General features: G+C 40.5%; 8 protein-coding genes across 14 annotated transcripts in view; 1 reads left to right on the top strand and 7 right to left on the bottom strand.

Moving 5' to 3' along the window:
* Positions 1-205: 205 nt before the first annotated feature.
* Positions 206-6,002, bottom strand: LOC139329277 (CCN family member 5-like). Its single transcript, XM_070959481.1, has 5 exons — positions 5,943-6,002; positions 3,988-4,204; positions 2,155-2,403; positions 1,197-1,429; positions 206-493 (listed from the first exon to the last, which is right to left on the bottom strand). The coding sequence occupies exons 1-5, from the start codon at positions 6,000-6,002 to the stop codon at positions 206-208; spliced, it is 1,047 nt and encodes a 348-aa protein (XP_070815582.1).
* An 8,116-nt stretch (positions 6,003-14,118) lies between these two features.
* LOC139329346 (serine/threonine-protein kinase 35-like) lies at positions 14,119-25,108 on the bottom strand. Its single transcript, XM_070959624.1, has 3 exons — positions 24,443-25,108; positions 22,367-23,096; positions 14,119-17,678 (listed from the first exon to the last, which is right to left on the bottom strand). The coding sequence occupies exons 1-2, from the start codon at positions 24,933-24,935 to the stop codon at positions 22,378-22,380; spliced, it is 1,212 nt and encodes a 403-aa protein (XP_070815725.1). The 5' UTR covers positions 24,936-25,108; the 3' UTR covers positions 14,119-17,678; positions 22,367-22,377.
* Positions 25,109-29,004: 3,896 nt separating this feature from the next.
* Positions 29,005-31,101, bottom strand: LOC139329401 (uncharacterized). Of its 2 annotated transcripts, none has more exons than XR_011602064.1 (4): positions 30,939-31,101; positions 30,379-30,695; positions 29,658-30,216; positions 29,005-29,440 (listed from the first exon to the last, which is right to left on the bottom strand). XR_011602064.1 is itself a non-coding variant. In XM_070959707.1 (4 exons), the coding sequence occupies exons 1-3, from the start codon at positions 31,034-31,036 to the stop codon at positions 29,950-29,952; spliced, it is 702 nt and encodes a 233-aa protein (XP_070815808.1). In that variant the 5' UTR covers positions 31,037-31,101; the 3' UTR covers positions 29,005-29,440; positions 29,658-29,949. The 2 variants fall into 2 exon arrangements, 1 of the variants encoding a protein (XP_070815808.1); XM_070959707.1 differs by having other exon boundaries at positions 29,658-30,236.
* A 4,427-nt stretch (positions 31,102-35,528) lies between these two features.
* On the top strand, positions 35,529-37,035 carry LOC139329509 (uncharacterized). Of its 2 annotated transcripts, none has more exons than XR_011602076.1 (3): positions 35,529-35,766; positions 36,010-36,326; positions 36,489-37,035. XR_011602076.1 is itself a non-coding variant. In XM_070959872.1 (3 exons), the coding sequence occupies exons 1-3, from the start codon at positions 35,669-35,671 to the stop codon at positions 36,753-36,755; spliced, it is 702 nt and encodes a 233-aa protein (XP_070815973.1). In that variant the 5' UTR covers positions 35,529-35,668; the 3' UTR covers positions 36,756-37,035. The 2 variants fall into 2 exon arrangements, 1 of the variants encoding a protein (XP_070815973.1); XM_070959872.1 differs by having other exon boundaries at positions 36,469-37,035.
* Positions 37,036-37,736: 701 nt separating this feature from the next.
* Positions 37,737-62,980, bottom strand: LOC139328802 (3'-5' exoribonuclease HELZ2-like). 2 transcript variants are annotated; one of them, XM_070958826.1, is made up of 20 exons: positions 62,881-62,980; positions 58,232-59,836; positions 56,568-56,751; positions 55,740-55,847; positions 54,120-54,643; positions 53,385-54,023; positions 52,428-53,226; positions 52,200-52,275; positions 48,615-52,032; positions 48,408-48,493; positions 48,105-48,227; positions 46,106-46,261; positions 45,866-46,010; positions 45,339-45,779; positions 43,675-43,867; positions 42,748-42,894; positions 42,367-42,576; positions 42,069-42,225; positions 39,531-39,698; positions 37,737-39,440 (listed from the first exon to the last, which is right to left on the bottom strand). In XM_070958826.1, exons 2-20 carry the CDS (start codon positions 59,581-59,583, stop codon positions 39,328-39,330), a joined length of 9,039 nt encoding a protein of 3,012 aa, XP_070814927.1. In that variant the 5' UTR covers positions 59,584-59,836; positions 62,881-62,980; the 3' UTR covers positions 37,737-39,327. The 2 variants fall into 2 exon arrangements, with proteins under 2 accessions (XP_070814927.1, XP_070814926.1); XM_070958825.1 differs by having other exon boundaries at positions 62,760-62,946.
* A 1,447-nt stretch (positions 62,981-64,427) lies between these two features.
* On the bottom strand, positions 64,428-82,247 carry LOC139328656 (stathmin-3-like). Of its 3 annotated transcripts, XR_011602041.1 has the most exons (6): positions 81,978-82,117; positions 71,076-71,171; positions 69,593-69,771; positions 67,078-67,269; positions 65,669-65,780; positions 64,428-64,740 (listed from the first exon to the last, which is right to left on the bottom strand). XR_011602041.1 is itself a non-coding variant. In XM_070958548.1 (5 exons), exons 1-5 carry the CDS (start codon positions 81,994-81,996, stop codon positions 64,681-64,683), a joined length of 546 nt encoding a protein of 181 aa, XP_070814649.1. In that variant the 5' UTR covers positions 81,997-82,247; the 3' UTR covers positions 64,428-64,680. The 3 variants fall into 3 exon arrangements, 2 of the variants coding, with proteins under 2 accessions (XP_070814649.1, XP_070814647.1); XM_070958548.1 differs by lacking the exon at positions 65,669-65,780 and having other exon boundaries at positions 81,978-82,247; XM_070958546.1 differs by lacking the exon at positions 65,669-65,780 and having other exon boundaries at positions 64,546-64,736; positions 67,074-67,269.
* Positions 82,248-83,891: 1,644 nt separating this feature from the next.
* Positions 83,892-101,686, bottom strand: arfrp1 (ADP-ribosylation factor related protein 1). Of its 2 annotated transcripts, XM_070958550.1 has the most exons (7): positions 101,301-101,686; positions 97,307-97,394; positions 96,961-97,043; positions 92,166-92,247; positions 87,826-87,896; positions 87,132-87,232; positions 83,892-86,115 (listed from the first exon to the last, which is right to left on the bottom strand). In XM_070958550.1, the coding sequence occupies exons 1-7, from the start codon at positions 101,391-101,393 to the stop codon at positions 86,028-86,030; spliced, it is 606 nt and encodes a 201-aa protein (XP_070814651.1). In that variant the 5' UTR covers positions 101,394-101,686; the 3' UTR covers positions 83,892-86,027. The 2 variants fall into 2 exon arrangements, with proteins under 2 accessions (XP_070814651.1, XP_070814650.1); XM_070958549.1 differs by lacking the exons at positions 83,892-86,115; positions 87,132-87,232; positions 87,826-87,896; positions 92,166-92,247 and adding an exon at positions 92,819-93,600 and having other exon boundaries at positions 93,895-97,043.
* A 39,901-nt stretch (positions 101,687-141,587) lies between these two features.
* elf3 (E74-like factor 3 (ets domain transcription factor, epithelial-specific)) overlaps positions 141,588-144,179 on the bottom strand; it is a 4,546-nt gene continuing 1,954 nt past the window's right edge. Inside the window, exons 4-9 of the mRNA XM_070959217.1 lie at positions 144,096-144,179; positions 143,864-144,010; positions 143,670-143,756; positions 143,443-143,562; positions 143,037-143,232; positions 141,588-142,366 (exon numbers count right to left, since the gene is read on the bottom strand). The exon at positions 144,096-144,179 is cut by the window's right edge and continues 24 nt beyond it. Coding sequence (XP_070815318.1) covers positions 142,261-142,366; positions 143,037-143,232; positions 143,443-143,562; positions 143,670-143,756; positions 143,864-144,010; positions 144,096-144,179 — 740 coding nt within the window. The 3' untranslated portion in view covers positions 141,588-142,260. The remainder of the gene's footprint in view (positions 142,367-143,036; positions 143,233-143,442; positions 143,563-143,669; positions 143,757-143,863; positions 144,011-144,095) is intronic.

Genomic DNA, 144,179 nt, shown 5'->3' on the forward strand with positions numbered 1-144,179 from the left:
GGCACATCTGGATACACCGTTCTCAACAGCTATTGTCAAATGTCAAGTTTCACATCCTGATTGTAATATTTCCATAATTCTGACACACTGGCTCAACTTCCTGCACTTCCACATTTTCGTGTGTGTATGTTTAATAATTTTTATTCTGAAATTTTCTCACAGACAGGACCTGCCCATCTTTCTTGCAGCTGGACGCACACGCTCCTCACATCCAGGACAGGACACTCCGTACAGCTGTGGCTGGGGATTGGTGGCAGGTGGAGGTGCTGCAGGAGCAGGACTCGACCATCATCACCTGCTGCTGGATGAGCCTGCCTTGGGGGCAGCGGAAAACCATCTGTACTGTCCTGGTGTGAGAGGGGTTACAGCAGCGTCCCTCCGAACAGGTCGAGGCACAGAACCTGGGACGGTAGGCTCTGGTGCTCCAGCAGCCCTGGTGCTCAAGCTGAATGGACAGAGGTGAAACATAGCTGCTCTCACACACCCCCGAACCCTGAAAAACAGAAAGTTTTGTTTGACAGGAAAAACTATAATAATTATGCAGTTACTCTTATTGCATGTCCAGTGATGTATATATAGTCATTTGTATGTTGGTACATGTTTAACATCTAAATTGAGCCCATCCTTATCTAGGATTATGGCATAAAAAATTCAGCATCAAATATAACATATTGGTAAGGGTGCAGTGGCTGTAGCTCAGAAGCGGTTGTCTACCGATAAGTCCTGAATAGAAAAGTTGTTTTCAAATCTGGCAAAATGAAGTTCTTATGAAAAGAAAAAGTCTGCTAAGAGAAGTGAGTGTGCACTTCATTCCTGGGGACCTGAGGCTACTCTCTTCCCAGGGGATGCAGACTTGGGGTCCCTATGAGGTCTGCAATTGGACCTGTCACCATGCTGGCTTTTGAGTTCAGCTATTTCATGGTGTAGAGCTAGCAGTAAACTAGCTCCCTGTTGTGATGCCAGTTAGCTGGCTAAGCTAGCTGGTAAATTCATGACTGTGAATTGACTTGAATTCAGTGACATTAATGATTGCTGCATTCCAGTGAAGTGTCCCAATAAGCCATGCCAATGAGCCAGCACAGTGGCAGCTCAGACATGTGTTCTTGGGTGGAACTTGACTTTGAAATGTAGTGACAAGTGTTTAATCAATGGAATTATGACTTGAACTGATTAATGTGTGTTGATTGTGCAGTGACTACCTGCAGCCTTTGTAGTCCCTGAAGCAGAGTCTGGCATGGCCTGATCTGACACAGTCTGGTCTCAGTCTGCAGGCGACAAGCCCAGTTCCTGTTTATAGTACGGGTGGAGACACCTGGGCCACAGCTGTGGGAACAGGGGCTCCAGTCTGAGGTCCACTCAATACAGTTGGAAATTGAGCCAAATGATGGCCTGGACAGCCCTCCACCGTAGTTCTGACTCGCTTGCTCTGCTGGAAAGACACACAGAAGAGGAAAATATTGGCTGTGTGCATCAAGCTGGAACTTGTTTGAAGTGGCAGGCTTTGATGCAAACTCATGAGTGAGAAGATTCAGCCCATATTCAGTCTCAAATGTTGTAAATTGCTGCTTGGGTGAGGTCAGTTTGCTAAGAATAGTGCTCACAGATGTTTTATGCATGTGTTTGACCTTCTGGCACTTCTTTGGTATTGAAATCTGTTTATTTCGTCACAACCCAGAAGCGACCTGAACTATTCTGGTAGCCAACTGTGGGTTCATGTGTCCAGACACCTGCTGGCCTGAATTGAACAGCAGCTTTTAATGCCTGGCAGGAAATAGGGACGGCTGTAGCTCAGGAGGTGGAGCAGTCCATAAGGATACTTCGGCAGTCCACATGCCAAAGTATCATTATCTAAGATACTGAACCCCAGTGTGTGAATTCATATGTACGTTGCTTTGGATAAAGGTGTCTGCCAAATGGCTTATTGTAATTGTAAATAGATGAAAATCTCAATGCTGAAGTATTGAATTCAAATCACTGAGATGAGATGAAATGCCTCTGCAGTGTTCAAAATACAGTAGCTATAACTAATGCTTTTACTCTTTCATATCAGTCTTAACAACCTAACTTGTTGCATTTAGTATTCTGATAAACCAGCATAGACTAATGTGTTTCCAGCCGTCTTTGTTTGGTCTTTGTGACGATCCACCACATTACCTGCTGATGGATTTGAGGAAATGGTGTTGTCCGAGCCATCACACACCCACTCTTTGCAGCAGCGCCCTGGTAGTCTCACCAGCTGAGGGTTGGGGCACTTATCAGTGGACTTCTGCAGATCATCGCTGCACAGTGGCACGCAGGTTACCCCTCCCCCCAGGCACCGGCAGAGATGGGCACAGGAAGGCTGAAATACCTGTCCCTCCTGCAGCCTTCTACCATTCATCTCACAGCCCAGCTCGTTCTGACCTTATCACAACAAAGGCAGGAAGAGGAGGACAGGATGGAATGTTATGGAAATGAAAGTGATAAGCTATATTACTTCTGTGCAAAGCATGAGGTGAGTTATGTGAAACATGCTCTGACAAATAACCTGCAGGAAAGAGCATATGCTGATATCCAGTCATTACTGGAAGAGCATTAGTAAGAGATTCTTTGGTAAGTAATGCAGCACAATTGTCAGGAATTGAGTCACTCGTCTGTCTTTTTATGGAAAAACAGGCATCTGCTCAGTAATGCTGTCTGAAATGGATGCAGTGGGAACAATTGTGTGTGTGTGTGTGTGTGTGTGTGTGTGTGTGTGCGCGCGCAAATTGCGTGAAAAGACTAGAAAGGATATTGTCCTTTTCTTATCACAATTAGTATCACAACAGTGATACTAATCACGACAGTGTCATGATTAGTAACAGTGGTAGTGGCAGCAGTGGCAGTAAAATAGTGACAGCAGTGGTAGTTGCAGTAGGTGCCTAGTAGTATAGGCAACCTCAGTGCTATTAGTAGAGTAGTGGTAGTTGTAGCAGCAGTAGAAGTATTGGTAGCATAGTAAGGTACAGTAGTTGTCATTGCAGTTGTGGTACTACTACTGACAACTAGCCTCAGGTTGTGCCACCCATGTATTATTATGATATTCAAGTCATGAAGCTAAGTATTAGCTTTGCTGAAGGATAATTAACTGGAAATTGTTCATACACTACAGAGCATTGTGCTGAAGTCATTTCTGAAGGAATACATAGCACTGAGTTTTTCATTTGCATCTGAATAGAGTCTGCTCAGTTGTCATAGAGTTTAGCTTTTCACAATGTGACAAATATACATATGATAAAATATGCAATAACTAAGCTGACCAAACTGAGCAAATACATATATTTATTTTTGTCAAACTATTGTTTCTACGGTCAAGAATTAAAGGTGCCCTGTGATTTTTCAGATGGATGTAAGAGTGTCTTAGTCCAAAGTCTGTTCATCTGGACATCTGATCAAAACATATTCTGATATGGATCAATATATATCTGATAGTTTCAAAAGAGCAGTTTGTGTGTAAAATGGCCTCTGTGAATGAAAGGATTTATGTCAGAAAAATTAATCCTTGGCTGTGACTGTAATGATAATACATGAGAAGTACAACCCTGATCCAAAAAAGTTAGGACGCTGTGTAGAACATAAATAAAAACAGAATGTAATCATGTGCAAGTGAATTGTGTTCACAGACAACAGATTTACAAAGTGCTGCTGTCTGAACTTGTTTGAAATGTGTTGTGCATCAAATTCAGAGTAAGCATATATTTACAAAAATCAACGAGGGTGATGATGTCAAGCATATATAAAAAAAAACAAAATTATATATATATATATATATATATATATATATATATATATAATTTTGTTTTTTTTTGGAAGTTTTATGGAATCAAGTGATATGCTACTGATTAGCTTAGTATTGACATAGATTGACATAGCAGCACAACATTTTGTGTTGTGGTATTAAAAGTAGAGGTATTTGCAGTTCTCTAATCCAAAGACATCAGTTTCATCTTGAGTGTATTCTATTCGCACCAACACACTGTCCCGGCCCTCCAGGGAAGCTGGCGCTGTAGTCACACTGCAGCCCTCGGTGGGTGTCACAGGGCAGTCGGTCAGTGCAGGCTTCACCCTCCTGCCTCGCACACACCTGGCAGCACCCACAGCTGTCTAACATCAGAGGAATGGCAACAGGGCAGCGTGGCGCCGTGGGCGGGCACTGACATGGCCCAGTACACAGCTGGCACCACACCTAAAGTGAAAGGAGCAACATAGAAGCTGCTGTTTATAATGTCACTGAATAACTTGTTTTGCTCTCTGTTTATGTAGCCAATAGCTGGTTCCTCTGGTATTGAAACATGGTTTAGTGCTGCAGTGGATTTGACACTAAGACATGTTATGTAAAGGTAACCCTTGAACATCACTGTGAGCAGTTTTCACAGGCACTGCTGTCTGTTGAAGAAATATTTCCAATGCAAACGGTTCACAGCAAGGTATGTAGATCATCCAGAGTAACTAGGGCATTGTGTCTGATGTCACTGCTCAATTTCACAAGTCTGTATCTTTAAACCTCAGCATGTAACACTGAAACTATCTGCTGGGACCAGTTGTTTGGGATTTGGGTGTTCACTGAAATCCCCCCAAACAACCCTTTAATTGCTGCAAAAGCAGAACATATCTTAAGTATTAAAAATCTCTAATCATTTGCATGATGCAGGGCTTCTCTTTATGCTGGATGGGGTCAGCATTTCTAGTGTATGCTGAAATTAGATTTCAGTAAAAGTACCTTTATCTGTACTTCAGGTATTTCAGCAAGGTGTTTTAGTATTGTTGACGCTCCTGTCCCTGGCTGACCATTGTTTGTATAACTTTAGCCTTTGATTTCATCCGGCTCATCTCTCATGGGATAACAAGACACTGCTATATATCCAGCATCAAGAATGTAACAAAACATCTGTTGGTCACTCATACACAAAACTAAAAGCAGAGAATATACTTCTACATGCTCTCATAATAACATATGTTTATGTGCAAAGTTTCAAATAAATTGGACACCAAATAGCAGAAAAAAGTAAAGCCTTCCTGATAAATACATGTTTTCCTCATCTCTACAGCTTTCTACCAACTGGCTAACTTAAATGTTTTGTATTTCAGCAGGCAGTTCACTCTTTGTGCATCAACCATGCTGAAAAAAATCAGTTTTTGTTTTTCCTTAGTGAACAACATATTGTTGGTTCCCAGTAAAATAATAATAATAAAAAAAACAAATAGAAAACAAAATGAAACTAATTTTCTGTATCATTGAGAGACATTGAACAAATCTACTTTCGTTTTCCAGACTAATGTAAGGTTCAGTTTTCACACTGAGATCTCAGCTATTAAGATGTAGCTTCTTGGATGAATTCTGTACCATATTCATCTGAGATCATTCTAAATGTACGCAGTTTTAGTTTGGTGCATGATATCGGCCCACTGGCCTTTACTGTCAGCTAACATACAAATATTGATGGTTTTATTATTGACCAACATCTAGCACACACTTCTATTGACCACAAGCCCTTGATTTGTTTATCCCAAATAATATCCTTCTACTCAGCTTGTTTTCTTCCATGTAGCAATTCCATAACTGACCTAAACATACTTTCCAGCAAACCTCAAATGGTTCCCATCCCATACTCTCCACTTTGGTGCATATTTGTGCACATCCAAAAGATATATAACAGCTCTGTTTTGCACTGACAGACATTGAAAGCTTAATCCCGGTCCTCTGCTTTGTATTGCTGCCTCCAATAATGATAATCTGTGTTAACATGAAAAACAACAGGAATATTCCCAATGCAACCACCTTCATGATCATTATGCACACCACAGGCCATCGTGTCACTACAGAGAACTGTAGAGATGAGTGGAAGGACTGCTTTCGTAGCTAAAAGTATGACCGGTCATTTTACACACATTTTACACATGTATAGAATATTGGCAGGTCTCACCTGAGTGGTGATACACAACAGCAAAGAAACCAGCTGGGTGTCTCTTCTGTCCATCTTCATCACCTCTGTCCTCTTTGCGCCTTTTTTTCCTCCAATCTCCCCCTTCTTCTCCTCCTCTGGAGAAGGGTGTAGTTGTATTTCTTAAAACTGCCTACCTCCATTCAGTTATATAGTCTAGGTTCGGGTGTCATGTGCAGTGGCCTGCAAAGTAAATAGTGTAGAAGAATGAAAACTTTCAGGCCTATCTCAGCATTCCTGCAGCAAACCTTCTCCACTGCCACCTTCTGCCCTGGATGGTCTTTACCTGCAATATGTTGCTGAAAGGTGCTTAGTTATCCTGGCTGATAAAATAGAGCTAAGTTTAGGGCTAAAGCTGTAGGCTGCAAACCTTTGTTATCTCCCTTCTGTTGATCCACAGTGTCAGGAAAGATATTTAATTTAAGGCTTCCTATCTTTTTGTTGAGTACTACATTTCCTTGTCTGACTTTAACATCTTCCCTTTCTGTCAAAATTTCCATGAAGACAATTGTCTTGACCTAATACTTATATTAAAGCTGCAGTAAATGATTTCTGAATACAAGGGGTCAGAGAAAAGTCAGAGGAAGATGACAAATGCTCAGCAACCACATGATACTGGCTTATAAAGTTGGCTAACATAGCAAACACCTGCCCATTTACGTACCCAGCAGATAAGGAGCAGCAGCAGTATGTATTTGGAGCAGTATTTATAGCCAGCTTGTCTAAGCCAAGCATTAACTCCCCCTTTTTATGATTTGGTCTAATTGTGAGAATATTATGTGGCCCTTTACTGCTAAATGCTCCACTCTCTTGACCATCTAGTGGCTAAATTTGCCTGTTGTTTGGATGTTATGTGTAATATGCAAGTTGCTCATAATGTGCCTAAACCATTTGTAATGGTCCTCTGCTCACTACTCCAAGTTTTAGTTTTGTGGCTCACAGCTCAACAGCTCTCAAAGCTCTGATAAGCCCTTAGTATTCTATCCTCCCAGTACCCAGTCTCTCTTAGTTTTTATTCTCATCCTAATTCTTCTTATTGCATGTATTTTATGTTTATGTGTATGTTTAAGCTGCTGCTACAATGAAAGAATTTCCCAAATTGGGATCAGTAAAGTAAAAGTCTAACTCTATGATTGAATGCTGGTATTATCTCCTGCTAGGTCAACAGGAAGCAGTTTGCCAACATGCTAGCCATAATGTGTCAATGGCTCTGTCTGAAGTCACATTTCATAGATGTGGAAATCAGTGTTGTGCAACTCCCCTGTCAATCTTAGTTTAATGTTCACTATGGCTTGCATGTTCAATGGGAAAAATTAGTGAGTGAACAAGGGAGTGGTTTTGGACCAAAGACCACTGATAGCAACAAAGTTTATTGCAGAGTTAATTCAGGTCCATTAAAGTGGCTGCTGGGGTGGTTGTTCACAGATTTTTGTGTGTAGGCCAGATATGTGACCTGTTTGCAGCTATGAAGATGCCTACAATGAGACTGGCAGAACAATGATGGGTATTTGTCTCCACCTAATGGTTGAATTTGATCAATAAATACACTGGTGAACAGCTTCCTGGATTTCACTGTATTTACAGGCACTCTTTCCCTAACTGTGTAAAACGATACCCTACATTTTTAAAGTCTATTCTAATATTCTACAACTCTGACCATAAAACACAACAGAAGAACACATGAAATCCAACAGTTAATTCAAACACTTTTACTTAAGTACTCTTAAACAATCACGTGGATCTGTGTTCACGTCAGATGTCTTAATGCTTCTGCATGCTTTGGAATATAACAGGGCTGAGATTACCTGGGACTCAAAATAATGCAAATGTAGTATTAGTCTGTGTATTATTAGTCTGTCATACCTATCGATGACTCTATATTTCAGCACATTGAATTCAAAATGAAACAGTCATGACATGGTTAAAATCCAGATGCTCACGTTTCATTTGTAGAAGTTTACATGCACATCAGATGAACTGTGTGGTAATTGATGTCCAGTGCTTAAAGACTCTTAAGTATAATTTTGTGGTACTTAAGAGTACATACGCAAGTACTTTACTTTTCTGTTTTGTCCAACATTTGACTTCCTGCCCACGACATTTAAATGAGAAATACTGTACTTTCTACTCCACTATTTACCAGACAACATACTGTATATTGCTAAAATCAGCTCCACATCAGTCAGCTTCAACATTAAAATGTTAATACAACAGTAATGATTGTCCAGTGGTATAACATATAACAATATATCTCTGACAGAGGCCATTCTATTGCACAATGACTACATACTCATTGTACTCATTATACAACATTATATTCACTTATACTTACACAATATATGAAGCTTGGCTGATAATACTGTACAAAAAGTGGTATTGCTACTTTAACTTACATAAAAGTTTGGAATACTTCTTCCACTGCTGCTGATGTCCTCCAATAAAGGGACAAAATGTAATTGTATGATTGACTTGACTGCTCAGATGTTTCTTGGACACATGTTTGCTTATTTCATTTCATTCTTTCAGGTGCATCAGAGCTTCCTTTCCTTGCACACTAACACAGTTGTTTCACTTCTACTGCCTGATTAGATCTCTTGTGTGGGCGTGTACTGGCTGAGCTTGATTGACATCTCTCTGAGTCTCCCTTAGTTTGGCTGCACCTGAGCATAGCTCTACTTGATTAGATCTTTGCATAATCAGAGAAAACACCTGTGTGGGTGTGTAGAGCCTGAGAAAAAGCTGATTCTGGATGTGACTTTTGCATGGGAAGTGTGGTGTTAGCTGTTCATTTACATTCTCTGTAAACGTATCTCCCTGGATAAATATGTAACTTCTTTGTGATTTGAAGTTTAGTTTAAATGCTTCTGTATAAAAAACATTAAATCTGAGAATATTCAGTATATACGTAATTATAAAATACAAATTCCTCATGTTATTAAACCCCACAACTCCCCCTGAAGCAATAGCAAATGCAATTGCTTCAGACTGATTTACTTGGAAATGTCTTTCTCATATTTTCTTGCTTAAACCCTCGACCAGGAATGCTCAATTTTTTTTTCTTTGGAGGGCCAAAACTAAAACTTAATGGTGGGCCATGGGCCCAAAGCAAACACTCATTGTATTGTATTGTGTTGTTAAGATGCAAAAGGGAACCAGGATTCAATTCAATTCAATTCAATTTTATCTGTATAGCGCCAAATCACAACAGAAGTTGTCTCAGGACACTTTCCATATAGAGCTGGTACAGACCAAGCTCTTTTATCTACAAAGAAACCAACAATTCCCCCATGAGCAAGCACTTGGCGACAGTGGCGAGGAAAAACTTCCTTTTAACAGGCAGAAACCTCGAGCAGAACCAGACTCTGGGTGGGCGGCCATCTGCCTCGACCGGTTGGGTGAGAGAGGAAGAGCAAGAGAGGGAGAGTGAGACAGACAGACAGACAGAAAGAAAAGCAGTCAGAGAGAGAGAGAGAGAGAGAGAGAGAGAGAGAGAGACAGAGACAGAGAGACAGACATGCAGTCACAGTAACAGTGACAGTGGATGTAATAACAGCAGTAGCAGTTGCAGTGGATGTCAGGCAGGGCCAAGGCAGGAGACGCAGCTGAAATCCACAATCCAGATTCAGCCACTGTCCATGGGAACCTGCAAGACGACAAAGCACAGAGACTCCGGGGAAGGAGCTAAGTTAGTAACACGCCGTGGTAGGACATGAGAGCGTGCGGATGGAGAGGGACAGAAGGACAGAGGAGCTCGGTGTATCTTTGGAGGTCCCCCGACAGTCTAATCCTATAGCAGCATAGCTAGGGGCTGGTCCAGGACAAGCCTGAGCCAGCCCTAACTATAAGCTTTATCAAAAAGGAAAGTTTTAAGCCTACTCTTAAATGTAGAGACAGTGTCTGCCTCCCGGACAAAGACTGGAAGATGGTTCCAGAGGAGAGGAGCTTGATAGCTAAATGCTCTGACTCCTGTTCTGCTTTTTGAGACTTTAGGAACCATAAGTAGACCTGCATTCTGGGAACGCAGTGTTCGAGTAGGGCAATAAGGTACTATGAGCTCTTTAAGATAAGAAGGTGCCTGGCCATTTATGGCTTTGTAAGTAAGGAGGAGAATTTTAAACTCTATTCTAAACTTTACAGGGAGCCAGTGCAAAGTGGCGAGTATTGGAGAAATATGATCTCTCTTCCTGGTTTTTGTCAGAACACGTGCTGCAGCGTTCTGGAGCAACTGGAGAATATTCAGCAACGAATTTGGGCAGCCTGATAGTAAGGAATTGCAATAATCCAGCCTGGAAGTTACGAATGCATGGACTAGTTTTTCTGCATCATTTTGAGACAAAATATGCCTGATTTTTGCGATATTACGTAGGTGAAAAAAGGCTGTCCTTGAAATTTGTTTTACATGGGAGTGAAAGGACATGTCTTGGTCAAAGATAACTCCCAGATTCTTTACAGTGGTGCTGGAGGCCAGATTCTAAGTTCCCTTAATGGACCGACGTCCTGTGCAAAGTGTCACTCTGCCTGCTGTGCTTAGATTATGAAAAATAGTTAATAATTAAGGATCGCACATATTTAAAGAGCATTTTGCCTCACAAAATAAAAACAGCATCAAAAGTGATTTATATTATATATTTTTTAAATTAATTAATTGTTTGTCAGTTGAAACATCTGGGGGGACAAATCAAACCCCTTGGCCCCTGTTTAAGCAGCCCTAGCCTGAACTGTAGTAAAAAAAAATATGTGTAGTACAGACATCCCATCACTTGGGGGCACTGTTGAATATGTTTTGGCCTCAGATGACATGAACAGTTTCCTAAGCTTTCAGTTGTCAGCACCAACAGCAGCGCAAGTGGTGACTATTGAGGTTGTGTTTCTTTTATTGTTACAAACCCACTGCGCAGACCCAAACCAACAATGAATGTATCCACAACATATATGTGTGTGTGTGTGTGTGTGTGTGTGTGTGTGTGTGTGTGCGCCCAAAGTCTGATACATCTTAGAGCTCCATTGTTGTCCAAAAACTAATAAAAAACACTAATGAGCCACACTGTTGTACTGGGTGACATGTTCCTTCATTACCATGAACACACACATTGTAGTATGTTGAAGATTTTCCTCTTCAGTAGGAACCAATGGGCTCAGGACTGAGAGCCACAGGCAGGCTGGGGAAGTGAGAAAGAATTGAGAGATGGACTCACACTCTCTTGTCTTTGGTCTTTTCAATGGGATTTGATGAGAGTAAGAAAAGTGCAGAATGTTACCAGACTCACCCTTAAAGGATGTTATATGATATGATCAGAAATGCAATAAATATTCAGGAATGTGATCAGTACTCACTATTTTTATGCAATGTATTGTCCTCTCTATCTTTATTATAATGTTTTTGTGGTTGTAACTGTATGGAATACACATGCTAACACCTCTACAGTTACATTCACACAGTGAGACAATGACACAGCTGTTCTTATCTGGGCTGATTGATTGGCTACTTTGGCATCAGTGACTGATCAATCACTTATAAGCTCTTCAGCTGTGTTCAGTGTGATCTTAGTTGAATAGTATTTGGGGAAATGAAGATAACCCACTCAAGCTCAAACTAATGCTACACTCCTTAGTGATTAACTCAAATTTTGAAGGATGAGATGGAAGATTTTGGCAACTTAGTTACACTACACAGTGGAAACAGCAGCGTCCGGTGCAGGTATAGTAGAATGAATAGACTACCAATTGTTATGTGCTTTGCTGTGTTGTATGTACATCTGTGAATTCACATATATTAAAATGGCCACTGCATTTTGTTTTTTCACATTGCCAGAGAAAATGATCCTTATCTCATTCACATCAATACGTCTTCTGCTCAGTGGTTAAACGGGTCAGTGACATACATTTGGGCTGACCTGCTTTGTGTGGCTGCAGTGAACCTCCGTCTCACCGAGGTAGTGAGGGACTTTTCCAGTGCAACTGGAAGGGAAGTGAATATAGTTGTTGTTTCCTACTGTTACGGCTCCAGGAGACATACATAGAGAAACACATAAATAATACAACATCTGCACTGCAGATTCACAAATAGAGGGATCCTGCGTTTGCTGACTGACTGACAATGTTTGACATTCCAACAGGGCGTCCTTTCAGGGCTGGGAAAGTCTGAGGGGGGATGAGTGTGCTCGTTGGTGGTTAATTACACAGGTCACAGCTTGTCAACTCCAGATTGTTTTCAGCTCCAAAACAGAGACTGGTCACAGGTAAATAGATGGAGGGTGGCATGGTGGCGCAGCAGGTAGTGTGTGTGCCTCACAGCAATAAGGTTGCCGGTTCAATCCCCGGGTCGGCCAGGGCCTTTCTGTGTGAAGCTTGCATGTTCTTCCTGTGCATGCGTGGGTTCTCTCCGGGCACTCCGGCTTCCTCCCACAGACCAAAAACATGCTCATTAGGTTGATTGGTGACTCTAAATTGTCCGTAGGTGGGAGTGTGAGCGTGAATGGTTGTTTGTTTGTATATGTTGCCCTGCGATCAGCTGGCGACCGGTTCAGGGTGTACCCCACCTCTCGCCCGTCGACAGCTGGGATAGGCTCCGGCCCCCCCACAACCCTGAAAAGGGATGGATGGAACAAATAGATGGTATCTCCTTTATTGGTAAGCATGGAAAGGAGACATGAGTGCAGAAGTTTCCAACAGTGACAATATTATCTTAATTCTTATCTTAAAAACTAGCAACATTTAAACAGTCAGTCATTCAGTGCAGTCATTCTGGAATAAAGAACAATAAAAACATCATTCCACACCAAAATAACCAAAGAAGCCAAAGTGTGTTTTCCCTCACAGGGTAGGTCTTCCATCAATTTGACCTGTGAGACAGCGACAACATCTGCAAACACACCATATCGTTGATCCATATAAGAATGCACCGACCTCAATAAAAAACATTCAACCTCATACATTTGTGTAATTATTTCCTTTGCCAGGTTGTAATGGTAAAAGGACCATAGCCTTTCCATGACCACATGAAACTATGGAAATACTACGTGGACAATGTTTTACTGATTTTTAATGAAATTAAAAAAATAAATAAATAATGAATCGAAATGTTTTATTGCAGCTTTATGAATACCTCAATTGCTGCCATGAACATTTGAAGGTCTCCGTTCACTATGACCACATGAGTTTTGTTGAGGACAGAGCACTAGTAGCTGACCAGTACAGGAAACAAACCGATAAAGGCTCTCTCCCACACGGAGAATCGGTTCACTTGCTCCACTTGAAAAAAAAGGCCTTCCTGTTAAGAAATTCAGTCGTATTCAACAAATAGCATCCATGTGGCATGTGGGAAACACACAAGAGCACCCAGGAGTAAAGTAGTCCAGTGGCAATGCATTCCAGGGCCACACTGTTGCACCTTCATTACCATCAACACACATACTGTGGTTTCCTTTGACTCAGTTCCACATAAACCATCCTGCTGGCCCAAAAACTCACTTGGGCAACAAATGTGGATTCATTTCACCTCTGAAAACAGTCCCCAACAAATGCACTACATCCTTCAGTTTGAGTAATGTCTGCTAAAACTACAGTGGCCAAACAGTTTAAGAAACTATAAACCTTTTTTGAAGATGAAACTATGTATTTGTGGCCTGTTGCAGATTATTAGTAGCAGGTTTGTGTCTTCAGGTGGAAGCAGTGGACTTGAGGCTGATTCACTGAGGATGAGGAAAGTTTCCCAGTTTTATGCAAGCATTCATAATTAGAGTTTGATGCATGAAGACTAAAATGCTGTCCTCTGACAAGGTAACACCATATCCATTCAATTCTGGATTCAACTGGGTGATGTTCTTTGGTTGATGTGAGTAAATTCATAGTTTTTTGGTTGTTGGCATGAATGCCTTTTACATGTTGGAATTTTATCATTCTAATAACTCAGATATGACATGAATGCAGCACGAGTGCCACACAGAGGAGGGAAATCAGGAAGTATTGAGCTGGACTAACACATGGCTGGTTTTGTTCTTTTCATGAGATTTGTTGACAATTTGAAAAATATAAAATAATGAGGATATAATAATCTTATTCTTGGTTTGTAGATGTATTTTAAGACACACCCAGCTAAGTGTCATGGAAACAAATACTTCAGTCATTGTCACACAAATGTAAAATATTCACAGAGATTAGAAGTATTACCAACCTTTATTGAAACAGAGCCCTGATATGTACAAATTCAACAATAAAAAAACAAAAACCATGTTTTCATTTAAGCAAATGGCTTTAGTAACATGTACAACCAAGGACTGTAGAGTCTGTTGAAATAAAGGGTCAAGTCATCTGAACACAACAGGGTCCAGTTCTATAGGACAGTTCATGTCAGGGCGAGAAGCAGAGGACTCAAAGAAAACCAGCCACGCCTGAATTGTTCCACAGTCTATCCAGGGAGGCAGAGTTGCATAGAAGAGTGTTGCATGTAAAACAAGTGACCTATTAATCATTAGTCGAGCACGGTTTCCCCGCACACATTTACAGGTACAACTCCAACTCCAAAGGAAACCATCCAGAGGCAGCTGCATGGACAGGGAGAATATTTTGAGGGTTTGCTTGGATATCTTGATATTTTAAATACATTCATCTAAATTAAAGTAAAAGAAAAGCTATTCCTCAGAAATCAGAATAAATCTTAAGAATAAAATAGTGTGTAAGCTGATCATCTCAAGCTTGGCTCTACCATTAGCTTATTTCCGGTTCAGGATTATCATTTCAACTCCACACAATCAAATATTCATACATTAGTGAAACAAAGGTGAGGAACTGAGGTACATTTTTCAATGAAGCTCAAAACATCAAGCAAAGTACACCGTGGTCTATGTTGAGCTAAAGGTGTGTAAACATCTGGATCAATGTAAACCCATTTCCCACTGACATCGAGTGTCAAGCAACCAATGGAAGTCACAAGCTGTGTCACTTATTCCAAAGTGTCATGATGCATTTACAATCCAAGGAAAACTGCACACACCCAACACACACTCTGATGACATGAAACACAAAGCTGCTGCTTTGGCATGTGTCTGGGTCTGTCTCTAACTGAGGAATGTCTTTGTTGGAAAAATGAAACAATGGCTCAATGAAGAAAAGGTGAAAATGTGCAGAAATGTGAGGTAGCACAATTAAATAGAAACAGGATTCTCTTAAATCATTCAGGGTCCCAGTTAAGTTCAACAAATGACAGACTTCAGGAAACTTTCCGCTTCCATATTAGGACCTTTGGTTTTAAAGGCAAATACACCAACAGAGTTACAATATTGAGCTGTGGTTCACTGTACACGTTTCAAAATGTCTTGACACTCAATATTTTTCACATTCCACTTTTGATTACAGGCAGTTATGTGTCACAAAGGTCTGTGACTGATTTTTACATTAAGAGCGATCATTTCTCAACAAGCAACAAATCTGATCTGTCACAGTTTAGACCCTGTAATGGTGTCAGACGGTGCAAAATAACCGCTGTGCTGCTTTAACATGGATGGCACCTGTTCACGTCAAGTCTTCGGTTCCCTTCAAAAACATGATTTTAATCAACAAGCAAATGGTCCACAGTAAAAACAATGATTCACGTCTTATTCCTAATGATCACCTGGACATTTCTGAAAACCATATTTTTCTTGGGGCGCAAATTACATTTATCACTCCTCATCCATAATTACACTCATCCAGACCACATACCCTGACCATGTATTTGGAGTGCCAAATCAAAGGAAAATATAGTAGCTGATCTTGAGCCAAATTTTTACCTGACTAGCAATTCCAAGGCACCATAGGTATAAAGAATTAGATTAGACTGGAAATCAAAGTGTCCATGACGTTTGTCCACAGTGGGTTTCTAGACAAAGGCAAAGAGTGTGGTAAAATAACATGGGCGCGTGAAAAGCTGGCATGTGACCTGATATACTCCCTATTAAAATAACATTCACTCTATCCCATGTGTCGAGTTTGGGGCATGTTTATGCTTTTCTTGTCAACACAGTTTAGCACAATAATGTATTGATAAGAGATGTTTTCACATTTCTGTTTGTAAAGAGTAAATAAAATGCCAACTTTTACGACCAAAAAGTGATAGAATACAAATATTAACAACACAAAAATCAGGTCCCAAAATTTAATTCTGCTTAAATTTGACCTGCGCTTTACTTTCCACTTTACAGTGAAACGTAGTCTGCTGACTACATTCATTGAAGATTTGTAAATGGAGGGACTGTCTGCAACACCAGTGTGTGCTTTAGAAAGGTGACAGAGTGAAGAAGTTTAAGTGTGTTAATGATGCCAAAAAGCATCTGAAAAATGGCTGTGGAAGTAAAGGGTGACAGTGTGGAAAGGGCAGGTTTTGATCAATGTTTTCAGTGTGGCTGAGGTTCCATAAAAACCCTAAAATTCCAGTAGGACAGTAAAATAAAGGACAGTAAGGAAAACAAAACCCAAGCTGAAAATGTCTAGAACTATCCGGTGGCTAATTGGGTTGTTACTGTGAGATTCTTAAAGTTTGACAACCATTTCAAATTCTGCTCTACTGTTTATACCAGGAAGCAATCACTTCAGAAGCTTTGGATGCATCAGAACATTGCAGGCAGTGCTGTGAATCTATGTATGACTACTTCATGACAGTAAAGGACTTAAACGATTTCTGGAAGTACTTCATTCACTGGATTGCCAGAAAATTGACTATCATGGTATATATTGATACCGCAATATAAAATGACATATACCACCACAATGAACTTTACACATATAACCCTATAACTCCTATGTAGCAGACCTGAATGGAAAACAACAGATGTCTGGAGAAATTCAAAGCCAACAACGGGAAGAAGGGTGGTGACGCTGTTTTCTGTCACATGAAGCCATCAAATGTCACTGGGGCAACAGATGCCAATGATGTTTACTAGATCACTGCTGCAACGACAGGAAATAGACACACATAAACACAGGTAAGCATGTGGAGGCAATCTTAACTGCCAGTGAAGTAAAATATCTTACGCAAGACCAGACTCGACTGCCGTTTGCAACAAAATAATATAAAGTGAACAACATGAAGAGAGAGGTTTCCAGCAGCAGTGTGATCTGATGTCACAGTGTTTTGTTTTCATCAAATGTTATCAAAGTGTCAGACCACTGGAGACAATCACCCCTGTGAAAACACACACACACACAGACAGACAGACAGACAGACAGACAGACAGACAGACAGACAGACAGACAGACAGACAGACAGACAGACAGACAGACAGACAGACAGACACACACACACACACACACACACACACACACACACACACACACACACACATTTCTACTGTAAACAAATGCATTACCTTAACTTAAATTCAAACACTGCTATGTGCTCTGTGTCCTTGGCACAGAGTCACTATTTCATGTTTCCTGATAGGAAGTTCTCCAGACGTCTATTTGATGGAGGCACAGCTACGTCTGTTTAATCAAGCTTCCCACTAAGCAGCAGACATAATGTTGCTTGCTTTATTGTAATATTCAGGGCAAGACAGACATTCTCTATCAGAACTGACAGATGACTTCACTGTAAACAAATTCAAAGAAAGTAAAAATTCAATTTCAGCACTGAAACTGAACTGCATTCGACGGCTTTCCTTTGCTTGACCCATATCTTCACAGTCTTCAGATTAAAACAGGGAGACCCTCGCTGATGTAGCAGCTCCAGATAGAAACAAGAGTCTACAGAGAAACACAAGAAAAATAACATTTAGTGTTTAAGAAAACAAGTCGATTAAAAGCAACAGGCACAAAACTGAGATTTTCCATTTTGTCTACACATGAAGGACACAGCAGCCAGAGAAACTGTATGATCACCTGTGTGACCTAGTTTCTCTGAGCAACCTGTTTTTGGGCATTTGTAAACATCGCGTGTTGTTGCCTGTAAATAAGAAACAAGCTGGACATGCTGGGCAGCATGTGGTCCTCAGTGACACATTACGACAGTGTTTCTCAACTCTGGTCCTCGGGCCCCCCTGCCCTGCACGTTTTAGATGATTGCTGCTCCAACACACCTGATTCAAATGAGTGGCTCGTTATCAGGCCACTGCAGAGCTTGATGTCGAGCTGATCATTTGAATCAGGTGTGTTGGAGCAGGAAACATCTAAAACATGCAGGGCAGGGGGGCCCGAGGACCAGAGTTGAGAAACACTGTATTAAGACATCTACCAGTCAGATGAACATTAATGGCATCAAGGTTAATATTTCTTATGACCCGTGACCTTTCCTCGAGCACCAACATCATGCCAAATTTGGATCCATCCATCCATCCATTTTCTATACCGCATATCCCTTTCGGGGTTGCGGGGGGGGCTGGAGCCTATCCCAGCCGTCAGCGGGCGAGAGGCGGGGTACACCCTGGACCGGTCGCCAGTCGATCGCAGGGCACAAACAAACAACCATTCACACTCACTCACACCTAGGGGCGCCAATTTGGATAATCCATTAATTATTTACATCATTTTTGCTGCTTTTGTCTTAAATGACTTTAAACTGAATTGTTTGGTTTTAGTCTCACTTGGACAAAACACAGGATTTGATAGCATCACTTTGGGAAATTTGAAGCACATTTTGCGTATTTTCTGACATTTTTAGACCAAACAAATAACTGACAAATCTAGAATATCAATGCCAAGTTTAGCAATACTAAAAGCAAACCTTAGCTGCAGCCCTAAAACACACCCAAGCTCTTTAGAAGAGGATTTATATCCTCATTTTGGACACTAGGGTTAGACTTCCAATAAGTTCTCAAAAGATATCACCCAGACTGTTCATTATTTGCACATTTCTTTATTCTGCTGCTGTACACTTCAGACAGTATCCTTGATAAGATGCTTTCTCAGGAACATGTGGCCTGTAGTTACATTATGGACAGAACTAGGAAGGTCTGTTCAGCCACTTTGATTTTGTATTCATGTGTTATTGTTTACAATGTTTATTTAAAGACCACAAAGGACAGAAGTTTTAAATTGTGATAGCACTATCTTATTTCAATCACCAAGTGAATAGATCATTTCCCACACCATTACTTGCAATTTTGCACACAAGATCTTCATTAATCCAGTGGACAAACTGCTTTGAAATGTGCACATTCTTGCTGCACAGAGAATAAAATCTTTTGAGTTTAGTGGACATGTGTCCTTTTCCTGTGACAACATCCTCTGACATTTTTAGCCTCACTACTGGTCACGGTGTAAAAAACGAGCAGCAGTCGACAACAACGCTTGCATTAGCTGTAAGTGATGCTTTCCATGTTTGTCTTTGTCACTCATTGATATTGTAAGCTCAAATACTTTAGTACAGCTCCCCTGACAGATCTTTATTTCCTAGCAAACATATGTCAACAGCTCTGTTACAAACAAACTGTTTTCCTTTGAGGAGACACTGAAGCCTCCTTGAGGATTTCATCCAACAGCCAGCAGAGATGTTACTGTGCAGCAGTGAGGATGTGAAATTTTTGCAGGAGTCTATGTACACGGTGGTGTGCTGAGTCAGTGCAGCAATGCCACACTGCTGCAGCACATTGTGCATTGACTCTGACAGCAATGCCCACTGCAGAGTGTCCTGCCTGCTGGACGGACAGACAGAGCTAATGCAAGAAAGACAGCAGCACACATAAAAACATCTCGAGGGATATGCCAAAATAACTGAATGACTATGGATACTGAAACCTCTAGCAACCATAAATGAAGCCGACACAATAAAACACAGTGAAGGCAGTCATTCAGTGTTGCGAAACTGAAGCCTGAGGTGTGGTGGGACAGACCATCAGGTTTTTACCGAAGGCACAGGCCTGCTGTCAATCACACTGACAGGACAGCTGACTCCATGGCCACAAACACTTGCAAATATCCTGGGAGGTCCTGGGCTCCACCTCACATCAACACAATAATGGCAATATGCACAAACAAACCTTTGTTAAACCTGACCAGCAGCACCATGTGAGAGAACTGGTGTGTTTTACAATGAGCAGCAACTTGGCATGGATACAGTTTGAGCCAACATACTGTTACATAACTGACTTAAAAGGGTCCAGGCAGGGATTGCGAGCTTTATCCTCCAGCTCTTAGAGACAACATGTTTTAATGGCTCGTGCTCGTGCATAAAACATCAGTTTTATGCAGAATGGAAATTTGGCTGACAGATGCAGAGGCTACTTCGTCCAAATAGGACCCGGTTCAAATCTATCAAGATTTAGCATCTTAAATTATTGATATGATATCAGTGAAAGATTAACTGGGGGGAGGGGCGTGGCTCCCGAAATGAATGTGACCAGCTGAGAGATGACGTCTTACTCTGTTGTCATTGTTGAAACTACAGGAACACTAGCTCTGATAGTACAGTGGTGTTACAGAGGGGAAGGTGCACCCTCACAAAGGATCTTTGGATTCATACAGACACCAGCTCAAAGAGAGCACACAAACACAACAGCGGCCAGGCTGAATTTGGGCTGGTTCTCAAGTCACTCATGTAATTAAAGATGAAGCTGATGGGACCTGCCACTGATCGTCATTTTAATCAATGAAGTGCCAGTCAGCACCAGCTGCAAATGAGCAGCTGCTAGCGAATGGTTTGTACTACTGTTTGCTAACGACCTCACAGTACTGTGCACAAATACATTCACACACTTGTCTGCAAGCAATGTGCTGTGCAGTGTAGAGCCTGGCGGTCACCAGCTGGCTGAGGTAGACAAACACTGTACATTACAGTAAAGAAGGGAACGGTTTTTCACTGACTTTATTGTAGCTATTCATTAAAATAATCGATCAGCCCCAATACAGGTACTTAGGATCAGCTTGGAGCATCTCTTAACATTGGTGTACCTTCATATTCTACAATGTATTGTTTACTGTTTGTTAACATTCAAACTCTGTCTATACAACAATGCAATGATTCCAGTTATCCATAAAAATAACGCTGAATTCAGACTACACAGTATGTTTGCCTTAAAACGGCCGCTGTGTCAGATCCAGAGACTGTATAAAATGACAGACAGCCTCAGTGACGTCAGCCATAAGTTTCTGAAGAGCCCTTGCGAAGCTCGATGTGGTGGCTCTGGCCATCACCATCTTGGCGGTGCCTGACTCCTCCTAATGTGCAGCTAATCCAAAAAAGGGCAAAGAGGTGGAGTGTAGCTGGAGCTGAGGTGAGCTGAATGAAGCCTGGTTGCTGTAAACTAGCGGCTAGCTGTCACTCAAAGCAGCCATGTCTAGAATTATGCAGAACTTTAAATCGGCATATTATTTGAACAAGTGAGCTGAATAAACAAATTCAGCTCCTGTATAGGTGTGATGAACACGGACATTATGTACCATGTGAATATACCTGCCTATTTAAGCTCACTGCAGTCATTAAGACACAAGACAAATATCTAGTTCAGTCTTTGGTGAGCATGTGAGGAGCTGATTGGGGGATGGACAACAGGATGAATGGAAGGTGGGGGGGTGGGGTTCAGCAGACTGACAGGCAGAAAGTAGAGCAAGAGAGGGAAGGTCAGCTGGGGTGTTTGCAGCTCCTTCTCCTGCCCTTCTCACATAATATGCACTCCTACCCATCCCCCACATGAGCAAGGCACATGACATAAGAGCAAACAAAGGGAAAAAGTATGATACAATGTCTTTCTCATACACACAATAAAGTGGCTCTGGTGTCTCGGTAAAGGAACTAGGGGCTCATCGTCGCATGTTCGAACTATCAAAACAATGGGAGGAGCCTGTTCGTGCTCACTCGGCCTCTTTAAAACCCAGGCATTTGTGCGCTGATGGATCTGTGGCCCCGGGGCCAGGGGGAGGATGGGGCTTTAGTTGCATAAGAGGTGTCCTGTTAGCTCCAGCACAACAGGCACACACGCTTATCCAGGAGAGTCATCCAGTCATTGGAGGCACTAAATGTGTACTCTGGGCAAGACACTAACAGCAACCCCACCCTTGCTTTTAACCAGTTAGTCATACACATAAGTAAACTTCACTGAATATGTCACAACACTTCACACCGCCAACATCATGTACTGCATCCGGCCGACAGTCATCAAAGTGTAGGCCTGAACAGACGAGAGGACAAAGACTGATATGAATGTGGAGCTTATAAACGCCTCACATTTGATACTTAAGCCATTATTAACTTCGCATTAGTCCCACATAGTCAGGCACATAGAAATAGAAAGACAATTCCCCTGAGGTTGTGTCCCTTCTCATGAATGCACTTGTCATCTTCCTCTTGTCCCTACATGTCACACACTGCTATCTCTGCAGGTACTGAAGGGCTACATACAAATACCATGTCCACAGTGGAGATGCAGCAATCCATAAACAAAGCAGCACATTAAAGAGGTCAAAGAAGTCAGGGGGTGTTTAAGTAAAGGTATATGTACCTGGTTGAGGGTCATGCAGCACACATAACCTTGTCCATTCTGGCCTGCAGCTCAAAAGCATTAGGCCGGTCCTGAGGGTTGACAGCAAGCATGTCCTGCAGCAGCTTCTTCACATCATCGGACATGCATGACCTGCGTTTCTGTGGGATGTTCAGTACCATCTTTGGATTCTCTAACAGTGCCTCACCTACCGGCACAATGTCTGCTCCTTGTCTCACGTATGTACCCAGCAGCTCCCGCTTAGACTCTGCATCAATGAAAGTAATTCTTTCCAACATGGCCCAGATGATGATTCCTAAGGCAAAAATGTCAGCCTTGGCTGTGTAGTGGCCCTCCCACACCTCAGGAGCCATAAAGAAGTCTGAGCCACATGTTGATGACAACCAAAACTTGTTGACATTGACATTTTTGTTCTTGTCTTCACCTTCTTTACCCTCAGTGGTGTCTGCTAAACCTGCACAAACTTTACTCAGGCCAAAGTCGGCCACCTTGAGAACTGGAGTCCCTGACTTCTCGGAGATGAGGATATTGTCAGGTTTGAGGTCTCTGTGGACAATGTTGTTTTCATGCAGGAAAGCAACAGCGCTGGTCAGCTGGAGCATAAAGCTGTTGTTGGTCTGTGAGTTGGGCCGCCGAGACAGGATGAACTGGTTGAGGTCACCGCCTTCACAGTACTCCATGACAAACCAGAGGTAGCAAGGCTCCTCTGGAGGACCAATCACTCTTTCACCTGCAACAGAGTCATTCACACAGAGATACAATGATACACCGTTCTCCAAGAAGAGACATGCGTAAAGAAAGGATAGATATTTTGGAAAAACCAAAACATATGTATCATATTAAAAGATCAATGACTTGGACAAGTCAGGATAGGCAGGCAGCTATGGATTAGAGTTTCATGAATCAGTGTAACATACGATACGTGAATTTTACATTGTTACCTATCTGACCGTTTCCAATGTGACTGGATGTGTCCAATGTCTGTGAATTCCAATAGGCTTAGTTAAACTTTGTGGGACCATGCCCACAGGGACATGCTTCGGGATTTCTTTGAGGTTATCAGCTAAAACAGCGTGCCAGGCTGTACGTTAAGAGTTAAGTATTCATCCTTACTGACCCACTGTAAGCCACATGATTGAAAGCTGTACCCATTATTCATAGAAGGTCTGCTTATGTTACTAAAACCACTCCATACAGGCCACTGAGGCGCAGATTTCGAATGGCTTTGGCAGATCAAGTAGCACTATGATGGAGAGGCTACACAGGCACACAACTACACACTCACTGGTGGTTTGGAGTGTGAGTAGAGATTAATCACGCTCTCTTTCACAATATTCCCATAAAGTGATTTATCATGACAAAACGTGTTCTAGATGAGCACAAGCACACTGACACAAAACATGAATGCAGAGCTTACAAATAAGACAAAAGGTGAATGCCGATTTGGCAAAAGTGCAATGATTGTCAAAGGAATGTGCAGAATACCTCTGTGACTACAGCCAACACAGCAGACTCCATTTTAGTGAGTCTGAGCCTCAGGAGCTCACTCACAAAATCTACCCATCCCCCAGCGAGTCTGCATCATGGCGACAACAACAATTCTTCTTCAAGGGGGATTTGGGAAGACAAAGCTAACCCTGCGAGCTACACCTTACAAGTGTTCATTTTTCTACCGACCCACTGAAATCCACCCACAGGTCAGCACAAAAAACAACTACACAAAACGCAACACCGCCTAATTTAAGCCCGCCTTCTGTTTGCGAAATCAAATAACCAGTATGGTGAAATTGTGCTAAAAACACCAACCGAAACACTTTACTGGGCCTAATTATTGGTTAATTGAAAAAGACCCCATCATGACCATACAAATTAAATAAATCAGTGCCCAAACTGCGTTAAGAATCTTAGAATTTAATGTTAGGTTGGACTTGTGGGGTGACCCCCAAAGGTAACTGGTGCAACACACACGTTTGTGAAGTGGAATTGATCGTTTTTCCAAACGCATCTCTGATCTCTGCTACAGTGACTCAGCTCAAACAGCTGCTGGAGGGACGCTGGAGGACTCCAGAGGCTCACCTTTTAATGAAGTCTCCACCAGACGCAGGTACTGTTTGGACCGTTTGTTGCCGTGACTCATTTTCTGGGCCATGCCGTTCTTCTGCAGAACACACTCTTCCAGCTGAACCACATTTTGATGCCGTTTCTCCAGACTTGCCAGCGCCCAGAACTCCTGCAGGGCGAGCTCTACGTTTTCCGGCGCGTCGCATCGCAGTTTTTTGACGGCAACTTTAGCACCGGACCTCCGGGCCACCGCCTCGTACACCACGCCGTACGTGCCCCTTCCCACCTCCCGTAGAAGGCTGTATCGGGGGGCCATGACCCTCTGCTCCAGCTTGTCCTGCTTGAAGAGGCCGGTGTCCCCCTTCATGGCACGGTCTTCTTCCGTGTTTCCCACGCTGAGACCCCGCAGCACATTGGACTCGTCGGCTCGTGCTCCGGTTTGCTGTCTGCGACACGCTCGCGCGCTCCTTGTGCGTCTCCGCCAGTTGTCACCACCAACTGTATCCATATGTCCCCGTGATTCCTTCACGAATCAAATATTAAATACAAAAATGTCCACATGTTGTAAATATCAGCAGTACACATTCGTTCCGTCACTTCCCTCATTTACATGGAGAACAGAGACAAGAAACTGACTCGACAATATAGGTTATAAAGGGGAGGAGGCTAAGCGGAAGAAGAGATAAGTAAATTCCGAGAATATATAAGACAATTTCCGGTTAAGACCCTCAAAATAAAACTGGTAATGTTGTAGATAATGTGTGATTTTCTTTAATCTTGTGAAATATTTGTCATTACACGTTTTAATCAGCATTCTGCATTGCCAGAGACACACTGTACAGACCAATTACAGATCAGGGAAGCCTGCTCATTCAAATAGCTATGACTTTCTCCTACAGGTTTAAAGACTTTTGTGCTTTGCCTGATGCTTATGCATTACTGTTTTTTTTTTTGTTTGTTTTTTTTTAACATATATTTTACTATTGTATTCTGTGGTTTTCTTTTCCATCTCATGTTATGAATTGTCATCCATCCATCCATTTTCTATACCAGGGGTGCTGGAGCCTATCCAAGCCATCGGCGGGCGAGAGGCGGGGTACACCCGAGAGGCGGGGTACACCCTGGACCGGCCGCCAGTCTATCGCAGGGCACAACACACAACCGTTTAACAGTCACCAATTAACCCAATGAGCATGTTTTTGGTCTGTGGGAGGAAGCCGGAGTGCCCGGAGAAAACCCAGTGCCCGGGAAGAACATGCAAACTTCACACAGAAAGACCCGACCCACCCGAGCCACCGTACAGCCCTATGAATTGTCCTGTCTTCTCAATCCTTATTCTATCTTACTTTTACTATCAGAGATGAGTGATAAACTGTACAGTTACACACCCAACAATACGAATAGTGCAACGAATTAACCCACATTATTTTACCCCTCTTTGGATTGCGCCATATTTTAACTATGTGTTACTGTATTCTAAACATCAACTAATATTTATCCATATTATTCAAATTGTGTACTTTTATTTCAGATAGCAAAAATATCTACACTTCCGGCCTCTTTCGGCCTCCATGTTGCTACTTGACGCCAGTCAAGGGACTGCAGAATTCAGATGTACCATTGCGAAAGAACACGGGGTGTTAGATACGTTTGACCAACAAAAACAAATTCAGTCTATCTCTGTTCTGGTGAACATACGATGATTGATAACACTATCTGCACCAAATAAGTCTAAAATCAAATTGTTTTGCGACTTCCAGAAATGTTTTACAGTACTGTGTTTAATACCTCCCTCCCCCCATCAGTTTTCCACGAATGGTTTCTTCCCCCAGCCGTCGTCAAGCATGGTAGTTCACGTGTGCGCGTCGCTTCACAGTTAGGTCACATGTTGGAGCACGCTGGGTGAAGAGGCCAGACCACTTCAGTTACTACAGCAATCTCAACCGCGCGAATTGATTGGAACATAACATAACATAACATAACATAACATAACATAACATAACATAACATAACATAACATAACATAACATAACATAACATAACATAACAACGGTATATATATATATATGATGAGGTCTATAGAAGACACTGGCATACTGGACTTCTATTGGCTAAAAGTATGCTGCAAAGTAAAGGGTATTTTGTTACTGTTTAAATACTTTTTCCACAGTATAGTTAAGTAAAGTCTGTAGATAACAGCGTCATTGTCCATTTTATATGCAGTTTTCAAGAAGTAAATTATCTTTCTTAATGTTGTGAAGGTGTTTCAGGACCCCACTGGCTGGATGGCTGGGTTAATTAGCCTGACAAAGTATGCACATTTAATCTAACCTTCTTTAACTAGTCAAACATTTTCTTTTAGACAAAGAAGAAACAGTGAAAGAAAAGAAACTTATGCACTGTTAGCATAATTAAGCAGTGTTTGTTGATTGATTGATTGATTGATTAATGACATATCAAATGAATAATAGCCTTTATTATGGTGACATCACAGCACATCTCAGTGTTTAATCAGTATAAGTTAAAGGGTCAAAGGACTCTGCCTTTGTAACCTTGCCTCATTCAGCTTAGCGAGCACAATAGAGGATGACTTTTTTTCCCTCAACATCAATTTAACCAAATGAAGAATTCAAGAACAACTTAAGATTTGAACCGCAGTGTCTAATTATACAAACAGTCTTGACTGAATCTAAAATGATAGGAAATCATCGTGAAACTTTATTTTAAATGGATGCAGGACAAGCTGTGTTCCTAAATCATCAGTCTGGATTTAACTCAGCATTATAGACTCCAAAACATGTGCAATGAATGACTGTATATGTTAAAACTTGAAACTTCTTTTTTCGAAATTTTTTGTCTTCGAATTCAAATGTACAGACTGTACAGACAGCTTGTGCGCTATGGCCTACAAGAGCTCCATCTGGTGGCGTTTTGTAATAAACACCTCTGCATGTTCAGATAAAGGCAGGCCACAATCTCCAAGACACATATGCACACACACAGTTGATCTCCATGACAGTTGCAAAAATACCCACACACTGCTGTCAGTATTTTTTATGAGGACATGGTTTCAGTCACCTGAGGACCACGTGTGGTCTGTGTGTCAAGCAGGAAAACATTCAATAAGAAACAACACTAACTATAATACAAGCTCATTAGGTCATCCATTGGAGCTGTTATGTCTTTTGTGTTCCCTAATTCTGGAAATGGATGTACACAGGAGATTATCCAGATGAAAACTATGTATCATTTACACCACATTACCTTCATACTGCTGACAACACAAATATTTGCAATAATTCATTACTATGGAGAAGCAATGAAATATCTTGTGTTTCAACACTTGTCCAATTACAGTCCCCCCTGTTGAGTCTCAGTCTCAGTCATTAGTTGTCTCCATCCACAGGTCTACAGTTGGCTTTGGGTCAAATGTCTCTGTGGTCATCTTTGATGTACATGAGACGAGATCTGTACTTTTTATAATGTTGAGTGAGATGCATTGTGAGAATCCCCTCTCACATACTGCACGGCTCAAAGGCCTCCTTGCTCCTTGCTAACCTCCTTGCTGACAATCTGGATTGCTTGTATTTACTATTTAGACCATACCATACTCAGAGGACCAGTCTTTTTCCTGCTTGCTTTGAGTGCATCAATTCTCTCACAGTGAAGTCTCTCATAAGTTATAAGGTGGCTTTTGTGATGTCCTCACATCCATCAAAGAGTGGCCTACAAAATCAGCAGACTGCAACTTTGCTCTTAACTTCCCACTGATAGTTTGTGCAATGCTCTGCATTATCTGCGTTTCCCCTTCATGTGAATAATATGCACCCCCGCCATTCACTCTTAGCACCTTCACTAAAGTAAAATCCTCAGCACAGCAGGATATAAGACATGCATGCGTAGGCCTATGTGCACCCCTTCATACAGTATACTACATATAAACCACATCATGGAATACTACCTGGTCCCAGGCATGTCATGTATCAGTGTTGTGAACTGAGAAAACACACATTTGTTTGGGAATATGTACCTTTGACACACAACATAAACTGAAATAATTAAGGTCTAGATTCTCACACAACTATGTTTTGGCTTCTATACAAGAAAGGTACATTCCAGCAATATTGTGCTGTGGAGATGTTTGTTCCAGAAACAAACAAAAAATTCACAATCCAACTGACAAACAGTGGACCTGAAGCAGGTAACACTGAGTGCAGATCTGCACATAAATGGCACAAGAGGGAAAATGTGGCAATCACTGTATGGAAGTGTTGTAAGAGATGCTGGTGGTCTTGTGTGGTGAAAAAAAATACTACTACTACTAAAGTACTTACTTTTAAAAATACTTAAGTAATCAAAAGTACATGAATTTAAAAATACTTAAGTATTCAAAAGTACAAAGTACATTTTCTAATATCAGTACATTGCTGTATTGTTTTCTCAGTGCTTTTAGACTCTCTGAAACCACCTCATGATGTACTGACTTACATGTAGAACCACTTTGCTACAAAAAGTCTATAGAAACACCTGTAAAAACTTCAGCATAAAAATACAATCAAAGACAATAAGGACAGCTATTGTCATTTAAATGTTTTATTTAAACATCCCCACCCAAAAAACAGGAGGACCTTTTTTTTTTTCCCCACACATTCACTAAGGGGTAGTTGCAAGTTAACTGTTCAGTCCACTACCGCGAACAAACTACAACTCTGCTTTCAAGAACTCATCATCCTGTTGAACCACTTGGCTACATGGCAACATAACACATGCCTTCATAAAATCTGTAAACCACACACAATAGCTGCCCTGCATTTTTCCATGTCTGTGGAAAGTGATAGAGATCCCTAAAAGATGATGCACATTTAGTCTCTTTCCTCAGCTTTAGTATTCATACACAGCAGTGTGTATGTGCGTGCAAGTGCATGTGTGTCTGTTTTGACAGCAACAACTTAACCCAGGAGAGGAAACCGTAACACTGATAATTGAATGTACTACCATACTTCAACATAGAAGCTTACAAATCAAATCAAATCAACTTTATTTATATAGCACTTTTCATACATAAAATTGTAGCACAAAGTGCTTCACAAAACAAACAACAAAAACAAGAACCCCGCCCTCCTGCCCCCATATGTCCCTCCCACCCCCACCCACTGACAGAGACACACACACACACACACACACACACACACACACACACACACACACACACACACACACACACACACACACACACACACAATGAATGCTCTGCACAGATGAATCTCGCTTAATACCTGGCTCAACAATACTTCTTTCAGCAAGACAAACTCAATAAATTAAAAAATAAAATTAATCCAAGCAAAGGACAAGGAACTACAGCATTTCTCACTGAGATAACATCCACTTAGTTTTTAAAAAGTGAATGTAGTCCATTTCTTCATTATCAGCCTGGCCAAACTGGAAGAAGTCTTTATTCAATTTCAGTAGAAGCTGGTTTTCGAAGTTGTGTGAATCAATTCTTCCCCTTCCTGGGCTGAAGATCAATCCAGCTGCACTGAGAAGCCTTTCACAGACAGCAGAGGCTGGTACAGTAGGGCAGTGTTTAACTCGAGTGACAGGCTGGATACAGCTGGGTAAGATGTTAAAATGTCCATACCTCCAGCTGTACATGCCAGGTATGCATCAAGTTGTTTGGTTGTTGTTTCCTGGGTGTGTATGTGCTTCATGTTGGAGAAAAGATCCTCTTCATCAGAAGAGCTTGAGGAGTCAGTTTGCCGCAGAGGAGGCTCATCATGATCAGGAAGATGCTCCTTGATGTAACTGAGACCTAAATCAAACAAATAGTTTTCACCATCAGACTATTCCTCAGATCTTCTGTGTATAAATAAAATTTTGATTGATTGATTTAACTTAAAAAAGTGGAAATGAGAACATGACTGAGCAATATTTAATGATAGATGTTTTCTGACCTAGTTTGAGGACCTCTTCATCAGCAGTCCAGGATTTTTTGAATTTTGGATGAAGAATGGCTGCAGCAACTAGCTCTGAGTCAGACATCATTTTCCCAAACCGTTTCTTCAATCCATCTTGCAGGGCATCGATCAGCAGCTTGCAGAATCTCAGCGACGCTCTAGTTTTGTCAAGCTTGGAGATGAGGATGTTGATTGTAGGGAGCAGCCATCCCATCTGAATGATGGATTCTCCCTGAAGTATGTTTATTGCCTTTGCAACTGGTCCCATGGTGTTGGTATATTCACCCAGAAAGGCGATCTCAGCTGGACTGTACCTAACACACACAAAAACAAAAAAATGTTTGGGTGAATGTAACACATATTGTAAATTGCTTTGGATACAGGTGCTATAGAAGACCATTTACCATTTAACAACTTAACCATTACTTTCCTTTTCTACGAGGCTTCTGACAAATTCCAACATTCACTTCGAATAATTTCTATAGGTTCAGCATAGGGTAATCGTATTAAGTATTAGTGTAGGTAGTGAAACACCCAAACAAATATTTACTACTTACATTGGAACATCAAGTGCAGCACAGACAGCTCTCACAGCCCCCTCTCCTTGTTCTTTGAAGATTCTCAGCCACGTAAAAGGAGTTCCATCTTGTTGCATTATATTGCACCAGTTGAAGTTTGCAATGTTCTTCAATCACCTCTGCAGCAGTAGTGGACCTTGCAGTCTTGTTCCAGAGAGCCTGACATTTGGAGAAGGCTGACACTTGATGTTTTCACCTTACAGGACTCCCAACATGTATAATATTGATGTTTTTCCAGTTTCTCTAACTTGAAGAATGACAAAGTTGTGATTTTAACTGTTATATAAAGTTTGTCTGAATTTTTACCATGGACCGTCTCACGTGTGTGACGGCCTGCCCATTAGACACACCCTGGAGCGAGATTTAAATGTCTGCAGCCGCAGCATGAATTCAGTGCGCGTTACTCATTTTTGTCTTAAGTTATGTTACGTTATGTTATGTTTTAGTTTTGTTTGTTACTTCTTAGTTGTCTTAGTCTTGTACAGTCGTTTTGCTCTTTAAGTTTTTCCCATCTTCGAGCTACTCAAAAGCCATACCGAGTAGCGTGATTTACTTTTCAGAAGACGTGTTTCTATAGTTTTGCCGTAAACTTTCATTTCTCTAAGTCACACGTTTTTGTTTTAGTATCTGTAAATTTTAGTCAAATAATAATAATTTTGTAGACCCTTTTCGACCGGCCATCGAAGAGACTATCAGTTTTGTTACTATCAGTCTAAAATAATCCTTCACGGACTCAACCAAACCAAAACCCTGCAGCCAGCTGTTGATCCTTGGTCTGGGTTAACAACCATCCGGAGCCATCCCTCATCTGTAACCGACACCGTAGAATCCAGTTCGAGAGACATCACCGTCCAACATCAGCTCTTCACCTTGGTGTGCCTGGGCCTTCCACCGGACCACCGAGCAGATCGAGCCACGGACGACCATCTGGGCATCTTCGAGTTAGTTTGGAGCAGAATTTACCGGGACATCCTCAACCAAGTTGGCATGCTAAGCGGGTTTGAATAAGAATTGGTCTGTGAGGTTAAGATACTGCTAATTTATCCAAATTCTCTCAGCTACTCATTTAATCCCTTAACTTTACGTTCGCGTTCCTATTATCCCCTTTACAACTACTTCTCACTATTGCCAAACTTGTTTTGCCATTGTGTTGCCATAAGTTTCTTTTGTGTTCTGTCATATCACCTCATATCTTCTGTCGTACTATTCATGATATATCATTCATTATCCATAATTCTGCTTAATAAATGAGATTTTGATTTAAGTCCGGTGTCCTTTTTAGCTGAATATATACAATCCCTGTATCCAGAGTTTACACTTCAGATTATCAGATTGGTTTTCCGTTAGTTCATTCGTTAGTATTTTATCAGCGTTATAGCAGCTAATTTCTGCAGTCCTTCTTAGCTGAGGAAGGTGGTGCCCCGTCATTTTATCAACGAATGTAACATCAAATTAAGGTAGTTCCCCTACAGTAGCTATGTATGAACATTAATATGGGTTAAAATAGCCGGTTAATGTTACCTCCCCATGGCGCTCTCCCAGCCGGAGATAAATGAGCCACCGGTGTCGCAAAACCTCTGGCTCCATTGTCGTCTGTCTGTCATGTTTCTGTTGTGTCGCCTGTCGTCTGTTAAATTTTTGTCTCTTTGTGTGTGTTTTTCCCGGGTCAGGAGGGAAGAAGTTATGACGTTGGGACGCAATCAGGGAATGCTCCGAAGGCCGTCCCATTTACCGACAGTTGATGCAGCCGACGGAGGAGCCTCCGAGGCCGTGGCCTCCGTGGGCCACGAAGGCTGGGTCCTCCAAAGGATGCAGCCCCTGAATTGGGACACAGCCACAGTCTGTCATTTTTTTTATGTTTGACCTCTCATTGTTTTTGATACCAGTACATGTTCTATGCTCAGGGATTAGCATTGGCTAATAAATTAATTGATTGAATAAATTGTTAATAAAAATGTTTGTACTGTGAAAGTTGCATTGTTTAGCCCTACTACAGTCAGGGATTTTAGTAAATGTGTGTATCAATGTACAAAAATATTAAAATGGATTTGTTCGTGGTTTATGAGTTTTTTGTTTGTTTGTTTGTCTTAGGCGTGTTTAATAGAATTATGAGGATTTCATCACATTTTGTATCAGAAAAAGATTGAGTATAGGTATGAGCTTGAAGTCTTCAGATAAACACCTAAAACAGTCAAAGGCACTTTCATGAAAAGGTGTGCTCCAGGAGGGCGGCACGGTGGTACAGCAGGCAATGCCGGTTCGATCCCCGGGTTGGGTGGGACCTCTCTGTGAGAAGCTTGCATGTTCTTCCCGTGCATGCGTGGGTTCTCTCCGGCTACTCCGGCTTCCTCCCACAGACCAAAAACATGCTCATTAGGTTGATTGGTGACTCTAAGTTGTCCTTAGGTGTGAGTGTGAGTGTGAATGGTTGTCTGTCTTGTATGTTGCCCTGCGATCAACCGGCAACCGGTCTAGGGTGTACCCCCTAGGATAGGCTCCTACATTTTTTGAGTATCTGTACTTTACTTGAGTATTTATTTTTATTTTTTTGAAACTTATGACTTCTCTCCACTACATTTCAAAGACAAATATTGTACTTTTGACTCCACTACACTTCTAGGAAGCTTGTCGTTACTTGTTCCTTTTTTTTCTAGGCTCAGCATGGCTTTGTAGTCAGCGGTTGGTGTTTTTCTTTTCTAAAATGCAATTGGCCACAGGCTGTGCTCCTCACAGAAGGGAACCAATCACAGTCGCCGCTCACACCTGGGATAGATTTGGATATACGTCATCCTCGCTCTGCGTAGCAAGCTCTCCACTCTCCCGCCTTGAAAACTCAGTAGTGGAGATGGCTGCAGAAACTCAAGCTGAGAAACCAGCGCACCCATGTACATATCTCAGCTCAATGTTTGAGTTTTCCGAAATGAAAAAAGGCTGATATCATTTCAAATGTCTTCTGTGTTCACCGTGAACAAATTACATTTCTGCATTCAAGAACTCACCGTCCAACCTGAGAAAGCACATTGAGGTACGTAAACAAATGTTTTTTTTCTTCACTCCAGATAAACATTTTAAATGAAGTTGTCTGGGGCTCAAGTGGTTGCGCTTTAAATTAATGCGAAGACCAGTGATTGAAATGCAGCCGACCATGAGTGAGCTAAGCTTGGTGACGAGTGAGAGGAAAACAGCCTGCAGAGTCAGACTCTTTACTCTCTTTACACGCGGTGAATTAAGGATTTATATTTGACCAAACCAGAGGTGATGACTGTTGGAAGAGGGGGCAGACTAACAAATATGGTTTGGGCGAGTTTTACGTGTTTTTCTGTCGCGTTTAAGTGTGTGTTCGAGGAGTTAATGAGCCAATTAAGCTGTTTTAGTTTGGTAAAAGAGAGAAACTTGAATTCAGAAGGTGCACGGTTGTATTTCTCCATTTAAAAATAAGTGTAAGAACATGTAATTCCTAGACACTTTGTGAGTTTATTTTGTCTATTCGACATAGTGAACGTATGCAGCATAATGTAGCGAATTCACCGCATCTCCCAGCAGAGACTTGAGAGGACCTGAGTTTTTCCAAGGATGACCCGAAGAAAATGCGCGCCTGTTCTTGTTTACCACGTGTCCTTAATTCACTTTACAACAAGGCAATGGCGCTGACAGTGAGGCCTTGGGTCAGCCTGAGCGAGCCGTTAGTCAAGCGAGTGCCCGCAGCGAACAGCTGATCGACAGGTGCTGTGGAAAGCCTAGTGACACGAGTTTGCTGCCTTTTAATCACTATCCAAGCACCCTCTTAAAGCAGTCACACATTATAAGCCTCTCTTCTACATTTCTTTGGACATTAAAGAAATATACACATGATGTTAAACTTATAACCCTACTAATGTTCTATATTTGGTAATTAAGAACAATGGAGTGGAATGCAAATCCCTGAAAGAAATGTGTACATTTGTAAATAAACCTCTTAAAAGGAAGGTTCACCATAGAGTGAAAACTCACTAAATATTTACTCACCCCTGTGCTGATGTGAGGACGGGTCAAGATTTCCAGTTCACAAAACAATCCTGGAGTCTCAGTGGAAAACAGCCTTGCAGCCAAATCCAGTATAATTAGAGTGAATGGTGACCATGTTTAAAACATAAAAAAAGAGAACACAAAACACACAAAATGTCTTCAATACTGCTGGTGTGGTGTAATCCAAGTGTCTGTGAGCCGCAACATTAAAATTTGACCACAAAAGACATCATTTACACCATGTTTTTAGCAGAAATGTCAACTGTAGCCTCTCAAGTAGCATGTAAACATGGCGTCAATGTATCGTGAGACATGTACATCTCTTGACGGATGCACATGTGAAGATATTGTGGGATTGCTTGTGCACCCGCCTTGAGTCTGAGAGGCTATATTTCAGCTTTAGTTGACATTTCAGCTAAAAACATGGTATAAATGGCATCTTTTGTGGTCAAACTTTAATGCTGTGGCTCATGGACACTTCGATTACAACACATGAGCAGGATGGAGACATTTTGTGTTTGTTTAGTGTCCTTTTATTTTTTTTTCTACAGTGGATGCCAATGATGCAAACAAGATAGAGGCCTACAAGAAACTGTCGAGGTCAGCCTTCTCCAAATGTCAGGCTCTCTGGAACAAGACTGCAAGGTCCACTACTGCTGCAGAGGTGATTGAAGAACATTGCAAACTTCAACTGGTGCAATATAATGCAACAAGATGGAACTCCTTTTACGTGGCTGAGAATCTTCAAAGAACAAGGAGAGGGGGCTGTGAGAGCTGTCTGTGCTGCACTTGATGTTCCAATGTAAGTAGTAAATATTTGTTTGGGTGTTTCACTACCTACACTAATACTTAATACGATTACCCTATGCTGAACCTATAGAAATTATTCGAAGTGAATGTTGGAATTTGTCAGAAGCCTCGTAGAAAAGGAAAGTAATGGTTAAGTTGTTAAATGGTAAATGGTCTTCTATAGCACCTGTATCCAAAGCAATTTACAATATGTGTTACATTCACCCAAACATTTTTTTGTTTTTGTGTGTGTTAGGTACAGTCCAGCTGAGATCGCCTTTCTGGGTGAATATACCAACACCATGGGACCAGTTGCAAAGGCAATAAACATACTTCAGGGAGAATCCATCATTCAGATGGGATGGCTGCTCCCTACAATCAACATCCTCATCTCCAAGCTTGACAAAACTAGAGCGTCGCTGAGATTCTGCAAGCTGCTGATCGATGCCCTGCAAGATGGATTGAAGAAACGGTTTGGGAAAATGATGTCTGACTCAGAGCTAGTTGCTGCAGCCATTCTTCATCCAAAATTCAAAAAATCCTGGACTGCTGATGAAGAGGTCCTCAAACTAGGTCAGAAAACATCTATCATTAAATATTGCTCAGTCATGTTCTCATTTCCACTTTTTTAAGTTAAATCAATCAATCAAAATTTTATTTATACACAGAAGATCTGAGGAATAGTCTGATGGTGAAAACTATTTGTTTGATTTAGGTCTCAGTTACATCAAGGAGCATCTTCCTGATCATGATGAGCCTCCTCTGCGGCAAACTGACTCCTCAAGCTCTTCTGATGAAGAGGATCTTTTCTCCAACATGAAGCACATACACACCCAGGAAACAACAACCAAACAACTTGATGCATACCTGGCATGTACAGCTGGAGGTATGGACATTTTAACATCTTACCCAGCTGTATCCAGCCTGTCACTCGAGTTAAACACTGCCCTACTGTACCAGCCTCTGCTGTCTGTGAAAGGCTTCTCAGTGCAGCTGGATTGATCTTCAGCCCAGGAAGGGGAAGAATTGATTCACACAACTTCGAAAACCAGCTTCTACTGAAATTGAATAAAGACTTCTTCCAGTTTGGCCAGGCTGATAATGAAGAAATGGACTACATTCACTTTTTAAAAACTAAGTGGATGTTATCTCAGTGAGAAATGCTGTAGTTCCTTGTCCTTTGCTTGGATTAATTTTATTTTTTAATTTATTGAGTTTGTCTTGCTGAAAGAAGTATTGTTGAGCCAGGTATTAAGCGAGATTCATCTGTGCAGAGCATTCATTGTGTGTGTGTGTGTGTGTGTGTGTGTGTGTGTGTGTGTGTGTGTGTGTGTGTGTGTGTATAACATATAACAGTTAAAATCACAACTTTGTCATTCTTCAAGTTAGAGAAACTGGAAAAACATCAATATTATACATGTTGGGAGTCCTGTAAGGTGAAAACATCAAAAGTTAAGTTCAACATAGAAGTTTGGTTATCCTGGAGTATTAGGAAAAAAGCACACAAGCATACACCACAAGTTGCTTCAGGAATGTCCAATTTACAACCCATCAGCCCCATCTGGTTTGTGGATTCCTATGAGACATGGCATTTGTCCCTCCAGACAGTTTTATTGTCTTGGTCTCTCTTGGGGCTATCAGGAGAGAATTAGCATTGCCATGAGAAACATAGTGAGGAGAAGGTGAGGAGAAGGCCACCTTTGATGTTGAGGTGTCTGTGTCTCTGGCTTCCCTGAAAAGAAAACATGGAGGAGATGTCTCTTGTCCACACATCTTGTCTCTGAAATTAACACCTTCCCTGTAAACAGTTCAAATGGTCAATAGTTCTTGCAAGTTGGGATGCTTTACAACTCCATTTCTCCTGAAGGAATGCAGAGAGGGTAAGAGAAGGTCAGTTAGAGGCCAGTTCTGCTACACTACCATAGTTCGTGGTAATTAATATCAAATCAAATCAAATCAAATCAAATCAAATCAAATCAAATCAAATCAAATCAACTTTATTTATATAGCACTTTTCATACATAAAATTGTAGCACAAAGTGCTTCACACAGAAAAAGAAAACAAAACAAGACAAATAAAAGCAAGAACCCCACCCTCCCGCCCCCATATGTCCCTCCCACCCCCACCGACACAGACTCTCTCACACACACACACACACACACACACACACACACACACACACACACACACACACACACACACACACACACACACACACACACACACACACACACACACGAGATAGATATACATAGATAATGTAACAAGGTTATAAGATTTTAATTTAGAACACAATATTTATTATTTATTTAATTAACAATTTAAATCTAACAACACAGAACGTAATCAAACCTGTCAATCATTTTTTGTCAATCCCATTCTTTGCAGGATTGTTCTAAACACGAGTGAAGCATGACAAAAGGTAAACACACAAGATCACATTATCACAGATATGTACAGATCCACAAAAAGTGTCATCAGGACAGACATAAAATTCCCACCCCCACCCAAAAACAACATTCATTTGATGTGATCCAAAGATTATATTTGTTCCTTTATGTAACTTTCACATACAAATACAGTATGTATAGAGAACAAATGGGCTATTCATTTATGCCTCAACAGTTACCTCCATCCGAGTGTGGCCGTGTTTTTGGTGCCTGTAAACAGGTGGTTGTTTTGACCACAGAATTTAAAAAACTCCTCCGTCTGCTCCTTGCTCACAAAATGACATGTAAAGCATATTTTCTGTTATGTCAACAGACAAAATTATTGTTCGATATAATAACAACAATAACAATAATAATGGTGCTGCTGGTGCTGTTGGTCACTATTGTTAAAAAAAACAATCGGTGCGCAACGCATCTTGGGATATGTGAAGCCGTGAAGGATAGTAGCGATGCATCCTCCAAAAACAGTGAAAAGGAGAATGCATTTGTCGGCTGCATTTGGAGGACCCTTTGAATTTGGACGAATTGGGACAGCCTTCGCGCAGTGCTATGACGTAATCGGCCTTCAAGTACGTCCTCCGAAGGATGCAGCCCCTGAATTGGGACACAGCCTATGACTGCGAGGCAGTTCAAGTTTTAAGGCCAGGTGTCCTACAATAAAAACAGATGCTGACTCAATCCTCAGTAAACAGGAACAATGTGGTTATTCTCTACATTTCAACAAAATCTAAAAATGAATTAAAAGATACAAACAGCAAGAGCTGAACTCTGTCTTTTGTCAGCTGTCCAGAATTAAGATTAGTATATTTCAGCCTACAACTTGAACACATTTAAAATTCTGGTAAAAAAAAAACCAACAACATAGAAAATACAAAAAACAAAAACAAAAAATCAGAGTACTCAGACTTTGAACCTGAAAGTTTAGAATTCAAATGAACACATCTAACAATACAATTCTCCATAGTTATTACAGAAGTTGTAGGATTTCCTATTGACAAAGCACAAACACTGCAGCATCATAGAAAAAATGAAATAAAATAAAATAATGAAAAAATTAATACATATATGGTCTCTGTTGCTTGTAGAAATCAAGTCTCTTAAAAATAGATAGAGATCAGCTAGCTCAGCAAGCACAATGCACTGAAATCTTGCCCGCATCTGTCAGTGCACCATGAAGCTTGTAGTGTTCCAGGAGTTTTTTCCAAGCTCCACTGTGGCTGAGCAGCTTTTGGTTTCCTTCGAGAGGACAGAAACATTTGATATGTGAAGCTACATATGAGTTTTGAGCTGTGATCATAGGCAGAAATGTGAGCTGCAGTATCTTACCAATGATGCACAGTCCCTCCTTGGCCCTGGTGATGCCCACATTTATTTGGTTGGGATCGCCCACAAAGCCCAGGTGTTTGGACAGCCAAGCTCCATCTGGTTCACTCTCAATCTCTTCACTTGGCAGAGAGCATACTGTAGATATGATGACGTAACGCCATTCACTTCCTAGAGGACAAAATGTTGTGTCACACCATGTCACACAATGAGCCAGCGTTAAAAAAATTGCAGATATTTCTTTGGTTTCCTCTGGCCTGCACTGCAATACCAGATTGAGTCACTGCTGTTTACGTGGCCAGAAAGTGTCTAAATAATGAAAAAAAAAAAAAAAAAACATTGAACAGGGGATGAAGAAAAGGCTGAGAGTAGAGGATCAGCTTGTCTGAGACGTGTGTAGGGGGAACTACAATCATCAAGGTGGGACAAAATGAAAGTATGGATCAATAATTCAAGTTCTGTAGATGACAACATACCCCCCCCCTTTTTTTTTTTTTAGATATCTTAGTGAAGAAAACAGGACTGAACAAACTGAACAAGTAATATTCTGATCAAAGATGACACCAAGATTCTTAGTGGCAGATATGTTCGAGTGAAAGGAAACAATAAACTGATCAACTGCAGAGGAAAAGCTATCAGGACCAATTGAAAGAATTTCTGTTTTGTCAGGGTTTAGGTGGAGGAACTTATCCGAGATCTTTTCTTTGGTTGCAGCAATCATGGAAGGAAGACAGCTGATTTTTAGGGGTATTTATTTAGGTTATTGGGTTTAGCAGAGACACAGATTTGTGTATCATTAGCATAAACACTGACACATCTTGAAACAAAGCTAAACAAAGCTTCAGTAGCATGGTGGCACAAGTGGTAACACTGTCGCCTCACAGCTAGAAGGTCCCCGGTTTGAATCCCGCTATGGGCGCTGGTGGCATGTCCTCCACCATGCCTTGGTGCCTGCTGCTCGAGGAAAAAGGGGCCTTTCTGTGTGGAGTTTGCATGTTCTCCCCGTGTTCACCCGGGGTTTCCTCCATAATAACCCCCACTAAAAACATGCAAGAAGATCACCACCTGACCAATGGTCCCCGGGCGCGAGCGTCAGCGTTGCCTGGCAGCTGGCAGCCCACCGCTCCTGGTCTGCCGCGGAGGATCGACAGATTGAGGATGGGTCAAATGCGGAAAAAACTAATTTCACGGAAAGCATGGCGTGTAGTGCAACTAACACCTTGTGTAATGTGATTAATAAAGTACGTTTCTTCTTCTTCTTCTTCTTCTAAACAAATAACCCAGAGGAAGCATGAATGATGAGAAAAGTATTGTTCCAAGGACTGACCCCTGAGAGACACCACACAACAGGAGAGCTGAGGAGGACACTTTGTTGATATGGATATTGAAATATTTCTTTGTCAAATAGGAATGAAACCATTTTAAAGCTGGACCAGAAATGCCAACACAGTTATGCAACCTATTGTGTTAAATGGCAAGGTGGATGGTGTCACTGATGGCAGCAGTCAAATCCAGCAGGATGAGAATGGAGCATTCACCTTTGTCTTCATGCACAAGAATATCATTGGTTACTCTCAGTAAAGAACTCTCAGTACTTGAGATGAAAGCTGGATTGAAATTTGTCAAAGATTTTTTGGCCCTCAACCAACTTCAGGAATTGGTCAGTGACATTTTTTTGAGGAGTCTGGATAAAAAGGGTAGTTTGAAGATTGGTCTGTGATCTCTAACTGGGCTGGGTCTAAAGACGCTTGACAAAAAAATTGAGAGCAAGCTGGGACCTAAGACAGGATAGATGGAAATGTATAGGAGGAGGGATGCACATGAGCTGCACTGTTCATGAGAATCTGCAGGGAGACAGGAGCAAATTCAGACAGTCAAGTATGACGGCTGAATGTGTGGATGGTAAAACAGTCGGTGAAAAAACTGGACCTCAGACCATCGATCCTGCCTACAAAATATATAAGAAATTTTCACAGTCAATAAAAGATGAGGCTGGAATGACAGGAGGAGAGGGATTTATAAACTGCTAAACAGTGCTGATCAGGAACATTGGGTTGTGTTTATTACTATTGATCAAGCTAGAAAAGTAGGCAGCTCCCACATTTTAATAGTCTGATTCAGTTTAAGCACTTGTTTCTGAGGATGAATCACATTACATTCTTTAATTTATCTACATTAATTAAACTACATTATAGTTATTACTCCTCTCAAAACACATGTAGGCCTCGTTTTCATTCCGATTGCCAATAAACACATCGTTTATTTATTTATTTATTTATTTATTTATTTATTTATTTATTTATTTATTTATTTATTTATTTCTTGGGATTATTATGTATATGTAAATTTCCATTCATGCTTGGAATATCCCTTTTATTTTTGTAATACTGTGATATATACCGTCATATGATAATACTGTTAACAAACAAACAAACAAATTAAAAAAAAAAAAAAAAACATGATAGAAATTTTAGGTCATATCACCCACACCTACTGATTACATGTTAACACATTAATTAGGTAAAAGAGGTACACTGTCACCTTGGCTTTTAGTGATGGTGGTAACGGTGATTCCATTCATTTTCTTCTTCTTCAGCTCGTCTTTGATTTCTGATACTTGGGCATTATATGGTGACAGAATCACAATACTTTGCTGTTTGATTTTAGCATTCTCCACCAGCTTTTCAGCAATGTCAATCTGCAAGAGAACCACACCAAAAGCAAATATAATTAATGTCACTGAGTACTCAGGTTAATCACTGTATAGTAAATTTTACCCTGTATTTTAATTTCACTATTTAAAATCAATAAGGAGACACAAAGGTGTCCGATACAGTACCACTTTGGTTCTCTCTTCATGGTTTGCTTTGGAGTTCTCATTGCCCTTGGCTGTGCTGACAACCAGACTGATGGTCTTTCCTTCGATGTCCCCAAAAACGATTGGCATTGTCTTGTTGTCAACACGGAAGACACTGTTCGGCTGCTGCACCCCAGTGTTCAGCTTTCCCTCATAATATTCATTTGATGGGAACTTGCATATGTCCTTATGCTATGAAGGCACAGAACTGATAGTTGTTGAATACAGTTTAAAATATTAAACACATAATGAACTGTGATAATACAATATTGCTACAATAAATATAAAATACACTGTATAATGTACATAACATAAACTATGTGTGTGTGTGTGTGTGTGTTTGTGTGTATTTAATGTTCTCACCATCCTGTACTGGGTGTCCAGCATTACTGTCCTCTTTTTGTGTATTGTATAATAGCGTTCAAACAGCGACTTGGCCATCCCCAGCTTCCTCACACGAGAATTCTTCACAATGGGACGTAACTGTTTGTGGTCACCGATCAAAACAATCTGAAACGTACATTAATGTAAGACAGAGTAAATAACGACTTTAATTAGAGTGACTAACATCAAGTAAGTGTTACTAAGCAGTGATGAAACCAGTGCCCCAAACTCCTCTAATTTCAAGACAGCCAGGTGTAAAAATAACCAGTCAGATGGAGGTCAGTGGGTGGCAGCTTAGCCGCCAACCCTCATTTGGAGAACCCTGTGTCCAAAACGGATGAGCTTGATCCTATTGTGGGTGTGAATGTGCTCAACAAATCTGCCCATTATATTTTGATACTTCTTGTGCACAAGTAAAAATTCTGATTAGGGCACAATGGAACAGACCATGAGAACATCAGAAACATAGGAAGTATTCCCTGTGGACAGTATTTGAAATACTTTTAATGGGAATTTGCCCAGTAGTTTCTGGGGTTTGCATTAGACCAAACTGTTGGTCGAAGGAAGGGTTTACCTGACAGAGGACTAGAGAAATGATTGGGGCAGTTACAATTATAGTTAGGAATGATCCATTGATGATAATGATTTTCCATGGAAACTACAAGACTAGTAGATGTCATAATGCCTTTGTCAGCCCAGTATTACAAGACATGATATGAAAAGTCATTACATATTTGATAAGTACTAGGCAATAAAAAAAGGATATTCTAACTTTCAAACTCATTGTGCTTTGAACATGTAATTTCAGCAGAATTTTCAATCAAGGCACAAAGAAAGCAACATTGATCTTGAGTATACAGGCACATTACGGACAAGCAGGAAACTGAAGTTAAATGAGAAGCTCACCTTTTCTGGTTTGTTGCAGACTAATGGAATCAGGGCCTGGGGTTCAGTGGCCATTCCACATTCATCAATGAGGATCTGACGTGCACTGACTGTCTTAACCAAGCTTGGGGTGGAAGACTGTGTACATGTGCACAATATGATGTCATGTTGTTTAAGCTCATATGTCCGAGCATCTCTGAGAAGTTTTTTGTATCTACAGGAAAAACAACCCACAACATTAGAGCTGTGATTCAAGTTCAAAGTGATGTTGAACAATTGCTTACTTACTCTTTTCTTTTTTTTCTTTTTCTTTTCTTTTTTTTTTTTTTTTTCCCTTCCAGTACTGTCTGTCATCTAGTGGATGGGACAGTCCTGAATGGGGCTAGTTTGGACTCTACCAGAGGTGGAAGTAACAAATTACATTTAATCTCATTACAGTGAGTGTGTGTACTTGTACTTTTTGGAATATTTTTTACTGGCAGTATTTTTACTTTTACTTAAGTACTTTTTGTAACAAATATTTTGTTGCTTTTCAAGTTACACCCATTACAGAATAAATATAAAAGTCACATGAAAATTCATAACCTGTGTGAGAATGGAACAAATTGTGATAAATCAGCAGCTACAGCGGAGACAAAGCTGCTGTTTTTTGGTCCAAGACACTTTCAAAAGCATAACTGATGAATGTGTAAGTTCACTAGCTGATTGTCGGATTCAAGGGGTGTAGTCTGTGAACGGTACAACAATGCACAATAATGCACTAAAATTCAGAGAATTAGATGACTAGTGACAATATGTCCTGAGAATCTTCAACCAAAGAAGTAGAATCAAGAACATATTGTTGAGGACTTTGCAGTGCACAAGAGTTGCAAAGTAGCATAGCAGTAGTGTGCACATTGCACAGTGTGTAAAACCTGTGCTTGTGCCTATTATTATTATATTATTGAACATTTTTACTTTTAACTTTCAATTCTTTGCTTGCTGTGCTTTTAGATCATTTATTGCAAGCCTTTTACTTAAAATTTGTGGAATATGCTGGAACTTATGAATTTCCCTTGGGGATGAATAAAGTATCTATTTATCTATCAATTTATCTTAAACTTCTATGCTTTAATACATGTGTTTATGTCTGCAACCGCAGTGGAGTTTATATTGTTTGTGTTTTCTGCTTTGGTGATTTTTATTCTGCTGTTAAAGTGAAACCACTGCAATAATCAGTTGTAGACATGAGATTTTAGCCACATCACCAGACTTTCAGTAGTGAATGTGCACAGGTATCCTTAGCCCCCTTCAATCATTTACATGTCAATACCCTGTGTCTAACAATGCCCCATTTATCAATATTGACCAGCACTGTCAAAGCAAGAGCCCAATTGTTTGCTGCCATAAACTAATGATAATGCTTACCTTCTGTTGATACTATTGAAACATTTCCTGTAGGTGTTTCACAATAAGTGTTTTAATGTGAAGGCAAATGTTGACTATGAAGCAAGATTAGCTAATGAAAGCTTGACTCCTCATACAGTGACAGTTTTCCTGTCTTGAGGGAACATACAAGTTTGCCAACATGAAAAACTGTGGCTGTCTCATGTAGCAAACAAGTCAGTCATGATTGCTGGACTATAATATTAGATTAAAAAATTTAAAAAAAAAGTAAAGTAAAAAGTAAAATCAATTTAACTTACTCTTTCACCTCTTCAGCAGTCAGCTCTTCTATTTTCTCACAGGTTAATTGATTGCATCTCAGTTCTTCTATTTCCTCAAGGGCAAGCTGAATGTGTTGGAGTTCTGCTTTTTCTTCAAAACCAAGTTGAATGCATAGGAGCTTTTCTTTTTCCTCAAGGGCAAGTTGAATGCATCTGAGCTGTTTTTTTTCCTTAAGGGCAAGTACAATGCAGCGGAGCTCCTCTATTTCGTCAAAGGCCAGTTTGATGTGTCGGAGCTCTGCTTTGTCTTTAAGGGCAAGCTGAATGCGTAGCAGCTCTTCTTTTTCCTTGAGGGCAAGTTGAATGGATGGGAGCTTTTCTTTTTTCTCCAGGGAAAGTTTAATGCGTTGGTCAAAATCTTTTATTTTACCCGAATAGGGGTTTTGGTCCTCTCGCATGCGGTGATGTAGAGTGATGCTCCTAAAACCACATAAAAAATGCCAGTGTTAGATCATGAAGGGAAAAAATTCAAAACGGAGTCTCATCAGCTAGTGTGAGTACAGTACCTGAGCGCTGGTTTGGCAGGTTCCTGGCGTAGAGCTCTCTGGGAAAAGTGAAGGGTGCAGTCTGGATAAGGGTAATCAAGCATCTCCACTTGTTGGCTGTAGACCCTCAGGGGCCTTAGGCTGACCCCAAACTTTAACAGGTAGTCTGTGTTACAAAAGTAAAAGACACACATACAACACAAGTTATAGTAACACAAAGAAATGCAGCTGAAATTTTAGTAGAGAAACAAAACAACTTGCCTGCAACAACATCAACAGACTTGTTGGATGGGCCGCAGTAGAGAATAACTTCTTTCTTGTTCACATCCTGGGGGTCAACAAACTTCCTTTGTTTCTTAGAGTTCAGCTCAAAGAAACGGTATACAATGTACACGCCTACTATTGTCTTTCCAGTTCCTAAGAAACAAATGGGAAAATGGCTTAAGCATTTCTGCAGAAAATATGAAGCATGAGGGCTCTATTTTCGACTCTGCCGCTGGCGCTGCGCAGGCGCGGCGCAAAGTCAGGTCCGCTGCGCCGATGGGGCGTGGCGGCGCAGACTCCACCTCCTTCTCATTTCAGTCCCACCCAGCAGCGCAACTCAGAAAGAGGGAGGGGACAAGGCGTGGAGTGGGTTTGGCACAGCCCAGTCAAATCTTCACCAATCACAGCAGCTCCTCGCCTCACCTTTAAGAACTGGAGGCTCATGGCAAGTTTCCAGGAGACTGATGTCACTCATGTCTCCTGTCATCCCTTTGTATTACTTTGCACAACCGTTTGTATATACTGTTTATTTTTTCTCAGTATATATATATGTATATATTGTTTTACATTGTGTTCTATATTTTGTTTTATATTTTGTTTATATATTTATATTTTCAATATAAATATTTTGTTTTTATATTTGCTTTTTATGTATATAGCTCTCTTTCTTTTCTTTCTTCTCTAATCTTATTCTAATTCTATTCTTGTAAGGAGCACTGCAACAAAAACAATTTCCCCTCGGAGATAAATAAAGAATTTCTGATTCTGATTCTGATGTCTAAATATGAGGTCCTTAGATGGTAAATCCTTGGCCTCCTCTTCATCCTCCTCAAAGCAATGATGTACTCCATCGTTACAGATAACGTTCAGCATTACAATGATAACATTTGTATTTGGAATGAAATGACGTGGGTAATAGCGGACAACGATCATCACTTACGTTTTTTCATGTGTCTGTCTCTCTCTGTCTCTCGAGTGCTCTGAGATAGATGCAGTATATATGCTCTGTAGGATGCCACGGCTGTTTCTGGTTGGCACAGCGGCGTTAACCGATTAGTTCGCATCCCTGTTTCACCTGTGTACATTCGGTCAGGGTGAGTGACCATTACGCGCGCCGAACGCGCTTGTATGTGCTGACTCAGACACTTACATTGAATCGTCGCTGTTGCTAATTATTGATCGCAGTGTGCGTTCGATGACTGACCGAGCACTGCTGAAAACGCCGTTAAAACCACGCTGCCGTCTTGTTGACGGTGTGATATATGGCGTCATCACGTTTTCAGTGGATAGCTGTTATTACCTAGCAGCCACACATCCAGAGGGGTGTCCCCCTGAAAGACTGTAGGGATGCTAGAATTTGCCAGGATGAACGAGTCATGTGCCGACCCGGGGAAAGTGGCATACACGTTTGTCACCAGGCAATTTGAGTCACAGATCACCAGACATCCCTGTTTCACCTGTGTACATTCAGTCAGGATGAGTGACCATTACGCGCTTTCGATGTGGTCAGATGATATACGGATCAAAATATGTAAATTTAGGTCTGACTGTATGTGCTGACTCAGATAGTTGCATTGAATCGCGGCTGTTGCTAATAATTGATCGCAGTGAAATGCCAGACACTGTGGAAACCTGCCTGTGAGGTGTTGGTGACGTGAGCGCACGACTCCGCCGGTTTACAAAAATCCACTTGCGCCGCCGGCGCACAGAGTTGACCAGGTCTGAGGTGGCGAGCTTTCAGCGCACTTTTACGCCGCCGGCGCAGACCGAAATGGTCGAAAATTCCAATGCGCCGGCTCAATATGCCGACACCTCCCCCCTACTGCGCCGCAACGCCCATCCTGGCGCACCTCTGTACGCCGGTCTACCAAAATACCAAATGCGCCGTGCGCCTGCCTGCGCCGCTCGAAAATACACTGCGCCGGTGGCGCAGCCTGCACCGCGCCGGCGGTGGAGTCGAAAATAGAGCCCTTAGAGTTAAAGTTCCAGCTCTCACCTGGTGGTCCCTGTATGAGTGTGAAGGTATTATCTAAAGCTTTATCCACAGCAACATGCTGACTCAGATTAAGCTTTGGCAGTCCATTTGGTAGCTCTTTCCTCATGGTGTGCCATGTTTTTACTGCAAAGACAAAATGACAAATTGTTTTTGCAAGCAAAAGAGGTAACAAGTTAATCAAATTTAAAAGATGCTACAGGAATATACAATGCATTTTTCTGTGTTTTCAGTTTCATGCATGACTCACACAGGTACAAATAATTAAACTCTATGCAACTAGTAACAACTGACTAATGGACATACCCTCTTTTGGAATGTGTTGTCCAAGTGCTATAGTCTTGACAAGATCACATGCAGATCTAATGCTGACCACAGCATTTTCTTTACGGCTACAAAAACAAAACAAAAACAAGAAAACGCTACATATTATTGCAAGAAAAATGTGAGATGGAAAATATTGAAAGTCAAACTATAAGCAATGTTGCACTGTTATTGTGAAACTACACTTACATGTCAGGCAGGAGCTTTGGGATTATTTCAACTGTGAAAGAAGTGTTTTTCTGAAAGACACATTCAGGAATGGTCTTCATCGGAAGGTGACTGACATAGAATTCCACTTTTCTTCCTTCATTTGGAGGGTTTTTACTTTCTTCTACTTTTCTTGTGACAGCATGAGCCACCCATGTAAACTCTCTCGGGTCCACCAGTGTGGAATGTTCCAGGTTTGAAGTCAACGTTAAACCTCTTTTCCGTACGCACAGTAAGCATTTTGAAAGGTTACATTCAATGGACCATTCATTGAGCTGTGCCAGAGGTAAGATGAAGCTTCCTGTTATTGTGCCCTCCTGTTCTTGATTGAAGTTTACCACCAAGTTCTCGATGATTATGCTGTCACTTTCATCCACTGCAGTTGCAGCAGATTCCATCTCACACAGCGGTTTCCAGATTCGTATATACTCCTCCGTGTCACTATAATGAATCCTTGATGGATCATCTGCGGATCTGGAGAAGCATGTGATGGGGCTTTGGACATGGTCCACACAAATCTCAAACTTTGGTTTAATGCGCACCAACTGAATAGCAGGCATGAGATAACCTCTTTTTACCTCTGACGTCATTTGGACCTGAAGGGTGTCACCTGTTTGCAACTGGAGGTTCATGTCAACCTCATGTCCCACTTGTACCTTTGGTCCCTCCTGCTTCTCGGATGTGGAAGTGTTAGTCTTGGGATGAGGCATCTCAGATAATTGTGGCAGAATGTTTTGTTTTTCCACTTGCTTTGTATTAACATCCAGTAGGAGAAACTTTGCGTGATCCCAGTTTTCTGCATCAATTGCTTCAACAGTGGCTTTCCATATTGTCAGTGGAAGCTCAACACAGGGACCACTGTCTGGAATTTTCAACTCTTGGTAGATTTGCATGTTGTCAACTGTGTAGATCCGCTTTTTCCATGTAAGAGTGATGCAATGATTTGCTTCATTGTACAATGGTTGGTCCCACAACTGTAAATCTTTGTACATAATTGCTAAACTCTCTGCAAACACATTCTTGTTAAAAGGAAATGACACTACAAAACAATCTCTGTTGGGATCTGCACACACAACAAAGGCTAACTTTGAAGAATTTTGTTTTTTCATGCTCACTGCATAGGAGATCTGCTCAGCCTTTTGTTCATAGTCTTTTGCATTCTTCATGCTGTGCTCAAATTGAGTGCACAGAGTTGAAATCTCTGCTCGGGTGTATTGGACATCCCTGTTGCATATGAAAGAGTGCAAAAGTCTCTGCAAGATGAGGTCCATGTATCGCCGTATGGGTGAGGATGCTTGTGTGTAAGATCTTACGTTCAGAGAATAATGCCCAACCCCTGCTTCGGGAGAGGAGTTGAAACGAATGACATAAGCTTTACTAGAGCACCTTCTGAACTGATCAATGAGTGGCTGGAGCATAGGGTGGATGTCATCTGCAGCAATCAGGTCCACCATTTTGTCTATATCACCTGTAGTGGCAGCTGATTGGATATCTTTCCAAACTTCTGTAAGTATGCAGAAATTTTCACTGTTGGGAGCGTCTTCATCATGGTCAACTTTGTGCCGCACATGGAAAGACATTGGGATTAATCCTGCACATTTACTCTTTCTTAATTCTTCCACCTTTTCAGGATCTGGTTTTGCCTGACAGCGAAGGGGTGTGTAATATCTGGTTTTTTCAAAGCTAATCAAAGTCTCAGATGCAAGTGTATTGAATAACACACTCAGCTCTTCAATCATGAGATTGGCTTTGCGCTTTCCAGGCAATCTCTGATTATCAGGTTGAGAATAAGCCCAATCCAAAAGTCTAATCTTCCTTTGAGCTTTTGCAAAACAATAAGCCACTGTGACACAGTCTTCTACTGTGTCAAATTTAGGTCCCTCTCCATATCTTTTGGAGATAATCTTCTCTGCCTTTTCATAAGACAACTGTGCATTGGACTTGATCAGTGACAACTGGAATTTGGGCTTGCCAATGATCTCATGTGTTTGCTTGTTTACTTTAAACATTAGTGAAACCACTCTGCACTCTTGACCCAACAGAAGACTGAAATGTCCGGTGCTCAAATCTTGAGGGAACATATGAACGGGGTTTTCCCCACTGCAGTAATATGTAGTACCGCGTTGTTTTGCATCCTCATCCAATTCACCACCTGGACTCACAAAGCTGGCCACATCTGCAATGTGGACTCCCAACTCATATTGGTCGCCAATTTCCCTGACACTGATGGCATCATCCAAGTCTTTTGCTCCTTCTGGATCAACAGTGAAAGTGATCACATTGCATATGTTCTGTCTGTTTGCCTTGTCTTCATCTTCCCAGGAAAAACCCTCCACTGATGTAGATGTCATGGGTGCAACTTTAAATTCTTCATTCAGGATCCTTAGTCCATCAGCCAACGATCTTCCTACTGGAAGTATGTCTATGACTTTGCCCAATGGATAACGACAGTGTTTTTTCCAGCCTATCACTTGCACCACAAATACATTGTCCTGCTTGAGCTTTTCATTGAGACGTTCATATGCTGCAACTGTCCACTGTCCATTAATTTGCTCCCATATTGGAATGAAGTTACGTCTTTCCTTGATAATCAGTATACATATTTTGGGCGCTGATTTTGTAATGGGCATCATTGTCCTTCTGACAAATTTGTCTTCAGAATTCTGTCTTGGTTTGCTGTGATCTTCATCCTCTAGCACGCACACAAGTACACGAGCTGATTCTGCTTCCTTAGTGATGCTGACTACTCTTGCTGTTTCTATGACCACTTCATCTCCAGTGAAGACCATGCTCAGGTTTCTCCTTCCCTTAATGCTTATACGTCTGGTAGGGTTTTGAAATGGAATGACATAACCTCTGTTGTATGACTCCCTGACCAACTTTCCTTGTTTGTATATCTGTGGTTGTTTTTTACATAACTCCAAAAGATCTGTGCCAACATGAGCAATATTGGATGGTGATCTGGACTTGTGGTGATCTAAGTCTTCACGTTCAAAACGGTCTTCATCTGAACTGTATTCTGTTTTCAGCTGTTCATATTCATCTTTCAACTCTTGAAGAATTGCATCACTGAGAGTGTTGCTTTCATCCACCCCTTCAGACTTTTGAAACCTTGCAGTTTCCATAGCATCTTTTTCAAAGAAATCTTTGGTGAAATGTTGTGGAGCAGCACTATTGTTGTTGATGCAATGGTCCATGTAGCTCTTCCAGACTCCTGAGCATTTCCCAAAGCAACACAGGGCAGCAGCATCTCCAACCACAACCACATGGGACTGGGCCCTAGTCATTGCTGTGTTTAACACGCGGGCATCATTGAATAGCTCCAGTCCAGGCAGGTGAGATGTTTTAAGGCTGTCACGTGTTTGCACAGCTGACATTACAACTGCTCTGAACTGTTTGCCTGTTAACACATTAAGACATTTATTATGTGAAATTACAATAAAACATATGAAAGGTAATGCAAGTATGGTGTTTGAATACACAGATGTACTGTTATTGTTTAACCATCATTTGTGAATAATAATGGGATAATCATACAGGAGTTCTTAAATCTTAAATTAATATTACCTTGCACATTTGCAAGATTTTCAACATGGACTTTTGCAAGGCCTCTTCTCGAAAGCGCTGTCCTAATGTGCCGAACCTACAAACCATAAGAAAAAACGGAGATAATTAAAACTCTGAAACCACCAAACCTAACAATGAAAGTGCTAATACACTGATGTAGAAATCTTCACTGTTTCATTGGTTGAATTAATTTTTTTTCAATCTTGTGACTGCAAAGTTTTAACATACCTGAATTCCCTCTGATAGAACACAAATTGAGCTTTGGTCCTTGGTCCCCCAGGTCAATGGCCAGTGGTCGAGAATTTCTTTCACTTCTTGAACCACTTTGGCAACCTCTTCTTTGTTAAACCAAGACATAGAAACAGTGTCCAAGAGGCACTCTCCCCTAACATGGTGAAACTTCAGGGCATGGCCATTTGTGGGAGCTGGAATATTTCCAATAGCTTTGATAATATCATTCTTACCAACATAGAAATGGGTGGACACAAACTCCACAATTTCTTTGGTTGAGCGGTAGTTTTCACTGAATATAATTCTACTGCTCTGGGCAGCATCACACTTATGGCCTTGATAGTAGTGGAACAAGCGATTAAGGAGTGTGTGATTTGAACGGTGATGATCATCAACTGAGAAAAGCTTGGGTCCCATTTGCATGTGATCTCCAGCCAAAACAACTCTGGTGTTTGGCCCAGCAAGACCAAGGGCCATCAAGGCTTCACATTCTAGCATCTGAGAGGCTTCATCAATTAGTATGTGAGTGAAGTATCCCTCTGGGAGCTTTAGGTTGTGAAAATGTCTTGCCATTGATGTGGTGGTTATGACTATCCTGTGGTGATCTAGGGTAGCTTTTGTTGGTAGTAGAAAGCTCTGTCTGTCCTCAGACAGAAAACAGTATTTCAAAGTAATTTCATCCGTAGCAAACAAAGCATTCCCTTGCTTGTTTGCTTTTATTCGAATTGGCCTCATTCCATCATTTTTTTTGTTGATGAATGGATGGAAGTGATCTCTGACATACAGGTCTGCAGAACTGAAAGGAAGCAAAAAATGTCAAGGGAAAAAAGTACATGTTGGTGTTGTTATATAAAAACTTCAGAGACCTTAGACTAGAATAACACTTTGAATGTAACAGAACATTTAAAAACTGACAATATTTCATTAAATATGCTTTCAATAGTATGTTATTACCTGTTGGTGTGGGTGCAAATTAGCACTTTGTTGTCAGGCTGGTTACAAAGCTCTCTTGCTGCTGTAGCAAGGGTGAATGTTTTCCCGGTTCCAAATGGTCCATAAATGAGGAGTGGTGCTACAAATTTTTGACCACTGGAATTCCCTGTGATAAAGTCAACTGCTGACTGCTGCTTTGTATTTAGCTTCTCATTGTGGGTGTTATTCACAGGAACTCCACAGTTTTTAAGGTCTGGTAGCACTATTTTTGTATCAGGAAGGAGGTCTACAGCCTTGTGCATGGTGCAGAAGCTGTGACGGTTCAGCTGAAACTGCACCTCCATATGATACGATTCATTGCTTTTGAGTACAAGATCAGTGCAACACTTTTTCGACAGTTGCAAATACATTTTGTTGTCACTTGTTCTGTCTTGCAGAATGATGGCTTCATAGACCTTGGATTTTTGACCACTTGAAGATAAAGGGGCTATCAGGCCAGACTGCATGCTTCGTTTTAGTACCTGTCCCTCAGGGGTGTCTGGTGTGAGATTACAAGGAAACGAGACAGCACAGAATACTTGTCCCCGAGGAGCCATCATCATGCCAAACTGTGTACTGTTCAATGTATCCAGCGTTGTAATTTCTCCACAAACATTCAGTCTAAAGAAAATAAGAAAAAAATCTTAGGCATTGTTTTGTAAATAAGCGCATGTTCCAAGCGTTATAACAAGAAAAGGAGAGAGATAAGCATATTACCTTGAAACAACCTGATCCTCTGCCTGTTCCTCACTGTACAGGAAGTGGTGCATTCTTTCTTTGTAGTTCTCTTTATTCAGAGGTGTTTGGTTGTTGTACGTGGATTTACACAGAAAGCTAATCTGAGGAGGTTTGTACTCCTTTAACAGCTCCTCCTGTTCTTCTGTCCTGGACAAACATGGGATGATAACCCTGTTCCCTCGATGCCAACGCTCAACACTTTGAAAGGTGGCTCCATGATTCACAGTTTGTTCTTCAGTGTCATCCAATGACTGCTGGCTCACTCTTACTCTGAGTTTCTTCAAGAGCACTGGTCTCATGTCAAAATCCAGCACTAACCACTGTTCATACAAGCCTGGGTAGGTGGATGTGAAAGATACAGTGATGCCATAGGTCATGTCATCACTGAGAAAGTGTTCACCTGAGGAGTAGATGCAAGGATCAAGGGTCACAGAACCAATGTCACGAAGCGTGAATGAAGCTCCTGGTTCTTGTTTCAGCAGCGCCACATGCACAAGCTGTCTCTGTATATAGAGGAAAGTGGCAATTAAGCATACTATGACAAAATAAAATCATTTCTGGAAATTGAAAGAAAGAACAACTTTAAGAAGATTGTGTGAACGCTACACTGACGCCAAGAAGAGTAACCCATTGCATGATCATTTTCTGACAAGTTATGCTACCAGTGTCCATAAGGCTCTGTGCCTTTGTGCCTCCATCCAGCCATTTCTGCCTTTTCTTTTTCTTTCCTTGTCCCCCTGGATTGTGGTTTACCTGAGTGGTCCATCACAGTGTGTCAGACTGTTGGGCTCCATATCTGACACTTTGGTGAGAAACATGGGGCTCCACAGGAGACGGCCCAGTCAGGCTTTCTGTTCATCGCCTACATCCTCTACTTTATATACAACTACAAGTCTTACCAATTCAAGAAGTTCTATGATGACTCTGCAATTGTAAGCTGCATCAGCAAGGGAAAAGAGGATGAGCACAGGTGGCACAAGTAGATTCTTTAGTGGTGCCATATACCAGGATACTGCTCAAATTAGGGAATTAGGGTATTTTAAACACTGAACACGCATTTTAACTGAGCAGCTCTGTTGTGAGACTGTATCTATTTACCCTCTCCCATGGAGAGAACCACCTTCCAATCTTTGTCCAGGAGGCAGACACTGCCTCTATATTTAAAAGTAGGCTTAAAACTTTCTATGTGCATTGTACGTGCCCATTAAGAATTTTCAAGCAGGAGCACCATAAAGGTTGGTTTGACATCGATAGGGAGGCAATAAAGGGAAGCTACGTATGGTGTAATATGTTTTTCTTTTTTTTTAAATTTAGTTTTAGTTAAAGAACAAAATGTTACAAATAATCAAGTCTGGATTGAACAAGGTGTGAATTAGCATCTCTGCATCAACCAAGGACAGGTGAAAAAAGTTTTGTTTTGTTTTTTTTCCAAAAACTGGGCTACTTTCATGACAATTGGGCATGTTCCTGGGCCACTCATATCACACAGGTGACACTGCCATTTTTGTATGATGTTGTATGAAGTTAGCTATTCAACAGCTTTTTGACATTTTACACAGGAAAGCAACCAACTTCCATGCCTTATTGTAAGAATCTTACCTCTGTTTCAACTTGAAAGTTCCACTGCAGTGTTGCATTGATCTGTTCACACTCCAGAGTTAAATCTTCATCACAAGAGATGCTGACATCATCAACTTGTTCTGATATCTGTTTAACATTTGAAACAGGGAATCAAAATAAAATAATTTAGGATGGTGAAACTAAACATTAAGTTGATTCTACTGTCCATTAGTAATGTTAAAAAAAACATGTACTCAGTTAACAAACCAACTCCCTTAGTTAGAATACAAACTTGTATAATCATCTATTATATTAATATCCAGTTTTTGATCTGTCTGTACATAATGAACAGCCAATTTCTGTAAATGTAATAAAGTAGAAAATAGTTAAGGGAGCTTAAGGGAGCATTCTACAGTGGTGTGAGTCTTTGGGAGGTCGAAATAGCTATTCTTTCTGTCAGGACCCAAAGATTAGTTTCTGCTATTCTACTATCCCTGCAATACACCCAGTCAAGTATCTCCAATGTAGTTCATTAAATGAAGCAAAGTTACATAATGTAGCACTCGAGGAAACACCTGCTCCTGTTATTTTCCATCTTATTTCTACATTTTGTCTGATGTGTATAATGTACTACAGTGTGTATATACTGTCTTGTTTGTGGGTGTCTGGACTGAGAGTACCATAATTTTTTCTTCAGGGGAGTGATAAGTTTGCTTAGACCTTGAAACGGGCTGGTATGCAATGAAGGCTAGATTCAGAGACTCTATGAGACCATGATGTGCCTCTCAGTTCACTGAGAACTGGGCCATCCTGAAAAATAAACAATCATTAACAGAATGAAATAATTGGCCAAAGGATTGTACTCACAATGTGCACTTCATTGCTGCTATTTCTGTATTCCTCCAAAAGTCTTTCATTGTAGGACATAAGACCCTGGGCTTCAATGTTATGTCTGATCTCTTTCTCTTCTGCAGCACGCATCATCCACTCCTGCAGTTCTTCCACTGAATGAGCTTTTGGGCACTTGTTGCCGTACTCGCACGTTTGTGGTCTAGAATGAAAAGACAACTTCAACAGTGTAATACATAGCATATGTTAGTTAAACCACCGCTTAAAAATATTAAAAACTGTAAGATGGAAAATGTATCCTCATTTAGATGTACTACTTATTTTTGTTATTTCATGTCACATCAAAATCAAATCACAACACAGAAAACAAAGAGTGGTACTCATTTCAGTGTTGTCCTGCAGAGAGCAGCGCAGATCTGCCAGTACATGCAGAGCACTGTCATTAGTTTTCATGAAGAGCCAAGAAGGAGCATCATCATTGCCAAAATGAAAAACAATCATCTGTCCAATCACAGTCTGCGGCAAGATCATGGGTAGACATTGTTACAATGGAAATGCGGATGGCAGCCATGACAGACAGCCTTTTACATTAAAACAGTTTCCTGTTTCCAGACTACCCAGCTGCAAGGTTGACACTGTTTACTGTATGTCCAATTACATTTATGATTGAGGAGTGTTAAAACTGCAGTCAATCACAAATGCAACTGAAGGGCTGCAGGTTTTTCCTCCAACCAATCAAGAGCACGCAGTCTGACCAATCAGCTGCCTGAAGACTGAGATCAGCTAATGAAATGAGTCAAGTCTGGTGTGCTGCTGCTTGGTTGGAAAGAAAACCTTCAGCCACTCGGCCCTTTGTGGAATGAGTTTGAGACCTGTGGGATAAATTCATTACTAACTATGAGGAGCTCTTCCAATTCCATTGTGTATTCACTGTTGGACAATAGTGTCCATCAACACCATACAGCATTATGCATGCTTGCATCTTTGAGTGCATGGAGGTAATTTCGCTATTTTACACAATGAACAAACTAAATAATTTAGTTTAGTTTTTAAGATAAGTGTGTTGTATGGAGTTGGGACACAACAAAAACAAAAAATAAGGCTGGCGATGTTCTTTAAGTATGCTGATTGTCATCAAATCCCTCAGCAGAGCACCAAATGTGGATGAGTTCGCCACTGAAAACAGTCCCGGACAAATACACCTTTTCATTCCATTTGAGATTTCATTAAAAAAAACAAAAAGAAACTAGAGCATCTAGCTGTTGCAGAAAATTACCTGCAACAGGTAATTTTCTGAGGAATATTAGTATACGATCAGGACACAAACGTATATTTAGATTCATGTCTTCAGTGGGAATGTATGGGCTTGAAGCGCAGAATGGGGAAGTCCGAAAGTACTGAGAGACTGACTAACACATTGTTGCTCTTGGCCTTTTCATGGCATTTATTGACAATAACAAGAATAGAGTATCACAAGCCTTTAAACAGGAAAAAAAGAGAAAAAGTGTAAGAGCCCCATACAGCTATATGCAGGTGTGGAAATGTAAGGCAATGTTGGTAAAAACTAAATGACTTACACTTTCAGTGTTTTAGGATTGCCCACATAGTGGGACAAAACCATGAAAAAGAACCTGCATGAATCTACAGTGTAGTTGTAAATCAGGGATAGTAGTGTTGTTTACCTCTCACACAGCCAAAACTCAGCTCGGATGTTGTGTGGAGGCTGTCGTTCTCTCCACTTGGTGGTGGTGTCCTCAGACAGCAACCGGGCGTGCTCCAAAGAAGAGCAGTGCTTGTAGAAACTCTCTGGGGAGGACAGGTCCAAGAGACAAACTTTGCAGTACATGGTGACCTGTCGAGGCTCTGTCCGCTCCCGTCGGCTCAGCTGAAGGAGATGAGGTCTAACAGAGAGCCCACTGTGCTCCGCTTTCCACACGGCCATCTCCACCTCACTCTGGGCAGACTGGCAGTGACCAGCCTCATGCCAGCAGGGTTTGCCTTGCCTGACATGACTGCAGTACTTAAACTGACAATTCTGACGAAGCGGGCGCACCTGGCTATAGATGTGCTTCCCACTATTTTCTGATAGGTGATAAACTAAGACTGGATCCCAGGTGTGCGCAGCATCTGCTGAGCAAGTTGCATTCCACCTTTTAGCTGTGAGTTTTTGTGGACGATCATGAAAGCAGTCTTTGCAGAACTCGATGAATTCACCTGAGAACTGTTGGAGTATGCTTTCAGCTGCGCTTTCTGGTGTTACTGAAATGGGCTCAGACTCAATTACAAGTTTTATTAATTCATCTTTATCAATGTTTTTGTCTCTAACATAGTTCCATACAGTGGCCTCTTCATAGCTTCTGGCATAAGTGCATCCCTGTAAATGTTGTGTACATCCAGAGCCCTCAACAAAGAAGTTACACTTTTGGTAAAGAACATTTCGACCAAACTGTCCACATGTAGGCCGCTCAGAGACAGGCCTCCACTGGTCAGAAGCCTTGGTTTTGGCCAAAAGCAGATTTCTACTGCACTTGTGACTGACTAAATGAACTGCATATGTTATTTCCTTCTCCTTGGTAGAACACAGATCACACACAACCTTCAAATCTAGAGTCGCCAAGATGTCACCTCGAGGTTCAGAATCGTCAGACTGATCAGATTCTCTCTCAGACTGCGCTATAAGATGACAGAGAAGGACATGGTCTAATCCATGACGCTTTTCAAATGTCCACACAGCAGCTTCCTCACTGCTTTTAGCAAAGGTACACCGGTTCTTGTGGTATGTGCAACCAGAGCCTTCCACAAAGAAGCAACATACCTCATACTTACTCGGGTTTGGAAACGTAGGGCGCCTTGAAACAGGCCTCCATTTGTTGCCACCTTTGGCTTTGCAGAGCAGGAGATTGCATGTACACTGGTGGTGGACTGATTTTAACTTGTAAGTAATTTCTTTCTCCTTGACAGAGCATTGACTGCATACAAGTTTGAGGTCGTGTGTTGAAAAAAGAGGAGCTAGTTTGGACCCACTAGCTGACATTGTGATACATTCATAATGCTTAAGTCAGCAGCAGGATGTAGGAAAACATGTAAAGGCCCAGTAGATTGAAGGAATGTGCTCCAAGCTTGAGCAATTCTCCTGAAAAGTGTTGGACTACGTCACAATAAAACCAGATTTAGTTTCAAGTTTGATGTACTAAGACACTAAGTAAGGGATCGCCGACAGAATTCAGTCGTATTAACTGTATGTCAAGCTGAAGGCCAAAGTCTGAGAAATGTCCAGCTTGGGTTGTCTGAAAAAGAAAACAACAGAGAAGAGAGCATGCAGTGTACTCAGTATATTCAGAAAGCCAAGAATACTTTTTCCAATAATATTTTTGTGCCACTTTTTTATTTATTTGCAGAATATTTTCAACAGTATGGCCTTAAAAATCAATGTCTAGACTTCCAGGAAGGACACAACGTATGCTTGTTGCTATGGTCACCTGTTAAGCTTAAGACAACCGGACCTCAGTTAAACGTGGTATTAACATGTGATCTGTTAGACCGAAGACTGAACAAACTGGTCAGGAGAGCTGGCTCTGTCCTGGACTGCCCTCTGGACACCATTGAGGAGGTGGGTGAGAGGAGGATGTTAGCCAAACTGACATCGATCATGGACAACCCATCCACCCCCTGCATGAGACAGTGGGGGGCCAAAGCAGCTCCTTCAGTAACAGACTGCTGCATCCAGTGTTTAAGAAAGAACCGCAGGTCCTTCATTCCCTGTTTAATGGCAGCATCATGTAATGTAGCACTGTGGTGATGTTCTTTCCCATTTCTCCATTATAAACCGACTTTTTGTTTTGCACCACCTGCCCCTTTGCCCCTTGAAGCCCAAAGTGCCCTTTTGTCAAAGTGATTTTTTTTTTTTTTTGGTAAGTGTGTATGTGTGAAAGTCCATCTGTGTGACCCAAAATAATAATAAATGAAACAAAATAATAATAATTTAGATCTACCTTGGTCGGTCACATGATCCACAATGTGCCCTCACTCTGCCGTCGCTGCCCAGACGTGCCCTGCTGCTAATCCCTGAGCTGCTGGAGACGGCCACTGCTAGTCTCGCGAAACCGAAGAAGACCCGAGGGAGTAAACAGCTGGTCTGGTGAATAGGTTTTGCAGCGGTATTCGTTTGTGCACGGTGTATTCTTGCAAGATGACTGACGAAGTGAAGTGAGCAACGAGCATCCTCTGTGTCATCCAACTCTGCACACACACTTCTCACAAGTTATAGCCGCTAGTTAACCACACACAGCGTGCTGTGAGGTAAAGTATGTCAGGATTTTTGTTTGTTTGTTTCTGTATGTTTCTCTTATCATGGGCAAAGTGCATTAGAGAGATATCATGAGTTATTTTACTGTCAAGCTGTTTTTTTCCCCCATGTTTCTAGAGGCAATGAGGATGTAATGTGAATATTCATATTGCATAGTGAAATAACATAGTCTATATGTTATTTCACTATGCAATATGAATATTCACATAATTTTGGACTATTACAGTATAAATACAACAATAATAGAAGAATTTGAATTTTGATTTTCTCAACCTCTCATTTAAACATATCAGTACTTGTTTGTTTATAACATTTACACACAAATTAAATATAATATGCATACAAATTATATAACTTTTAGAACCTTGCTGTCTTGTGCAAAGTCGACAGTCAAACTGAATAAAAGCACAAAAATATTTAAATACATGATTTCTATATCACTTAATTATTTTTTACTTTATTAATTTAGCACTAGGAATAATAAAGGGCAGATTATGAATGGATTAAATTTGTGGCTATATAGTACAATTTTTGAAAAGGTATGAAATGTCATATCAGCAGCAGCCTCCTCACCAACCCTCTCAACAGAAGCTGTTCAGTGTACCCCATCAGGTAAAACAGAGATTAATTTTGCTTTGCACTGGCCTCTAACAGATATATGAGGTGTGGACAATGATATGGTATGTTGTGATTCCATGTTAAATTCTTTATGAATATGGGTTGCTATCATTCAACCGGTTATATTGCAAGGTGTGTTTCTGTATGGTGTTTCAAATTCGTGCTCCATGTGTCCCCTTTTAACTTTGAGCACCTGCCCCTCCAAAGGTCTCTGCACGGCCCTGCTCACATTATCCACTACATCTGATGCAATTTCAAAGTTGTTGTATATTTTTTCTCAACTATGCAATCACACTGTATTTATTATCCATATTGGATAACAAACTTTATTTATTTTTATAAACTGTCATACTGTGCACATACATAGACTCAACTTTAATGGCATTTAGCATTCTTACAAAATGTACATAATGTACGTATACATATGTGTTTTCCTATTCTGTATCCTGTACACTTTTGTATCTTTATACCTGTGCCACTGTTTTTGCGTTTTTAATGCTTGCTGGCCGTAACGACTTAATTTCCTCATTTCCTTTTTCCAGATAAGATATCAAGGTACAGGTCACATGTTAAATTCAGTTGTGAATGGGCTCAGTTTGACTGTGGAACAAGTTCTGTTTTCAAAATTATTTTGACACAATGAACTTCATAGCAGAAGCTTGTTGTCTTATTAAATGCAGCGTAAAAACACCACTCTGACAAACAACTGGGCCCCAATCAGAAACTGGGAGGACTACGGGAGTAGATTCTCTCACTCCCCATATGAGATCAAACTCTGAGGTCACAAGATGTTGTCATTGTAACAAAAGTCAGTTGTTATGAACGATCATTAAAGATCATATGTCAGTTGTTTCCTTAAAAATCCGAAACGTCTACAGACGTTTTTAAGCAGATCTGGACCAGCTTCCATCTTAAATCCACTAGATGGCGCAGTTGCAGTCATGTCAGAGGCGGCTAAACAAACTGAATAAAGTCAGAGGCTGACCATGAAGTCTTATTAAAACTATGTTTAGAATTGTAGAAATTGTAGAATATTTAGACACATGTGCAGCAATTCAATCAAAACATTTAAAACTCAAATGTTTGTTTGTATGATTCAAAATATTCTGCTGTGTAGAGTCTACACCCATGTCCACAGCTGTCAGTGAGCTTTACGAGGCTATTTCGAAAACACTGCTAAAACTAGTGTTACTACTACTACCACTACTACTCCTACCATCCTAACTACTGCAGCTAAGGATAATAGTAACTGTCATAATAACAACAACAACAATTCTGATAATTACCGTCCGTTAGGCTGATCTTCACGCGCAGACTGGCTGAGGTCCTGCGTGTTATTGGACGCTATCACGAGACTTGGCTGATCAACATCTGTCCGTGTGAACGTGTCGCATCGTGTGCACTCACCATTAACCGGAGCACATCTGGGGCATCTCAGCTCTCACGGACCTCTCTGTGATGAGCGGGGACAGTCTGCCTGACTTAAGTTTCGTTTCCCTTGTTTTGCGTCAGCATCAGGTTAGGACTCTCCACACCTCCACCCCCCGCGGCCCCTCCCTCTCGAGCTTCCTCATTTTAACAATAGCTTTCTTGTGATGCGTTCCTGCACAGTGATTTTGTGAACCCTCTCATGAAAAACACTGCTGATGTTTTTGGATTAGCAGGACTCATTTGTTTCCGACATATTTTCAGATAGTGGTATATTTATTCTAAATGTTAGTTCATTCCTAATGGAAGCATTTCAAAGTAATAGCAGATCTTGAAATTTCTCTATGTAAGCATTTTTTTAACTTGAATAAAGTCATAGTATATCTTGGTACAGTTTGAAAGCAAAATGAATCATATGCCCTAAAATTTATATCATGGTCTTCAGATACTGAATCCCAATAACTGATCGTTCTTGATTATCATGCTAAATGCATGCACATAATTACACTGATGTGAAATATTACAAATGCATGTTAACATACTGACTGAGATGAAAGCATAGAAGTATGGTAACATGCTAATTGAATGCTGAACTTCAGCTTGATAACATCAAATAGCTGTTAACAGGCAAATCAGCACTATAACATTGATATGTTGTCAACTGTCACAGGTAAACTGAAGCATCCTGGGTTGAAGTGACACATCACAAGTCATACTGGAAACCTGGGTATGATCAAACTTGCTCTGTTCTGCTGGTAAACTTGGAAATATTCAACTTAGCTACCCTGAGGACTTCTCATGCCATTTGCTGGTGTCTATATGAAGCAAGACCAGCTCATTTGGAGAGGAGAATCCAGCTCAGCACTGCCTTTAGGTGGATCCACCCTTGTGAGCCACGTGCTTTTCAGAAGCTAAACACACAGTGGCTGTATGTTCCATCATGAACTTTCCTTTAACCCCACCCACAGAGTGCATGTTTTGCTCCATGAATCTCATATCATCTCATCTCAAATAATCCCAGTCAGCTGCTCTCTTTATTTTTTGGCATTGGTAGAATGCTCCTTTAAGACAATTCAAAATGTAGTGATGGTGGTAGTAAAATGAATTCTGTATCTGATGAACTTCTCCATCAGTAAGCAAATCAGTTTAATTGTCTTTTTCTACCAGTTTTTGCTACAACCCCAATTCCAACATGAATGAAACAGAATGTTATCATTTGCTAATCCCTTTTTACATGTACTCAGTTGAAAACAGTACAACAGATGTTTAATGTTTACCTCATCAACTTGGAGCATGTAGAGGTGTAGAGGGAATCCTTAAAGCAAAGCCCATCTCCTGCTCTAAACAGGCTCAGGGCAGCCCGGGTAAGAGTTGTGACAAACTGACAGTTAACTAATGTGGAAAGAAACTCCCTTTATTCGACTGTTCACATTAAATTAACTATCTTTTCAGTTATACCCAACTAAATCAGCTGTTTTATGTTTAGTGAATGTTTTTGGCCTCTCAAAGTAAACCCAACACAGACCTTGTTTGGCTCAGGATTGGACTTTATTTCAGCTGTACTTGATTCTGCTATCAGAATATGTTTCCAGTCTTCCAAATGTGTGTGGTTTAGCAAAAATTAAACAGATGAGTGACATTATTTGGTGCTGATTTTTATAGTTTGGGTCCTGAAAGGTGCACTGTAGGATTATATTGGTGAATACTGACAACAGGAAAACTTTGACACACAGAAGATTTTTGAAATGATCATCCACTGCCAGAGTGTAGAACAGATCTTCAGCCAGAGAGGTCTGCCTGACGCTCCTTGTTCCTGCGGACCTCAGCTGCGTGGACTTCCTGTAAAATTGCGTAACTTTGTAAACTTTGTAACACATGATGCAAAATGAAACTTAATGGTGATAAGAATGACAGAGGGTCGAGCTTCTGTGGAAAATGAAACTGAGGCACCACATTTTTTATGTCCAAGGACCAGAAACACAGTTGAGCTGTTCAGGAACTTGATGCAAGAACACAGAAACTTTGTGTTTCAGGAAGTCTTTATGCTCTTCATGATCCTGCTTGTATTCAGAGATGTGTTTTTCTTGCTTTCAGCCTCTAGAAGTAAGATGTCTAACGCTGAGCATTTCTGAGGTGTTGGTGATTTAATAAAATGTCTGGTTCGAGGTCTGCAGTGTATAACCTCAACAACATACAGTACCTGCTCTCACCCACCACTTCTTTTCTGTTATCATACTGTGGTGAAACTGGCACTCACTCCAGTTTTCAACCAGCAGGAATACGTGCATCATTTAGTGTGTGTAAAACTGAATGGAAATGAAGCTACTCATGTGTCCAAAGTGGAAACATTTCTGAGTGACTCACCAACCTTGCTCATTTAATAATGACTTCAAACAGTATTCAGTAATGTAAATATTCATTTTTAAGGCACTTTCATGGCATATAAGTGTTTTCCACAGAGGATATATTTTCATGTCACAGTGGGAATTGCACAGGAATAAATGATTAAATGAATGATGGCTGGATTCCATTTAGCTGCTTAAGATTCAGGATCCTGGTGTTGTTCTTACTGGTTCACTGTTGAACACTTGAATATATAATAGAGCCATCAATAATGTTATAGCAGGAAAAGCACAGGCGTTATTAATGACAGTCAAAATGTCTGTTGTGAAAAAGGCTTAATAATTTTTCCTTCAGCTGGTGTTCTGCTAATGTAATGTTGGATGCTTTTCATGTCAAACTGTCCCTTCAATGTTGTTTTACTGACCTTTCTGTGACATCCATATTTGTCATCTGACAGCATGTTTAGGTCTTTGGCTCTGTGTCTCCGCTCGCTGCTGTTACTGACAATCTATGCTGATGTCTGGTAACAGTGATATCTATGAGAAGTTTTGAAGGCAGGAAAAACAACACTTATCTTTCACGTTATTTATTCTGAAAGTGCAAAATTGAACTATGTGTTCAAAACTATATTTTCTAGTTATTTTTTGTAATTTGAATTAGATTTGATTTATTAAAATCTTATTTACCATTTTGGCCAATTATCCCAAAGCCAATGAATTCAGTTTGTTGGTTTGGGCTAAGAAGCTCATCCAGTCATGTTCATGGAGAACCAATGTGACTGATCAGTCATTTCCTAGCATACCCCTCACTGTGTCCCTTCAAAAAGTGAATGATAAAAAGGACATTGGGATAAAAGAAAATGGGATTGAAGTGAGAGAAACAAAATAAATGTACTGTGGTAAAAGGTACAATATTTGGTGCTTGTACATGTAGATATAAATGTACTGTAAATGTATTCTACATTATGGGAGCAGTCTACCATCCATCCAAAATTAACACAGAAAAACTGATTAATGCCATCTCTGCACCACTCCCCAGAAAAAATGCTATATTGAATACAAGCGTAGTCAACAGCACAATAACCAGTGAACATTATATTGGTGCAAATATAGTCACTGCTGCTGTCTGTCCCACATGACACCATCCAGACAGGTTGACAACATGGATTTCTTTGGAAGAATTGGGAGCAGCATGAGTGTTGCAACTCTCACTAACTCCCACTTGCTCATTACTGTCTTAATGTCTCATTTGTTAAATCATCACAGCATTTCGAAGATCTATTTTAGAAGACTTGGCAGCTGGATTTTGTTTCCTCTGAACAGAGCAAGACAATTTCCCCTGCCTCCAGTCTTCAGGCTAAACTAAGGTAGTTAGCTGCTGGCGCTTCATATTTAGCGTACAGACATGTGAGTGGTATCAATTTTCTCCTCTAATTTTCTCTATCGATCCCAAGATTTTCTGTAAGGATTACAGCTTTAAGCAAGTATCTTTAGCTGCTAAACCTGATTTAGATCAACTAAATGTACCATACGATCAAAACTTCATTGTTTATATTATTATTATATGTGTGAAAACTTATGTGAACACAATTTATATTGTTAAAAAAAGGGATTATGTCCAATTTATACTGGTGTCACATAATCAACATTTTGGGCGAGAACCATCTGTCAACTGTCACTGTTCATAACCTCAGTCAGAGTATGTTGGCTTGTGTGGGTCATTTGAGTACATAAAATGAAGCAGAACTTGCTGGAAAATAGAATGGTACTGTCCCTGAATCGATTAAAAACATCAACATTAATTCACAAATGATCACAGAATGGGAAGACTTGCTTTTTCGTGCAGACGCTGTTTGAGAGCGTTGAGGTGGGCCTCCCGGTTCTCCTTGTTAACCTCCATCTTTTGGATGAGCTTCTCCTCCGTTTTCCTGCTAAAGATGTTGTTCTCCTCGCGTGCTTTGTGGAGAACTTCTTGCACGCGTTCCCTCTTCTCTGCCAGCTGCTTCAGCACCAGGGCCTCCTGGGACTACAGGGGGGGGGGGGGGGCAAATGATTGACAAAAATGATTATGGCTTATGGCAGTGGCAGTTGGGTGGCAGGGAGGATTCTGACGGTTTGAAGGTGCAATCAGTGAAATATTTTGTGTTATCAGAACAAAATGCTCATGCTGTTTTGAAATACACTCCCTTATATGATCCCTCAGCAATGATCTGCTCTAATGAGTCACTTTATTACCTTCTGGACTGGAGAAAATCAAACAGGCTTCACTTGTACTGCTTGTTTACAGTACAAACTGTTCAGCGTCAGTGCCAAGTGTTCCTCACTTGGTGATTGATTTTTAATTAAGAAAGCTGAGTCAGATTTATTTTACTTTGTTTCTATGCAGCATAACTGTCATTACACCATATTATTCCTTTAATTTTCAAGATAATTTCAACAAAACAGCTTGTGGTGCATTGTTTTAACCCTGAACATGCCAGCATTCACTCCTGTAGAGCAGGATTAGAGGGATTTCATAAACTTATCTTGAGGTTAACTCTTTGAGGTTAAGAGACGCAGCTTAGCTGGCACTTTACAGTGTCTGGAATTGTAAGGTAGCCCTGCCAGCCACTGCACCTTCAGCAAACCTGTTCAGCATCTTTGTCTCCAGAACTGTAGCGTTCAAATGAGCTGCACTATGAGTTCAGCGCTGCTTTACAACTGCCTTATGGATTAAGAAATACGTGATTACTGAAGCTATTTCTTAACACACCATTTGGGAGGACTCATCCTCTGAAATCTGAGCGTGCAGTCAAAATATAGCAAAGAGTAATACAACCTTCCAGCTGCTCCATATCCAAAACAACCAAATGAATTAAAAGAATCAGAGCACTTGGAGAACACATTGTTCTGCTTAGGTATTCAAAATAAAACTGTTCTGGCTGTGACAGATATTGTCAAGGTTACTAGACAATATGTTCTGATGGCTACTGCAAGAAAAACACATTAGGCTTAAAATATGAAAGCTTTCTAGACATTCCTACAAGTGTAAATTGTTGAAAATGTTTTGAGAAGAAGTTAGATGCACTAACCTGACTGCATGTCTGTCTGTCTGTCTGTCTGTCTGTCTGTCTGACTGACTGCATGTCTGTCTGTCTGTCTGTCTGTCTGTCTGTCTGTCTGTCTGTCTGTCTGTCTGTCTGTCTGTCTGTCTGTCTGTCTGTCTGACTGCATTTCTGTCTGTCTGTCTGTCTGTCTGTCTGTCTGTCTGTCTGTCTGTCTGTCTGTCTGTCTGTCTGTCTGTCTGTCTCACTCTCCCTCTCTTGCTCTTCCTCTCTCACCCAACCGGTCGAGGCAGATGGCCGCCCACCCAGAGTCTGGTTCTGCCCGATGTTTCTGCCTGTTAAAAGGAAGTTTTTCCTCACCACTGTCGCCAAGTGCTTGCTCATGGGGGAATTGTTGGTTTCTCTGTAGATAAAAGAGCTTGGTCTGTACCAGCTCTATATGGAAAGTGTCCTGAGACAACTTTTGTTGTGATTTGGCGCTATACAAATAAAATTGAAATTGAAATTGAAATGAACCAAATGTTTGTTTGTTTTTAACTACTACAGTACAACAACAACTTGTTGCTTACTTTCAAGTAATAATTCAGAATTTTGGGAAATGTGTTTATTTGCCTCCACATAATGGTAAAAAAAGACCAGTTAAAGAAGTAGCTGAGCGTTTTGGGAAATCTGTGTATTTTTATTTCTATTCATCACCCTCACTTTTTAAAATCAGATTTTTGTCCCCTTGACTTTTATACCTCACTGATTGTGGACTTCGGCTGGACTAAGCCTCCTCTGACAACTCTATCCATCCTGGTGGAGGATGTCAGGGTGGTTCACACCTACAAATACCTTCAAGTATCAAGGACAGTCGAAAGTGGGCTGGGAACATAGGGGCCCTCTGCAGGAGGGGCCAGAGCTGGCTCTACTTCCTGCAGAGGATTAGAGGCATCGCTGCATGCCAACAGGATACTGCAGATGGTCTATCAGTCTGTGGTGGCCAGCACTACCTTTTCTGCTGTCATGTGCTTGGGATGGGGTCTGGGTGCAAGAGACGCTGATTGGAGGAGGAACTGAGCCAGACTGTCTGGAGGCAGTGACAGAGAAGAGGATGCTATTCAAGTTGGTTACAATCATGAACAACATGCCCCACCCCCTCCACAACGTGCTGGTGGAGAAGAAGAACATCTTCAGCCAAGGACTTATAGCCCCAACACCTTAACACCAAGTCAACCTCAAATCACCTTCAAGTCAACTAAAATAAAAAGAGATCATTGGTGGTACTCAATCATGAGACGATGCTGTGAAGACATATCTTCCTACCTTCCTTCTCTCCTCAGCAGCCTCCAGCCTCTTTTGGAGTTCCTCCAGGGAAATCTCCCTCCTTGGGGGAGAGGGCAGTGGCTGAGGGTGGCTTTTGTCCCCAGACTGATCGGGATCCTTCAGGATCACCTCAAACGATTGGCCTGACAATCGCTTGTTCAAGCCCTTCACCTCCAGGTCTGACACAGTCAAAATCGGGTACATACACCGAAATCAAAACACAAGTTAGTAAGCTGTAAGCAAGTTTTGTCTTTCTTTCTTTCTCTCTTGCATGCTTCCTTGTGTATCAGAGCGATGGAGATACATCTCATTACTGTGTTGGGGACCTTTGCTACATGCCATTCCCCATCTTTCTCTCAACCCATTTTCTCAATTTTCAGTTATCTTCAAATATCACTAATAATTAAATTGTTATCTAATTATTACTTAAAAACGAGTTGAATAAAAGCATAAAAACAATTTAAACAAATGACAGCAGGAGGAGGTGTAAGGGCAGGGCTTTTATCAGTAAGGAGCTGTGAACATAGCTGGTAGTAATCTGTACACATAAAGCCAATGAACTTGCAAGATACAGTATCTACATGTAATTGATAAGAGTGGAAATGACATGGCCAACAGGCCTCACACCCTGTACGATGTACAGTAGAGCAAAGACAAAGAAAAGCACATAAGTGCTTTGTTACTCACATACTGTTAGATATATCTGGTTACACAGTTGTTTGCAGATTGAAAAATAGCTATGACTGGAAAAGTGTGTTGTCATGTGGGTAAGTTTTATACATGAATAATCACATCATATTCTTGTAAAACTGAAAGAAAAGCTGAACCCACAGAACACTGTATGTCATTTATAGAAAATTAGTTGTCTTTTGCTCTGTTACTGCACTTTATAGACATGGCCTAATTGACAGGTCATGTTTTTTTTATTCTCTATGTTAGCATTAGCTAGTTCAAGGGAATTTACTCATGGACTGCTTTAGCAAATGTGCTCTGTAAAATTACATTTTTCATTTTTTATTCCAACTTATAAATAAGCTGAGCTAAACTAAGCAAATATTTAGTTTACGACCAAAAAGCAGCAGGTAATGTGTAACAACTGCTGTTCATTTCTGTACCACCTTAAATATGCGTCATGTGTTGTTTTTGTTTTACCATGCTGTACTATTTTCTTGCTTTCGTGACTGTGGTCCATAGTTCATGTGGGATGCAAATTAAATCCTGAAGTTTGAATTTTCATGATCAATTAATACTACCTGAAACAGAAGTTCACACCAGGTTAAAAGGACACCAGCATATTTGGACAGAAGTAGAGGAGACAATAAATCAATCTATTTCACAAGGGTGTACTGCACATAACACTGTCTTATGTATTCTATGGACACAATGAGCTCTGTCTGTGTCATGATAGGAAGGTAAGACCTTAAACTGAGATGACAGACAGGCTAACAGACAGACTGACAGACAGACTGACAGACAGACTGACCTCCATACTGATAGAGGCTGTTGGGATGTGGCTGTGTGTAGAAGCAGGAGCAGAGCAGAGACAGCATGGACATCTCCTTGATTTTGTCTGTGTAGGCTGTGACCAAGACACAAAGAAACAACGTTATGTCTGAAAACATCTGAAAGCCAGAAACTTATTAAGACAGAAAAGAATGTGAGTCACTTCTGCAGGAAATTTGGTTGTGCCATCAAACAACACACACATATATTCCTATGGAATATATGGAGAAAACAGGTCCTGGATTATGAAGATCCTGGAAATTCTTGGGTAGTACCTGGAATCTTTTATCCTTGTAACACCTTCAATTGAAGTGATCATATATATACACAAAATAATGTAATGTATTATCATTCACCAGCTATGCTCTTCTCCATCCATAGTGTGCATTAAACCATTAGAAGACTTTATCTTATTGGCATGGTCTTTGTCAGTGAAGTGATGTTGAAATCGTGCTTCCCTCCCTTCTGTCTTAAATGTTCAGCCATCAGTACTGTTTGTGTTGTCTTTGTGGTGTGGTTTGAGCTGTTCTGGGCTTGGGGGTCTGTCTCCACTAATTCATGTCTGTGTTGTCTTTGCAGTGTAGGATTACCTCCTACTTGCTGCGTTTATCATTGCTCATCTGATTCAGTCAACTCAGGGCATTTTGTTTCAGTATCTCCAATTTTTGACTCTTCGCTGTGAGTAATTCTAAATCCTCCTCTTCTATTTTGTCAAATTCATTTTCAACATCTGATAAGCTCCTTGATGTGGGTGATGTTTTTCAACCCAGTTCCCATCTGCATCATTAGTATATTGATCTGAAAAGTTACGTGATTCATAACCATTTTCACTTTCATCATAACTGATTCCAACAGCACATCCTTTGCCATAGTTTGATTTATATAAGCATTAATGAGTCATTATTAAACAACACAAAATGAAATCAGCAACATCAGATACAGATGAATTGTTTGGTATAGGTGCATATCTTACACTGTGCTCATAGAGGTGCCCTTTCAAGAATTAGATCCAATGTCCATCAGCCCTACTTTTCTTCTATGGAGGCTACAACTTTGCTTTCAGTTTTGTCGAAATTTCTTACTTGCTATACTGGCTAGTCTCTAGTACTGATACCAGATAATTTGTTACTCTACACAACTGTAGCTCAGCCTTACTACACCTCATCAGTCCTTCCTGTTCATTTATTCTCATCCCAGCAATGTATCTGTGAGTCTATCCACTCCAGCAAATCTGAGGCCTTTTATACTTTCTCCCTTTCCTCCACTGTAATTATTGCCTTTTATTTTGAATGTATTTGTACATGTATCCTCATTATTGTGTAAATTAACTAAACTAAACTTTTCTGTAACTGGATCTTAGAATTCACAGCCTTGTGGTCAGGAAAACACACACCCAAAACAAAACAAAACAAAACAAAACAAAACAAAACAAAACAAAAAAACCCTGAAGAACCTGTTTCCTATCTTCAACTTACAAGACATGTGAGCAGGACGTAAGACAGCAGGAAGCATGAAACATGGCAAAAACGTATTCATTGCATTCAAGGCAACTGCAAACACCAACGCGTTCCACAAAGAGCAACATCACCCAACTCAGCAGTTCCCCTCAGTTCTCTGGAGCTTTTTGTGTCTTTCAGCTCATTGTTCTGGTTTTATGGTCTACAACTTTACTGTTTTGTTTCAGTTTCACTGCTGTAAAGAGCGAGATATTGTTCTCAGTTGGTCAAGAGTGCAGAGGATACTGGAGTTACAGTCATTTTGTGGCCACAAAAACAACTCTCTAACCCTAACTCTAATGTTTAGGTTAATGTGGTTCTGTGTCTTCTGTGTAAATAGACAACTGGTGTTAATATGCCAAAGTTGTACACTTATTTTTCTTTAAAACATTGCATTACGTCCAAACACTGATGTCTATGTAAAGATAAACATGCAACTGAGGTGTAAATTGGTCAGTTATCACATATGGAACACATAGACCCAACACCTGTATTTACTAAATACCACTGCTAAAAAATTTGCACTATTCCACTGCTCAACAAATGTTGGTGGCCATACATGAAGAAAGCAATGTGCCAGCAAAGAAGCAGAAGAGTGGCAGTTAACAAACATGTACACAAACAATGCAAGATTTAAAATACACAATAATCTTTTAAAAATTAGCTTTGCAAATGTTTTATGGGGACGGCATTCATGCAGGCACATACACATATGTGCAACGCTGAATGAACAGGTTATGAATGTAAACAGGTAAACAAAGCAGATGATATTGTTCAGTTGTTCTATTCAAAATAGGAAGTCAGACTGGTGCTCATACATCAATTTTCTGGGTATTGAAATAGTCTAAATTATAACAGCCACTTTCTCCTGCCTTTTGAGGTTTCCAAGTAACAGAGTAACCAAAATACAAGGTAGTGGAACCATCAGTTCTGATGTCTGGAAGCTTTTATTGCGTGACTAAAACTATAGAAAGGCTGTTATTTTTAGAAAGATTCTGAATTATTAACATGAACTCTAATATAGCTTTTTGGTCCCTCAGCCCTCTGGGGTATTTGTGTGGTGCTTGCTGCTGTCTTTGGATGAGTGTTTGGCTTCTGGAGTGAGTGAGTTGGCTCTCTGTAGTAGCTAATATTCCCACTGGATATGAAAGCACATGCCCCAGTGTCTCCAAAATCAATAATGAGACTCATGAGGAGGCAGCTCTCCTGCTGTTGGGACCGATGCAGTGTTACTCATCACAAAGGTTGGGCTGCTTTGTATTTTATTTCCATGGTGACCTGTCTGCTCCTGTTAACCCATCTGTGCTTACACTTACACAGCGACACAGATAACAACGGCAAGAACCAGCAGACTGAAGGAAATACAATGATAATTTATCTTAAAGTGTTGGCAGCAAGAAATATGACTGTGAGCAGTTAAAAAAACAAAACAAACAAAAAAGACACAACTTTTGTATAACACTTGTTTTTTAAAAGATAACAAAAAGCAAGCAAAGAATTAAAAATTAAAAGTAAAAAAATGTAAAAAGTGTAAAAATGTCCACATGATTAAAAGTAAATATGTCCAGTGCAAACAGAATTAAAAGTAAAAATGTCCAATGCAACATGCAAACTGACATATACCTTTGGAGCAGGGTAGTACTGCCGAGTAAGGTTATTGCTTGATTTCTTGGGCTGGAAGACAAAATATAAGGCAGCCACATGTGCTTAATACACAATGCAGACAGTGAGATGAACAAGGGTCAAAAGGGGCCCGCACTTCATTTTGACCCCTAAAAGGTCAATTTGATGATACCAAGCAACCTTACTAAGATACTTAAACAATTGTTGTCCTTTCTTTTGCCAGCCATCTGTGTACATCTGTGTATACATTTACTGCAATGAATAAATAAATATAAATAAATATAATAAATAATAAATGTAAACCTGGCAAATAAACAGAAATGTGAAAGCTGGCAGTGATCTGTTATCACCTTCAGATGTAGGCTGTATAGCTCATTAACACAACATAAAGCACGCTCAGCAATTATCTGACTCTCCAAGAAATTCAGTGCAGTGTTTCTGTGGGTTCCAGGGCAGAGGCAAAATAAATATTTGACATATTAAGACATCATTAGAGGCAAAGCCTACAATGATGGCATCAGCTCCAACCTGTTTACTCTAACCAAAAAGGAAGAACCGGTTTCTGCACATGCCACCAACCGTGTGTTGTGTGTTCATATTCAAATCCTAAGAGACTGTTCAAAGGGAACACAGTTACCTTTCAGTAACTGTGATTCAGCATTGAGCAACTATTAAATATATTTGAACCCAAACACAAGCATAAATGAGTGAATGGTACTGTGTGTCCAAGCAGCCTCAGCTAGAACAAATCTAGTGGTGTCAGTGATGGTATTACATGACTTGAAACATTAGTAAAAGTTAATATTATAACTGTCAACAACACGTCATCAGAGCAGTGCTGTACTCTGGTTTAGGCCAGTGTGCGAACTATACCATGGCTCTCAGGGGAGCCGGGGGGTGTTACAGCCACATGCAACAGGTCTTCCATTCTCTCCACTGCTGACTGGTCCAATGAGGCGGGAGAGAGGGGCAGGTGGGGTCAGCATCATGACCGGCCTCTTCCTCCACTGAGCTGTTAACCCCATCCTCAGCACCTCCTGCCGGCTTGTCCTGCATTGTCATCCCGGGCATTGTGCTGACAGCAGTCCTAGCAGCATGTGTAGCATCAGTGTCGGTCAAGCTAGCATTTGCAGTAGAAGAAGTCTCTTGCTCTGGCTGGTCTTTACAGTTGATTGGCTTCGATTTTTTAGTAAATCCAAAATTTGTGAGTAAACTTCCTTGTTTTCTTTTTGACATGTCTCTTATGCTGAATATAAAACAGAAATATTGGCAACTTCACACGCAGACTGAGTGGGACTGAGAACTTTCAGTTTACCTGTTAACATGAGTGAAATTTGATACTGTGCATGCCCGTATTAGAGTGAATCAACCTCATGCATGAATCATACATCAATAATAGCCTAATTAAATGCATGATCAATGACAATGATGAAGAAAGAGAGAAATGCATTGCTAATAGCATATTGTCAGTATTTTAGAGACCCCCCCCCCCCCCCCCCCCCAAGATTTCATAAATCCTGTTGTCAGGGGGACTCATGTCTCATTCAGAGGAGCCAAGCTCCACCTGGCTCCCAGGTAGTTCGCACCCTGGTTTAGGCTACATGACATTACATGCTAAAAGCTTGAGAAGCATTATGATTTGTAAGTCAGTCAAGAGTTCTTCTTATGGACTCATATGAGGACTCATTGAACAAGTACTTAAGAGAAAATTTGTAAATTTGTATGGTAAATAAATGTCACAAATGATCTTAAATCATTTGTATGTTCCATGTAAGAACAAATCTGTTTGTATGACTGGTTCTTGCATGAGGCTCATTGAGTTTTGATGTGTGTTTGTTTATAAAAAACAAATAAAATTTCACCTTAAAGCCAACTTATAGGGTGCGTGAGAGTCAGGTAATCCTGTCTAGGATGCTTGTCCTAGACTGACCCTGCTGTGTAATTTGTCCTTGTCTCTCTCTGTACCTTGGCTGCAAAAACAAGCCAGTCCCACAGGCTTCTCTCTCTCTCTCTCTCTCTCTCTCTCTCTCTCTCTCTCTCTCTCTCTCTCTCTCTCTCTCCAGTCCCACAGGCTTCTCTCTCTCTCTCTCTCTCTCTCTCTCTCTCTCTCTCTGTGTGTGTGTGTGTGGATAAGATGCAGTATTTGTTTCATGTGTGTTGATAAGCCTAAAATAATAGACAGTCAAGGCCCAAGTGGATGTTGCCAAGGTGACACCATGTAAGTTCAGTAGGCGATTAGGCTACCTGTCGACCACATGCAAAACACCTGCAGTAAAATATGATACGTCAGTATTTCTAAATATATAGTCTGGGTCCAACCCTGCAGGCCACGAGGAGGATTCCAGCTGGTCCTCAATAAATAATGAGTGTCATAATTTCATTAAATGGAAATGAGCTCCATGACAAAATGAATAAAATGACTGTTATCTCACACACTACCACAATTAAGACAGTTTGACAGTTCTGCATTACATCAACAACTCATAGGTTCTTGGGCCTAAAGCTTCCCATACAGCCTCTGTGGTTTAATGGGTGTCACTTTGATGGTCTGTGGCATTAAATATTTGCATGAAATTAGAGGCAGAGATAGGTCTGTAAAGTCCATGATGTATGGTACCTACACACACCTAGCAAAACCTAATGCGGGCGTTTTCGTTCTGGAGAACTTTTTCCCTAGTTCCTAGTTCCCCCCATCCCTCCCCCTTTTTTATTGTGTCTGCACCACAAGAACTAGGAGTGATCGTAGTTCTTAGAAGGCCACTTTGAGGGACTTTTTTAGCTCTCACTTCACAGTAGGTACTCTCCCAGCACAAGAGGATCCTTGAGTGACCAGTGTGACCTCATGGGATGCCCTCTAAATAGCACACCCCTTTTAAGAACCTTTTTCATGTCACGCATTTTAAGCTTTTCATGTGTCATTTAACATCATCCACACTGAGCTTTATGTGTGCCATTTAACTCTGTCTGCATTTTATGAGTTTTGGAAGTGCAGGAAGTCAGTTGACCATCGTCATTTCGCCATCATATTCAGGTGACCTTCATTGTCAGGGGCTGGTGTAACATAAGTGTATTGGTCAAACACGAGTCAATACTGCACACGCTTCTACCATTTCTAAAAACCTGCATAAATTGCTGTGATGAGAGATGTTTCTATTATTTAGTCTACCCTCAGTATAAGACAGTACAAGTCAACAGCAGCACAAACTGCAGCCTCCAAAATGACAATACAATCAACAATATGTAAAAGTGAACATATTAATCTTCATGAACGGAGGATTTACTGCCAGACTGTTGTGTCAGACTGCATTTGACATCATTTGATGTTGAAACATGCCCTCTGCTGTTCAGAAAGGCAGATTCACATCTAATGTACAACACACTGAAAGTGCGATAGAAGCACCAAAGTATGGTTGGTTAGATTCAAAGTGCTGAGTCTTACTGAGTTATACAACCAAGTCCTGAGGGCTGAATAAAAGATGAACTGACTTGCTAAGATGGATGTTTTCTACTGTCATGTTTTTGTTGAGAAAACCTTGAGAACCTTTTCCAGTTGCAGGCCAAATTTAGAAAGGTTACGTTATGATGGGCTTTTGTTAAGGTTTTACTGACTTAAACCGGGATGTTTGTTTAATGCCTCAGGTTTTACTGACATGAAAGGAAGAGTCGGATTTGTGCATTCACCACAAGGTCATTTATTATTGAGAGGTTCATCAGGTTGGACGCATTAATACAGCGTTTCAACCACGCGCTTCCTCATGCAGTCTCACCCAGCCACACAGCAGCATGACACAGAAGAAGACTTTCTTTTTCAAAGCAAAATCAAATAATGTCTCCCAGTCTGCTGCAGTCAGCAGCCTATGCTCTCCTGCCTACAGAGTGGGTGAGGCAGCCACTGCACATTAGTAAATACTTTTTATATTGTTAGTGTATACAAGCCATATACAGTAATTGCCCATCTGCTCCATTAAAATCCAAATGAAGCCAAAGATACAGCCACTTAATGGCCTCTCAGTTTTTATAGCCAATTAAAAGAAGATGAGCAAACAGGGGTGGGAAGAGTAAGAGGGTTTATATGACCTGAGCTGAGAAATAGTCCATATTATACATCAACATCATACTGAACATTATTATACACACAGGGCTCTATGAGCTTGAGGCTGAGGGTTATTAGTGGTTTTGATTGCACCCTACTGTTGCTCTGCCTCTTGTAAAGTTAATTGTAAAACTGTTACATAACTTCTTTTGAGAAAAATAACAAATTGTTTATCCAGATTAAATGTCATATATGTCTAAAACAACAACTGAATATGTGAACAAGTCTACTCAGTGAAACAAAGACATTGAGAAAATGACATACTTCGGCAATACATTACAGAGAAATATTCCATTTTTTACATCACTACATTTATCTCACACCTATAGTTACTATTTAGATTAAGGTGTTACATAGAAAACATAATAAAGTTGGTGGCAGTGGATATTTCTGTATCAACTGCCAGAGGGTGGCAGGGTGAACAGGCTATGGCTGGGGTGGGTATCATCTTTTAGTATCCACCTCAGCTCCACTTACGCAAATACAGTCTGTCTTAGTCTCCTTTTTCCTAAAATTAGCAATCACCTCCTTGGTTCTGCTGATGCTGAGCTGTACATTGAGCTCTATGTACTGCTCTGCAAGATTGTTTATTTTTTTGCGATATGAAGTTTCATCATTGTTTGTAATCCGTAAACGTCACAACAGAGTTCTCTGCATGTTGGGATTGCAGTCATGGGCACACTGTGAACAGAAGGGGCTGAACACGAAACCCTGTGGAGCTCCAACAACAACAACAACAATTATTTATTTATTTATTTATTTATTTATTTTTTTATGAGGCCTGGAGACCTCTGTCAGATGGCAAAGGGCCAGCAATTTCAGTCCTTTCAGCTGATGTGTTTTTGGTTTGCATGATTAAATCCTGCTCAGGCCAAGTCCTGAAAGCACCAGAGAAACAAACATGTCAAATGAAATATTTATTTATTTATCTCCAAAATGTGCTTCTTGAGGACATATAATACGACAGCTATAGAATATATGGCTAATGGTGAATGTCCTCTGTACAGTGAGTCACACTGAGCAGGCAGCTCAGAGGAGTGTTTGGACATATGAAATACTACACATTATTTTATCAATGTTGGTCTGAGGTAGAGTAAGGTCATTGTTAGCTAAGCTCCACTGGACATCTACCAGCACAGTCATCTCTATGACTCCATTGAATACTCAAAATGGCTGACTTATGCACCACAAGATAGTATTATTGGTGTAATCAAATCTCATTTCAGAGGAGGAAAGGCAAGTGTGTTCATTATTCACATTGAGACTCCTCACTGTGAGCTGCCGGCATAACATGACATGTGACTTCATCTCTTCTTATTTCTAAGCAGCTTTCGTCCTGCTGTGCTTTTTCTGCGGAGGCTAAACATCAGCTGTGTGTGTTCATCAGGGAGGCACATGAAGTTCATACTCAGAGGGAGACACGAGTGAGACAGGGCGTAGACTCACTCACATAGCCAGAGAACATGCAGTGTTTGATACATTATTCATGAGTTTGGTACAAAAAAAAACCAACTCTAAATTCTGACAAAAACAATACTGTGCTAGCATATAAGAGACATATTTGATAAACATAGACTTCAATATGGCGAATATGAGGAACTGGGCTGGACCAAGACTGACACTGGCAAGGATCTTGATGATGAAGATGAAGGAGAATGATATTACGAAGATGAACTGATGACAAAGGATAGTGCATGGAGAAAATGATGGAAATGAGCATTCAACTGGCTCCTCTGGCTGGGCATGACCCCCCAGTGACCTCAGGTAGAACAGACAGAAAGCATGTGGAGCACAGTGATCTTAGTGTTTCTATGTTTTATGCTGCTTTTCTTTGAAATACATTTGTGCATGAAATGCCCTTGTCTGCTCCAAAGTGCTCTGCACTTTATGATCTTATCTATGACTGATTCAAATTTAGCATCTTCTAAGGAGGACATGATCTATTACTGATATGAGACTATCAAGATTTTTATCTCCTCAGATATTCTCTCATCTGGACTTTGGTGGCTGAATAGTCAGAGAATAACATTCTGTTTTCTTAAATGAATGAATGTATTTAATGTGATGTCATTCCAATTATCCAGTGATTCTCTGACTCATCATCTAATGCCACCATTTGGTAAAGACTTCAAACTGGCCCATTCTTTACTTTTTGACCAAATTCATACAGACTGCTCCACACTCCCATCAGCCTCTGTAGTGCTAAGAAGCGAATGTTAGCATGCTAACACGCTAGACTCAGATCGTGAACATTGGAAACCCTCTTAATGTCAGTATGCTAGCATTGTCATTGTGAGCATATTGCCATATCAGCATTTTAGCTTGAAGCACCACTGAGCACCATAGTACAGTCTCAGAATCTTGGTTTTATTGTTTTGACATCTGTTTTAGTCCCTGCAGACTGGCATACGTGTCTGATTAATCAAACAATTAGACAGCTGCGTGGCCCTGTAATGACAAGGGCATTGGTCTTCTTCATGTATAGTTAGCGCCTTTACTACTATGATACATGCCAGGCTGAGTCCTCAGGGGAGAGAAAGATGGGACTTTCAGAGAGATTCATCAAAAATTCACTTGTTCATTTGTACAACCCTGATCCCAGAAAAATTGGGATGCTGTGTAAAACATAAACAGAATATAATAATTTGCTAACCCTTTTTGATATACTCAACTGAAAACAGAACAAAGACAATATACTCAATGTCACTTTGTGAATGATAGTATAAACGACATTACTACATGGGCTTGGGAACACTTAAAACTGTTGTCCGTGAACACAGTTTGTCTGTAAATGATTGCTGTCTGTTTTAATTTTGTTTTGTTTTCTATGTTTTACAACTTTTTTGGATTCAGAGTTAGACCATCACAGGAGAAAAAGATTTTGCTCTACTTACATTAATGATAAGTAATTTGAATTGGTTCGTGGTATTTTCCTTGCAGTCAAATATGCCTCAGATACAAGACAATGTGCTAAATCCTGCTTTTAATACTCTATGCATTAAAATGCAAACATTTGTTTGGTTATTAATAATCTGAACATTCTGTGTAAATTACAAGAGTACACAGGGACAAAACACATCTCCACTTTTGAGTGCTACGTTAGCAAAAGTCACAAAGGACTTAACATGTCTGTATAAGATTACACAGTGAGTAAAATGAAAGCATTAAAACATCTGATGAAATGACTGTAACATCTGCTACTAACTTTTTACCATGTGATTATGAGTACTGAATAACATAGCATGTTATGTGATAATTATCCTACGTTTAATTTTGTCCATTTTGTCCGTTCTTACTTGCTGTATAGTCATTGGCAGTGTGTTCAGTGTGAATCTGTGTTTTAGATCTGTGTCAATGAGTAGGCATTAACTCAGCAGTGGTTCCATATTACTGCAAATGAGTGGTCAATAACCTGCTCTGTTGAATCTCACTGCCTTTAGATGTCCACATGGGACTCTGGGAGGGCCTCTTATCTATGACAGAACCACAGTACAATGAGAAAGGAAAACCCCAGTTGCCATGACAATTACACAGATACACAGAGATCCTCTCAACCTTCAGCATTAAAAAGACTTAAAACAATGTAGCCCCTCCTCTCTCCCCACCACACACAAACATATCCGCACAATTTCAACGAACCAAAGAGCTGGTGTGGAACGAGTCGTCTTACCTGATACTGTGCTGGTCATTGTTGCTGACAGTGGAGAGGAGGAGAGAGCCGGAGGATGCTGCTGGATGGAGGAGGAGAGAGTGTGAAGGAGTCGGAGAGAGAGGACGAAGACGAAGGAGGAGGAGGAGGAGGGAGGGAGGGAGGGAGGGAGGGATGAGAGAGAGAGAGAGAGAGAGAGAGAGAGAGAGAGAGAGAGAGAGAGAGAGAGAGAGAGGATAGGCTGGGCTTGTGTCTGTGCCCTAAATGGTGCAATGCACAAGTCTGTGAACAATGGGCAGCCAGTGGGACTTGATGTGTCTGTATGTGTCTGGTGGGAAGGAGGGTGTACTCTGGTGCTGACAAGGGAAGAGGTGGGTGGGTGAGGCAGTGGGGAGAGAACAGTCACATGAGGGATGTAATCAAATAGGACTATGACTTTTGTATTCCATGATACCTGTTTTTGTCAAATACTATTTTAAGTCTCAGTGAGGTATTTCACAATTCTAGTGACGAACATGACAAAATTATCTCTGAGCTTAATAAGTTTGTCATCAAACCTCATGATGACAGCCTGCTAAAGAAACTTCTGTTTCACATTTGCTAGAAAATTGATCATAGCTATGGAATCCCAAAGTCATCAATATTGAAATAATAAGTACTACATGAAATTACAAATTGAGCTCATTATTATGAAATGTTATGTCATTCTTCTTCACGAAGAGTTCACTGCAGGTCTTTTTTGTTTGGGTTGTTTGAAAGACAATGCATGATCACATGATGATGAAGAAATGAATGCCTAAGTCACCAGCTTTAATGCTTCTCCACATCACGATGAGAACGCGTGCTGGCTGCCAAACACTTCAAAGCAGATCCACTGGTTTTATTAGATTTACAATATATTGATATTTTCATCATCTATCGTGTTTCTCTACATTTACTTCAGCCACATTATGTCAGGTTACAGCCTGCGCTCCATCCTTCTTCTTCCATCTGTTGGAGCAAACTAATGTGACACATGATCAAGTGTGAATTCTCTTTAAAAGAAGCTGCTACCTTCAAGATACTGTCGGTTGTTGTCCCCTTGTTTTTTTTCACTCCTAGGAAGTATTTCCATCTCACAGGAGTATCTGACTAAAATTAAGATTAAATAAAAGAGAGAAATGAAGAAATCTATAAAGAGATCACACAAAGTGATGAATTTTCTTGTCTCTTTCTGCTCCTGTTTTCTTGATCTTAACTTTGAAAGGTGGCTGGAAAGTTTTGGTAATGTTAACTGTTGTCGAACGGTAGCTAATGGATTCTAAAATGCTGTTTTAAGCTGAAAAAATTCCTGATCTACCTACCAATGGATATTCACTATCCATTGTCTTTCATGCTGCTGATCAACCGGGAAGCAGTGAAATGATAAAGCTTCGTCAAGTTCCATGTCCACACAACCTGTAACATAACTAGGAACAACAACAGCACAATATTCCCCTTCTGATAAAAGCTGCCGATATAAGTGTGACATCAAATGCAAAAAGCTGCCATGTGAATATAGTGTATTCCAGGTTAATGGTATTGGAGTCACTGACAATTGAGCTTTTTGCATCCTTGACTTCACTGTTACTGAAATAATTATATGTGCATCAATAGTAAACAACTGCTGTTAAAACACAGTACAAAATACCACAGACTGAACAGCTGTACATGATGACACAAGCTGATATTTGTCCTGCTGGAATACCTAGTATAATGAAATTTCACATTTCCACTCAATCGATTGCAGTTAAACAAAAACAAACAAAAAACCCCATCTAGTTAATGATAATGTCATTAGCTTCCATAGCCTGATGGACAGTCCTGGATCAGGTTGTGAGGGTCAATGTGAGCACTGTAAGCAGGACATATTCATGTCAAGCTATGTCAAATTGAAACATGACAATTTCTTTCTTTGAAATCAGAAATTTATTATCACCTTCCATATGACAGAAGACATCACGTCTGTTTTTTGACCACTTCATACATCCCAAGTTAAACTGCTGGTATACCGTGATTCAGCAGAGGTCAGAAAGATTTCTCAGTGTGTTCAGCACACTCTGTGCATTTAGCTTTTACTGTGCAGTTACCCAACAAGCTGTAGTGTCTCAATATGTCCCAATTCTGATCAACATCTCCAAAGTCAATAAAAAAAGGTTTATTTTAGATCAAATTGTGACTGTTTTACAGAGGTTAGAGGATATATAGGTAACATCAAGAAACCTCAAAAACAGTTGTTGTTGAATCATATATGTAGCACTCACACAAGTCTGTAAAGACTCTGGTGCTGTGAATTGAGCCCCACTGAAATACCTTCTGCTATGAACAAAACAATGAAGAAAACCATAAAAAAATAAAAGTTTTCCTCTTAGGGGAAAAGCTCACAGCACTAGCTCACATTATTCAGATCTGAACTCTCAAACGACACAGCTGCCACAAGAAAGTTCTTCAAAGTCACGACAACGTCACTATCCCTTCAAAATGACGTCATTGGTTTTCATTTACCTATCACGAATTGACCTTATAATAGTTGTAAGTATTCAAAAAGAAGACGAGTAAGATATTAAATTAACATGGAAGTGAAACTTCCTCGTTCTGTGGAGGCAGTGTTCAGACTGGAGAGTCCAAACCTGAAAGTTGAACTGAAATTAAAATTCACTTTTTCTGAGAAATAATTTTAAGTGTCCTTGATGGAGTTTCATTTGTCTTGCTGCAGCTAAAACTACATTGGCACTGTCCGGGTGCACAAATGTTTGGTGTCTCACTGATGATGTCAGAACTGTAATTTGATTGGTGCAACATCTGTGCAAGCAGACACTAAATATAGTGAGCAGATTTGCTTAACTATCTATGATTTCAGCAGGAGTCTGACAGAAAGCCAGTGGCCGGTGAAGTAACAAAACTAACGTGAGTTCTAGTGACAATCAGCTAACTAGCTTTCGCTTATTGAATGAAAATGCTCCTCACAAATGCTTAATACTGTACAGGAACAGACCGATTAAGCTGTTAGAGGTTGTTAGCTAACACTATGGCTGGGTTTCTGTCCAAATGTATCACAAATTTGAACCAAATTTCAAGAAAATGTTTCCATCCACTACCGTTAAGCAATGAGTTGGTTCATCAAGATAAGCAGCAGCTGGCACAGTCTAGTTGTCTAGTTGAAAAACAATAACCACAGCAGAAGAGAGCGCAACAAGATGTCATAAATGAAAGAGCACCAGTCAAACCTCAAACAGTGAAACAAAATGTAGAAAAATTACATTTCTGTTTGTTTCATGTATCGAAGTGAGAAGACTACATCCGATCTGTGTGGAGCGATGAGGAGACATTTTAATCGTATTGTATTCAAAAGGTGTTTCCATCTCCCATCATGAGCATTAATGAGTAAAATGTGTAGAAACACTGTGAAATTGAGGAAGTTGTTTCAAATTTTGCCATCTCCATCAACCTTTTCTAGAGTGATACTTCTGCTTATGTGGGCCACAAACACCTTGTTTCAGTGTTCACAGGTAGTATGACATTCTGCAGTCAGTAAAGCACCATGGAAGCTGACAACACACAGCTTATAAACTTTAACAGGCCAGAGAATTCAAATTTCAGTCCAACTTTAAAAACATGGCCTAAAAACAGTTTAGTTAATCTGATACTGTGAACCAACAGAGAACCACCATTTTGCAGTTTTGTATACTTCATGTGAGAACTGAGGTTCATGTGCTGTTGTGATCATAGTGCAGGGTGTCAGTCAGTGAAGCTCCATGCAGACACAGCAGCAGCAGCCCCAGCCAGCACCACAGACTGGGGCTGCTCCTCACACATGAAGCAGGAGAAACCATAACACTGCTTCAAAAAGCACACAGAGTGGAACAGACATCCGTTCAAAGCACATCTTAAATTATACTTGGTGACTAAAGTACTGTCAGACCCCTAAAAGCAGAAACTGTTCAAGGTGACAGCAAACACGAGGAGAGAGCAGAACCAGCTCCAAGGTTTACATGGAATGTCTTAGAGGAGAAATGACAGTCCAAAAGAATAGTCAGGAGCGCTGATGACTTCTTACATGATGTCCTTCTGTCTGGGTGGCCGGTGAATGTTTCTGACCACACACTTCACCATCCACTCAATGCCCTCGTTCACTCCATCCCTGTATCAAAGCAAATAAGTAAGTCATTCAGTAGTATTTTAAATTCCTTCTGACCAAGTCCATCAAAAAGGAACACCCCTTAGATCAAGATGGCAAAGCACTTTTAACACCAAGGCCTTGAGGTTTATGGTGGTGTGGTACAGTGGTCTGTGCTGGTACAACAAGCTGTGTGAGTTTCATTCCCAGCAATCTCAGCTATTCCTATCATGAACCTCATCCTAGATTAACAGAAGTTTAACTGTCAAATTTCAGTTCAACACAGCACACAGCAGCTCCAAATAAGCAAATGTGTCCACTATGGCAACTTAATGTCTCATTTCATGAAGTTCAGTAGTTCATTTAACGGATGCCTGTGTTCTATTATTCAGCATGACTGCATGAAAAATAAAAGCAGTATGCAGTTGGTAAACACTATGAATAAGTAAGATATATTAAGAAAAAAAATGGTAGTAAAAGTAAAAGTGGTACCTGAATTCAATATACTCATAACTTAGCTTAACTAGCCATTTCCACCATGGAAACCAAACTGAATGTTTGTACATGGATATACACGATTCTACAAAAATCCTCACAGTAAATCAGAATTACCATGAATTACCAGAAGTACTTCATTTATTCATTTATTTTTGTTTTTTGTTTTTTATGACACCTAAATTGTCTTGCATTTCTTAGATTTTCTGGGTGGATCCACACACATCAGTAATGTATTTATTTATCATGACTTCAATGGGAGATAACCTTGAATGCAATATTATCACTGTGATTTTTTTCCAAAGGGTTTTGTACAGGCATTGTTCAATTAATGCCTGTAAAAGATGTGAGCATAAACTCAAAGCACACCAACATGACTGTCTGTACAATATGATTGAATCCACTCCAGTAGCAACATAAAAATACTGTCTGATTAGCTTCTACTTCAGGAATTGAACATAAGCTTCAAAAAGAAAAGACTGTATTTGATAGGTTGCTGTTGTTGCACACATTCAGTGTACCATTAAACACAGTAGCAGTCTTACCCTGTGAGGGCAGTACAAGGCTGGACTAAACAATCTCTCTTGCCAATCTTCGGAGCAGAATCACTGAAGGCTGTTTTAATGTCCGGAACTGACAAACAGTTCTGAGAAGAGAGCAGACACAAGACATCACTGAAGGCTGAGGATGTTTGGCATTATTGTTTGATACATGATTCAAACAAGTTATCAATAAAATGCTAGCTTAGTGTGGAAGGAAGAGCTGTTCAATTTGCTTACGTCATTAAACACTGTGAGTATCTACAGCAGTGCTGATAAAAAAATAAAGATCAAAATGCGCTTTGAAAAATTAAGACTTGGCCTAAATCTCTGTTTATTTTCACTGACAAAGAAAGAGCACACAAATATTCTTGCCTGCTTTCTTTCAATGCAGCAGTTTGTTTGCTGTGCTGACATATCAGGATGACACCAGCAGCACAAAGAGCAGTCAGGACTCTTCTCAGCCCTCATAGTTTTAAACAGAGCACTGAGCTCCAGGCCAGTGGTTGAATCATGTTGGTTAAAAATAAATATGCAAATCAGAACATTTGCTGTGTCTGCATGTACTCCTTCAATTGATACCATCAGAGCACAAGACCAGACACTTTGGAAGGTCAAAACACAGAGAATAATTTGTGTTTTCAAAGAAAAAGCATTATCCTGAACATGGTGTTAGCAAAGTTAAAAAGATCACACAGACCGGTATGTCCTGCTTGTTGGCCAGCACAAGGAGAGGGACGCCTTCTAACGCCTCACTGCTGATCATTTTCTCTGGAGGAGATGAGAGTTAAATGATTGATTCAACAACTAGCAAAGCAGTGTTTCTATCATCACAGAATAGCCACAATCAATTAGCTTCTGCTAAAGGCTTTTTGCCAATTCCCTGTTATGTCACACTGAAGAAGTAGTGTGAAGAAAGCAGTGAAACACTAATGCTACTGTTTTGTTTGAAGGTTTGAATGTCAAAGCAGACATAAGCCTGTCAGCCATAATGGCATTATTTTAGAGGAGTTGAGTCTCAATCCATTTCAGAAAATGACAGACAGAAGTCTGACTAGGGCTGGGCAGAAAGGAACAGTCAAATAATAAATGTAAATGAAAGTGTAAAAATGTAAACAGAGAGAAACCTGAGAACTTTTTTTTTTTGCAGGTTTAGTGCAGGAAGTTCACAAGCTGATTCACCTTCTGCCGAATAAAATGTTTTCAAATATGTGCAGTGTTTTGTAAACATAGCAGAAACTGAGGTAGACTTGACATCTGTAAACAAACATGATGGACAGTACAATAAGATTGATTGAACTATAAAACCAGCCTAGTCACATGAATAACTTTAGTCACTCTTCTTACTCTAAACATGCATGAACTATTCAATTATATTTTTCTTGCAAGTGTGTTAACAAAAAAAAAAACAACAACAAAAAACACGTGTAAGAGATGTTTATAACCTGGCTTCTCGTCAGTGCTCAGCGGAAGCATGACTTTAGCTATATCATATGCCGCTGCCTCCGTTATGTCTTCGTGCCTTTTAGATGATTTGTCATCAGGCACTGAAGCAGATACCTCTGCATGGTGGTCTGCTGCTTGTGCGGTGGTGCTGCGGTTGTAGATGTTGTTGAACATTGGCGAATACGGCTGCGCTTCAAAGAGTGAGCGCGGCTAACGTGGTTAAACAAGTTTGTGGTGTTACCGGTCTTGGTGGGGACGACAGTCTTGCATAAGTTACAGACCACATTGGTCTGACTACGGTCCGACTTGTAAAATCCAAAAAACTCCGTACTGGAGAGCTGACTTTCCCTGTTTTATCGACAATTTCCTTGCTCGCTGCAGCGCTTTCTATTTCTCATCTTACTCTTCGCAAAGCATCAAACACGAGACAACGAGATGGCGCAACAGAACTTGATACTGTTACGTGATTGGCGTGTTAGTGTGTCTCTCCCACTGATCAGCAATTACTCCCTGCATTGCTTGGTTACCTGAGAGCAAGTGCCTTTGTTAATGCAACCAACCTTGCTGTTTCTTCCGAAGAAGAAAAAAATTACCAAATGTTTTATTGAACGCATTTTTTATTGATCTTGATTACGTGTCTATCACGAGACATATCATTATCGTTTTATTACCCAGCCCTAAGTCTGACTATATCTAAAGGATAGTTCAAGTCCGTGTTAAAATAATATCTAAACATTGAAACAGGTTGTTGCTTGCTGTAATCATTTTCCTCTTTAAACTGGCCGTTAAAGGACCAGTGTGTAGAATTTAGTGCCATCTAGTGGTGAGGTTGCAGACCCCTCGCTCACCCTTCTCTAAAAGGAACTCTCTAGAACCAGTGTTTGGTTTGTCTGTTCTGGGCTCCTGTAGAAACATGGCAGTGCAACATGGCAGACTGCGTGGAGGAGGACCTGCTCCCCCTGCAGATACAAAGAGCCCATTCTAAGATGATGAAAATCTGATTCTTATTCCAGATGATTACACACTAAAGAAAACATAGCTATTACATTGCATTTCTGCCAATAGATGCCTTAAATGCTACACGATGGACCTTATTGCTCGTTCAGCGCAAGTGATGATTGACAAAATCCAAAGTCTTTGTTTTGGGCAATAAAAATTCTATAGTTATTTAAAAGTAATTATATTATACCATTGTACCAAGTTTATCTGAAGCTATGATGAGGCTTCAGCACCCTGAGTTAATCAAATCAAATGGAGATCAGCAAAAGTACCAAACATCTTTTGTTACTGTCCCTCCACTGCAGCTCAACACAGACACTGGCCTGGGAAACACAAAGAGGCAATTTAACACTAAAAAGACTCAAGCTTACATTATATTCTGATTTGGCAGACTCAGACTGCTAAATACTCATATAAGCTTTAGGCAAACTGTGGAATATGTTTTTGCACAAAACAAGGACTGTCGATTTTGCCCCCGTCACTTACACTGACGAGCCACAACATTACAGCCACTGACAGGGTCCAGGAATAACACTGATCATCTTGCTACAATGCAGTGTTCTGCTGGGAAACCTTGGGTCCTGGCAGTCATTTGAATGTTACTTTAACACAACTTGGCCCTGACTTCATCTCAGCCACCACCCTGAAATGCTATGCAAATGGGATTTGACCTTATTCTAACTCTGATTTCTCTCTTTTAGAGCAAACACTCCCAGTATGTTTTAAGTCTGGGGTTATTGTTCATATGGCAGAAAAATCTAAATGACTTCAGATCCGTCACCTTAAAATCTGTTATCATAACTGATAAGGTGACTGCAAAGCAGTTTGTATAAAGGAACACCCAAATTGTTCCTGATGCTGTGCTATCTGTGAGTGAGCATCTGCGAATTATCGCTCTTGATAAGCACATGGCACCTTGCAAGGTAGCCTCTGCCACCAGTGAATGAATGTGTGTGTTAATGCTGACCTGTGTTTTAAATCACTTTTAGTGGTCAGTAAGACTAAAAAAGTGCTACACAACCTTTCACCAGTTCACCTTTGGGACTACTGTGGTCTGGAAAGACCTCAGCACAAGACAGAAAATGTATGGACAAAAATGGTACAGACAGCATCAAAAATCCTAGCCAAGGAGCGAACATCCCTTCAGGATACAATACAGTGCTAGCCGCTGCTCCTCAAATTTTTTATTTATTTTTTTAAATCGCAAATACACCACCACCGCATGTCTCCACCTTCACAGCAGAGTCCGACGTCAATTACTTGCAAGAGCACGGCCTTGAAAGTGACATCACATCAAGCACCCAGGCACCAGTTCAGAGAGTCAGAAGAGTGTCGTCTTGGAAAATAGGGCAGTGACTTACCAGAGAAAAAGATGACTTATTAGCTTAAGGTAACTCATAGATTTTACAAGTTAAATAGACATTCGCAAAATATTGATGGCCAGCTAATGTTATGTAACATATAGGTATTTGGGCCTGGTGCCAACTCAGTGTCGCAAACGTGAGTAAACTTACTGATAGCATTAAGCTAATATCTACACGCCATGATGTAACTGCTGACTGCATTTTCAGATGAGCTTGTTCAAATATTTCTCTAAGAAGAGAAAGACAGCTGATGAGGATGACGCTAGTCAGTAGTGATGTGTTGGTCATGAACAAAACGGCTCTCAGAGCCGCTCTTTGAAAGTGAATGATCGGAGCAGGCTCCTGCCTGGGAGCCGAAGCGGGAGCTGCTTTGGGTTTTTTTTTTTTTTTTTTTGACTTTTTTTCCCATTCAAGCCACATGTGATTGGTCAACTACATGATGTGTGGTGGTTTCAGTGTGTACGCACTGAGCAGGAGGGGGAGGAGCGGGGGTTACACACACACACACACACACACACACACACACACACACACACACACACACACACACACACACACACACACACACACACACACACACACACACACACACACACAGCCTTTAAAAAGCAATTTTCAACAACTGGCCATTCAATAAAAAGGTTGTAAAAATAAAATCTGCAGTCAAGTGTCATTTGTTTACGCCGCCACGGCTCCCCGGAGAGCCTGCCCCCGCTGCTGAAAAAAATCCTAGAGGAAACGCTGCAATATTCTTCATGACCCTGCTATTCTTCACACCGCTAACCATCATTTTCATTTCCTCCCTTCTTTTAAAAGACTAAAACTTTTAGAATCAGGACAGCCTGATTCTGCAACAGCATCCACCCAGAAGCCTCTGTGCCTTCAACTCTTAAATCATTTAAGTGCTGCAATTATTCCTGTCTGTAAGACACTGTAAGGGTATGCATGCAATGGGTTAGTATCTCCATGGGAATGCTTGTTTTAAATGTTTTATGTGATTAAGTATTAATCAATTTACTTGTACACTATTTCTTAAGTGAGGTAGGGTTCTTGTTGTTATTGTTCTGAGGAAGCTCAAAAACAAATTCCTATCAACTATGCTGAAATGGCAAAAAAGTATTGAATCTTGACGACAGACTTGAAAAACTGAACCCCTCCTTGAAGGGTTGTTTTAAATATAGGTACACACACTCACATTCCAAAGTGTAGGGTTGCAGAGTGTGTTACTCACCAAAGGCCTCCTTTGATTCTGACAGGCGCTCTTCATCAGTTGAATCTATCACATAGATGACTCCATGGGACTCAGCATAGTACTGAATAAAAACATGAAGAATACAAAAAGGACATCACAGCAGGGTCATCAGCTGAACTAACCAATAGCATCACAGCTGAGTGACTGTGTGTCATCAAGATGACAATGATAGCTTCCAATTCCCTTTTGCTCCAACTGCTGAAGGAAAGCACTAAAATGTTAGGGCCAACAATAGGAAAAAAATCTGAGATTTTCAAGATTTGATGCAGAAAATTATGAGAAAACAAATAAAAATATACAAATATACAAAAATAAAAATATACAAATATTTGGGAGTTCTGAGGGACTGCTGAAGAACATGGTTGCATAAACCAAAGTTCCCAATGGGATAAACAGATTACCTCGAAATTTTTAAGAGAATTCTTTTCATATTGTCAGAGTTGCAGCTTCAATTTGTCTTTCGGTTTACCCAGAAAGATATAGGAACTAGGGCTGCACGATATGGACAAAAATTCATATCACGATATTTCTGCCAGATATCACGATTTCGATACGATACGATATGTATATTATTATTTGATATTTTAACTGTAGAAACAGTGAAAACTAAGCATTCTTCAATAATACCAAATGGATTTGGAAAAGTGCATTTTTATTGATCTGAACAGACCTCTGCTGTACAACAGCAACAGTGCACGTGCTATGCAAAACAGCACAAATGTATAAAGTTACATTTACTATCAGAATATTAGTGCAACAGTCCAAACTAAATATTTTACTCATCAGAACATTAGTGCAACAGCCCAATCTAAATACCTGTATTTTACTCATCAGAACAGTAGTGCAACGGTCCAACATGTAGAGAATCAGTATTGTATAGGACAGTGCAAGTAAACAATAATCTTCATTTTCACATTCACAATAGAGGTAGGTGTATGCAACAGTCCAACATGTTACTGTAGAGAATCAGTACCTCTTATTGTACTGTATTAATGTGTGCAATTTGTGCATTAATATCTGTGCACAACTTCTACAGATTTTTTGCAAGGAACACCAGCTTATTAACCATGTCTGGTGCCAGACAGGACCTCTCACAACTGACAATATTGCCCCCTGCGCTGAAGACTCTCTCCGAGGGAGAGCTGGTGGCTGGCACACACAAATATTTCCTTGCCATGTCAATGAGCCGGGGATAGTTCTCCTGGTATTTCTTCCACCACAGAAGCGGGTCCTCGTCCATGTCCAGTGGCTTGGCCAGCAGATAACTGTTCAGCTCAGCTTCTATGGTAGCAGTGGGATCAACTGAAGCAGTTGCACTGGCAGTGGGACTTTTGAGGAAGCTTGCTAAGGTCTTCTTCTTTTTGGTGGGTGGGAGTGGAACTTCTGGCTCTTCCACTCTGATGCCCCCAGACCTCTAAAATATAGACAAAAGAATAGACAAAAAGAAGAAAGCAATTTAATTATTTTTATGTTGAAATATTATAATACACAACAACATCATAATAATGATGATCATTACTGTATGAAGACCACAATGTTCAGCCCAGTGTACCATACAGTACATTTAACCATTTACTGAAATGTAAGATAATACCTTGCATTATTACATTTTAAAACATCATTTAACATTTCTACATTTTTAAAATTGTTTAATTCTATTGAGAACAGTTTTCTATTTCATACATTCCATTCTAATCATTATATTTACCTTGAGTTCCAGCGTCTTCATCTCTTTCACCAGTCTGGATTTGATGATGGGGACGTTGTCTTCACTGATGTACTGGGTCTTGTATCTTGGGTCTAAGAAGGATGCCACATCCAGTAGCTCCTGTGTCACATCATCTTCATACTTGCTATTCAAGTATTCTAATATTTTCTTTTTCAAAGATTTAGTCATGTCAGTGTCATCCTCCTTTGGTGCCAAGAGGGTCGTGTTGAAAAGGCGCAGTACTGGCTTCAGGTGTGAGACACTAACATATTCTTCCCCTGACAGAGCATCTGTGAACTCAAGGAGTGGTCCCAGTGCACTGCTGACTGACTCCAGTACATCTAGCTCCTGATAACCTAGGACTAGGTGTCGTGTTTTTGTGTCCTCTGAGAGGACCTCTGCCAGTGCTTTCTTCTGCTCCAGGATCCTGTCAATCATGGCTAGCCTGGACCCCCATCGAGTTTGGCACTCAGTGATGAGTCCATGGTTTGGAAGTTCAAAGCGCTTCTGGGCTTCCTCCAGTGCCACCCTCTTCTTCCAGCTGTGTGAAAAGTGGCAAACCAACTTTTTGCAGATGGCAGTTGTTCGGCTGATCTGCTTTTCACTTTTCATTGCATTTTCTAAAGAAGACACATAACAAAATATGTAAATTAACCACACATTTACACAGATTGTTCCACCCCCCCCTCTCTCTTTCTCTCTCTCTCTCTCCCCCCACACACCCACACCCCTCTCTCTCTCTCTCTCTCTCTACACCCACACCCCCCTCTCTCTTCCTCCACACACATAATATGCAAGTGGTCTATTAAAACACTACTTCTGCAAGTTCACACAACGAACACATTGTAACAATACAATCTATCAACTTTGCCAGGGTATAATAAACTGTAATATCACACAAAAAAAACATTTTCTATTTTAAAAATTGTTTTTACAAAAAAATAACAGCAAAACGTACCTATTGCCAGGTGTAGCCTGTGCCCAAAGCATTGTAGTCGCGTCCATTCATTGACTTGCAGTGCCTTGATCATGTTTGATGCATTGTCAGTGGTCACGCATACTTGTTGTTCCTCCTGCAAGCCCCAGTCTGCTAATGCAGTTTTCATCTCAAGTGCTATGTTGTCTCCAGTGTGTTCCACGGGGAAGAATGAAGTCTGCAAGCACCGGGTTTTCAACTCAAAGTTCTTTGTGATGAAATGGGCAGTTAAACTCATGTACGGTTCAGTCGTTCTGCTGGACCACAAGTCGGTCGTTGTGGCAAAATAATCAACGTCACGGAGCTCGCCATCAATACGCATCTTGGTCTCATTGTAAAGTTTGGGAATGGCCTTATCACTGAAATGGTTTCGAGACGGTATTATGTAGCGTTTGTCAAGCGTACGAACCATTTTCCTGAACCCCTCTTTGGTGACTGAATACACGGGAAGCATATCCTTTGCGATATGGTACGTTATGGCGTCTGTAATCTCTTGGTGCCTGCGGGACGTCTTTTCGTATGGCGTTATGCCACTGAATGCATCGTCAATCCGACCTTGCTTCTGCTTGTCATGGCAGGAGGATGTCGCGGGTGTGGCGGGTTTCGCCCTCTTTTTTAAGGCTTGGCTCTCCTCAAAAAGTACTTTGTGGTGTTTTTCCAGGTGATTAAACAGGTTGGTAGTGTTGCCCGTCGGCGCAGGAACAATTGTGCGGCACGACCTACACAGCACATCTCTCTGTTCTACATCCTCCTTGGTAAACCCGAAATATCTCCAAACAATGGACGTTGATTTCCTTTTCGCCACTAACTCTACCCCGGTGTTACCTTCCGGGCCGCCGTTCTCTTCCTCATTCATTTCTCCTCTTTTCAATTTCTCCGCGTCGTGGTGGCTTGTGTAACACTCTTCCTGCTTTACTCAAGGGGATGATTGTGATTGGTTGGATTCCGCTGTCGATCTACGGAAAGCATGAAATGAGGCTTGTGGTTGGCTAGCCATAGTTGTACCTCTGGGCAAGCGTGTATGACTGAGCTGCACCCGCACTAGGGCTGTGCCCAATAGACAGTGGCCGATCGCGATTATCGTCAATTTCGTTGCCTTTTGCGATAAGGAGATCGCGCATTTTCAGATCGCGATGACAATACGATGACGATTAATTGTGCAGCCCTAATAGGAACTGTATAGCTTAAATGCTTTTGTATTTTTAATGTCTGGGTAATTTTTTTAAGAGTATACAAGCTATCAGGTTATGGTTTACTATATAAGATACATTAACTGGAACACACATAGATTGCAGAACCCTGTTAAATAGGAAAAATGCTTGTCGTACCTTGAATCCTAACATGTGGCCCTTAAACAAAAGACCCATTTGATTGACTCAGAGATAAATTTAGGAGAGACTGGGTGGACCAGATATTTCATAGCTCCTACTCTACAACCCTACAACATGCCAGGGTCATCCTTGAAAGACTCACCAGCAGGGATGGAGCGAGGTTCACCACTTTGTGAACACATGATTGTATAAAGGTTATTACTACATGGGCTCAGGAATGCTTTGTAGAACTGTTGTCATAAACACCGTTCATTTGAAAATGATGAAATTGTGTTTTTATTTAGGTTTTACAGTCTACTTTTTTCCTTTTTTTAGTAAAAACTGTGGGGTGGCATTACTGGTTTATAAAGACATTTTTGTTCTCGAATAACCTTACAGAAGGGGTGATGGGCCATACAGTTGGGCCTACTGCATTAACAGATATATTGGGTTACTGTGCAATTAGGCATGGACACTGGGACAGATGTAATGAAGAAAATGTGGAGGTTGTGTCTTTACTTCAGGATCAAGTGTTAACCACTTGATTAGAGGAAGATCTCAAATGCTTCTCTGAGTCAAACGTAGGTTCAAAAGAGTCTGGATTTGGGCAGTTATATGCTAAGAAGGTTATCTGAAAATGCCTATACATATTTACATATGTAAATTCTGTCTTAGAAACAGGAGAAGACAAAGAGAACCTTCAAGACAAATGTGTGTGTCAGTATGAGACTGATGAAGAATTCCCCTCAGGAACTGGTTGGAGTTGTATTTTTAACTCACTTTGTCCCACAGAGACTGGAGCTCCTCCTGACCTCCCAGATCCCAGAACATTAGACGAGCCTTGCCCACATCTATTGTACCAACTGTGAAGGAAAGTGAGAAATTAGTCAAATATAGAGAGGTGGGAGGAATCAGGCACCTACATGAAATCATAAGACAAGAGACTTCAGGTGAATGAAAAAGAGCTGGTCCCAATTTGTCTTGCAATAATATGACGTTCCCTCATAAAGATTAATGTAGCAGAGTATAATTCATCATTGCACCCTGGGTAGTCATTGTTTAGAGTAACAAGTCGATCACTCTTCATGACAAGCACAGCTGAAGACATTCCAGAACATCTACTTACTGTTCAGGCCAACTGTGGTTGTGATCTTGGATAAATTCATTCCCTTATAGTTCTTACTGAACTTTGTTTTGGTTTGCTCCAGGAAGGTCTGCAAAGAGAGATGGTGAAATGCAGACAAATCAAAGTAGATATTTTAATATTCAATGATTCACATGACATGTCAAGGGCTGATAGGCATACTGTACACTTACAGCAGGTGACACTTGCAAAGGTATTTAACCTGTTACAAAATGAGTGACAACTCTCTCCTGATTCATTAAGTTTCAGTCAGAGATGGAAGAAAAATGTAACTCCACTTTTAACTCTATTACATCTATGCAGCAGTTGTAGTTAGAAGTTACTCTACAGATAAATTTATTCAAATCTTCATATAAGATAATAAAATATAATGCATTGCTGTCACTGAACAAACAAATAAATAAGCTTTTAGTTAAGTTAGTTACTGTGCCTCCATTTGGAAAGGCTACAATAAACACTGCTTTAATATGTCCCTCCATTTAATACTGTGAAAGTTACAAATTTTGTCAGGCTTCAGAACTTTTACTTTGATATACAAGTACATTGCACATTGCTACATAAGCACATCCAGCTTGGAGTAAATTTTAACTGTAAGATCACTTGTAACTGAACATTTTCAAATTTGGTAGAAGAAGCCACCAACCACATGAATCTTAAAGGTGAAAATTATTGTATCTGGTTATTATTGTTACTTGTTGGGTTGGGCTGTATTGGTAGTGAATGTGAGCCAAATTGGACAGTGTCCCTTAACTGTGCTAAAGCATACAGAGATTCCATTCCCTTTGCCAAAACTACAAAACATTGATTTGACTTGATTTTGAGCAGAGTTTGGTTTGCACTCTGATATTATGGTCAAATAAGCTGTTTGCAAAAGGAGTAGGGATGGAGTATCCCAGGACATATGACTCACTCAAGATTTGATATACAAGGAAAACTGCAATGATTTCTCACATTTCATATACCTATTGAAACAGTACGCGTAGTGTATATTATACTGTACTACATTTGATTAAATAAGTCTCGAGTAAATATAGAGTGTGAAGGTGTTTTACAGTAGGCTGTCTTAATTGAAAAAATCTAAACAAATATAACCTTACGCATGCATGGGAAATTCCCTAATTTTTCTACTGTGAAACGGTTTCCATAATAGGTTGGCTCACAATCCCAGTGGATTCTACTTAGTCGTTCTACTGGACAGTTTTCGAGAAATTGAGAGGAAAGGCAACAGCTATGCGAGCCAAGTAGCAGACTGTTGTTTGAGTTGTTTGTGGCTATGTTACTGGGTATTATGAGTGCTCAGGACATTTTCGAGTCATGTTTGTGGTTAAAAATCTGGATATTTTAAGGCAAAACATGACCTTTCCCAAACCAAATTAACGATTTTTGTACAGAAACCTACCCAAACCGCAAGCAGAGGCTTGCCAGAAATCCCAAAGATTCCTATTCAGAATAACCCTGAGTGTGACCTGAGAGAAACTGAAGGCAAACTTACTTCCACTGTCAAAAAAGCTCAAATAAAGAGGTTGATAAAAATCCCACCTGTATCCTGTTCAAAGGGAAAATGACCTCCAACATCAAGTGCTTTGTACACTCCAACAAATGTCATATTTGAAATCTCATTAGCCACTTTCCTCGAGAGCTTTATTGAAAATTCCATTGGATTCATGACCCCTATTATCAGGTCTAGTATTATGGTATGTATTATTCCACTTTGAAGCAATTTGCAGCTAATCTCACCAGCCACCCCAATGTTCATTGCTATACTTTCATTTTTTCCTAATGTTTCACCATTCATACAAATGGTCACTGGTCAATGGTCATTGGTTTACTGCATACGACAGAGCACCTCCATGGTCAAAATACATTCTAACACAAGACCATTCTCTCACATTTTAATTTTCAGAAAACTGTTTCATTACGAGGGAAAAATGCTCTGGAGTCTTTTTCATGGCTGCTTTGCCTGCTACTAATATAAATGCTTTGAAGTCAATCTAGTAAAGAATTTGGAGAACCACTTCTTCCACTGTTACCATACAGTATAAAACATAGATGAATCCCAAACCTATGGCCTTATTTCATAAATCCTCTATGAAGAGTTTGCAAAAACTTTCATTCAGTTTCTGTTTAGAATATCTTTGAAGGGTAGTGTATTAAATATTAAACCTTACTGCTGTCACAGTGTGGGTGAAGTCAGCCCCATCGTCACCATTAGGCTATGGGAGGACTTTATGACAAGCAAATTTTCCGGAAACTTCTGTGGTGGGTGGCATAGAGTAGGAAAGGGGGAGGTGTGTTAATTAGTCACGTCAGCGATATATAGGGCTACCTGCAGGAGGAACACAGGTGGCAGCAGGTGTTCAGGCGGAGTGAGGCTGGTGCACACCTCATTCCACGCCGGTATGCAGGGAAAGCTGGCATGCAGGAATAAGTGGTAGGCTTTTCTTTCTGTGTTTTTTATATGTCTTATATTATTTAGTTTGAACATATGTTGTATTTACTGTGTATTTCAGACCTGTTTCAATCCCTGCTGGGTTAAAGGTGGCTGGTAGTTGATGTCGAAATAGATCGACGTACCAGGTATTTTAAAGTTTTAGTTGTTAGTTAGTTTTAGTTTTAGTGTAGTTTTTAACATGTGGTCGAAATTAAAGATGTATTTTTGTCTGGTTAATAAATTGTTGATTGGTGTTTGTTCCTTCGCAGGGCATCAGTGGTCCATTTGCTGCTCTTGCCGTGAGACGGTTTTTGTTAGTTTTATTTTCTTTTTTGGGGTTTTTTTGTTCTGTCTAGTCCGCCTCGGCAAGTGTGCCCGTAGCGGGCAAAAGAGCTGGGCATTGCCCCTGGGGTGGACTAGTTCTTTATTTTTCTTAGTTTTTCGTTTGTTTGTCTGATTTTCTTTGTTCGGCTTGTTTCCCCCACTCAAACACTTATCCTTATTGGGTCGATCCCGGTCGGGTGGTCACGGCAGGCTTACGGTGTGTTTACCCTTCTGTAGTGTAACTGTTTTTGCATGTGTGTAAATCTTCGATTTAAGCTTGGGATTGGAGTGTATTTATTTCGTGTACAAGCCTTGTTAACAGGGTGAAAAGGTGTTTTTTCACATATTCCAGCCCCTGCCCGGGTTAGTCTGACTGGGGATTAACCGCAAGAAGATTAAGTGTGACAATGGCTTATCGAACATAATTGTAAAGCCGAGTTTACTGGTAATAAATAAATACTTTTCTATACCTCATGGCTAATCGTCATTTCTGGTGCTAGTGACCTGCAGTGGGTGTAACACTTCTTAAAGAAAAGTATTTTCTAAAGTTTAAATATGAAGGAACTATCTATAGAACCTTTATGAGAGTCGACAATTGTCGATGTGTTAAAGTGTATTTTGATTTTGGAGGTGACTTTAATTTCCTCAAAAAACATTCTCACAACTTGAGGTTACACGGTCATTAGGAAGAGGAAAGTCTGAAAGTTTCAGTAGAAAGGGTTAGTGAGAGTTCAAATTGACTTTTCATTTAAAGATCTTTATAATTGGGCATTTTGGGGATATAAACACCATTTTTCACATTAGGAGGTTTATGGTGACATCACATTTTAAACTGGACGTATTTCATTTATGATGTATAACACGATATTATTTCATAAAGTACGTGAACTGTGAGAAATTATTGCAGTTAACTGTATAAATATTCTAGGAAGTTTTCAGGTAGCAGGGGGGCCGTCAGAACGTTGTACTCAAAGCACCTGGAACGTCTCCGTTAGCCGAACTCTGTTTGAAGAGATGCGAATCAAAACGACGTCTTGACCGGGTTTTTGGTAACGACAGCTCATTTGACCGCAGTTCTTCAACATAGTAGAGACAACGAAACTGACAGACGAGACAAGATAAACAATGCTGACGCCGGCAGCACGGACCACAATAACGAACACTGTCGAACGAGTTAACGCAGCTGTAACATTAACAAATTCACACTCTAGCTTCACTTACCGTTTTTCCAGCGTTATCCAAACCCAGGATCAAAACGCAGTATTCGTCCTTTTGGAACATGTACTTATATAATCCAGATAATAAAGTGTACATTTTGAAAAAAAAAATAAAAATGTAAACAACACAAGTACCTCCTAACTAGTCCTGCCAATTTTAGCCTGATAACATACCTTAGCCTACATATGAGGCCAAACACAACGACACACGCCACTGTGGCCTCATTGTAATGAAACTAAATAAACGCGTTGTTACACACGAGTGAAAAATAATCGCAGATGCATGAAATTCAAAAAAACTCGTCGTTTGTAGTTATCTTCCGTCTCTAACTAGCTCTAGAACACAGCAGCGACGCTACGTGTAATTTCACCAGGAAGTACGACTGAATTGTGGGAAATGAGGTTCCTTTAGTTCCTTTAACTGGCTCTACGCTCAAATGAAACTTCATTTCCCAGAGACCACTTTGTGTTCCTTTGCAATCCAAGGAGCGGAATCACGTTAATGTACCTTAAAACAAAACTGACTTGATCTTCCAGATGGAAATCAACTCATCAAGACAGGCGTCAGCAGCTGATGCTGCTTGTGAGTTAATGACTCATTCAGTAGATCCATATGTAGCAGCTGTTTTTCTGCGTTGTGATATGTAGTTAGGAAGTGAGACGCACACTGGGGTTGAGCATCTATGGGAGTTTAATCTTCAGAATAAAGCGGAAAAACAGGCGTCACACACACCGAGCCACACTCCAACTTTCCAACACTCAGCTCCCAACACACACAGCTCAATATATTTGTATATTACACAAAATATACAGCATAGCTCATACTGTATTAAGATTAATGTGAAGATACAGTGCACCGTGTAAAACAAAATCCAACATACGTAAAACCCAGGATTCAATGTGCAATGAAAATGCATTAAATCTTTCCCACACATCTTCCACAGTCTGAAAGAATTAAATTAATTTAACCACATTAGCTCATTTTTTTTATAGTGCAAAAAATATCAAAAAATGAACTGAATTGGACAACTAACATACCTTCAGAATAAAGAGGAAAAACAGGCATCACACACACCGAGTCAAATAACTCAGTTTGAGATTCAATTTACAAGTTGTTAATCAATGGAGGCTTGACCAAATGTTTCATTGGCATGTTACATTACAGTATATCAACATATTGTGATTTTGAACGGACAAAAAAATATAGTAAATAAGACAATGGAGAGAGCGCCTCACAAATTGACTCACCAGCTCTGGGCACACATGACTCTAGGTGGTGCAACGCCAAAACAACACCCCAGGGGAACAAAGGGCATACACTTGAAAATCACCATAGGAACTTTTCTTTTTCTTTTTTTACAAGAGGAAAAAAATCATTTTGGGGAAGTTCACAACACAAAAGAAAGATTTTAGGAAAAATAAATGAACAAAACATAATAAGAAAATTTGTCTTCGCTACATACTCCCCCCTCAACTTCACCAAAATATTCAGCAGTGTACTCCCATACATTAAACTTCTGCAACTAAAGAGTTACTCACTTAACTGAGAAAATGACTCACAAGGGCTGCGCAACCCTTATGAATACACCTGCAAAAAGGGTGCCTTATACACCACCTCGTACACCAGGGGTGGGCAAATTCAATCCACGCGACGCAAACAGAGCCGACAAACAATGGAGGACATCAAGGCGATGTTGTATTTGCTGCTCGGTTTCGGTGGCTTGGCTGGTCTGGACCTCGTCGATGGACCGCGGTGATATTTTACGAGCAGCCATTTCCCTCGAGTGAGAATAAAGAATGTAGTCAGCGGTTGCTGTTGCCCGGCGTTACAATGGAGGGGGCGGGATTGTTTTTCTGGTGTTGGACGTCACAGACCAGTGACGAAACTCTCTGGCCAATCAGTGGCCAACAGGCTGTTGACGTCACACATATAGTATCGCTTCTACTTGCTTGGAACCTCGCCAGAGCAGGTACTAAAAATAGTATCGGGTACCAGGTACTATCCCTAATGGGAACACAAAACAACCGGGTAGAGTCGAGTTGAGTCGAGCCGCGCTAGTGGAAATGTGGCATAAGGTAACATCACATGTACCTCCTGTTTTATAAAATAAGGAGTGTAATAACTACCACTACTTTGTAATGTCCGCTTAATACAAACATCTTTATGTACTTGGTGTCGTACAGGGGAGTTAACCTCACAGATGAGGACCTAGCAAGATCAGGCTGAATATATTTTCTTCTCAGTCATGTTCTGGATTAACCTATCAACAGGTTTCACTAGCCTGCCCACCCTCGTCCTTATCCTAGACATAGCACTGTTCGCTGTGTCAAGGGGGCTGTTGTCACTGGACATCCCACCAATCACACTGGACACACTCATTGCCCTCTGGCTCACACTGTCATCCATCTCAACATCTTCGGTTCCTTCATCAGCATCAGGACGCTCTGAGGGAAGGCTGGGAGCAAGACTGCCCAAGACCCAATCGGCTGTCCGGTCTCCTGTGACGTCCCTTGTCAGCACCTCTGACACCTTGCTTCGCGTCTTGTCACAGCCTAGCTCAGTTGACTCAGCAAATGATTGTTCATCCTTATCGTCCAGTTCAAGTGGCGTGAAGTTTGCACACAAGAGGAGGTTGCGATGCACTACCTTCTCATGCCCACTGGTGGTATTCTTGATATGGTAGGTGTGACACTTTGGGTTCCTTGCAACTACAACATACGGGGTAGACTCCCATTTGTCCACCAGCTTCTTGCTCCCTCTTTCACCTTCATTGGCCAGCAGAATTTGATCTCCCTCCACAATGTCATGACCTTTGACCCTCCTGTCATACACCTCGGCCTGGTGTTGCTGGCTGGCGACAGCATTGACTTGGGCAGATGATAATGCCTCCCTCAAGTTCTCTCTCAACTTCAGAACGTATTTGTCATAATCGGCGACATCACAATCCCTCTCTATGTTGTGGAACATCACGTCGACTGGGAGTCTAGGGATCCTTCTGTACATTACATAGAATGGGGCATAGCCCGTCGACTCGTGGGCCGTGCAGTTGTAGGCGAAGGTGAATGTCTGCAACATCTGGGGCCACTGCTGCTTTGATCTTGGAGGTAATGCTCTGATCATGCTTCCCAGTGTCCGGTTGAAGCGTTTGACAATGCCATTCCCCATGGGGTGATATGCAGTCGTCCTCGATTTCTTCCCTCCAGCGATCAGCAACAACTCTTGGATCAGCTGGCTCTCGAAGTGAGCTCCTTGATCAGAGTGGATTCTCTCCGGGAATCCGTAGACACAGAAGTATCTGTCCCAGAGTTGGTGAGCAACTTCACAGTTTGACAAAAACAGCTGAATCTTAAATAGTGACATTCGCTGCTGTCAAACTCACGTTCTGAGCGAGAAAAGCACAAAATGAGACAACATGAACACTTGTTGTATTTTCAAAGTAACTGCATACAGAGTCAAAATAAAGCATGTCCTTCAAAAACATGCACAATTGAATGTTTCTAAAGTGAAATTGTCATTCTAAGACAGTTTAACACATAAAAACACATGAATCTTAATTTGGTGATGCTCTTTTGATTTTAAATTTAAAATCACTACATATAAGTGACAGGAGCACAAATTGAACACACTGTTTTCTAAGTAACTGACAAAGAAGTCAAATGAAACTATTGTAGTGAGACAGCAGGCGGAGCTGTCTCTCTGCAAGAGAGAGACTAATTAAAGACAATGACATACATCTGGTGAACGCCAGGTAGGGAGGAGACGTGTTAAAAAGAGACAGTGACTCTGTGATACGGGGCGGGGGGGTGGGGTCCTCTGGTCCCCGTGTTTTGGGTCCGTGTCCTATTATTGTAACTGTGTCTTATGTCAGTTTGTTTGTGTTGTTGATTTATTTTAAATTGCGCGGGGGGCCGGTAGGCTGAACTGGGGGAATGGGTGGATGGTAAGCTTGTGGGGATTAATACGGGCAGTAGCTCCAGTGTGTATTGTGTGCTGTGTAACTGAAGTGTGCAGTGGCGTGCTGTGATTTAAACCAGAGTGCTGTGTGTTTAATGCTAGTCCAGTTTCTATCTAGCTCTCTAAGGTGTGGGATGAGCTCTGTAGCCTGATTTGTAATTCTCCCCTCTGGCTGCTTCTTACCCATCTGTGTCTTATATAGCCACCATAACCCTGTGCCCTAATTTATTGATCATTTTAGGAATATTAATAAAGTATATATTTTATACACTTGGCTGTCCATCTTGTGTGGGTTTATTCAACTCCTCTGACTAAAACCTTACTGGTTTACAAGGTTGATTACATTATGTTGTCCTTTAAAAGCATTCACATTTGAGTATTTTTCAAGTGGTATTGTCATTCTAAGACAGTTTGACACGTGAACAAAATGAATCTTAAATGGTGGCGCTCATTTGTTTTTACAGTCAAAATCACATTGTGTGAGCAACACAAGCACAATCAAGACAATGTCAAATTAAACCATGCTGTCCTCCAACAACCATCTACATTTCAAAGTAAAAAAAAAGTGGAATTGTCATTAGTGGACAGTTAGAGAAGAATTGTTGTTTTTGTCAGTAACTGCAAAGGAAATCAGATTAACCATGCTGTCCTTCAATAACATTCACACTTGGAGTCACGTGGGATCGCCGAACATGGTGGCTGCACATTAGAAGTTGTCCAGTAACCCCACCAATGTTAATGTAAATTCATTCGGCCTTTTCTCCTCAGTTTTCGGATAATTTGTGATCAAGTGCACTCCGTCGTTATTTTTCCATCATTTGAAGCACAGAAATGACTTCCTCGAAATATTTTAAGGCTACACGTGGAAAGCCGGTTACAGACTCCAGTGATGCTAGCCTGAAACAACCTGAGAAGAATGCTAGCATGAAAAATGAGTGCTACACTGCAAATGGTCGCTTCGGATGTGTCAACGATCAAAGAGACTACTGCAGAACTGAAAAATACTGTAAATGCTATGCAAGAACGGCTGACTGAGGCAGAAGGCCGGATATCTGACATAGAGGACACCACACAACAACTGGTGACTGACTGGGAACTACATAGCAAGCACATAAATATTCTGTGGGACCGTGTGGAAGATTTAGAAAACAGAAGCCGCCGTAACAATGTGAGACTGCTTGGTTTAACCGAGGGCATGGAAGGGGCAAACATAAAGGCATGCATTGAAAAGATCCTATCAGAGGGACTGGGCATGGACGGTGACGGTGAGTTCGAAATAGAAAGAGCACACCGCTCCCCTGGATCTCCCCTGGATGACGGTCATCCGCCGAAATTAATAATGATCAAATTTCTGCGTTCTACTGCCAGAGATAAAGTTCTTAAAGCTGCGCGAGAGAAGGGTGGTGCGGTGTGGCGCGGATGCAACATTTCTCTTTTCCCAAACATGACCAAGGAGCTTGCCGAAAGGAGGAAAGCTTTTTCAACGGCCAAACAAATGCTTCATGACAAGAAGGTGAAATTCAGGCTCGCCTTTCCAGCGACACTCAGATTGACATGGAGAGGGAGGAACAGAAAATTCCAGGATGCGTCGGAGGCTGTTTATCGAGCAACAAATGTCTGAGATGGAGAACAATAGGCCTGCTGGGGACAACTTGGACGGAGAATAAAAGGTGGATGAAGATCCGCGAAAATTAGGCCACAAGGAGAGTTTGAGAGAGGTATGATGGGAGCGGACAATATTTGTGTGGTTATCTGAACTGGGAAACTAGTCGGACATCCTGCAGACCAAATTGACTTATTTTTATTTTTTATTTTTCCTTTGTTTTTCCTTTGGACTGATCTAAAGGGGAATGAGCCTCAAGTTTGTTGTTGTGGACTTTTCCGTGCCTTTTGTGTGTTTGTTGTTGTTTTCTTGTTTGTGTTCTCTTTAACTGAAGAGGATAGGTTGACAATTTGGTCTTGTTTGTTCATTTGAAAATTTCAAATAATCTCATTATTAACACTGGTGCGCAAGTCTCTGAATATAATATTGGTACAAGAAGGTCAGATAAACTGGGATGGCGGTTTAATGCACATACTTACATTTTTTTTTCTTTCCTCTCTTTACATGAATGGCGAATAATTCCTATGTTAAGGTGGTGTCCTAGATATTAATGGTTGTGGGAATCCGATGAAACGGAAAAAGGTGCTTTTATATCTCAAACATAAACAAGCTGATTTAGCATTTATTCAAGAAACACATCTTAAAGATGATGAGGCTAAAAAATTTAAAACAGACTGGGTAGGGCAAGTTTTTTATAGCTCCTTTTCCAGTAAGAAAAATTGAGTTCTTATTCTGGTACATAAGAGGCTGAATCTCTCAATGGTAAAGGAATTTAAGGATGCTAATGGTAGAATTATATGTCTTTAAACCATTATAAATGGCATGCAATTAACACTTTGCAATATCTATGCCCCCCAATAAAGAAGATCCGTCCTTTTTTCATGAGGTGAATAGCATATTGGGGAATGCACAAGGACAAGTAGATATGCACCCTCGGCACCCCTTTTTAAAAAATATAAAGTACTCCCCATTGACAAGTTAAATGTTTATCAAACATGCTTACTAATGCATAAGTTTATATACAGGAAACAAGATCTTCCAGACACCTTTCAGAATTTGTTCATCCCCACCTCACATGTACACACATATCAAACTAGACACAGCAACTACAGTCTACTTTTACCCCGTACACGGACTTCAAGACACCAATTTAACATTACTTTTAGAGCTCCTAAGCTCTGGAGTGAATTAAGCCCACCACTAAGATCGATGTCCTCCCATTCTGCTTTCAAAAAACATTTGAAAAAATTCCTGTTATCCGCCTGATCCCGGTACTCATCCTTCGCCAACAGATTTTATCAATCCTCCCAATTGTGGGTGGCTTGCTCTTGCTGCATCTTTCCTGGATTTAACATGTATTTTGTTGTTGTTTCTTTTGTATTGTTTTTGTTTGTTTTTTTCTTGTTTTGTTTTTTGCTGAGTTGTTTTTTTTTAGTCTGCACGTCATGGGATTGATATGGGCAGGTGTGGAACTGTGTACAAGCCTGCTGAGGCTTCGTTCCCACCTTGCACAGTTTTTGTACTTGTACTAAACTTGTGCTAAACAAATAAACTAAACTAAACTAAACAAGTGATTATGGCAGGAGATTTCAAGCAGGTTCTAGATGGAGTACTTGATAAAAGCAAATTTTCAGGAACCCGAATATCAACACCTAAAGATAGAGCTGCTGTTCATACACTGATGGAAGACAATGGTCTGATTGTTGTATGGCGATTGGTTAACCCAAAGAAACGAGAATATTCCTTTTACTCCCACTGCCACAGGTCCTAATCACGAATAGACATTATTCTGATATCCCAAAACCTGATAAATTCTGTTATTGACAGCAATATTAATGCTATGTCCCTTTCAGACCACGCACCTGTTGAATTATGTATTGACATACACTCAGATAGACCAAGACGAGGTAGATGGAGAATGAATACCTCCCTGTTGCATGATGAAGCATTTAATTTGGAACTTGCAGCAGATTTGTCATCATTTTTTGAGATCAATATGGGCAGTACAGACAAAGTAGCAATGGTCTGGGAAGCATCGAAAGCTTATATTAGAGGCAAGATCATCGCACAAACTTCCAAACAGAAAAAAGAATATGAAAATACCATTCAGAAACTGGAAGCAGAGTTAAGTGCAATGGAAAGAGAACTAGCCAGACATTATTCTGATCTACTTAATGACATTTGCAAATGCAAATTTAAGATATACGAGATATTTAATAAAAAGGCTGAATATGCTTTGTTTAGACTTAAAACAACATTTTATGAGTCAGGGGAAAAAACAGGCAAGCTCTTGGCTAGACAGCTCAAAGAACAAAGTTCTGCACATGTAATTCCAGCAATAAAATCAGGGGGATCTCTGGTGACTTCTTCTAAGGGAATCAATGATGTCTTTAAGAACTTTTATGAGGAGTTGTACAGTTCGTTTGGTACCCCAAATAAATTATCACTGCAGAACTTTTTTATGAACATTAGTCTTCCAAACCTTTCACCTGAACAGGTAGCCTTCTTAGATAAACCGCTTACACAGGGAGAGGTAAGAAAAGCTATTCAATCTATGAAATCAGGGAAATCGCCTGAAACTGATGGGTTTCCTGTAGAATACTATAAAGAGTACATAGACATAATTGCTCCAGTACTAACAAATGTATATGAAGAGGCTTTTCAGACTGGCTCACTCCCGCCATCTATGAATGACGCACTTGTCTCACTGATTCCTAAAAAAGGTAGGGATCATACAGACCCTGCCAATTTTAGGCCAATTAGCCTTGTTAATGTTGACAGCAAAATATTGGTCAAAGTACTGGCCCTATGGCTCGAAACAGTTCTACCATACATCATACATACAGACCAAGTGGGCTTTATAAAGGGTCGATCTTCAACTGATAACCTACAAAGGCTCTTACATTTAATGTGGTTAAACTCTTCCAATACAGCACCTGTGGCTGCTATCTCATTGGATGCTGAGAAGGCCTTTGACAGGGTTGAGTGGGGTTTCTTGCATTTGGCCCTGTCCAGTTTGGTTTTGGCACTGGTTTTAGCAAATGGATAAAAATAATGTATAATGCTCTCAAAGCAGCGGTCATGACATGACAAAAATGGCGTGATTTCACCATTTTTTGATCTCTCTAGAGGGACCCGACAAGGGTGCCCCCTTTCATCACTCTTGTTTACGATTGCTCTGGAACCTTCGGCAATTGCCATACGAGCAAACCCTTCCATTAGTGGTGCGTATGGCGGTGGTAGTGAGCACAAATTAATGCTTTATGCAGATGATATTCTTCATATGTGAATACTCTAAGCTTTCTGGTTACCAGATTAACTGGACCAAGTCTGAAGCAATGCCTATATCTAAACATTGTCATCCACAAGTACTAACACAACATAACTTTAGATGGATTACTGAAGGCATGATTTACTTAGGTAGTAAATTAAGCCCAGATTTACAGGAAATGGCCACACTCAACTTTGATCCACTCCTACAAAAAATCAAAACAAGCCTGGGAAAGTGGGGAAAGCTGAACCTGACTTTGTGGGGTAAAGTAAATGTTGTTAAAATGGTAATAGCTCCACAATTCAACTACTTATCCATGATGTTACCACTCAGCATACCAGATAACATATTTAAACAGTATGATAGTCTCATTAAAGACTTTCTATGGGCTGGAAGGAAACCCAGATTTAAGCTGAGCAAATTGTATGCACCCAGAGATAAAGGAGGACTTGGTTTACCTGATGTTAGACTATATAGCTGGTCATTTGAGATGGTCAAGATAGCTAAACACTGGAGTGGGTCGGTATCTCGTTTAGAATGGGCTGCTATTGAAAGGGCCCTAGCCATGCCATTCCAGCCTATATGTGTGATAACCCAGCAGTCAAATGATAAACAGAGAGATAATAATCCAGTTATCAAGCACTCTAGGGAGGTATGGGCAAAGGTTTATAAAATCCACAAGATCTTACATTATAGACAGCAATATGCCTCACTTTGGTTAAACCCATAAGTGAAAATAGGGAAACAAACAATATTTTGGAGAAGATGGTTAGATAATGGAATACACACAGCAATCTCTACAAAGATGGTACATTTAAGTCATTTGCTGAATTAGTCCAGGAATACGATTTGCATGATAACGGTGATTTTTGGAGGTATCTGCAGATTAGACATTGCTTAATGAAGAAGTGTCAGCCGAGAGACCTTGACTGTCAGATTGATGAAGATACATGGAAACTAGGGATGAGCAAGTACATCACTATCTGTATCTGTATCTGTATCTGTATCTGTATCTGTATCTGTTCAGCCATCTAAATGATCTGTATCTGTATCTGTACTTGGAGTGGGTGTGGTTTAACCGGAAATGGGTGGGGCTTAAATCGGTACATTATTTTAAGTCTGAAATTGATATGGATTGATCAGAAGTTGATATATTTATTGTTTATTTGAAAACTATTTACAGAACAGCCTCAAAATTGAGATTCAAATCAATGTTTTTGATCACAAAAGTAAGAGAACTATTTACAGAACAAGTTTTTTGTATAAACTCAGAACATGAATATTCTTAAGTGTATGAATAAATAACAGAACAGCTTCTTCCCGTGCATGCGTGGGTTCTCTCCGGGTACTCCGGCTTCCTCCCACAGACCAAAAACATGCTCATTAGGTTAATTGATGACTCTAAATTGTCCATAGGTGTGAGTGTGAATGTTTGTTTGTCCTTACATGTGGCCCTGCAATTGGCTGGCGACCGGTTCAGTTTGTACCCCGCCTCTCGCCCATTGTAGCTGGGATAGGCTCCAGCCCCCCGCAACCCCGAAAGTGATAGGCGGTATAGATAATGGATGGATATATATATATATATATAATTTCTATGATCAAACTGTGATTTTTTTCCTGATTATTTATTTATTTTTACTACCTAACGTTCTTGGCATTTTTTTTCCCCACACAAAGTTAAACAGTGTTGATTAAGGGGTGTGTGTGTGTGTGTGTGTGTGTGTGTGTGTGTGTGTGTGTGTGTGTGTGTGTGTGTGTGTGTGAGTGTGTATGCGTGCTATGTAACAGTTAAAATATCTACTGTATTCAAAGCCTATAAAAAGCCTATATACAACGGTATATAAAGCTGAATATTACATTTATTTTTATGAACTACAGTGAGAAAGTGTCACTGCATGCAGCCATAATAACAATATTAATATAGGCTACTTTGTGTGTTCCGCTATATGTGTGTACGTGTTTAAGTGGTCTGTAAGACTGCTTATTTTTTAATGATCTGTGTGAACTTGGTGATTCATGCAAACAAAGAAAGGAAAATTTCAAGTCAGCCTTGTTCACTGTATTCTTCTCAAAAGTACTGCGTTCAGCACAAGCAAAGTTTTCCAACTGACTTTATATCACCAGCCAAACTAAGAGCAAGCAGACGGTAATAAAACAAAACAAAACAAAACAAACGACCGGAGTGGAGGCAGTGACCGACGCGACACGAGCCGTTTTCAGATCTGTCTTGTCAGATGCACCGCGTACGTTACGAAACAAGTTCACCAAGTAACTTTAAATATCATACAAACCGAAACAGAGGCGAGCTGAAGAAAACCTAAGGAGTACTAAAGAGGGCAACATGAGCTAGAGTCTAGCCAATCACTGGGAGATCAGTTACTGTCCGTGTGCGCAACAGTAGGGCACGTCTCTGGCTGCAGAGACGTGTTTGTGTAGCGAGGGGCGGGTGCTGTGTGACTGGCCAATCACAGAGCGTGAAGACAGTCAGTTACCCAATGAGGATTTTCCTTCAGCACGAGCACGGATATTGACGAGTTTTACTCGTATCATGATCGGACTCGTCAAAAATGCTTTATCTGTACCGGATACTCGTCTGAAACGAATATTCGGCTCAACCCCAATGGAAACAAATTGTAACTGACAATGGTAAATATATTGAGGACATTAGGAGTAAGTTCATTCAATATAAAATTCTACATCGTCACTACTAGACACCATACAAGCTTTTCAGAGTAGGACTAATAAGTACCAACACATGCTGGAAATGCAAGACAGAGGTGGGCACATTTATACATCTCATATGGGAATGTCCTATGGTCAACCCATTTTGGCAAAGTGTGGAATATCCCTGCCAGTATCTCCACGTTTATGCCTTCTGGGAGATAAAACAGAAATTCCAAAAATGATCAAAAGCATTCATTCAGTTCTGATGGTTGGAATAACCTCAGCTGCCAGAATTATTTTGAGATATTGGAAGACACTTACTATCCCAACATTCAATGAGTGGAAAACTTTGATGAATGAAACAGCATCATGTGAGATTATGTTAACAAGAATAAGGGGCAAGGGACCTGTGGCTCTAGGAAACTAGGATTATTTTATGGACTACCTGACCTCTGATCGGCATTGAAATCGAAGACTTAATAGTCTCCTCACAGAATCCTCTTTTATCAGACCATCATTTAATAACTTTCGAATTCATATTACCAGACTACCAGCCAGTAGGCAAAAATTCTTATACCAGACTCCTCTCTGATAGTGCTGTAGCTAAATTTAAGGATATGATCCCATCAGTATTTAATTCAATGCCATGTCTCAATACAACAGAGGAGTCTTATTCTAACGTTAGTCCCTCCCAGATTGACTTCCTGGTTGATAGTGCTACAGGATCGTTGCGTATGACACTTGACACTATGACTCTGTTGCTCCCCTAAAAAAGAAGAAAATTAAACAGAGGAGGTTAGCTCCATGGTATACTCCTCAAACCCGCAAATTAAAGCAAACTTCACGGAAAATAGAAAGGAAATGGCGTTCTACCAATTTGGAAGAATTTCGGTCCGCCTGGCAAGACAGTCTTAAAATATACAGGAAAGCCCTCCGCAGTGCCAGGGCAGCCTATTACTCTGCACTAATAGAGGAAAATATGAACAATCCCAGGTTTCTCTTCAGCACTGTAGCCAGGCTGACAGAGAGCCATAATTCTGTTGAACCATGTATTCCTTTAGCTCTGAACAGTAATGACTTCATGAGCTTCTTTAATGATAAAATTCTAACTATTAGAGACAGAATTCATCGACTCCTGCCGTTAACAGGTACTGTTTTGTCTTCAAACGCAGAAATCGTAGAAACTGTTACTCAGTCTGTCGCAGTTTTAGACTGTTTTACTCCTGTTGACCTTCATCAACTAATTTCAATAATTTCATCATCAAAATCATCTACCTGTATTTTAGATCCTATCCCGACTAAGCTGCTTAAAGAAGTATTACCTCTAATTGACTCTTCAGTTTTAGACATGATCAATCTCTCTTTATCAACAGGCTACGTACCACAGTCCTTTAAAGTAGCTGTGATAAAACCGCTACTGAAAAAGCCTACTCTTGATCCAGGGGTTTTAGCCAACTATAGACCGATATCCAACCTTCCCTTTCTCTCAAAAACTCTTGAGAAAGCAGTTGCCAATCAGCTGTGTGACTTTCTAAACAATAATAGTTTATTCGAGGATTTCCAGTCAGGATTTAGAGTACATCATAGCACAGAGACAGCACTGGTTAAAGTTACAAATGACCTTCTAATTGCATCTGATAAAGGATTTGTCTCTGTACTAGTCTTACTGGATCTTAGTGCTGCATTTGACACCATTGACCATGGCATCCTATTGCAGACATTGGAACATTTCATTGGCATTAAGGGAACTGCGCTAAGCTGGTTCAAATCCTACTTGTCAGATCGCTCTCAGTTTGTACGCGTTAATGACGACTCCTCTGTGCTCACTAAAGTCAGCTATGGAGTTCCGCAGGGTTCTGTGCTTGGACCAATTCTATTCACCTTATATATGCTTCCTTTAGGTAAGATTATCAGGAAGCACTCAATAAATTTTCATTGCTATGCAGATGATACCCAGCTATATTTATCAATGAAACTGGAAGAAACCAGTCAGTTAACTAGACTACAAGCATGTCTTCATGACATAAAGACCTGGATGACCTGCAATTTTCTGATGCTAAACTCGGACAAAACTGAAGTTATAGTAGTAGGCCCTAAACATCTTAGAAAGTCACTTTCTGATGACATAGCAGTTATGGATGGCATTGCGCTGGCCTCCAGCACCACTGTAAAGAATCTGGGAGTTATCTTTGACCAAGACATGTCCTTTCACTCCCATGTAAAACAATTTTCAAGGACTGCCTTTTTTCACCTACGTAATATTGCAAAAATCAGGCATATTTTGTCTCAAAATGATGCAGAAAAATTAGTCCATGCATTCATAACTTCCAGGCTGGATTATTGCAATTCTTTACTATCAGGCTGCCCAAATTCGTTGCTGAATATTCTCCAGTTGCTCCAGAACGCTGCAGCACGTGTTCTGACAAAAACCAGGAAGCGAGATCATATTTCTCCAATACTCGCCACTTTGCACTGGCTCCCTGTAAAGTTTAGAATAGAGTTTAAAATTCTCCTCCTTACTTACAAAGCCATAAATGGCCAGGCACCTTCTTATCTTAAAGAGCTCATAGTACCTTATTGCCCTACTCGAACACTGCGTTCCCAGAATGCAGGTCTACTTATGGTTCCTAAAGTCTCAAAAAGCAGAACAGGAGTCAGAGCATTTAGCTATCAAGCTCCTCTCCTGTGGAACCATCTTCCAGTCTTTGTCCGGGAGGCAGACACTGTCTCTACATTTAAGAGTAGGCTTAAAACTTTCCTTTTTGATAAAGCTTATAGTTAGGGCTGGCTCAGGCTTGTCCTGGACCAGCCCCTAGTTATGCTGCTATAGGATTAGACTGTCGGGGGACATCCAAAGATACAGCGAGCTCCTCTGTCCTTCTGTCCCTCTCCATCCGCACGCTCTCATGTCCTACCACGGCGTGTTACTAACTTAGCTCCTTCCCCGGAGTCTCTGTGCTTTGTCGTCTTGCAGGTTCCCATGGACAGTGGCTGAATCTGGATTGTGGATTTCAGCTGCGTCTCCTGCCTTGGCCCTGCCTGACATCCACTGCAACTGCTACTGCTGTTATTACATCCACTGTCACTGTTACTGTGACTGCATGTCTGTCTCTCTGTCTCTGTCTCTGTCTCTGTCTCTGTCTCTCTCTCTCTCTCTCTCTCTCTCTGACTGCATTTCTGTCTGTCTGTCTGTCTGTCTGTCTGTCTGTCTGTCTGTCTGTCTGTCTGTCTGTCTGTCTGTCTGTCTCACTCTCCCTCTCTTGCTCTTCCTCTCTCACCCAACCGGTCGAGGCAGATGGCCGCCCACCCAGAGTCTGGTTCTGCTCGAGGTTTCTGCCTGTTAAAAGGAAGTTTTTCCTCGCCACTGTCGCCAAGTGCTTGCTCATGGGGGAATTGTTGGTTTCTTTGTAGATAAAAGAGCTTGGCCTGTACCAGCTCTATATGGAAAGTGTCCTGAGACAACTTCTGTTGTGATTTGGCGCTATACAAATAAAATTGAAATTGAAATTGAAAATTGAAAACTGTAGATGCTTTAATTTTCACAATTTGATTTAGCAATTTAAGTGGAAAATGAAAGGCTTTTGAGAGTCAGGACATCTTGTATGTAACCTATAAAATTATTTAAACACACTTTTAAATCCTCACGAAAAAAAAAACAAACATCTTTGTATTCTGTAGGCACAGAACACACACACACACACACACACACACACACACACACACACACACACACACACACACACACACACACACACACACACACACACACACACACAATCCCAATTTGAGAGAACTTCCACGGCAATATACAGTGACGATGATTGATGGAAATGCTGCTTTTCACACAGTGTATTGCAATCATTGTGGATGTCTTACTTTATTATCTTTTACAGATGCAGTTGTTCAGCAAAACCCAGGGGCGAAGCTTTCAGACAAGAGAACAGAAATTAACAAAAGGATCTGCGAATTAAGGCACCAGCAGAAGAAGCCCATGGACAGCTGAAGGACTGGGCCTTGATAAGTTGGCATGTGTGCCCTTCTTGATCTGTTTTTTTTTTTTTTTTTTCCCCACTGAGGGATTGTTCTGTTTTTGTTACAGTGAAGGGGAGTTGTCCTTTTGGAAATGTTTTATTTTAAATTTTTTTTGTTTTGTTTTCGTTTAGATTTTTTCCCCCCATGTATTGAATTACATACAAATGTTAAAAACATGTCAAAAGACATGTAAAAAAAAAAAAGACCGTGTAGCCTGCTTACACGTAGAAGTACTAGAGAGTAAAACTTGAATAAAAGTACAAGTAAAGGTAAAAGTATTGTTATTTGGACAGCAGTCAAAAGTTTGATCATTGTTTATATGATTTCAAATGTCGACGAGAGCGACTTCCATCATTGTGAATTCAATTCTCTGGTCCAAGTGTGTCCGCACACATAACAGTGTCTACAAAATATAATTATATATATATATATAGATATATATATATATCTATATATATATGAAAACAGCAATAATTGCAGTATTTTCATATATGCCACAATATATCGCTTATATCATCATTTTGACGGTTTCTTTATTGATCCCGATTTGGGAAATTATTTTGTTGCAGTAGCAATTAAACATAGAGCAAACACAGGATGTACACAACAGTGATTTAGAAAAAGTAACAAAAAATATAAACAGGAATAAAAACAAAAATATAACTAAGTAAAACTAAACATTCTCATAGAACATGTATTATCATATATAATACATATTATATAATATCATATAATAATTATTATATAATCCAAGATGGCCGCGCACACATCCTAGCGTTGTTTACTCTCTGGCTCAGTGTCTTTTGACGGCATTTTAACGAACTTTTACTAACTTTCACCGAGTGTGATATTTCTTATTCTTATTTTAATCATTTCTAACTGGACTCATCTCCATGTGAACACTAAATTGAGCTAATCTGTGAGGAAATTAATCAACAACAAAGTAGTGCCTGCCTACCGGCTTCTTACCTTTTGCTCCACCTGTGAAGCCCTGCTGAGTTGACGCTGCTGTCGTGCTGGAAATCCCTACCAGCACATCTGCTTGGTTGACGAAATGTCTCGACTGCTCAGGCTGCTGCATCTCGGTCTCCTACACGAGTGAGTCGCGGCTGTGGTGCGGTGCTGTTGCCGGTGCTTCTGACATTGTCATGGTACTGGACGCAGATACCGGCTCCAGGGTGTCCATCTGTTGCTCTGTGATTCCACAGGTGACTCTGCATCTCACCTCTCTGCCGTCCACTCCTAACACTACCAGCATCTTTAACTGCATGACTATCTCATCTAGAGATATTAACAATGAAATTATTACTTGCACTGTCCCTATTTCTCATTCTCTGGTCCCATGGACCTGTAGTCCATCGTAATGTACCCGCTAAGGGGGTCCCACCCACCTCTGTGCCTTCCTAAGGCAATGACTATCACCTGGTCCTCTGCTCCTGCTGAGCTGGCTGAATACTTGCCAGTGTCCTCTTGTGGGCCAGTTTTAAATGATCTTAAATTGCTTCGTTCAATGTGTAATCTTGTCTTGAAAAACTTTTTTTTTCTCACAGACGCATCATTTATTGACCTTGCCGTGTCAAATAAGGGTGACTCTGCATCATTTCGTGATCTTAAGAGAAAATGTTTTATTCTGCTTTTGCTACTTCTGTCTGGCAATGTTCAGCCTAACCCAGGCCCCACTCTGAATTGTATTGCTACCCCTGATGACTTCAGTGCCAGATGTGGCCTTGGCATTCTCCATCTAAACATACGAAGTTTGCTCCCAAAAATAGACTTTGTAAAAATTTGGATTTAGTCAACTGACACTGACATTCTTGTCCTGTCTGAAACCCGGCTGACAAAATCAATTTCAGACAATGACATTTTAATACAAGGCTATTGTGTCTTCTGCTGCGATCGTCCCAGGAAAGGCGGGGGTATAGACATCTATGTTAAAAATAGGTACCACGTGTCTATCCTATCCTCTGTGTCCTTGAGCAAGCAATTTGAGCTTCTTGCCCCAAAACTTGATTTTGCACAGGGTCAGTCTGTAACAGTTATGGGTTGCTATAGACCTCCCTCAGCATGTAATGAAGCCCTTTTGTCACTGTCAGATATTATCTCCAGGTTTAACATGAGTGAACTTGTTTTGGTCGGAGATCTAAATCTTGATTGGCTGACATCCACATCAAATAGCTTGAGATCTGTTTGTGACTCATTTAATCTCGCCCAGCTAATTCATAGTCCAACCTGCCCTAATGCAAAACAGCCTACCAGATCATCATTAATTGATTTAATCATAACTAATGTTACCCACAAGTACACTGGAGTAAGTATTTCTGCGAATGATTTAAGTGACCACTGTGCTATTACCGATCAGCTGCTTGCATGTGTAGACAATGACCCCACTCCCCTCTTTATGGCCCTCCATTACAAAGAGTGTTAAAAGTAACAGAAAGCGAGGTTCACCAAAACCATGGCCACCAAAGTGTGGATGGGACCTTGGAATTGCTCAGGCAGTGGTGTTATTGGCTGGGGATGACCTCTGATGTGAGGCACTGGTGTCGAACCTGTGAATCAGGTGGCCAAGGATTCAGGGCCACTGGCCCGGAGCTTCACGGGACATCTGCTAGCCTCGGAGCCAAATCGACTTTTGGCTATGGATTATACCATGCTGGATCAAAACTGTAACAGGCTTGAGAATGTCCTTGTGTTGACCGATGTCTTCAGCAAATATATGGCTATCCCCACTCCTGATCAAAGAGCCTGAGCTAAGAGCCTTAGTGGCAGGCTTCAGTGGTAGTTGCCCAGTCAGGACTGTGTGTGTGCATGTGGCTGCGTGAGCGTTTGTGAGGACCGAGAATGGTGGATGGATGGCCATGCTCACGAACTGGCTGTGCGTGGATCATTTCAATTGAATGACTATGCCCATTTGTTGATTTAATATCTCTGGCCAGAGACCCATTTTCTTTGCTTACTCTTTTGTTTGCTGGTTTTTGTTGGTTCATTAATTCGCCAATTATGAGAGTTTTCTAATTTCCATTGAGTTTTAGTCCTAGGCTGTTTATATTTTTTTTGGTATATGAACACTTATTAATATATTTCTTTTTGGTGTGGTGTGAACGAATTGTGTTCTCCCCTCTCCTTACAGCTGCTGAGAGCCAACGGTGGTGGTGCTGTCCCTCATGTGTTGTGTGATTCTGGAGTGATTGGTGTGATTCCTTTTGCTATGTGTCACATATGAGTGGGGTGCTCTGGACATCCTCGCTGTCAGTAAACCTTGGCACTGGAGTAGGTTGTTAGCGCTTAGTTTTCTTTTAAGTAATTTTTAATCTTTAGTGTGACCTACTAAATAAACTTAAGTATTTGTTAACTTTTGAACCACATCTCCTGCCCTTCTTTGTATTACTTACCTGCGTGCCTCTTTATTACCATTTATATTTATCCAAAATTCCCTGGGTGAATTTCCCAGGGTGGCGTTGTCGGTTTTCCTTTCAAATATCAGATGCTTAGATCTTTCCCATAACATTGTATCAGCCCTCGTACTGCCACATTCAGTTCTTTCACATGTGCTTTAATCACATGGAAAAAAATGGATCAACATCCAAACATTGTTTTTCAATGTATAACAAGCTTTTAGAAATCAATCAGAACATCAACTCAACTGGGGTAATTTTTGCATGGAATATTTATAAAGTACTGATAAATTATACTGTATGCTGTCAAATTATACTTTATGAGTGCAAGGATCTTCGGTCTTGACAATTTCATTTTACAGAAGAGCTAATTAACCCTTGAGAGATGAGTGTTTTTAAGATTTAAGACTCTCACACATGGAACCACAATGACACTGAGCAAGACTTCAGTCTCTTTCACGCCAGGGTTTGTCTAGATACCTGTTCTTTTCAGGTTTTTCAGACATTAACCTCCTCCCAAACGTTCATTCTTGTAATCTTATCTCCCTCAGTCTAATGGAAACTAAGGAGAGGAACAAAGAGACCAATTCCCAAAATGCAAGGCCAAAATCTAAACCTGCTGCCACTGAAAGTACACCAACAGCAATAGTGTTACAATAGCAATTGTTTGGTGCTTTCCACAAACAAGAGAACAGCCACAGTTCTGGGAATTTGTTACGTAATAGATTTAACTATGAGGAAACCAAGTAGGGGATAACTTGTGTGTGTCTGCATTTCTGTGTGTGTGACAGTCCTTGCCTGTCGCATAAAATTCCACAGACAATACTTTTTGTTCCTACAGTATAATTAGTACAACATTTCTTTTTGTCTAGGGGGAGTCACATGTCATTAAGAATATAGTGTAAATTTAAATAGGTGTCTTTGTGAGAGCTTTGTCTGTGTAGTGTCTGTTGAGACACCAGTCAGTGTGTCATCTGGACTTGTCCCAATATTTGCTTTCATCCAGTAATCTGACACCTAAATCACCTTTTGTGTTTTTATAACAGGTCCCATTATGTTTAGGTGACTGGTTGAGTTTCCCTGAGAAATTCAGAAGACCTTGTTCACAACATAATAATGTAAAGGTCTGATATTTTTATTTTTTGAACACTATTTTTTGTGTTGTGGAGCACTGACTATTTAGACAGCTTCAGGAACTCCTCAGTGCATGACATGTTAGCTGACACTCAACATCAACATGCTTGGATTAATTGTTTTTACTATAACCAGGGGTGCACTTATCTTTTTTAGTCTGGTTCTTAAGTGATCCCATAAGATGGTGTTTGGTACTCACCAAATACATTGCATGGTCTGAATAAATGCAATTGTCCCCACTGCCCTCTTGTGTGTTTCTCTCACTATCCTCTGCTTCAGCTTCCTGCATGGTAGATGATGAAAAAACACCTCCCAGTCCCTGGTTGAGCCGCTGATTAGTAGTCTCCATCCACAGGTAAACAACTGACTTCACATCTGACGTCACATGTTTCTGTAATCATCTTTGACAGGTGAAAGACGAGATCTGTATTTGAGAGAGTGAGAATCCCCTCCCACATGCTACACTACTCAAAGGCATGTTTAAGAGGCAATTTATCCACTTTGTAGAGTGATAATCTTGATTGCTTATATTATGCCATTATTTTCTTTTTTTATTATTTGCTGAGTCATACTCAGAGGATGCAGTTCAGTATTTCTGATTTTTGTTGTCCATGTGTACCTGCATTTCAGTTACGTGCACTCCTTATTATAATCCCTAGGCTAAGCCTCCTTGCGATTGAGATCTCATTTTCAAGGAACATCTGAGTGCTTGCAGAGGCTGCATCCCATGGTGTGGGTAAACAGCACTGGGCTACACCAAGAGGTGCCTGTAACACCTCCTGCATTCGGGTTTTGTAAATTAGGGTTGAACAAACATTAGAAACAACAATTTAACATAATGTTGATGGAGAGCAGAGCCCTTGGTAATATGTTTCAGAAAAGGACTTGATTGATCTCTCATCTCCAGCAAGAATAACATATTACAGTCCGAAACATGGTGCTGCTCTGCTGGTGACAAGGAGGAGGGCTCTTGCTGCATTTTGTTTGTTTGTCATGGTGTCTGTTGGGTCTCTGTTTTATGTTTGTCACCGACGGACTCTGTGAACTGTATGCTGTGTGTGTGCAAAGTGAACTGGACGAGAGTGGAGCTAGTGTTCGTATGGCTAATCCTATCTGGCCCCGTTGTTCAGTGCTTTGCAGACAGGCCCATCAGCTCTGGCCTGCTAACCTACAGTTGGGCAGAGCTGCTGCAGGACAGCGGAGTGTTATTGTCACCTGATCTACTGCATGAAGTGCCAGGGGAGCTGCTACATGTACGACATCATGGACCGGGCACCAGGTGAAGCAGGAAGGGATCGGGATATAGTTGGTGCCATAACTTTGCAATAAGAGACAAAATATGCAATTCTGATTTGGAGCTGCTGTGTGCGACCCTGCGGCCACATTACCTCCCTAGGGAATTTGGCGCAGCTGCCATGACAACCAGTAACGTTAGCTTTAGCATCAGAAACAAGCTAACTCTTGTAGTGTAAATTTTTCTAACAGATATGTGATGATGTCATACATTCACTGGAGAAATAGAATGTAGTATTATAATCAATGGTAGCAAATGACTGAAGAAGATAGATTTGTTGAGCCTTATATTATAGTAGCTCTGATGAAGTGTGTTATTGTGATGTACTGCCCTCAGAAGGACACCTGGCCACAGCCAATATACTGAGCACGAATCTGTGATACAATGAGACGGAAGGGGGAGTGATCATGGATATGACGGAAGGAGAATGCTCATGGTCTGAGAGTTGAGGACAGTGTTCGCTGCCCGAGATTTTGAAACACCCCTTCCTCGAAACCCCCTCAGTGTGAAACCCCCCTTCGTGGCCTTGTAGGTGTTTGGGCAGCCACTGCTCCTGAGATTTTGAAACCCCCCTTCCTCGAAATCCCTCATCGTGAAACCCCCCTTCGTGGCCTTGTAGGTGTTTGGGCAGCTACTGCTCCTGAAATTTTGAAACCCCCCTTCGTGAGGTGTGCAGGTGTTCTGGCAGCTGCTACTGTGTGTGACCTAACATAACCTCACTGTCCTGAAGTAACCTTAAAGCATATATTCTTTATAATTATGTGTTTACTATAATCACTGATGGATTGAAAGTTGTCACGATCACTTTATGTGCACTTAATAACCAAAGTATTGTTTTTATGCTTTTTGTTATACACTCTGTGTCTGCAATAAAGTTGTAAACTTTTACCTTAAGTATTAAACAAAAAAACAAAACATAATGATGTAATTGGGATACACCTTTAATGTAACGATGCAAATCTGGGAAAGATAGGTAATATTAAGGTCAGGGCAGTTGCCCTGAGATGACCTTACGGTGTAAGATGAGAAGCAACTCATACAAAACAAAAGATGCCCACAGGGCGTGGTAAACACCTAGCTGAAGTGTATAAAAATAGAGCACTGACCATTGTACTTCGGAGCTCGTCAGGATTGCACTTTTTGTGTCTCTGAGCGTGTTCCCCTTTGTTGTGCACAATAAAGTATTTTTGCTCCTCGGACTTCTGACTCCTGCAGAGTTTTATTCTCACCGGACTCTTATCAGACTTCTGACGCCCGTCTTATCGGACACCTTCTTTGACTCTTTTTCATTTTTATTGGACATCCTCTATTTTATTCGATACCCTTTAACTTAATTGGATTTTTACAATTTTTATCTTTATTGGGCATTTTGTTAAAAAAGAAGGATTTCTTTGAAAACAATTGGACGGCTATTTTTGAGTGTTTTGGGCCTGATTGTGGTTTGTGCATTTGGCCTTCACAATCCACCACACTCTGCCCAGCCACTACATCACAGTCGCTAACATACCGTACGTGCTGCAGAGTGTTACTGTAACAATCACCATATTAGCTTTGTGGTTATTTGTTGTCTTAGCCGTATATGCTGTTGTTGGCAGCGGCGGTATGGGCATTTCTCCTTTGCGGGTGGCTGTTGTGATCGACAGATGTCAGACACTCCCTCAGATGCTCCTCTGGCTGTGATTGGTTGTTTTGTGTCGGGCACGGTGGATTCTTGCAAATCGCAGTAGGAGCAGTATTGAGCACCTACTGCTCAATTGTTTTCACAGATTACATGTTTCATGTACTGCTGTCTGGTCATAGGGACAGTTTTAGCAAATATGACAAAAAATTACGACTACCTACTGCATTTTGAAGGGATGTTTCCTGTCCACAGAATTTTTCTCGAGGATACAGACAGAATCAATTTCTGACTACATTTCATTCTGTATTGATTCTATTATACCCCAGAAAACTGTCAAACAATATCCTAATAACAAACCATACATCACAACAAACCTGCAATGCATTAACAGAAAGAGAACAGCTTTTAAATCTGGAGATAAAGAGGGAGTCCGAATTGCACAAAAAGTGGGACTATCAGACAAATGACCAACATGGACACTAAAAAGAAGCCCCTGTTTGCCCAGAATGAAACACTAAGGGCAAACGAACTGAATGATTTTTATAAGCGTTTTAATACAGGTGCCCCTCAACGGTGCATCAGTTCTCCTTTTTTGTTTACTTTATATACCAATGATCGCATCAGTTCTGAACCTAACCAATACACAGTTAAATTTTCCAACGATACCGTCATTCTCAGTCTTCTTACTGAAAACACCAATATAAGTGTGGTGGTGCCATCTACATCAACTTCATATTAACACAACTACTTCCTGAGGAGGCTGCGGTCATTTAACATCTGCAACAAACTCCTGTGGATGTTCTTCCAGTCTGTGGTCACCAGTGTCCTCTTCTACACGGTAGTGTGCTGGGGGGCCAGCACATCCAAGAAGTACATATCCAGGCTGGACAAACTGATCAGGCAGCCCGGCTCGGTGATCGGCACAAAGCTGGACTCTCTGGTGACAGTGGCAGAGAAGAGGATGCTGCAAAGACTGCTGGACATTATAGATGATGCCAGGCATCCTCTGCACACCATCATCAGTAACCAGAGGAGCCTGTTCTGTGGAAGATTGCTCCTTTCCAAGTGCAGGATGAACAGACTGAAACACTATTTTGTCCTTCATGCCATCAGACTGTTCAACTCCTCCCTCGTGGTGAGGAGGTAACATGGGACAGAGGGTGGGAAGGGAAGGAGCACTGGGATACTTACCGGTCTACTACAATTCACTTCATCATTGTATATATTGTATAGCACATATTTTTCTTCAGCAAAAATATCATGCTAATCTTCAACAGAGCAACAACAGTCTATTCTTTGATATGGTATTACCAGCTGGTTTGGGAACCTAACAGTCAAATCTTAAACCCAGATCTGTAACCTGGTTAAGACACCAGGCAAAATTATGGACTCAACATTCTATATCTCTGGAATGCATATCATCTCATCTGGATCAAGGAAGGGGATGACACTCCCTTTGGACACTTTGAATACCTGGTGATGCCTTCTGAGTTAACTAACGCTTGTGCTGTTTTCCAGGCACTTATCAACAATGTTTTACGGGACATGTTAAACAGATTTGTGTTGGTTTACCTTGACAATATTCTTATCTTTTCCCATTCCCTGGATGAACAGACTCAACATGTTCTGCAGCGTCACCTGGAAAACAGGTTGTATGTTAAAGATGAAAAGTGTGAGTTTCATGCCAAACAACTTCAGTGCTTCCTCAGGTTCAGTAATTTCAGAAGATTTATCCGTGACTGCAGTAAGGTGGCAGCACCTCTTACTCACCTCTGTTAAAGATCCCTGCCACTGGAAACCAGAGGCTGAAAGTGTCTTTCGTAGGTGGAAAGGCCTGTTCACCCAGGCTCCAGTGCTCTTTCACCCTAACACCGAAAGGCAATTTGTTGCGGAAGTTGATTTGTCCGAGTTGGGCAGAGGGGCAGTCCTTTCACAACAGAGCCTCAATACTAATAAGATACATCGCTGTGCATTCTTTTCCAGATGATTATACGCTGCAGAGAAAAAAAAATATGACGCGAGAAACCGAGAGCTGTTAGCGATGGTGTTGGCACTCCAGGAATGAAGGCACTGGCTGGAAGTCGCAGCTCATCCCTTTCTGGTCTGGACTGACCATAAAAATCTGGCTTACCTGCGAACTGCAAGGAGGTTAAACTCTCGACAAGCACTGTGGGCCTTGTTTTTAAGTAGGTTCAACTTCTCCCTATCCTACTGCCCAGGCTTATGTGACACAGATCCTGAGACCATCTTTACTCCATCTTGCATTATCTTTGCAGCCTTGCGGGAGATTGAGAGGGTGGTAAGAGAGGCACAGGGCCTGTGGGCCGCATGATTTGTGTGAGGAGGATGCCACTGGTGTCAGGGGTGCTGTGAGGGGGAGGGAGAAGTTGACCCCCCCCCCCCCCCCCCCCCCCCCCCCCCCGGAAATTTGGCTGAACTGCTTAGCTATGCCTATTCCCGACAGATATGAAACCCCATTGATGTTTGTACAAATGATTAATGATCTATGGCATTTTGCTTCGAAGTCCTGTTCCTTGTGTGTTGTTTTTTTTTTTAATAACCCTGATAAGGCACACCTGTGAAGTGAAAACCATTTCAGGTGACTACCTCTTCAAGCTCATCAAGAGAATGCCAAGAGTGTGCAAAGCAGTAATCAGAGCAAAGGGTGGCTATTTTGAAGAAACTAGAATATAAAACATGTTTTCAATTATTTCACCTTTTTTTGTTAAGTACATAACTCCACATGTGTTCATTCATAGTTTTGATGCCTTCAGTGAAAATCTACAATGTAAATAGTCATGAAAATAAAGAAAACGCATTGAATGAGAAGGTGTGTCCAAACTTTTGGCCTGTACTGTATGTGTGTGTTTGTGATTTTATTCAGCATAGAGGGGTTTGTGGTAAACAAAACGAAAGTGTAGAAAGTTTAGTTTAATAAGTGACTGTGGGGAAGGGCATAATGACTCACTGTGTTTATCCATTGACAATGCCCTGAGATCACAGCAGTAAAAATCCACCCCTCCCTTGCCTGTATTTTTTCTGGCAGAGATTGTGAAGTTTCCAGTAAGCTACGTGCTACACACATTTTCTGGCCTGTGGCCAAATCTACCTGCTAGACAGGTATGTTGACCTAGTGGGAGGAGAGCAGTGTCACTCTCACCACTCTAAGGAGTGTGCGTGTGAGCTAGTTAATTAACAGGTCTAACAATGGCAGTAAATGATTGATGTTTGAAACAAACCATGAAAAAAGGAAATTAAGCACTGAGGGAGTGTTGGATCAGTGTTTCATTTTTTGTTGAGTCAATTTCATACTTCCATTGTTGTGTTTTAGTCATGATCTATTTGTTGTTCAAACTGATTTGTTACATACAAACAAAGAGGTGTTATAAATTAAACAAACTGAGAACTACAGCAAAACATTCACTGGACAGGTTATGCTGTCATCCTGCATCATCAGGACCTGCAGAGGGAAATCAAATTCCACTGACTGACAGCAAGTCATGCAGTACTTTACTTAGTTTTACTGAGATTTAAAATGACACACTCCAATTGGCTCGTACGTGGCCATACAGTATTGTACAGGCTTTATGGCCCAGATCCTTGACAAACAGACAGGGGAGGCACACAAGTGTCACACAATCATTGAGACACTTATGGAATGATGCCCTGCCCAATGTCCTTTATGTGTAGATCCTGTAACTTCTTCCTGTGTTCACGTGGGTTTCCATCTGTGGCTCTGGCTTACTGCTGCCAATCATTGACCTGAAAGTCAGGTGAATGCAAAGCTCATATCAAATATTGTTTCTGGTGGCTTCATGTTTGTGTTTTTGACACAGAAATGTTTCAGAATGACTCCATATTGACTTACACAGTGAAAGCTGTAATGCTTGTGGACAAGAGCCTTTTTTTGGCATGGGTCAAGCTACAAAAACTCTGCATTCTGCACTTCTCACAATGCAACTCAGTCACATCTCTTATTAGACTTGCTTGTGACCAGCTTGTGCTGCATCCACAATGCCTGCAGTATATGAAACCTTGCTTAACTTCATTCATAGCTTATTAGATGCAGTTTACCTCTGTCTGCACTGCAACTTTGCTTCACAATAGATGTTTTAAATGTGGTTTCATTTGCAAGGCACAAGTAAATTAAATCATTCAAAACCCAAACTACCTGTGTTCAGTCACTTATATTGTTTAAAGCCACACTAATTACAACCTACCACATCCATGTATAACAAGATGGAGGACTTAGAAACAATTCATATTCATATAATTTTTTAGAATATTTTTGTGGAATTTATGTATGACTGTATACAAAATATGATTGTCATACATATGTATAGTTTTAGAATCACCTGGTTGGCTGATAGCACAACTGCATAGATATGATTTGTTCTCTTGCACCATATGTGCAAAAGAAAATACTTCCAAGCTTTTCTTTCACTAGCCAATTATGCTTTATATCATTTATAGCCAATTGTATAATTTTAGAAGTAAATTGATGACAGTATGACAGTTAACTTATTTGTCTCCAAATGTGGTTAACAGGGTTTTTGTACAACAGCAATAACATGTTGGATTATATTGGACACAAAATGGTGTTCATTATTGTCAATGGAAAAATTGTTTGGAGAGTATTATGACTCTGGTGACTGTAAAACAAAATAGCTCTTATTGCTGAGGAGCTTTAATAGAAAATCAAACATAATATTACCATTATGTAATGACATTTGGTTGAAACTCAAATGTATAGAAATCTATAATTACAGTGTTATGTGAAAATGTATGCCATGTCTTTTGGCCATGTCTTTTGTGAAAAAGGAAAATATTTCCAAGCTGGTGTTCTGAATGCTTGCAGTTACACAACACACTGTTGATGATGACTGTGCGCTGCAGAGTAAGATCAGATGTGTGGCCATGCTGTCCTTCCTGCACAGAAGACATAAGGGGATACATTGACTAAAAATCCCCAAAACTAATACAAAGACAATATATCTAATACTTAATCTCATCAACTCCATTGGCTTTTGCAAATATGTGCATTTTCTGAATTTGGTGCCAAAGGACAGAAAGTGGTAGAATAATACAAAAACAAACAAACAAAAAGACTTGTTTGTAACGTTCCATGGGTAAACAGATTAATTGGTAACAGGTGATAATGTCATAAATGGGCATGAGAGGGCCATCCTTGAAAGGCTCAGTCTTTCACAAGCAGAGACGCAAGCAGAAGCCTTCACATGGCGCATCACATTTGATCGTGTGGTCCATTACGGGTGGAGGCACAGTGCCACAACTGTGTGCATGCATGTAAATGCATCATCGGTGCACTGTGGTACTAAAATGTACTACACCTCTGACCCTGATGACAACTTTTTCAGACTTGAAAAAGCTCCTCTAATTAGGTGCCATGGCTTCTTTCTCAGTTCTCTCTCTCTCTCTCTCTCTCTCTCTCTCTCTCTCTCCTTGTATTTCACCTTGGACATCATGTAGCCTTTATATTACTGTGACTTCATTCAATTTGCACAAGTTCATACAAGTTGTGAAGGCAGTGTTACAGAAATGTAACAGGACTATAATGTAAACTAAGATTTTGGGTTCTTTTTAGACATGATGCTAACATTGTTGTCAGCACATATATGGAGTGAAATGCACATCTCAAAGAATATTCAAGACTTTAATCTTGGGTGTGATTTAAACAAACTTTGGTGTGTTTCAGTTTCAGAATGCTGCTGGAATCCTTGTGTGGATCAAACAACAAACTGCTTCAAAATTACATGATAATACAGCAGATAATTTCGGTGAACAGAACTACAGACAGGAACAATGAATATTCCAAGGGTGTCAGCATGCATGTGTTTCTGTGTCTCTCTGTGTTATGTAGTTCCATATATAAATAACAGCTACACAAAAACAGTGATGTAGATGAGATGTATGCAGGTGTGCAAGTTGTTCAGAACTGGCTTACAGAAAGTACAACTCTAAAAGGTAAAAAAAAAAAAGACTGGGTTATTGCACATGACAGTCCTGTATTTGTGTTTTCTGAGTGAATGAGGCTTAGTTGGAAGTTGGTCATGTATTTCCATGAAAAAAATCTCATGAGTTTACCAACATGTGAATCAAAATGTGATAACAGTTGTGGGGTTGACTGCTACCGCCACCATATTTCCAAACCACACCCACACAGTCACAATGAAGCAGATAAGAATTTGTTGGATTTTGAATTTACATAAAAAATAGCAAAAATTTTTCTTCAAACCTTAACTTTGATTGTTGATTAGTTAGTCATTAATATTTAGTGGACAGGTATGACATTAAAATGCTACTTCCACATTAATGCATTGCAATAATAAACCAGTAATACAATAATATACCAGGTAATATTATAACACTGACACAGTCAATTCTGCTATTCAGTGAATACTTAATTTGTTTGTTAGATTGTACAAATATGTTTCCTTGCATGACCTGTGTCCAATTAGTGCCCAAAGTGCAAGTAGTCATAACCTCACCAAGCTTCCAAAATCACCAATTTTGTGGGGGCACCCACTAATTAATTTCTTGCCCATTTTTTAACTTCTTGATGAATGATTATGAACATAACACAAGTTCAGGCATTGCTCCAGAACCATTAAATATATATGTAATTTACTGGAGCCAGGACTGAATTGCAGTCATTGCCTCGAAAGGAAGTGTTATACAACATACAAACCATCCAGATGCTATCATGCGTCGTCTCCTACATACTCGTACAAGCTGAAACCAGAAGCCACTGTCTGTGCCAGACAGTGGTGTGTAAACACCTCAACCTAAATTTATACTTATGACTTTAGACTGCTTCTTTATCTATCCCAATTTGGGAAATTATTCTGTTCTGTTCTTCTGTGTGTGTGTGTGTGTGTGTGTGTGTGTGTGTGTGTGTGTGTGTGTGTGTGTGTGTATATATATATATATATATATATATATATATATATATATATATATATATATATATATATATATATATATATATATTAGAAGCTGTGGCCACTGTTAGTACTGTTAGTAATGTAAGAAAAACTACAGGATGTAAAAAAAAAAAGTAAATTGGAAACAAAACTGCTGTCTGCTCGCTAGCTGTGAAAGAGTAGGCTACCGGTTTGTGTGGATGTCAAGTGTGAAACGCCGAATTGGATCAAAAAGTTGTCAGATAGGTCGACTGACAAGACCAAAGTTATCTGTGTGTATTGTCAGTGTGAACTGACACACCAAACACACGGTAAATGCGAATTCTCTGCTGCCTCCTCGTCAAAACCAGGCAACAATGGATGGCTTTCCACAGTAGCATATGGATGCTATTATGTTCAAAGGAAACTTAAGAAAGGAAAGTTTAAGCCATGGTTTAACTGCACTATAGCCTGAGTCCTAGTTAACAATGATGTGCACTTTGTAACTGTTAGGACCTGGCAGTGTGTCTCTCCATTGTGTTTCCTTTTCCCTTTTCCCAGTGTGTTTTTGTCTGTCTGTCTTCCCCTGCCTGTGCAGCTGGGTGTGTCCTGCACTTGGCCAGCTCCGCCTTCCTGCGCACACCGGTGGCTGATCAGGCTAATCAGGCACAGGTTAAAAGGAGAGAGTTGCCGGATTGTTTCAGTCTCCTTCCTCCCGAGATCGTTCCAGGCCTGTTTGAATATCTTTATCGTAAGTACTTTCATCTCTTGCTATTGTGAGCGTGCTAATGATTGTTTTCCACCTTTAATGGTGTGTTTTCTTTTGTTCCAGTTGCCTGTCTGCCACTTCCACATGTGCCTTGCCTCAGACCCATCGTTACGGAGCTCCCTTAGTTCTTTCCACTCTGTAAGAGTGTGCTTTTCGTTTATTGTTGTTCCACTCCTTTTGAGTGCGCTTTTTGTTTATAATAAATTTGTGTTATTTTTACCTGCCCTCTCTCTGGTCTGCATCTTTGGCTCCTGGTTTAAAACCATGGTGAAAACCATAACAGTAACTTTATTTTGGATCGCCCTGTTTTGATCCCTTAGAAAGGGTTGCTGAAGAGCTTTTTTTTTGTAACCAGTAACCTGTTTATTGACAGTGTTAAATTGTGTGAGATTTGATTCATTCAAATGTGAATGACTGCTCAAAGTGAGAATGTTAGTGTGAAATATAACACTACACGTTGTTGTTTTCAATAAAAAAAAACAACTGCACAAAGCAAGCCTATCCACTTTTCCATGTTGATAACAGTATTAAAATGATAATTCAAGGGACATTTATAATAGATAAAAATGTGCGATTAATTTGCGATTAATTTGCGATTAACTGTGAGTTAACTATGACATTCATGAGATTAATCGTGATTAAATATTTCAATCGGTTAACAGCACTAATAGGTATACAGTATACTGTATTATAATGTATGATAAATATTATACAATATTCTAATAGTCTAATAAAAATATAATATAAAGTGTATAAACAAGTATTTACAGCTAAAAATTTGTGCAGTTTCAGATGATAAATAAATGGAAACAGTAGACTGTATGTGCAATATTGCAGTAGTGCAGGTAATATGTAAAATATTGGGGATTGTGAGTTTGGTGGATTAACTCGTTAAGTTGCTCTTTAAATTGTACAGTGTGATGGCTCGTGGCATGGCTTAATGGTAACATATCCGGGATTACACCACTTCTCATTCACAAACAGTGCAATCCTTCCTCCCTTCTTCTGCCCAACCCGGATACCTCCACAGTCAGAAGGCTGCACTGTTGGTATTCCCACCTATTCCTGACCAGCGCGACAAACTCGTCCATCTTATTTGCCAAGGACCTCACGTTCCCCGTGATGATCACCAGAATGGACGGTCTGTCTCTCCATGCCTTCACCCTCAGTTTGGCTGCAGCTATGCAGCCCTGACGTCGTCTCTTCAGCTCGTCCAGGACTACAATCCTCTCTCCGGGCAGTAGAGGGGGTTTACACAACGCGATCAGCTGCTCACTTGTTTAGACAATGTCCCCACTCCCCTCTGTACGGCCCTCCGTTACAAAGAGTGTAAAAAAGTCACAGAAAAAAAACCATCCAAAAAAGTTGTAAAACTGCGCACGACCATCACGACACAGTTACCAAAAACACAGTAAAGAAGTAGAGATTAAAAGAAACTGAAAAAACACACTAAAAAAAAAAAGAACAAAAATGATGGAGCTATTGCAACAAGCTGCCACCTAACACAGCGCCATCTAGCTGCTAAACAATGGAAATATAACAATGGTAGATTGATATTATGCCTACAGTTAGAGGCACTAATCAGCTGTTGAAGATCATTTTGTAATTATGCTGTCATATTGTCATAATGTCATTACATGCACACAAACACATACACAAACACAAACACAAACACACTGAGCTGAATGAGTCAAGTCAAGTCAAGTTTATTGTCAATGCTGCTATATGTACAGGACATTAACAGAGGCCGGCACTTGATGATCATAAACTCCACGAGGGGTGAACAGTGTCTACAAATCACCACAGCGTCTTGACACCAAGCATCCCTGATGTAAACACAGACCCCGTCGCTGCGGTGTTAGCTATAGAATGTTAGCCGGTTCAGCTGGATGGCAGAGTCTGGTATGCTGTTATTGAGCCATGTTTCCGTAAAAATGAAAACACAGCACTCTCTTACGGTCTGCTGGGTTGATCTCAGAAGGTGTATATAGTCCAGTTTGTTGTCCAAGGTACGATAGATGGTATAGCTGGCTTGTGTGGATTCGCCGCTAGCCTAGCCCGGATATCCCCCGCCCTGTCGAAACGGGCCGCCGGAGTAGGCCGAGGTCGAGTAACTCAGCTTAACTTAGCGTTTGCCGGGTTTAATTTGCAGATTGCTGTGTTGCTGACTCACTCGAACACACCGATGAAGACAAACATGTAGACACCACATTATTGGGACAGAGGGGAGCTGCTGCGTCCGCACGCGCTGCCATCACTCGACTACTGCTTTGTCGTATTGTTCATCATCTTCATCTTCAGCTAAGGTCAATTGTAGATTAGGGATGTTCTCGTCAGTTTCTTCAGTTTCATCTTCTGGTTCAGGTTCAGAATCAGAAGTGAGATCGCTGTCAGCATAACCAGAAGCTGCATAAGTTGCCATGCGTTTCCCTTTTAACATGCAACTGATTGGCTGAAAAAAGAACAGACGCACGTGAATAGCCAAAGAAAGCCAGTATGATAATATCAATTTATTGTTGAATCGCCACACTCCCAACTAGGACCAAGAATTTCCTCTAAAACAACCCAGGCCCCCAATACTGTTATTTGAAACATGGAGTGGCGTCTTCATGATTTCAACTCACATATTCTGCAAAAAAATTAAAATCACTTATTAAAAAAAAATATATATATATATTTTTTTTTGTTTACACATCTTGCCCTGGGCCGACTTGTTGCTGGTTTTCTCGTGGCGGGTCACATATGTCAAACTCAAGGCCCACTGGCCAAAGCCAGCCCGTGATGGAATTATCTTTGGCCCGCATGATAATATCTAATTATTATTAGAGCTGGCCCGCCGGTATATTGCATGCACCACTTGTACTACAAGTCCCACAATGCACTACCATTGCATTGGCTTATCAATGAAAGGCCCACAAGCGCAGTGTTGCCAGCTTAGCAACTTTGTCGCCATATTTAGTTCGATTTCAGACCCCCTCAGTGACTTGTTTTGGAAAAAGTGACTAGTGACAAATCTAGCTACTTTTTCTTTTCTTGGAGACTTTTGGAGACTCTGCCACGCCCTCGTCACAAAGCACTCACAGGCGGCCCAGTCCCTGTGCGGCGTAACAGTCCCTCCCAGCTGCTGTCAGAACAGGAGATGTTCACCCCTCCGTGTCCAGACTACAAATGAATCAACCATAAGGGTGCTGGGCCATTAGGTTTAAACAAGGCAAAATTTAAGAAAACTAAACTGAAAAACATTAAATAAATAAATATATAAAAAAACTCCACCAGAGTGTGTCTTTTGGGTCACTTTTGCTGGTCCCAAGCCCAGATAAAGAGGAAGGTCGGGCTTGCGACATTAAGAAAAAACAAGAATGGACAGGGTAAAGTTCATTTGTACTTCTAAACATATTTAGGGTGTTTTGTGTCTCCCAAATGCACATGTTAAATTATGCAAATTAGTTGATGACGTCATTAGGGACTTCTTGCGACTTTTCCTTGCCCCACTCCCCTGTGGTCAACTTTCTCCCCGAAAAATGGCTACATGGACGGCGGACTTTGTAAACAGGGGTTTTCAATGCAGGTGGGGGACAGAGTATGTGTTTGCGGATATGAAGGACAAAGCTGTTTGTCTTCTGTGCGGAGACAGTATGGCTGTCATGAAAGAATATTATGTAAGAAGAAACTATGAAACGAAACACCGTGACAGGTAAATTACTCTGGAAAAGCTGCATAAAGAGCCAGAAGAAATGAATGCAACTGATTTTTCTTGTATTTAATGTTTAATGTTGCTATTTATAGATAAAAACCAGTCTTATCAGCTGTGTTAGTTCCAGGTTCAAATATCTGGCTCAGACTAGTGCGCATCAGAGAACAGCACACTCAGGTTTAATATATGTTGACTTTTTGTACTCTTTGGGCATTTTTGGTTTTTGTTTGATGGAAATTATTTTTTGGCTGTTGTTGCCCTGTGGGAAAATGTTTTCATTTGCAATTACTATTGTAACCAACAGGCTAGGTCTGCCCCACCACTGGGGGCCGCAGTGCTGTAACAGTAACATCCCTGCAGCAGGACTCCCAATCAGCACCATTAGTGGCACATAAATGCAGTGGCGCGCCAGCTGATTCCTCTCTTTCTCCCTCATCTGCTGCTGCATCCGTGTAGTGCTGGTGAGCTTCGAGAAAAAAAGACTGCGATGACGCTGCCCGTGTTCGTGTTTGCTACAGCGAGTCAACTTGAGCACTGATCGGAAGTTGTACTGCCATGGTAATTTTGCTATCATGTAGTGGTGTTTCAGTGAGTGGCGTACAGGTGGCGGGTTTGCCTAACTCGTGTTTCTGTCTCTGCAGCAGTGACAGCCACTGCTGCTTTGTTGTTTTTTTAATTTTCTTTTATTGGATTTGAGTGTAGGTTCTTTTCATTGATTTTAGTGTATTTATACATATTTTTTTGTATCATTCATAATTTCTGTGTACATTCTTGATTCGTTTTACCTTTTACTAAAGTTTGTAACTTTTAGACTAAAGTTTGTAACTCGTTTTAGTATTGTGGAACAGGGTTTTTTTTTGTGTAACTACATTTTAAGATTTGTTGATTCATACAGAGGTGGCCAAGTGCTTTACTGTGTAAAAGGTGGCGGTGTGATTTTACTTATCTATTCCTTTGTGTGTTCCTTTATAATCTAGTGTGAATTGGTTGCAGTGTTTCATTTTAATGCCCACCTTTGTATGTTTCCCTTTTTTTTTTAGTCAAGCCCTCCACCTCCTTATTTTATATATTTTTTTAGGTGCTTCTTGGCATGCTTTTAATTATTCTAAAATCACTAAGGCCTAGGCACTGAATAATCTTCCTTCTGTTTTTTTATGTTCTTTTATGTCATATATTTGTGATATTGTGCAGTGCTGAAGGAGATTAAAAGTAAAAAAAAAAAAAAAAAACTAATATGATGTATTCCCTGGGTGAAATTCCCCGGGTGGCGTTGTCGGGTTGTTAACTCATCTCACTCGGGTTTAGCCAAGGCCTCATCGGGTTACACTATGGAAAGCTGCAGATAAAGCATTTTTCATTTATTTAATGATTGATGTTGTTTTATAGGCAGTAACTTATAGGCTGTCTTAGTTCCAGGTTCAATATGTGCAATAAGGTCTTTAATTTAATGACTTTCTTGCTAACTCCACTGTTTTTTTTTCCTCCACACTCTTATCTGCTAACTACTTTATCTTAGCAAGTAGCAATGACTTTCTGTCACTTTTTTCTTTCTCTCTCTCCCTCTGCCGCTGGTACTGGTACAGGTAATTAATGTAGTTTATTTGCTGTGTTAGAAGTATGACTCCACACTATAGAAAATTAAATATTAGCTGTTGGTGCTCCTGCTAGCCATTCCACGCCACCTTGAAAGCAGTGAGGAAACCAGGGAGGCTGGGTTACTGTTCAAAGGAGACAAAGCTCTGAGTAGTTTTCTCTGGGCCACTACCAGATTTGAATATATTTAGCTGCATGTCATCATTCCACCACTGGCTGCTTAGATGGTGACCATTAAATGATGTGGGCTTTGTAGATATTTGGCAGACTTTCTAGGGAAGCCCTGTCCTTTGTCCCACTTTTGATGAAGCAGCTTTCATTTCTAGAAATCTGACTCTGAGTTCATGAGTGAACCAAAACCATGACGACCCAGAGTTGAGACCCTACCTAAACTCAGTTATAATTCATTTGAAATCCCTGTTCTTAGCCTTTCACACCAAAACTGCATAACATGACAGCCAAACTGTTTTTCTTTCTTTTTAGTCCTTAACACTACAATATAATAATGATATAATATAATTATTGTAGGTGGTTTCAATATCCATGCGGACATTGATAATAATAACCTGAGTATTGCATTCATCTCAATATTAGATTAGATAGGCATCTGTGTACATAAACCCACTCGCTGTTGTAACTACAGCCTTGACCTAGTTCTGGCATACGGCATTAAAAATGAACACTGGCACAATCATATCCTAAAGAGCTCACAGTACCTTATTACCCCACTTACTTTCAGCAATCAATCAGCGAACCATCTTCCAGTCTTGTTCTGGGGGGCACACACCCCCTCTTTGTAAAACAGGCCTTAAAACTTTCACTTTTGATCAAGTCTACTGTAGAAAAGGCCCCAAACTATTGTATATTATATTGTATTGACTGTTGTTGTTGTGAGTGACGTCACACAGCAGAAAAAGTGAGTGCGTGAGTTACGAATTGTGCAGGACCTAACTTCTGTGTGAGTCGTGTGTGCGTGAATGACTAGGGTTGCCACCCGTCCCATAAAATACGTAATCATCCTTTAATTGACAATTAAATATTGCATCCCGTATTGAACCAATACAGGATGGGATTTGTTCCGTATTTTCATAAATGTCCAATGCACATGTCTATCACACACACATCAACACTAAATCTAACAATAATGAACAAAATAAAACACAGGAAATACTAAGGCCAGCAAAATTGTCGTGGCAGGATCTACGCAGGACCCCCCCGCTCTGGTCATGTGTCTGTGCCTCGCTGTCTGCTGTGTGTTGCTGTCATGGTTGCCTAGAGACAGACATCACACACCAGCGCTGCTCACAACACCTGCGCCTTTTAAAAATGTCCACTACACCCGATACTCCACCACGTCCTGAAAAGCGAAAACGCTTGCAAATGTACAGACATGAGTGGGAAGAGGCACATCCTGAGCAGCATCAGTGGAGATGATTACAAGGCAAATTGTGTTTTCAGTGACACACGGTGGGCTGTCTGACATCACACAACATGCATCAGGAGAGCATCACTGCAGGTACGTAATAACGCAGAAGACCCAAACGTCAGTGTCACAGTTCTTCATACCCCAATCATCTCCTGAGACTGATACGGTATGGGACATTATGTCATGATTGATTCAGTTTCCTATCTGGTTGTGCTTTGCCGGAATATGTCAGTGCATGGGCATAGCCTATTTTAGTAGACTATCGTGGTTTGATTGATTAGGATGCAAGGAGTAACAAGAAGTACACTTGAAAAAAGAAGTAATTCAGTGAGGAAGAGAGGGAAATCTGTTGATTGTTTAAATCTGGTCACCTCCACAGACAAGGGAAACACAACAGTTTCTGATGAACCCAAGACTGTTGAAGGAAAGAGTCATGTTTTGCACTTTCTTTATTTGTATTTGAATAAGCAGCTAAACAAGTTTACAAGTGTTTTTGTTGTATTTTCCTCGTTAAGTAAAAATGTCCCCAGGGTTCACAAAGAGAGTCCCTACAGCAAGAACATTAAGTTCTCAGTCTATTTCGTTTCCTTGGAGGGTCGCACAGACCTTCATGTCATAGCCAATGGTATCCTGACTGCTGGTGCAGTGGGCCCTGGGTTCCTCCTGGTGCAGGACAATGCAACTCTCTCAAACAGTCACACATACATCACATATTTAAAGCCTGGATATTTCTGTTTCAAATTTGTTCAGATTTTGTTCTGTTATGTTCTCTTTTGTTGTTGAAGTTTTCAAAGTTATTGCAGTTGTTTACACAATAAATATTCACATTGATGAATCAGATGTTGATTTAAAAGTTATTTCACACACACACGCACGCACGCACACACACACACACACACACACACACACACACACACACACAAACAAATCATTTCTTGGGCCCCCTGGTAGTCACACGGCTCCATAATATAAATGGTAAAAATACAAAATATGAAATACAGTTAAAATGTCAAATATCACTACTTGAATGTGGTTTACATGGAAGTCAATGAAGTATTTTTGGCCACGAAGGTGTCCAGAGAGAGTATCTGACACTACCCAAAAAATACTAATGCAATCAAATCAGTTTTGTTGCTAATCTTTGACATATCCAAGACTCTAATCACCACCAAAGCCGCATCCCTCGACTATTTATTATATGGAAAATAATTATTTTTTTATTTGTTTTTTTTTCTTCAAATCAATAATAATTAAAATAATCAAACTGGCAAATAAAGAGTTGAAAATGCTAAGAATGACTGAATGTTTGGTAGGCTTGAGCAAGTTGGGAGTTGTTTAAGAGATTTCTGAAAAAAGCAGAAAAAAAAGATGTATTATGATTTTATAGCAGTTTCTATGCGCGTGTACATTTTTGCCACAAAGGTGTACAGAGGACATAAGAGTAAAAGAGTAAAAAAACATTTGATTTGATTAAAAAGAAGAGTTCTTCCAAAAACTCATGCCACAAGCTGTAACACAGCCAAAATGATCACCAAATCAAAAAAAAAAAAGTTGAGAAAAAAAAGTACAAAAATGGGTTAAATATATCTTCAGCTTAATTCACGCTAACCTCAACCATAAAACAATGAAAGACACAAGTTTGTTGAAAGGAAGTGGCACTTAAAAGGTATAAAAAAGAAAAAAAAAAAAAAACATTGTGGAGAATATTACATGTGAGGTTTGGAGGAATCATGGGAGGAAGAGCCCACATTTCTGTAGCAATAACAAGTGTGACTTTGGCTCAGTCCTAGTCCTTTCATTTGACATGACTTGGCGTGGATATGATTCCAGTAAGATTTAGTCACCATCTTTATGACTTGTACTTTGATTTTGCTTCCTGTTGTGATAATGTGGAGTGTGAACCATCTCTTGATTGCATGTCTGTTTTTTGTTGCCACATTCCAGCACTTTTACATTCCTAAAATTAAATACCAAAGCTTTTAAAGACTGGTGAATGCAGAATCAGTCTTTAAAAGTTACTCAGTTGTGCCAATAATAAAGCATATGTTAGTGGCTTTGGATGGTTATTATGGTTATGTTTAGACAACTCAAAACATTTAAGTTAAATGTATGTCCTCCATGACATACATGTTCAATTTGATTCAATCACATTTTTCAGAAAAAAAAATGACAAAAATGCCAAGAATTTTATTTATTTTTTTATTAATTAATTACAGTAAGTAATATGTGGCCCAGTTCAATTAGAAAACCGGTAGATACGATCATAGATTTCTGTCTATTCTAATTCAAGGCTTGTCCCTAATCCGGTAACACAGTCACAATTACCTACTCTACATTTAAGTTTAAGTTTCACTAAGAGCTGTAAAGCTTCTGGCCACAAATGTTCGAATATCCTTTTCTATCACAAATCACCTCCTGTAATTTGACATCTGCTAAATCCTGACCATAATTAAGAGTTTAGTTTTGGAGGATCATTGCAGACAATGGTTGGGTAATAACTGTATCATGTAAGTAACACTCAAAATTATACTCCATCTTTGCATTTTCCATCCTTCACAATGGTTACAGATATACCAGTATCCAAGAGTTTAATCATTCCCCAAATAGGAAGTTAACACATCTCAAATATTATTATTAAAGCAATCCAGTATGCCATTAATTAAGAGATATCATAAATGATTTAAGATGTATTCCACAGACAAAATGCTTCAAAAATGCTTCCAATCAATCAATCAATCAATCAATCAATCAATCTCAATTCTCACACAACAACATGTAATTGATTTCTGACTGATTAATACAAACTATACAAACTTATACTGTATGTGATGATCATATATAACATATGTAATTACTCAAACAATGTTTTGCTCAAACATTGTGTAAATGCACTTTATAATAAGTGATACCGATCGACACGTAGTGCACATTGCTACTGACTGAGAAGGAGCATCACCTACATTTATTTCTCTCTGTTCTGTCTTGGTCCTTAAGATTGAGTTCGGCAATAAAAGATTTTTCAAAATGCAGTCTTACATTCAGATCCACAACTGGTTTAACATTGACATCGAAAACTGATGTTTCATTGATTTAGAATAACAAGCCAGCTACATGAAATTAAGAAAAAAAGATAATATTTCCAAAGCCACAATACAGTCATTAATGCCCGTATACCAAAATGAACTCAGTTTGAGGATGAGTTAGTCTAGCATCAGTCAAGAAATTTAAATACAAACACCACACTGAATTCTGTACAACTGCTTCTTTAGCCTCTATGTGCAAACAGAAACACAACCATAACAATGTCAATTTTAGTTACTATGCACATAGTAAGGCTTCTGCGATGACAATCAAAAACATAAAACAGGTAAAACATTAATGTTGGTTCATAAAACCTACTAGAGCCAAAAACACTGGCTTACATTTTCTGCAACACCTTCCTTCTGAGAGGAAGTTAGTGTCTTAAACTTCCGGGGTAGCAAGTTTTTGTTTTTCTTTTTCTTTTTAAGACAGGTCATACAGGTATTTCTACTGTAGCTCCTGAACAACTGTTCTGCTTTTTGGTTTCAACCCACTCAGTGACTGATGTGTCACATGCTCATTTCCTCAATCTTCCAGCCACTGGAGTTCTTTCCGAATTTGTATACAAGCCTCCGGCCATCAACTCGCTCCAGGATCTCCCTCTTATAGTAATACCTGAAGGAGGAAGAGGGTCTGTTAGTTCAGATTTAGGGCACAATGTATGCAATCTCCTTAATCACCTGCTGTACTTCATGATTTAAAGCAATAAATGGGTCTGTTAAAAAAGATTCCAGTCTCTTTTATAATATTCTTCCACTGTGACCAGACTGGGATTAAAAGAGCACTTCACCAGTTCTACATGTCAAAGTCTATTACTTATAGGGAGTATTATGGAACTTGACAAAACCTCTGTAATTTCTTCCCTGGCTTTGACATCTGACATCATGAGAGCTTGGCTTGGACACATCAAATTTAAAACAAAAAAATGTTTCAAACTGGCGTTTGGAAGTCAGGAGTGTTCACAACACAGGAAGGGTAAGAAAATGTCAAGTTGCATTATGGGAATTATAGAACCCCCTTCAAGGTCTAACACTATATCACTGGAGAAGCCTTTTAAATGTGGCTGAATAAGGTAAAATTGTCTGCAATGGTTGTCTATGATGGAACACCTTATTTATACACATCTGACTACTTTGTGTTTTAGGTCTAACCACAATGCCAGTGTCTTGAACTTCTACAAGTCTGCACATGCTTAATCATGTGAGACTCAGGAGATGTGATGGAAAGCTGATGAAAAAGCTGGAATTTTCACTTCAAACTCTTCCCTGTTAGCTTGTGAACTCACCTCATGGCACGGCTGAGTTTCTCATACGTCATGCTGCTGTTCTTCTTCTTCTGGCCCCACATCTGAGCCACAGCCTCAGACTTGAGGAACTTAAAAACACCCTCACGGCGGTCCTCCCACTTCATCAGGCCCTGGTTTCTCTCTGGGTGGATAAGAATGTCCCGAATGAACTCCCACAGGTGAGTGCCACGAGGTGCTGCAAGTGGTGGGGAACAGTGAGCTAAATGTGTGTGCATGGATGTATAAGCATATGCATGCAAGTCAGACAGATATGCATCTGCAGTCTGATAAAGATGCAAAATACAATCTGTAAAACAGCTCAACGGTTTTCATGTACAGATGCTTTTTGAGCAGTGTTTGGCATGGTGTATGACACAATGTGCTGATTTTCCAAATGCAGCCTCACCATGTTTGTTTTTCTTTGAATCAGCATAAATACCGCTGCTAAGCTCTCTGCCCAGTTTAGGAGGTCGACCCCGGGGTCGTTTCAGTCGAGACTCTCCTTTCTCTGTTTTGATGTGCACCTCTGTCAACACAGCAGTTAACTGTCAGGGATATTTACTTAAGTGCACTGTCACTGCAAAGACTGTGGAATGCATAGAAGACAAGTACTGAGTGTGTCTGCATACTCACTTGAAATGAGAGGACAGGAGAGCTCTGGGTCTGATTCACCACTGCCAGAGTCTGGTGAGCTAAGGGTTGAGAAGCCAAGCATGCCACCTGAATGGAAGAGAGACATGATTAACAGGAACTCAGAGGAAGAAGAGTTGAGCAAGATTATAACAAGGTTATAAAAAACATGAGAGACATGGCAATGAGATACTGACTGTTGGAGGAGGAGCTGTACTCGCTGTCAGACTGATTATCAGACAGGTACTCATTGTCTCCCAGAGGTGTCATGGGCTCCATGGTCAGACGTGTCAAGTCATAATCATCGCTATAGTCTAACTCTCTCTCGCTGACAGCTCCTTCAGCTGTTGACAGTAAGTAGCAAACATTAGCACTATGATTTCCAGATAGTATCAGTTTTATGCTATAGAATCTCTAAAGACTATGTACCTTGGCCAATTCTAATGCTGCTGAGCAAAGGGAAGTTTAGGTTGTCCAAGAAGTTGTCCAGGAGCTGGCAGGTCTCATTTAGCT

The sequence above is a fragment of the Chaetodon trifascialis genome, chromosome 3 (assembly GCF_039877785.1).
Source record: "Chaetodon trifascialis isolate fChaTrf1 chromosome 3, fChaTrf1.hap1, whole genome shotgun sequence".
Taxonomy (NCBI): domain Eukaryota; kingdom Metazoa; phylum Chordata; class Actinopteri; order Chaetodontiformes; family Chaetodontidae; genus Chaetodon; species Chaetodon trifascialis.

What these genes read in the sequence shown, in the direction of transcription:
- LOC139329277 (XM_070959481.1), bottom strand. Translation starts at nt 6,002, where the DNA reads ATGAAGATGGACAGAAGAGACACCCAGCTGGTTTCTTTGCTGTTGTGT. An exon ending in TGTTGTGTATCACCACTCAG is followed by an intron (nt 4,205 to 5,942) that starts GTGAGACCTGCC and finishes CTTTCACTTTAG; the next exon opens with GTGTGGTGCCAGCTGTGTAC. An exon ending in GACTACAAAGGCTGCAGGTA is followed by an intron (nt 494 to 1,196) that starts GTCACTGCACAA and finishes TCTGTTTTTCAG; the next exon opens with GGTTCGGGGGTGTGTGAGAG.
- LOC139329346 (XM_070959624.1), bottom strand. Translation starts at nt 24,935, where the DNA reads ATGGATACAGTTGGTGGTGACAACTGGCGGAGACGCACAAGGAGCGCG. An exon ending in GGTGGAGACTTCATTAAAAG is followed by an intron (nt 23,097 to 24,442) that starts GTGAGCCTCTGG and finishes ACTCTGTTGCAG; the next exon opens with GTGAAAGAGTGATTGGTCCT.
- LOC139329401 (XM_070959707.1), bottom strand. Translation starts at nt 31,036, where the DNA reads ATGCAACAAGATGGAACTCCTTTTACGTGGCTGAGAATCTTCAAAGAA. An exon ending in GCTGCACTTGATGTTCCAAT is followed by an intron (nt 30,696 to 30,938) that starts GTAAGTAGTAAA and finishes TGTGTGTGTTAG; the next exon opens with GTACAGTCCAGCTGAGATCG. An exon ending in TGAAGAGGTCCTCAAACTAG is followed by an intron (nt 30,237 to 30,378) that starts GTCAGAAAACAT and finishes TGTTTGATTTAG; the next exon opens with GTCTCAGTTACATCAAGGAG.
- LOC139329509 (XM_070959872.1), top strand. Translation starts at nt 35,669, where the DNA reads ATGCAACAAGATGGAACTCCTTTTACGTGGCTGAGAATCTTCAAAGAA. An exon ending in GCTGCACTTGATGTTCCAAT is followed by an intron (nt 35,767 to 36,009) that starts GTAAGTAGTAAA and finishes TGTGTGTGTTAG; the next exon opens with GTACAGTCCAGCTGAGATCG. An exon ending in TGAAGAGGTCCTCAAACTAG is followed by an intron (nt 36,327 to 36,468) that starts GTCAGAAAACAT and finishes TGTTTGATTTAG; the next exon opens with GTCTCAGTTACATCAAGGAG.
- LOC139328802 (XM_070958826.1), bottom strand. Translation starts at nt 59,583, where the DNA reads ATGTCAGCTAGTGGGTCCAAACTAGCTCCTCTTTTTTCAACACACGAC. An exon ending in ACAACACATTCCAAAAGAGG is followed by an intron (nt 48,228 to 48,407) that starts GTATGTCCATTA and finishes TTGTCTTTGCAG; the next exon opens with TAAAAACATGGCACACCATG. An exon ending in GGAGGGACTGTGCATCATTG is followed by an intron (nt 39,441 to 39,530) that starts GTAAGATACTGC and finishes GTCCTCTCGAAG; the next exon opens with GAAACCAAAAGCTGCTCAGC.
- LOC139328656 (XM_070958548.1), bottom strand. An exon ending in CTGCTGAGGAGAGAAGGAAG is followed by an intron (nt 67,270 to 69,592) that starts GTAGGAAGATAT and finishes CCCCCCCTGTAG; the next exon opens with TCCCAGGAGGCCCTGGTGCT. An exon ending in AACAGCGTCTGCACGAAAAA is followed by an intron (nt 64,741 to 67,077) that starts GCAAGTCTTCCC and finishes GCAATTTTACAG; the next exon opens with GAAGTCCACGCAGCTGAGGT.
- arfrp1 (XM_070958549.1), bottom strand. Translation starts at nt 94,506, where the DNA reads ATGAAAAGTGAAAAGCAGATCAGCCGAACAACTGCCATCTGCAAAAAG. An exon ending in TGAAGACGCTGGAACTCAAG is followed by an intron (nt 93,601 to 93,894) that starts GTAAATATAATG and finishes TCTATATTTTAG; the next exon opens with AGGTCTGGGGGCATCAGAGT.